This window comes from Coffea arabica, chromosome 10e (assembly GCF_036785885.1).
Source record: "Coffea arabica cultivar ET-39 chromosome 10e, Coffea Arabica ET-39 HiFi, whole genome shotgun sequence".
NCBI classification, from domain to species: Eukaryota; Viridiplantae; Streptophyta; class Magnoliopsida; order Gentianales; family Rubiaceae; genus Coffea; species Coffea arabica.
The window spans coordinates 4158698-4273750 of NC_092328.1; the positions used below are offsets into that span (position 1 = coordinate 4158698).

Below are 115053 nucleotides of genomic sequence, written 5' to 3' on the forward strand. Positions count from 1 at the left end.
TTTCCTAAATATAATTTTTTTAGTCTTTCAATTCTTTTAATTTTGGATTTTCCTCTTTCCTTTTTAATTTCTCATTTTATTCCCAAAAAAATATCTTAAGATGAAATTATGACCTGATTAATAATCATCAATTGAAATTTGTGACACGTGACATCATACAAAAAATCAAAATTAGTTTTTGATATCTTTTAAATCTTCACCCAGAAATATGCAATTACAAACTCAAAACAAAAATTTTCGTTGAAATGAAATTTTCTATTGGGAAGGATGAAAGAGAGAAGAAAAAGAAAAAGAAATAAAAGAAAGGAAAACAATTTCATCTTGTGATATTTTTTTGAAAATAAAATGAGAAACTAGAAAGGAAAGAGGAAAATCCAAAATTAAAAGAATTGAAAGGCTAAAAAAATTGTGAATGGGAGTGTTTTTCAAAAACTAGTTTTTCAAATACAATAAAAAATTTTTAAAAATACTCTAAAAGGTAATATAAAAATTAGTTTAAATTTTTTAAAAATTTTAAAAAATATCTCAAAATATATTCTATAAACTCTTCTATTCTTAAATATTCCAAAATATTTTCTGAAAATATCCTAAAATATAATCTAAAAACTCTGCTACAGTAAAATTTTTCAAAAACAGTTAATCCAAACAGAGCCTTTTTTTTAGAAAAGTTATTTGAATATTTTTTTAATCATTTAAGAAAAGATAGATCTCTGCAATTTCTCTTTTTTTATTTCAATCATTAAGGTGAAAATTTTTGTGAAAAAGAGAAAGAATTAAATAAAGAAGAAAGAGAAAAATAAATAAAAGAAAGAAAAACAAGACAAATAAAAAGTCAAAATAATGCAAAGGCAATTTTGTCTTATAGGGGATTAAGTAAGCAAAATTAAATATTAGGGGGTAAATTGAGAAATGAGGTATACCTTAAGGGGATTAAATGTGATTAGCCCTATCCTTTATATATATAAGAAGCACTTGGCGCTTCTACTGTTGCTGGAATTTCGAGTACATCCGGCTACTTCAGGCTGTTGTATGTTCGAGTGCATTGATCTGGCTTTGTGCATTGTACGTTGTACATGGGAAGATTTTGCTTGTGGTCCACTTTTCTTTTGTAGAGAGGACTCCTGTTCAATGGATTGTGGACTATGGACTCCACTTTGATTATTTGTATATATATAAAACTACAGACATTATGGAAGAGTACTGAATCTATTGGCTCTATTGAGTTAGCAAATTGACATATGAAATTAAATTCTCACACTGGCCTCGTGAAAAATTTCCTTGGCTAGGAAATTGAAGTTTTGGAATTAACGCTTTTATTTCATAAATGATATCATTCTACAAGTAATTGAAATTACTCGATTATGGTATCTGTGCATTGCGAATTTTCTCTTTTCTAAATTTCTAAATTTTTTAAAATTGACATATGAAATTAAATTGACAATCGTTTGGGTTTCATGTTTCTCAATTCCACGAAAAATCAAGAATTGTATTTTGGGTTTCATGTTTCATGTTTTGATGATTTTTGCGTAACTAGACTGTATTATGTAGACCTAGGAATCATGAAAGAATCAAGAATTGTGAAAAAAAAAACAAGAAAAAAAAACATATTTTGAAAATTCGAATTTGGGAATCATTTTTGAAATTAACGCTTTTATTTATCCTTATACAAAAGAAGCATTTTCTGTTTCTTTACTGGAGCGATTTTCAAGTGCAAAGCCGTCCTTCAGACCATTGTACTTTCAAGTGCATCGGTCTGCTTCTATGGATTGTACTTCATTCTTGGTCACTATATCAGGTGTTAAGTCCAATTTTGGGCATCCATCAAGTGCCATATAAATCTGAAACAAAATTAGTGTCATGTGTAATTTACGGTTTAATCTATGTAGATGCCTTTTTGGTGGTCAAATTGGTGGTCGCACCAAGGATAGTTTTAACCTTTCAATTAGATTTGACAACAAGGTTAAATCATTGTATGCCATTACCAAAACTTTATTACCGTGTTGCCCTTCTAGATGCTGATTATGTGGATCGTTAATACCTGACATTAACCATTTTTGTAATTTCATACTTGTTGGTCTTTGGACGTCACTACTTCTTGCATCTTACTGATAATGATGCATTGATGCGATAGTGTGTATTTGATAGACAAATGAAGTTTCATGCAAATTCCTCTGTATATTCAAGGATCAAGTTACTTGCAAATTTCTGTATATATTTTAAGAAGAAGAACTCCCAGGGGTTTTCCTTCGCTTGTTTAGAAGAAGAATTAGGTATTCTTTTGTTTTCTGGAAAATTTTTTCACTTCTCCGCCTGGTTTTTCTTTGTTGGTTTTTTGCTCACTTGTTTCAAGTTTATCTATTTATGTTCATCTGCAATTTTTGGTATTCAGCTCTTTAATGCCCACGTGTATAATGTGCTCAATTTTCTTATCTTAGGTGCCAGTGGATTTGCTTTTGTTATCTTGGTTTGGTATATCAATAGATGTATTCTGCTCCTTTTTACGTATAGTTCACTTTCTTCACATGCATGCTTAGTATGTTGAGTTTTGGGGATCTGGTTTGCAAAATCTGTTTTACCCTTTGATTCACATAGCTTGCAACTCTTGCTTTTGGAGTATGCGTGATCATCTCACTCCCCGAGAAACCGCTTGTCATGACTATATTCACAGGCGACGATTTCTTGTGCCAGAACTTGAGAAAATATTTCTGCTTTGTCTCCTGCTTCTTTGTTTCCTCATGGTTCTTGGTGTAACATCCCGAATATTAGGAGGTTGTCTATGAAGAAAATATTAAAGTATATTTCTTCGGGTTTGATTTAAAACCTTATTTTGTTTTAAAAGACTAGAAACCCTAATGTTTTAATCAAAAAAAAAAAAAAAACCCTAGTTTACTTGTGACTAAACGGATTCTTAAATCTCTCATACTTTACTAGAGATCCTAATGTTAATTATTGAAATTGTAAATTCCTCACGTTTTCTTAAAAATTTCCTTTTATTTGAAAATTATTATTTATTAAGGCCCTACTACCCAATTGTTCAACAATAAGTGTAGATGAACCTGGAAATAGGGTTTTACACTTCGGTTTCAAGATTTGAGCAAAATTAGGGTTTTCGTGATTTTTCGCCGGATGAATTTTCGATACTGACCAAGGATCAATTTGGTGATTAAAAGTGACTTTTAAGTGAGAAATAATATGTTATTAGTAGCAATGATATAAGGTTAGTGAATGGGAAGTAAAAACCCTAATACGTGTGTTTTTAAGAAAAACGGCGCGAACCGGCGGGTCCCGCGCACTACCGGTTGAACGCACCACTTGACCACCACTTTCTTACCATACAAGCTTATTGACTTTTGAGCAAAATATCTTCTTGTTTGGCAGCTGCTTTGACCGAAAATTTGAGGCTAGAAAATAGCAAGGAAGAAAGAGAAAAATGAAAGGTGATGGTGGCGACAAGTGTCGCCACCCTAGAGTTTCTTGGCCAAGTGATTAACTAGCCTTCTTAAACCAATTTTCTGCACTTTCCTCTTCATTTTTCCAGCAGCTGGTCGACCAAGAGGGAGAGAGAAAGTGAGAGCAAGAAACAATTCCTTCTTCTTGATTCTAACCAACCAAGTGACAAATTAAATTTCTAAACCGATTAAACTTACCTTTGAGTGATTAGTTAGTGATTGTTGGTGAAATTTTGGAAAGAGAAAGCTTGGGCTACACTTGGAGAACTCTAATCAAGGTAAGGAAGATGATATCTCTAAATTTTACTTTCAATCTTGTTTAAATTAAGGTTAGTAACTTGATTTGTGGTGGAATCATGGATGCTATCATGTTTTGGAAGTTTTTCCCTTTTTATATGATGAACTAGGGTTTGAGGAATTTCTGCCCAATTTGGTGTATGATGCATATATGTTGTAATTAATTTTATAGAAGGGGTTTTGGTAGTGATTGAAGTGAGAAATTAAGGAAGATTGCATTAAAAACTAAAAATTCCAGATTTCTGGAAATTCTTGCTTCCATTCTGTCCGGTTTTGTAACTGTATGTTGGAGGCCGAATTGGCCTTAGGTCAAAGAATGAAAGTTGTAGAGAATGGTATTTTATAGGTACCTATAAAATTTCAGCTCAATCGGAGCAACGTAAGTAATGAAAAGTCCAAAATACCCTTACTGTTTTAAGTTTTTCCTCAGCAGTCCGTTTCTTCAGTTTGTCCAGTTTATTACGTTTTTTCACTAGAATACGTACTGATTTAGCTTTTTACCAAAACATGAAAGTTGTGGTACTCTGACTTAGCTTTAAAATGCCTCTAAGAACACCTGAATCGGACTTGTGTACTCTGAGATATGACCATTACAGTGTAAGGCGGTTATCAGCCGACAAATTGGATTTTGGTTCTGTAATTTGAGGATTTGACTAAGCTACATTAGGAACTGGACTAAGTGACCTTCATGAACATTGCAACCCTATATCTTAGCTTCGAAACGGCTTAGGTTGCGTCTCAATCCGATAAGTGTAGCCTCGGATATGTTATTTCCGCATTCATACGTCAAATCTGCCTTGTGCTAGATTGTATTTCTGCACTTGCTATTATTGTAATTCCTATTCTTATGATATTGTAAGCCTATGGAACGGCTTTTGACTTGAATTGCTGATATTTATGATGTTGGATTTTGGTTGAAGAAAAATAATGAAGCCTAAATGGCTGGAAATTAGGTAAACACAAAGGGCATGCTGCCCGAATTTTTACTCGAGGTCTAGAAAACTATCTTTGCAACTTGAGTATGAGTTAAGAGTGATTACTGCTTGAACCATCTAGGGTACTTAAGTCTTCTTGTCCCAAGATATATAAATAAGGACTTGGCCGAACTTGTACCCTTGAGAAATGAAATAATGATTGTTCAAAGTACGATTTCCTTGTACTTTCGACTCGCATGACCATTTCAAGTATAAATGTTACAAAGTTTTATCATTTAAAAAGTGAGCGAGTATTTCACGAGTATTCTCCAAGTGAATTTTCATTTCTTGATTCTTATTGAACGAAACGTCTAAGTTTCGAACTCTAATCATGTTTCAAAGTTCTCAAATTGAGTTTTATCGCAGATTTGGACTCCGAACTCGGAGTATAACCTGAAAGTGACCAGTAGCACTATATCTTTTGGGTGAGTGCTTTCAAATACCAAATTGAACTTGATACTTGAACTTGATACGTGACCAATCTGATTACATGTTATATACGTGAATTGTAAGGGTAAGAGTGTACTTTATCGCACTTGCCCTTACGTGATATACTTGTTTATTGTTGCAATTGACTTGATATACTTGATTATGATGCGCGCACTTCCTGGAATTCCAGAAACCCTGTGGCGAGTTACTCTAGTCGAGCCGGCAAGGGCTTGGTCGATTGGGTAACGAACCCTGGGTCTCTTGTATTGTCGAGTGGAGTGATATCTCCTCGACTAATCGGTATACTCGAGTATTACCACCCGTGTTCTTGAGGATTTTGGGCCCAGCTGGGGGTTGAACGGTGGACGGAGAGTCGTTTAAGTGGTGTTCTACTGGATTGGTTACTTACTTGAAAGTTGACGGAGTGTCAACTACTATGTGATCAAGCCCTGATGATGAATGGAAGTTGGCTCCTGAGAGCCATCCGTATCCTTATGCTTTGGAATGATTATTGTTTCTTTTGAAAAACTTCTACACTCGCTCATTTTAAGATTGTTACTTGACGTGTTGTTGCTCACATTTATGAACTCTTCATGCTCGTTAATTTGCTATATCAAAAACTTTTACTTATAAATAATGGTCAATTTGCTATTTGGAACCTCACTGGGTTTTTAGCTCATTCCACTCCATTTGTTTTCCTTTCAGAGGTACGAGCGAGGTGTGAGTTATGTAAAGTCTAGCATAGACTAGTTGTTTGATTTTTGACTTGTACCCGCGCTATTCCTCGGATGGAACATGTTGTACTTGGATTGTATACGTTTTGAACTAGTTTGGTGTATTGAGACTTTGTACCTCGATTTCTATCAATGTAAATTATAAGCTTGAATTGGGAATGTTATTTATGGTTCATGGATGTGTGTACATGACTCGTTTGAGATAGGGAGTGAGTCCTGGCGAGAGTTGGGCAGGCGGTCTGCCGAACCCTTTGGTACGCCTTAGGGGGAGGTGGGGTCGTCACACTTGGTCTTGCTCTTTTCCCCCCTTTCTTGCTGTTTGTTTTTGTTCAAGTAATTCTTGTTTTCATTCATCTCATTGCTACATCCTTATGTATCTATTTTCCTTAGGATTTTTGTGCTTCTACTTTTCTTACACCTTTTTTTTTTGTGAAGGCTTGTTTGCCTAGCAATTATATTGTTATTTATTCTCATATTTTGTTCATCTTTTTTCTTGAATTTAAAGTTTTAATCAAGTGGGATTCCTTGATGGAGGTTGTGGATTTTTAGTAAATATATCTATCTGTGATGGTAATGCTTTTGTGTATTTTTTTTTAAATATAGTGCTAATAATAGTTAGTTTTGGTACAACTTTTTAGTGTGTTCTTGGGGATTTTAGAGATATCAGCTATGATAGTTTTCCAATTTTTAGGTCTTATTATTTTTGCAAGTGTCACGAAGCATCTTATGCCTCAGCCAGGAGCTGGTGGTTTTGAGACTCCTATTTTTGGATGAAAGAAGTCCAGTGATAGAGGTAGAGGTTTCACTATCTTAATCTTATGTTCTAAATTAACCTTGAAATTTTTACTCCAATTTCATATGTATTTTGTTAATTTTTGGGTATTCCGTGTAATTGTTGAGAAGGATAAGCATTTTCGAAAGCTAACGAAGGGAACACCCACAGGAACAAAGCAAGGAACCACAGTTCAGGAACCACAGTTCAGGTGGTTCTTCTACTGGCCTTTTGGATGTACAACATGTGTTTATTTTTAAGCTATTAATTTGTGTTAAACAACCCGGTGAATCCCTTGCAAAAAATTTACAGAGGACTAGAGAGTGAACCAGACTTGCAATGCTGGATCCTAAGGTGATGTCATGTAAGAATAATCTGATCTAGAAGTTCTGCCATGTTGTGAAAATTGTGAGGATGTAATCATAAACTACTATTTGATTAGTACTTGGAAATTGCAGAGATTATAATCTTGTTCACGATTCCTGTTTGGTCATTAGGTTGATTTTGGTCTGCAATTTTTTTTTGCATTTACATCTATATTTATATTCTTTCATTGTTATCTATCAATGTCTTTTGTAGTTCTTCCATGTCTGTGAAGTATTACTAATTAGAAAGTTTGTCATCGTAGAATTTGAAGTTACCAAACCCTTCTTATCTGATGTCATTTCTCATCTTTATCATGTTGTTTGAACTTTTAAATAGAGATTGACATTGTAGGATTTTCACATGGATAGTTGTAAATTAATTCACATTCTTTCCGGTTCTATTATCTACTCTTATACATTATCATTGAAGTCCATTGCCATAGCAATATCACACTTGTGCAGCTTCTACATCTTTTTGTTTGAGTAATTCAATGTGACTCTCCCTAAATCAACTTCTACGCATTACTTTGATCCAGAATAACTAATTGGCTGGTTTCAGAGAGAATTTTTGGCAGCCCTTGATCCCAATCACATGCAAGGAATGGGTTTCTACTGCTATAGTGGAAGAAGTAAAATCCTAACTCATTGTCTTTCTTCGATCCCCAAATTTTCTTCCTCACTAAAATTAGTTTATTTAAAAAATTCAGCTATACTTTAGCATGAGAATGTAGTACACTTTGTTAACAAAGTTGAAAGCTTTGATCTCATTTGCTACAACAATCAAGTGGAAGTTTTTCTATAGTTTGCTTGTACTTCTACTGTGAAATTGTACTTTAATGGTAGTTGACAAGATAGTTTGCATACCATATTGAACCATATTTTTCAATCTTAAATGATTGTGTAATGAAGAAAGAAAGGTAAAAATTGGAGTTGGTGTGCAAATGGAGTGGAAAAAACGATGCAAGAAGTTAAACGTTGCAGGAGACCTGTCTCTATGAGTGGCAAAATCCAAATTGCAGAAGCTTGAAGAAAGGGTGTTTTTGGTGAGGAGGAGTTTCAGTGGAACTCATAAGATTTTGGATGAAAAGCTTGAGCAAAGAATAGGTACAAAGCATTGAAGAAAGGAAAAAAACACCAAGACCAAAGAGTAGCAAGAGAGCACTAAAGTATATTGAAAAAATGAGGAAGATCTCAGAGTCCATTTCAGCCAAATGAGCTGATCTTGTTAAAGCTTGTCCAGAAGAACTTTTATTTGATTTTTTTCTTAATTTGTGATTGAAAACTTTCTTTGACTTAATGATAGTAAATCACATTTGTTTGAGGGCTATTGCATATAATATCATCAGTTTAATCTTATTTTGCACAGTTGGTTATGTGTTCCTCACTACTATTTACGAAGTTTTTTCTCTTAATTTATTTTGCGTAGGTATATCATAATCGAGTTTGCTCCTAGCTCCGCTGGCAAAAAAAAAAAAAAAAAGGCATAAAAAGAGGTGCCCGATGGAGTTCACGCACTCGACTCCATTAGCCATACAATCTTATCATCCATGTGCGCAAAAATTGTTCACCAAAATATAAATGGTCAAATTTTTTTAATAAAACACCCGCTGCCTACACTTCGCATAGGGAAGCCCCCTGGTATATATATATATATATAAGAAGCACTTGACGCTTCTATTGCTACTGGGGTTTCGGGTGCATCGGGCTGCTTCGGACTGTTGTACTTTCGAGCGCATTGATGTGGCTTTATGCGTTGTACTTTGTACTTGTGAAGGTTTTGCTTGTGGTCCACTTTGATTATATGGTGGACTCCTGCTCCTGCTCAATTGGTTGTGGACTGTGGACTCCATTTTGATTATTTGTAAAGGATATAGAATGTCTATATATCCTATATCCTACCGTACATTGTTTAGTCTTGGTAATTATTTTTTGAAGGATAGTCTTGATTATTTGTAAAGGATATAGAATGTATATATATCCTATATCCTACCGTACATTGTAGTCTTGGTAATTATAAAGTCGTTGGTCAGTTGATTTATTTATTGCTTATATATATAAAACACTACAACATTATGGAAGAGTAATGAAGCTCTTGGCTCTATTGAGTTAGCAAATTGACGTATGAAATTAAATTCTCATACTAGCATTTTGAAAAATTTCCTTGGATAGGAATTGAAGTTTTGGAATTAATGCTTTTATTTCATAAACGATATCATTCTCCAAGTAATTGAAAATACTCAATTATGGTATATGTGAGTTGCAAATTTTTTCTTGTCTAAATTTTTTAAAATTGACATATAAAATTAAATTCTTATGTTGGCCTCGTGATTTTGTTAATTTTAGTGCCTTTTGGGTTTGATGCTTCTCAATTCCATGAAAAATTTTACTTTCCTAATTTTTTTGCTTAATTAGACTGTATTAAAAATCAAGATTTATGAAAAAAATGAAAAGAAAAAACATTCTAAAAATTTGAATTTGGGAATCATTTTTGAAATTAACATTTTTATTTCATAAACAACACCATTGCTCAAGTAATTGAAGTTACTCAATTATGATATGTGCATTGCAAATTTTTCCTTTCCTAAATTTTTGAAATTGACATATGGAATTAAATTCTTATGTTGGCATTGTGATTTTCTACTTTTAGTGTCTTTTAGTTTTGTGTAATTAGACTTTTTCTTATATTAAAAACCAAAAATTATCTGAGACCCTAAGAATCATAAAAAACCAAGAATTATGAAAAACATAACAAGAAAAAAAGTTCGGCTGCATTTGAAGTCGTGGATTTTCAGCTTAACCTTCAAGTTTGGATTCAACAGAACATGTAAGCTTCACAAGCTGTCCTTGCATATTAAATTTGAAAATAGTACTCTTGATGTTGTTGATCTTGTCTAAATGAAGTCGTGAGTGATTGTTTTTTATCATAGATGTTAACAAGTAGAAGTTCAACAATTATAAGACTAAAAAGGAGTAGCTTTTGTTGTGAGCATGTGATATTCGTTGATTTTGACTAATATTATGAACAAGCTAGCAAATATATGTTATGGATATTGACAAAATTGAGATATGATGCTATTTTCCATAGCATTCATGATGGTTGTTTCAATAGAGTATTTATGAAACTCAGAAAATAGTTTTGGCCAATGGTATGGTCATGGTGATCAATACCTATGCTGAGTGATTGTTTAATATTGCATTAGAAATGTTGAAAACTTTCTTGTATACTGCTCTATAATTGTGCATTTAAGGGTAGAAGTGCTTTGATGTATACATGAACATGCATTTTTTTGTGTGTTGTATTAATCTTGTAGTGAGTAGGAACTAAAAAGTTTCTAAATTGGGATATGTAGGATGACATCTATGGTTGCTCATGACATTGTTATTCATTATTTGGGAAATGCTAGTTTTGGGAATAAAATAGAACTGGAGACGAGAGTTTAAGCTCTCGATTTGCTCCCTGTGGATTTTTCGTTCAGGTATGGGTGTGTGACTGTGCGTGAAGACGATTCCCCTAGATCATGGAGTGGTTATGGATCTAGATGGTAGGGGTGGGCGCGGGTCGGGTATCCGCCTCATTCACCATTTGGCTAACCCGACCCGCACCTTGCGGGTAATTTTCTGACCCTTACCCGCCCCGAATATCAGCAGGTACCCTTTATAGGGTACCCGCTGAAATAGGGTCGGATCAGCGGGTAGCCGTCCCGCCCCGTTTATCATTTAATTTTTTAAAAAAAATAATTTATACCAATTTAATTTTATATTTTACACATTCATCTAAAATTTAATAATTTTTTTTCTAAAAAAAGGTTTTTCACCAAGAAACAAGCATATTAAGAAAATATAAGATAAAGGAAAAATTAAAAGAATTCAAAATCAATAAAAGTTTGAAATAAGTAGTACAATTTTTAATATATATGTTCCACATTAATTAAACTTTTTTCTATAAAATATAAGATCATGGCCTTTACAAATGAATCTTGTAAATAAACTATAGTCTCTCATATTAGTAATGCAATTTGTTCAATAAAATTACTTATTTAGTTCTAAATTATTATTTTATAGTGTATGTATAAAATAAAAAAAATAAAAATATATATATGTGGGGCGGATCGGGTACCCGCGGATTTTTAATTATGTGACCCTAACCCGCCCCGCATCTTAGCGGATACCCGACCCTCTTTTGACCCGATCAAATAATAAAAATCGGATATCCTATTTTTCGGATCGAATCGAACCGGATATGACGGATTTTTGGGTTAGCGGATAATTTTGCCCACTCCTACTAGATGGCCAATATCTGGACTGCTTCCTTTTTGTTTAATCTAAATTGGGAGCCCAAACCAAAGCCCTACATTTGCTCGATCTCACTCATTTCTCCATTTCCTTTTTTTTGGTAAGGATTAGAATTTTGTTGAATTTAAATAAAAAAATAGCAAGTTTAGTCCTATAAATAAAAAAAAAATCCTATAAAGTGCTATGGTGGATGATTGATAACAAGTCCTCTTTGTTTGTTATTTAATTCAGTTTAAAAGTGAATCCATGCAACTAAAATCAATATGCTTGTAATATACTAATCATGACAATTCAACAAAAAAAACATTACAACGTATTTATAATATACTAATCATCACAATTCAACATAAAAAAGTTATGTACCGAACAAATACACTATAATTGTACATTTCTGCTATCTTCAAATGCTGTTTATTTCGTATAATCTATCATGTAATAACTTTATTATTTTTGCAAAAAGGAACTTTTTTACATCTATTTTGAGATTCTATACACAAATCTGAATGCAATAACTTTTTTCCCCTTTTTGTTTTGACTTAAGAATAATGAACGATACAATTGCAGTTGTAATTTATATGAGATATCATTGAGTCAAATTCTTGTAACTGAGATCATATTGGTGCACGACTTGAGCAACTAAAAGCCGTAGACTAATATTTATGCTATAAAATTTTTTTATTTTATATTCTTTTGTGTGGGGACTCCAACAATGATCTCTCCCTAAAAAGAGTACAAAAACATGAATTTAAGGTTTAACATTTCTTATTTTCTTATGAATATATTCTCATATTTAACTTTTGGTTACTATTCTGGTCAATGTTTCAACGAATGTGAAAAATTTATAATTTTATGGAGTGACGTCATAAAAGCCTTAAGAAGTAGTGTCATGATGCTTTCAATTCATAAATGTCACAAATTCCACTGGAGTTCAAATAGTGCAAGCTTCAATTGTATTTAGACTAACATTTAAGGGATGAAACTACAATACTCGGTGTTTTATTTTTATGTGAAATGTGAAATCTAATGTATCATGGATGTTATCAAACATATGGGCCTTGTTTGACAAATAAGTTTTTAGCCAAGTTTGGCCTTGTTTGGCAGACAAATTTTTTTATCAAATGTGTTTGTTACAGATTTTTTAAAAACTTTAACTACAATAACCTCAAAAAACTTCTCAAAATTTTTTAACTATACACTTCAATATTAAAAAATTTACACACTTCAAAAATTTTTTAAAAAACTTCTACAATAAGTTATAGTAAAGTTTTAGTTAAACACCAAAAACCTCGTTGCCAAACAGGGCCTTTGTCTGCCACAAGTTTTTTAATAACTTTAACTACAGTAATCTCGAAAAATTTTCAAAATTTTTAAACTATACATTTTAAAATATCAAAAAATTTACACACTCAAAACATTTTTTTTCACAACTTTTACACTAAATTATAGTAAAATTTTAGATAAACACCCAAAAAACTCACTTATCAAACGGGGGTTAAATGTACATCTTGTAAATTTGAATAATCACCTTAGCTATCAATATGTAATTTGACCAATTATTTTCATGCCATTAAAACCTACGTGTATTTGTAGCCAGGGCAACTATGTATAATTTGACCAACCAATAATCAATTCACAGATTTCATTTGTGGGGTAGATAGAAAAGAGAAAATTTGTCAAATTGGTCCCTAATATTTACACAAAAAAATTTTTAGTTCCCAACATTTAAAATCAGTCAGAATAGTCCCTAACATATAAATTATGATCAATTTTGGTCATAATGCTCGTATTTGCTCATTTCTTCAACTGAAAATAGCACTTTTTTCTCACATGGACATATTTTTAAGGGCAAAATAAAAAAAAAAAACTTGATTTTCCTCCTAAAGTAGAAGTACACCAGACCACCACCTCTTTTCACCTTTCCCTCCTCAAATTATAGCCACAAGAAACCCCTTAATTCCTTGTCGTTGAGCAGGCGGTGAATGAGCACCAAACACTTGAGGGTCACAATCCAATCCTGAGTTTTTCCCAACCTTTTTGAAATCGCTGACACGCAAGCATTGGCGTATCCTCAGGGAAAAGAGATTAAATGGAGGATTTCTCGAATGTACTTCTCCCAACAGGGTCATCATCATGGCTAGTAGCTTTAACAATAGCAACTTCTAAGTTCAAGGACCATGTTGCTTGCTACTTTGGCGATTCCTATGCTGGTTTGGTCTTCAATGCCCCGATCGCCTTTCGAATCGTACTAGGCGCCTTTATCCAAAGAATTTGACGGTTCGAAAACTGAGAATCTCAAATCGAGACGCAAAAACTAAAAGAAAAACTTATTACTATCAAATAAGTGGAAGAAAGGAAGGAAATGGAACAATGATTTCCGGGAAAATCCAGAGCAGATCTAGTTGAAATAGAAGTGGGGATTTTGAGTTTGGAGTATTGCTACAATCTCTCCCTCTTTTGTTCTAGATTTGCTACAAGATTTGAGTTTCGGTAGGTAAGTGTATGTGTGGTGGTGGAGAGGGGGATTTTAGGGGGGGTTTTAGAAAGGAGATTCTGAAACGGGAGATTCCTCAGGTTATGCTTGTTAATTAGGGGAAGCCGGGGATTAGGGGGTTTTTTGTGCTTGTAATTTGAGGGAAAAATGTGAAAAGGGGTGGTGGTCCGGTGTACTTTTGTTTTAGGATGGAAATCAAGTGTGTTTTTCGATTTTGCCTTTGAAAATATGCCCACGTGAGAGAGGCGTATTTTCAGTCGGAGAAATGAGCAAATACGAATATTAGGACCAAAATGGATCATAATTTATATGTTAGGAACTATTCTTGCTGATCATATTAGGACCAATTTTGCAAATTTTTCATAGAAAAATATATACATGGTGTTGACCCTATTTTGATTGCTATTTTTTGGAATTTTCGTGTAAAAATATACTGCATTGATTTTATATATGTGAAATAAAAATGTGATTAAAAAATATGTTTATGAAAACTATAAAAATTTTCTTTAAAAACTACAAACCAAACAAGACCATAAGTCTTCATCACAGTCATAATTCATTTGATTGTGGACTAATATATGAACCTTTTAAGCTTTCACATAGAACATTTTATTTGAGCAATTCATGCAATGAAAATTGTCAAATTGGTAAATGCTTTTAAGTGCCTTCGAATATTCAAATTAAATACAGAGAGAATTACTTTTTTCATCTACTATCCCAAATGAGAATACCAACAAGATAATGATAGGCTAGTATAGTCATCACACACACTAATGTAGTAAGCAGCTAATTCAGGTGTTAATTTGAGTTGTTAACCCCTAAAATAAAAACATAGAACAATTTAATAGTAAAAAAAAACGAAAGAAAAAAAAAAACCGTAACACCCTCTCCTCAACCTGTTACTACGAGGAAAAACGTGACAGTTACACAAGCAGCACGCACAAGACTTCAACATCAGATCTGAATTCTGCCAGTTGCCAGTAAAGTACGACTAAATGGCTTGTGTATATATTCGTCAGTTTCTCTTCTCTAGAAGCTCGTAATCACAAAACGCTTCTTCAAGAGCACTACTAGCACCAAATTTGAGAGATAGACAGACGAAGACGAATACGAAGGAAGGCTCCAAATTCATCACCTAATTGTATTGAGTTGTCGTTTAATTGGCTCAATCAAGTGCATACTCTCTCCCTCTATAACCTGCACTCTCCTCCTCAATGGAGGACGCCTTCGCTAGATCCGTCTCCGAGGTTCTTAACCATTCCTTGCATTCGTATTGTGTTGCGTCGGTTACTTTGATGTTTTTGATTTAATAAGGAAGCTTGTGATTGATTGCTTCTGCAGGTTCTGGAGTTCTTTGCAGTGGACCCAAGCAAAGGTCTTACGGATTCTCAGGTATTTCAGCTAATTACTAGCAGCACTCTTTTGGCAAATGTGAAGTTTAATTGTCAATTTTTTTGTAATTCAAAGTTCAATTCTTGCTTTAAATATAGGTGATTAAGTATATTTTACTTCACTTTGCTTACTTTTTTTTGTTAAATTATTTGGTTCTATAGGTTGCAGAGCATGCCAGACTATATGGTCGAAATGGTAGGCTGTGTTATATTAATTGAGACTTTTTTTTTTCATTTTTGTTTTATTTTTGCTGGATATAAAGTTTGAATTTTTTCCCGGGATCGTAGTTGAATACAAGTGCATGATTGGCAATTCCTGGTTAATTAAGTTAAAAAAAATAGAAATTTAACTGTTTGATGTGCACTATGAGCTAAAGAAGGGACTCGAATTTACTTGGACATGTAGGGTGGTATGGGTTGGATTGATACATGCTTGATATTAGCTGTAGGACTAAAACCTGATATCCCTAATGAAGAAATGAAAAGCATCGATTGATGCATACTTGATATTAGCTGTTAGAGTAAAACCCAATTTCCCTAACGAAGAAATGAAAAGCATAGCTGCATACTCTTCCTCTTTCTTCAAATACTGTTTTAGATACCAGGTACATTGAGAACCAACCACATTTGCATTTTTTTTTTTTTGCAAATTATTCTTATTGGAGTCATGAAGTGGTGGAGGTGCTTGTTGTTTTCCTCAAATAGAGTTTGCAAAATGCACATTTGTTTGCTTCATACTGTTTTCATTAGAGTATTTCTTGCCAAATTTTTATTATTTGTAATAAACATATTCTGACGCATGTTTCACTTTTTGACGTGTCATGGATGGTCCAGTGCTGCCTCAAGAACAAAGTAAGTTCGAGCAATGCTCTTGCAATATTCTGAATGTAGTGCAGGAGTTCTCCCTTGTTATTCTTTTTTTTCCCTTAATCTAAAAAGTTATTTTGTATAATGGCTCATCTTGGCACCTCTGTTATTATCTTAGAAGCTATATCTTGCCGTGGTTTGAAAAGCTATTCCTTAAAAAGAAACATATACATCTCGCAAAAACATAACTTATACAATAAAGCCTGTTACTATGTTAAAATCTTGTATATTTGAAGTAAATACTAGTTTTTTCACACGTAGTGTCAGAAATATATCCTTCATGTCACTTTGTCAAAAAGAAAAATGACCAATACCTGTTATTGCATCATATCTATGAAATCTGGAAGGAGATCCTGCAGGTCATTCTGACTTTTTGGCTTTAGCATATGTTTTCTTCTCCTCAGGATGTGTGCATCCCAATTGTGCTTCCACTAGCATTCAAGGTTTTTAAATTATCAATTATAATCCTATCAATGTAGGAAAGAGGGGTTGGTAAGAGAGGGAGAGTGAGAGAGACAGTTAAAGAGCAGACTCCCGATAATGCTTAATAGCTGTCTCATTTGTTGAAAGAGATGTTGGACGTCTCTTTTTGTGCATGATTATGTCATTCCCAGAATATTTCAGTGTCTTAACCCCCATATTTTTAGCATGAATATTTGGCAGGCTCAGCCTGTAAGGCCCCATCTTTTCTTGTAAGCACTTCCATTGAGCAATAATATGAACTCTCTAGTATAGCAAGGCTGGGTATTCCTCATCATCCATAATATTTACTGGGGAGAAAAAGATAAGCACCATAATTGAAAATAAAATTGTATCCTTGAAAGCTGCACATATTCATTTGCAATTCTGCAGCATCTTTAGTTTTTGCCACTACTGATAAACTCTTTTAGGTACTTGCTCCACTGATAGGTTTTTAGGTTTTTGATGGGTTGATGCTTATTTCTTAGGCTTCTACCATATGGAAGGTATAAGTGCATGACTGTCATTGAGAATTAAACCATCTGTTTCAATGTTTCCATTTCCAGTTAGTTATTGCCGTCCTTATTTTATTGAAAAAAAGGTAAATCACTCTGTAATACCTTCTCATGTGTATCCATTTTTTTTCCAGGCACTCCTTTTTGGAGATTAGTGCTGAAGCAGTTTGACGATTTGCTGGTTAAAATATTAATTGCATCTGCTGTTGTGTCCTTCCTTTTGGCATTGATGAATGGAGAGACAGGGTTATCAGCCTTTGTGGAGCCCTCTGTAAGATGAAGCTTCTTTATGGCTTTTGATTTATTTTGCTTGAACTTTGCGTCCACTTTACATAAGATATAGCTTCTCTATCTATTTTGCATTCATTTTCTTGAACTTTCTAGCTACTCAGTTTCCTACCATTTTCCCCTTTGATATGAAGCATGATATTCATTCTGTTGTTTGATTGCAAAATGTTTTACAGTTCTCATATTTTATTTTACTTCTATAACAAAGACAATGCTTGCTGAGGATCCTGTTACATGTCTTCTAGGGGTGCAATATTCCTGTTGAAATTCGATGTTTAGGTTATATCGTATTTTACATATGCTTCTATGGATCGGATTATCATGCTCTGCTACACCCTGTTGCATTTTGTGATCTAACAATTTCGTCTTTTAGGTGATACTGATGATATTGGCTGCAAATGCTGCTGTAGGAGTAATTACAGAAACGAATGCTGAAAAGGCTCTTGAGGTCATTTTTCATCTTTGAGCATTTGATCACTGTCATAAACATAGAGAAGTTTGGATAGATACATTGAGTTGGACTATTACAAATTTGTCTTTTGCATGTACTACTTAAATGTTATCATGGTTTCTTTGTTTTTTCTTTGCTTGGCATGTATTTCAGCTCAACCTTTGGTTTTTGCTTATATTAACTTCATGGATCTGTTGTGTCTAGTGACTTTCAAGCTGCTATTGTTAATGAGTCATTTTCTCCATAGAGCAGATTTCAATGCAAATGTTGCATCCCCACGTAGAATATGAATTTCCTTGCGTAAGTTCTTTGTCAAAAGGTTAGTAGGTTCTGCATGTTCTAAGCTTTCTTGGTGCTTACTAAAGCTCCAAGGAGCAGATATTGATGAATGTTAGGTTGTGAAAGGTCATATCTGCTAAACATGGTAGCTGAGTGAGGTTTCTTACTTGCGGGAAGGAATGATCATTGAAACATCAGAGTGGGTTTGGTTTTCTTTCTGCCATTTCAAATATATTGCTTGCTTAGGGTCTGCTTGATAACATAAAAAAGTGTTGAATCTGAATTTTTTCAGACATTCAAATGTTTTGAGTGTTTGATAAATGAAAATCCATTTGCTAAACTTGTTAAGTAGTGCTGAACTTGTGTGTATTTTTTTCAGCACAAGAATCCTAACTGAATGCTTAATTCTGATAGGAATCAATAGAATTACTTCAATTACCTTATCTTATCTACCAAATTTATCCTTATTTGTTAATTATGTTCAAAATTCTTATCTAATTAAACAATCTAATATTCTCTATCTAATGATTTTCTATTTCTTTTTTCTCCCTTTTGAATAATTTTCACATCTTCTCCATACTCCTCATATAATATATTTCATCTTTTATATTAATTTGATTTAAAAATAAATATTGTCATTTTCATACCTAACATTTTTAGCTAATTAAATCATAGGTTCTATTTCTTTTTTGGATGAAAAGATATAAGGGCAAATTTGTCAAATTTAACTTATTAAGCATTCAGTTATAAATGTTTATTAAACAGTATAAATAGGTTTAACATTAAAATTCAGACATTCATATATTTCTTTTCAGTACTTAAAATTCAGCAAATTAATTGTTTCAGTATTCAGATTTCAGAATTCAGATTCAGTTTTATCAAACGGAACCTTAGTTTGTAGTTTTCAGTGCCTTGGGAGAGGGGGGGTTGGTTAAGCAGGGAGGAATAATTCTAAGACATCTCTGTAGCAAATAGAAAAGGTACCTGAAGGTTGATATTGCTTCATTTGTTGATTCCTGTGGTAGTACTTTTCCATGTTGGATTGCATTGTTATCTTTTAAAAGTCTCACCAGTTGATATCTGGAAAAGAAATGGAGCAGTTTCTTGGGATAGGAAAGACTGGTGGTTGGAGTGTTGAGCTTTAGTTCCTTCTCATTCTTTGCTGTTTTCATTTATGGGTTTCATTTTTATTTTATCATTTTTGCTTGATGTACTTTGAATCATTGACCTTTTACTGAAGTTTTACTGTTTTAATATTTCTGGATTGTGTTGTCCTGCCCTCGTGGTTTGAAACCTTAGATGGTGGAAAACCAGCTGACTGGTGCAAATATTACTGCATGTATAGACAATTGGTTGCGACGCAAGTTGTTAGTTTTGTTTATTTTTATGAAAGAAGTGGTTTTTGCATAAGTTCGTTGTGGATGATGTTAATTTTTGCCTTTTGTTGCCCTTGTACAAGTCTTCTGAACTACAAAGCATGCTAAATTAACGAATGCTTGCGAAAGACTCCCCTTCTCAAGAGATTCGTTTTTTTAAGCATCTAATGGTAATAAATTATGACAAAAAAGTCATATTCTCACCTTTTGTCATCTACTTCATTTTTCAAGATATGCAAGTTTATTGTAGGGAATTACCTGTTTCTGTTCTGGAAATCATTTGAAGTTGGATATTCTGTTCGTAATGTATTCACTCTCTCTGTTCCTTTGGCAGTCTTGTACTCTCCATTTAGGGCATTGCATATTCGTTGTAAGGGTGTTGTTTTAGCTTTTTATTTTCACCACTAACCTTCTTGGAACTTTTTAAACATTGTCCTATTGATGGATAGAATAGAAAGTTTTGGAGTATCTGGAATATTTCATAATTCAAGAAATTTTATGTAATATTAAAGTAAAGGTGTTGAAGTCCATGTGCAAAGGTGCATATAAAGTTTAACAAATACTGTTGTTTTATCTTTGGTAGATGAGCTCTCTATCTCTCCATTGTAAACATTATATGCTTATTTTACTGGATATTCAAATCTGTTCATCTTTCCTGCTTTTTGCTCATTGCTTAAAAAATTGGATGCAGGAACTGCGTGCTTACCAAGCTGATGTTGCCACTGTCCTGCGAAATGGTAAGAGAAAGCATTTGTAAAACTCCTACAAAAATGTTGAATGCTGGTTTTGCTACAACGTTTAATTTTCTTGAGAAGTAGTTGTAGCTAGTCTGATGTATTTCTTTTTAATCTGCCATGTTGATGAATTCTTGTTGGTTGGATATCTTTAATTATTCTATTTCCAGTTATAGCTGTAAAAGAATTCATGAATGAGAATAAACAAGGATTAATTTATTTAACCATCTTGTGCTTTTTTATTTTCCTTTTGATTACTTTCATTTCTTTTTACCCCAAATCAGCTGCTGTTTGCTTTAGTTCCTTAGATAGAGATAAGAACACAAGGGGGTAAAAGCTTAAGGACCAACATAGGTTGGCTTGGGTGTGCTCATTAGCTGTAGGCTGTTATGATGTAGCTAATAGGTCTTGGTTCAGATTGATAGGCAATAATGGATATATTGAGTTGTTATTTTGTCTTTCATATTGAGTTGTTAATTTGAATGACATGAATTGTGTCTTTGCAGACATTAACTTTGCAACATCCCTAATATCCAAGCATGGTATTACATAATGAATTGTTGACAATGAGAAGACTGCCCTTGGATTTACCATTTTGACATTTTAATCTGGTGGCTGATTTGAAGATGGAAAACTTTCATGTAGTATTAGTAGCTGCTGCTGCTGTTGGTGTTTTGCTACTAATTTTTATTTACAAAAAAAAAAATGACGCTCAAGAAGGGTAGGGGTTTTATTTAAGTGCAGATGAAACTAGATTCCTGACCTCTAATGTGAGGAGAGAAGAAAATGAGAAAAATTTTGCCTCCTTTGTGTTGCCAAAACTATCTGTTGGTAGGGTTTAAGAGGTCCTGTTTTGACTCCACTATGAATATCTAATATTAGTATATTCAGTGGCTTTATTTTGTTGGCATGTTTGATTAAAACTAGTTCCACACCAAAGCAAGATAAAATTCTAGATTATCCATTATAAGCAAGAAGCTGGTGGAAGGTCCGTCCTAATGGGTATAGATTGACAAATCTTCCATCCACTCAATCACGACTTTATCTTTACTTGTTTCCACTTTTCCTTTTGATGTTGAATTATGATCTCAAGCTTGTGTGGCCAGTTTTAAAACCACCATGCTTCGTTCCTAGTAAAATTGTGAAGTAATGCATCTCACACCCTTGGTTATCAAGCTTCTTTCTCAAATCATTTGCAATTCATGGAATGCTTTGTCTTGCTAATCACATTTTGTGTTTTATTGTAAGAGAATTTGAATCTACTAATTCTTTGAACTTTTTATGGCAATGATGTTATCAGGTTGCTTTTCAATATTACCTGCAACAGACCTTGTTCCTGGAGATATTGTGGAAGTTTGTGGTATATTCGCAGCTTAAGTAGTATTCAGCTAACTAAAGAGGAGATTTTCTGTTTCAATGTTCTCTATGAAGTAAATATCCTTTTTTCCCTTTTTTCTGGGTTGGAAGAGCAGTTGGATGCAAAATTCCAGCAGATATGAGAATGATAAAGATGCTTAGTGATCATCTACGTGTTGATCAAGCTATTCTGACAGGTATGTATCCATTAAAGTCATGCCAAATCGAGCTTTTATGTGTTGCTATTTGTTGTATTATGAAGGAGTACATTAGAAACATATTGCTTAGTAAACTGTTGTGGCTCCTGTGGTTCTCTGCCGAATTGTTCCTTGTTTTGATACATCATTTTTCCATGTGGTGGACATGGGCTGTGTATTATCTACCTACTGCTGTCTCTTCAAGCTTTCAATTTTTTCCTTGTCAAACTTGTGCTTCAAATGAATCATGATTCTTCCATGTTCTATTGATGATGTTTGCAAGACCATCAGGGTACATTCTTCTAGCTAGTCTACTGGAGTCTTCTCCTGTAGCTCTTGGCTGCCTTCTTGTTGTATCCAATGATTGGATTTGTTACAAGTGCTGCTATATGTAGATTCCTTTGTGTTTTTGTACCAATGGTTTTGCATAGTTACTAAGATCTCAGTCTGTATCTGCCTTGCTGCTTCCTTTTCCTCCTGCATTTTCTTTCTGATGACAAGCAATGAATACTTCTAGTGGTTCATTACAGGTGAGAGCTGTTCTGTGGAGAAAGAGCTTGATTCTACAATTGCTACAAATGCTGTATACCAGGATAAGACAAACATCCTTTTCTCGGTACATTTTCTGAAGCTACTTTAAGTTGCAGTTTATACTGTAGTCTGAGGAGATTTAGTGCAGTACTTGCTAGTAACATGGGCAGACCTGTGGTGTGTTGCTTTTGTTAAAGTATATCTTTGTCCAACTACCATACATTCTTGACTTTCAAATTTTGAATTCTTTACAAGGTAAAATGTCATTAGTAAGTAACAAGATCTATGGGTAGTTTTTTGTTGTTTTTCCAAAACCATGGTGATTCTAATACTTCAGAAATTTCTGTTTCCTCAAAAAGATGTAGTTAAAACATGCATGGCGATAATGCCAGAGCAAGCTGTGCTTTTACATCATATACATTAGCATGATGATTCACACATTGTGCATGGTAGACAGGATGTGCTGCATGTTGAAGTTTCATATGAGTAAAAACTACTGCACCAATAGAAAAACTGAATCAACGTATCTTAGATGTTACAGCACATGCAAAACAATTCAACCTTTTCTCAACTGCAAATTCCTTTGTAGCAACCAGACTGGGTTCTCAATGGATTCATTTTTTAACTTCACTGCCTACTTCAGCTGTACAAAATGGTGGATAGATCAACTTAGCTTGGATATTATGAAGATTTGTTCCATTTGATTCCTGGTGTTCTGTCAAGTTTTTTGCACTCTGATGTGACTTGTATAGGTATGAACATGACTGGATCAAATACATATTAGAACAGAAAATATATGCACTGCAGAAGTTTTCTGGCTGGAGCTTATTTTGGAATTTCTGATATAACGCTTGAACTCTTTATCATTTTAGTGTTATGGGGACTAAAATGCTCCTGGATTTATTCAATGTGCCTGTGATGCTCATGACTTTACACTAATTTTGACAATTCATGAATTAAGACTGTTCAAAGATCTTTGGCTTCCAAACATATACATTTCGAAACCCTTTTATACTTCCAGAAGAACTGAATCCAAGGTTTTTGCTGGCCAGGGAACAGTTGTTGTTGCTGGCAGGGCAAAGGCTGTTGTAGTTGGCGTTGGCTCTAATACTGCGATGGGAAGCATACGTGATTCCATGTTGAGAACTGAGGATGTCAGTTGTTTCTCATGTAGTTATTCTTGTAGGATGTGTTATGATGAATGTTTTGAAAATATCTTTTATTTGGTGCAGGAAGTGACACCATTGAAGAAGAAGTTGGATGAATTTGGAACTTTTTTGGCCAAGGTGATTGTGCATCTCTTTCCTGTCTTTGTTTCTCTTTCTTTCTGCAGATTGTACCTCCTGCCTGTAACTAGGAATACAAAACTTGCATAAACATTGATTTTTTGTTTCCTTGTCTTACTTCCTTTGCCTTTACAGTACGATGTTATAGTTTTCTGGAATGACTAGAGAGTTTTCTGGAATTTTGGTATAATGTGGGAGCTACAGGCTATATTTTCCTTTTCTTTTTAATTTTCTTTTGAAGTTTCAGAACAATATCATCATGAAGCTCGAATCGCCTATCTTTAAAATTTTGGTAGCATCTAAAGATTTATTGCGAATGACTGTCTGAAAATGTCTGCAGCAACCAGAGTCACGAGTAGAGATGGTCCAAATGTTGTTTGTATTTGTTGTGTTTGCACGTTGAACATTTAAATACCAATTTGGACTGAACATATGTGCTCTTTTTTCATCACCTTGTTGCAATGGAATTTCCAGTTGCTTCTTACCTCTTCCAGTTGTTTTTATTAGTTGGCTTTCAGTGTTTTCTTTGTTATATCTGTTTGTATCAGTTCAATTTGCTGTAGATTTTCTTTAAGAAAAGCTGCTGTGTTCCCACTTGACTTTCCTTTCAGATTTAAAAATCTCCATAGAGCTATTTAGAAGACTGCACCTGTTAGATATCTTTCCTGAACTACATTTTCCTTTGAAATTCGCAGGACATAATTTTTTTTTTAACTTCAAACCATATAATCAGCGAAACTTTTCTCTTTCTGATTTCAGCTTTGGAACAAGAAAATGCACTTTTTCTTATTTGAAATTATTTACTTTGCCTTGATTTATGTCAGTTAATATTTTAAAGTAGGGAATACAATGAAACTCAATAGACAAATTTTAGTAAACATGACCAATGGTATGTGCTTATCATTTCAATGGCGTGTCATTCCATAATCGGAATACAAATGGTATGTGCTTATCATTTCAAGGAATACGAATGGTGTGGTTTGAGCATATATGCAATGTATCAGGGGATCATATAATCTACATGTACTGTGGTTTGAGCATATTTGCTATGTATCAGGGATCTCTTTTTTCACATTATAGCTCGTAGACATACAGAATCCGTTATCTTGACTAGTCTTTCTCCCATGCCTTAGAATATGAAAATTAGATTAGACTGTCTTCTAAAATCGTATGACTTGTCTCTTGTATGTTGTCAGAGAAATGAAAGCTTATCTTTGAACTTTCTTTATGTCATTTTTTCTCTGAGTTTGTCCAAGATTTGCTCTTTTCTCTTCTTTTAGGTTATTGCTGGTATATGTGTATTGGTTTGGATTGTGAACATTGGTCATTTTCGGGATCCTGCCCATGGCGGTCTTTTGAGAGGTGCTATACATTACTTTAAGGTAATATTTGTGGATGAGTTTCTTTTTTTAAAATGATCACTTTCTGTCTAAAGTTATGATTCATGTCACTTACATTTTGTTTTTCACATGTCTTGACTGCACAGATTGCTGTTGCACTTGCAGTGGCTGCAATTCCTGAAGGGCTTCCTGCTGTTGTTACAACGTGAGTGCTTAATTTAAAAACTTTTGGCATATTTTCCCATCATGAAGCTTGATAAATTACTCTACTTGATACCACTGTTCATACAATGCCGTCTTCATCTGTACAGGTATACTCATTTTATAGGTAGACCTTTTTGTTATGTTTATTCCATGTAAAATGTTAGTACTGCAAATTGCAATTATTATGGAATATTAATCTTTGAGAAAATTACAATGTGGCACTCTGTGGTTTAGCGCTTTTTAACATAGCCCTCTTATGTCTTTACATAACCTCCCCATATGTTAGATTTAAGTTTCAAAATTACAGAAATCATTCTCTGTAACTGAGCCAGCTGATGTTAAGAGTACCCTTAGGTCAAGATAGAAAATTTTTGTTAAGCTTGGGGGTTTATGTATAGTTTTTAAAACCATAGGAAGGTCAGGTGAAAAAGAGTTAAACCAGAGTGGGCTAAAATGTAATTCACACAATTTATATATCTTGACTACTGTAGTCATTTCAGTTTTTAAATAGGGGGACATTGACATTATAGCTGTGCCTTTTTGGAGGACGATATCCATCACTTTGACACTTTAGTTCAAAGCACAAGGGGGTTATGTATAGCTTTTAGAAACCATAGGAGGCTCATGTGAAAAAGCGCTAAACCACAGGAGGCTAAATTTTAATTACCCTAAATCTTTTTACTTTCTGCTTCATCCACGTTTTGCATTGAAATTCATCGATAAAAAATTGATGTCTAGGACCTTTTTTGTTGTGAGATTTTGTATGAGTTTGTTGAACTGTTGATGCACTTCTATCATCATAGGCATTGTTTAATGTAAGACTCTATTAGGTCTGAGTTATCATGGCTTCCTATTTGAGTTTTTGAAGATATTTATGATGCTTTACATGTCCTGTTTGTGTTAATACTCATAAATGTATAGAATTGGTGTAAGCACTGTTAATATGGATAAAAGAAATGAACCTTTGCATTTTCTGTTAAAGTCTGAAACTGGTTTTAATGTCTGTGGGAGTAAATGAGTTTGTTTGGACAAAGAAAGTTTGCAAGATTTATTTCAGATTTTGTTTTGCTTACATCACACACACAATTCCCAATCACCTTTTTATCTCACATACATCACATCACAAAAAATGCTACCGTAACTGGATCAAATAAATCATCCAAATAAATTCTTATCCAAACAAACTCAGTGACTTCTATAAACTTTACTTTTTTTTTTTGAAAAGCAGGACAGTTTCACGTAGTTTATGATATTGTGGATGCATAGATTTAATTTTAGTTTTCATTTTCATGCAATGATAGGATCACATGTCTGCATTGGTTTATCGCAGGTAGTGTAGGCCTGAAATGATATTCAGTTCCTATTTAAGTTATTTGTAATGCTTCTGATATTTCATTCTGAGGACACATATATTTACTGTGTAAAAGTTTCTTGCCATAAGCTAATCTCCTTTAGAATTAACTTTCTGCAGCTTGTCTACTATTCTCATGGTTTCCCTACTAACTTCCATAGGTGTTTAGCACTTGGAACGAAGCGAATGGCTCGCTTAAATGCTATAGTAAGATCCTTGCCATCTGTAGAGACCTTGGGCTGCACAACAGTTATATGCAGTGACAAGACTGGTACTCTGACTACCAATATGATGTCTGTCTCAAAGGTGAACATCATGTCTTTTTTCGTCAGTTTTGTATTTCTGCCTGTTATTTTTCCCTTAGGCTGACATTATCAGCAAAATAGATGCTTTAGAAGTACTTATATAGTCATACTGGTAAATTTGTTTTTACTGGTGTATTCTTGGCAGTTGCTTGTTCTGCATTTCCAGTGAGAGTAACATGTTACATTTCATAAACAGGATACCAGATGGCATTTTGGCTTTCCTATTAGACGAATGCATTTCTTTAGTGCTCCATTATGGCATTATATATTCCGTTTTTGCATAAGTTATCAAATTTATGTATCTGCTTTAGTTTAAGACCAGTTCATTCCCCTGCTAGCACTCACCACCCCCTCGAAGAATAAAGACTAAGTTCTTGGTTTGTTAGTACACTTACCCAACCTGTGAAGCAATTGGAGGTGTATGTCTTGAACGGCCTGTAGAGTAACTTGAATCTTAGTTTTAACCAAATGCCCAGTGTACTTGATATGGGGGAGAGAAATCTGTGTGATCTCTATCTGAATTTAGAGGGATTCAACAGTCCACCAAACAACCTAGCTGTTCTAGCTATTGCTGATTATTTGCTAAAATATGTTTCACATTTTTAAGATTGAAGCCAGCTTTCTTTTTTCTTTTTATTGTATATGTGCTAATGAGAATGAAATGTAGCAAACATGGTATTGAGTCAATTTCTTTTTCAGATATGTGTACTTCAGTCTGTAAATCATGGTCCCATTGCTGCCCAGTATAGTGTGAGTGGCACAACCTATGCCCCAGAAGGTTTTATCTTTGACAGCAATGGTATTCAGGTAAATGTTATTATAAACAATGCTTCACTTTGGCTTTAATGTTCACATATCTTTAGGGCCATATCGCTCTTTTATTGTAATATTGTCTTTCATCTGTTAAATGTTTGTCAGAGAGCTTGTTGGCTTTCTGATTTTAGCAATGCATATATCTGATAGTTTAAAAAAATACTACTGGGGCAATCTTTTACTTGCTATCTACTGTACAAGTAAGGTGCATCTGAGAACAGGAACAAGCTTGGAAGGTAGTGTGGCACCAAAAGGAGACAAAGGTTAGCTGGTGTATTGAGCTATTGAGAAAGAGTTGTCCTTCTTTAGTGTTTGTACTTGAGGGAAATATAAATGACCAAATTGAGTGGTGAAGAAGTATATCAATGCCTATTAATTTACAGAGAACACAAGACAGTTGAATGTTGGAGTAGAGTTTCATTTAGCTGAGGACTATCATGTAAACTAAAACTCTGCTGAGTCTGCAGCAGAAATTTGGAGTAGTGGGAGGCATATGCTTGTTGGATGAATGTTGATTAGCAAACTGGAGAGGCACCAATTTCTTTATTAAATTACAAATTCAAGATTTATCTAGTAAAAATGTAAAAATGAAGTATCTATTGCCCTCACTGATCTTCTCGCATGCAACTTTGTAAAAGCGCAAGTCGGTTTCATCTCAGCACCCAACTTTATTGTCTGTATCATGTCTGCCAAGATTACTTTTTTTTGAGTCAATATTCTGTTGACAATACCGAAAGAACACGACAATGTTTACTTTTATTAGCAAGCAGTGGACTTTGGATTTTTCTTTGGAACTGTCATTGGGGGAAATTGTGGCTCTTCTAGGATCTGTTGTTTGCTGTTGGATTTACTCATTTATATTGTCTTGCAGCTTGAGATTCCCGCCCAGTATCATTCTCTCCTCCACATAGCAATGTGTTCAGCTCTTTGTAATGAGTCTGTGATACAATACAATCCTGAAAAGAGGATCTATGAAAAAATTGGTGAATCCACCGAAGTCGCCCTCCGGGTATTAGCAGAAAAGGTTGTTCTCTTTGTTTTCCAGAACCTGCAGCTGTATCTTCTGTTGAACTCCATATTGAGTTTGAACTTTGTTTATCCTGGCATCAGATTGGTCTTCCTGGGTTTGATTCCATGCCTTCTGCTTTGAATATGCTAAGCAAGCATGAAAGGGCATCCTATTGTAACCGTTATTGGGAGAACCAATTCAAAAAGGTTTGGACTCATTTTGTTGATGTTGTGCCATCTTATATCATGTTTGTGGCATTGAAAGCTTATTCCGGTAACAATACACTGCTTTACTGCATGATAACAATTATTTGGTTGACTTTTATGTGTCTTTTAGTTTCTCCACTGGCATCTTTGGTGAATATGTAGCATTGCTAGTAGTTACCAAACTCGGAGTCTTTGTGGCATCAGGGGGAAACTGTGTAGCTCTTTTTTTCATGGAAATTGTAAAGTTACTCCAAACAATACAATGTTTTACTTGATAGTCATTATTTCCTTGAGTTTTGTGAATTTTTTTATTTCTCCAACTGATGTCTTTGGTGAACATGTTGCATTGATATGGATTACTTTATTTTGAGTCTTTGAGGATTGGGGCCGAGATGGTTAGTGCTGACTTCTCTGGAATTTGGCTAGTTATTCTGAGGCCATCCAGTGTATGCTTGCAAATTCATCCTATAGTGTTTCAGTAAATAGTAATTTTTATAAACTATACTAGCCACTTATCTGCCTTGTAAAAATTTAGATCAATAGTTTGACCACTGAAGATAGAGATTTTATTTTTTTGCAATTTTGCTCAATCATGAACTGCAGTTATATGCTTGGCCAACTCTTGTTGTACCTACCTTGAAGGCTTCACCCGTACTTCTAGTTTTCATATTGTTTAATATGAGATTTAAATATAAAGTAGTCAGGAGCATTGTTTCATTGTATTAGGATTTAGAACTGATTGTCAAAGTCTTCATTCTCCCTTCCTGGTTTCATGCTTCCCCTCATTCTAGATCATGTATAAATAACCCTTAACTACTGCCTCATATACCATAAGAAGAAAATATCATGTTGTTGCCAACTACATGAAAAGTTTTGTTCACCAATTCTAACTGTTGGTTTAGGATACGGTGAGTCAAAATTCAGCAAATATGGCATAAAATGCATCTTCAAACAAAAATATATGATAAATTTTCTCTGAAAAAATTGAGCAGGTAAAGTGATACTAGGGTGGGTTCAAGAGGATTAAGTATAATTAAATGTAAGGGTAAAATTCTTCAAAATGCCATTGATGAATTTTCCAGGTCAAAAGTCTCCCCCCGGAGGGGAGTAAAAAGGCAAGTGGAATATCCTTACTATAATTGTGCCTATCCATCTTCCCAATGACTAATGTTCAGTTGAAAGCTTTGAAAAATCGCTATTACTTTATACCTCTTGCCTGTTGGTATGCTATCTCAGAGACATAATTTTTTACTCTAGTTGATTTTTGCTTTCTTTTAAAGCCATTTGGTCAGTTAATACCTTTTATTTGATCATAAATTAGTGGACAAGGGATTGGCCAACTGAGAACGATTACATGTTTCATAGAATACCAATTCTCCTTTCTCAGTTGATGTTTGGTCAGTTGTATATGGTATATACAGTGTTAACTATTAGTTCCTTAAGCATGCCTTTGTGATTTGTCATTCGATGCACTTCTAGGGAGTGATTCTTTGGGATATTTTCTCAGATATCTGCGTTGGAATTTTCTCGTGATCGCAAGATGATGAGTGTCCTTTGTAGCCGGAAGCAGATGGATATCATGCTCACTAAAGGTGCTCCAGAGAGTATACTTTCTCGATGTACAACTATCCTATGCAATGATGATGGTTCCACTGTTCCTCTAACTGCAGCAATAAGAGCCGAGCTGGAATCAAGATTCCATAGGTTAGGGCCATAGGGTTTCTCACCTATCCGAGTCTTCTTGTTTATACATTGAGAAAACAACTTAGAACTACCCCGGCATATATGACACATGGTTGAATAAATTTGTTGTTGCTATTTTGCCACATTTGTTTCTTTTTATATAAACTGGATCTAGGTTAATGATAGGAAAGCAAATTTGGCAGAAAAGAAAGGCACACACCCAGTTATGCTAGTGCATCAGAGGGAGGGAATTTTAAAGCAGTAACAGTCTCTACATACACTCAATAAAAAAAATACAAGGATCAAGACCAGTCGCTAAGATCTGGTTTTCCTTGTTCCTTCTTCACTCCTTCATTGTATCTGATGATGAGTGTGCTGCATGTCATACTAAAGAATAACATTCTGTGAATTGTAAATCTCTTGGTTCTGTTGCCAAAGATGATAGACTATACTCCAACAGCCAACTTTTCAAACTTCTGAAAAGATTTTTTGTACACAATGACATACAGCCCTTGTCAACTGTGAATCCATCCAGATGTGCTGCACTAAATCAGGCTGCTGCGTGAATATACTAGTCTAATATGTTGGTCTTTGTATCTAGTCCATATTGCACTAACATTTGATTTACTAATGATCTTAACAAGTAAACTTGAGAATTTGACTGAATCAGTAAGAGTGGAAATTTGCATTAAACCTGAGTTTAAACTCATTGTTAAGTGGTTCTATTGAATTGCCTCAATAGTAAAATGTGTCTGGCAATGAATATGAGTTTTGTCTTGTGGTCTGGAAATGAATAATGAACTTTGGGATATACTGTAAATGTTGGAGTCATGTTTGATTTTCTTGATCTTCTACCTGTTTATAGTTTTACTCTGTTGTAGTAGGACCCATTTATAAGTGGGGTACTACTTATATTAAGTAGTCTACCTTAACCGTGGCCTGGTGCTGAGAGATTTTCCTTCAACCAGTTTTGCAGGGAAAGAAACCTTAAGATGCTTGGCTCTGGCCTGGAAAAAGATGCCTACGGGTCAACAGGCGCTCTCCTTTCATGATGAAAAAGAACTTACATTTATTGGGTTGGTATGCTTTCTGTTCAGTAATGTCTTTAACATTTCTTCCAGTCTTCATCATATATTACTAATCTAAACTAGAATATCTCAACCCTCATGTCAATAAACTGACCTGATAACCAGACTTTTTGTTCACTATCCTGATATTTTTGCAGGAAAAATAAATTAGAAATGTTTGCTTTGAAAATGTGAATTGTTGGTACCACTCGCAATGCTATAGGACCAGATGTTGGTGTCTCTTGATTATCAACTGGTTGTGATGTAGTCAACTTTGTGATCAACTACACTTGTTACATCCTTGGGAAATCAGTAATTTTGTAATTTTTTGTGATAAAAGCTATAGCATCTGTATATGCCATCTGCTATGTAAATAATTTGAAAATTCAGGATGGTTGCAAACTCAATGAGTCTGTTCTTCTAGATTCTATGTCAATGTTATATTAGGTGTGGAGAAATAGGGGGCATAGGTTTCCAACAGTCATTATGTCTAGTCATATCACCATTTCTCCATTCTTGTTAACTTACAAGATGCATCTCTCTCTCTCTCTCTTCCCACCCGCCTGTTTATTGTGTGTTTCTTGCTTTATTAGCACACAAATTGAGTAACAGCATTAGCTGGATGGTTAAGATTTTTCTATTGCTCACTGTTTTTCCCTTTCGAACAGTATATTCCCTCTACAGTTAATTTGCTGAAACAGAAGATTCATCTTTGATTTTCTTGTTAAAATGAAGGTTGGAATGCTTGATCCACCAAGAGAGGAAGTAAGAAATGCTATAGCTTCGTGCATGACTGCTGGTATACGTGTTATTGTTGTCACTGGAGATAATAAGGTAATTCTATTTCCACTGTGTTGGTTATATTTTGGATGTCTTTGAGCTAGGTCATATGTTTTTGAACTGATTTTAATTTGGGATGCAATGTTAGACGACTGCAGAATCCGTGTGCCAAAAAATTGGTGCCTTCAATCACTTAGAAGATTTTGCAGGGCACTCTTACACTGCTTCTGAGTTTGAACAACTTCCAGCATTGCAAAAAACCATGGCATTGCAACGAATGTCACTTTTTACGAGGTCCTCTCAGATTTAATCTTTATCTGCCTTTTCTGTAAAATCTTTTTGAAGAGAGTACTAGTTGGGGTTTAATATGTTTAACTGACATTTTCTGGTTTGTTTCCTTGTCAGGGTTGAACCATCTCACAAAAGGATACTTGTTGAAGCTTTACAACACCAAAATGAGGTGGTTAGTATCCTGTAATGCACATGACAACTATGACTACTTCAGTGAAGTTTTGTTTTCATGAATTGAATAAAGGAAGTTACTGCTTGTCATGGTCATAATGCTTGAGAGTCATTGGCTTCTTTATAGCTTGGGAGGTTAAAGTTTCACTGCTACCATGTTAGTTTTGACTTCATCAAGAAATTGTTGCTTGTGGAATTCAGTTTTGTTTTATTTTATATATTTGATTTTGTTTTTTCGGCTGTTAGTATAAAGCATGGTAGTCTTCTGAGTCCTGTATTTTTTGATTAACCATATAGGATCTTTCTTGCTTTCATTGTCTTTTTTCCAGTGAGGGGAGGGGGCTGGTTTGGGTTGTACATATAAAAAAATGTTCATGTCATTGAGGTGACTTTTTAGTGAAGATTTGGGAATTGGGTCTTGAATTTAATGCCTTGACCAGACTCTTTGATATGGCATTTATTGCAGCCACCCATTTTGGATGGTCGATTAGTGCAACTGTTAATACATGATATTTTCCAATAACATGATAGAAGAGTTCTATTGTGGTAATTTTTTTTCCGTGATTTCTGATTAGTAGGGAAAAGATGATGTTTACAAGGCATTCTACCATCACTACTACCGTGATTGTAGTGGTTGTGAGTTGAGTTTATCATGACTTTTGACTAACTGGCCCAATCCAGGTTGTTTAGAGTAAAGCATGTAGTTGTTCAAACCTGTTTAAGAGCACTTGGTTTTCCTCACAGTCTTAATTTTCTTCCATTCGACCTTTCTGCCTTCTCTAGTGGATTAAGTTTCCTGTCTCCTTTGCATAGTCACTTTAATTTAGGAATATGACAAATAAAGTATCACAGATTTGGCCTTAGTAGAGTTAGTGAACACATGAATGTGAGCATGTGAAACTAATTGTGGTACGATGTCTTCTGAATCTTTATCTTTTGCAAAAGAAATTAAGCCCTGAAGTTTAAGTTGGCAATGACTGGTTGACAGAGTAAATGATGCACCTGCAGTGTAGAAAGCAGACACTAGTCGCAGTTCAACATATCTTTCTGAATATTTATCCTGTGCAAAATGAACTAAACCATAATTTTTAAGGTTGCTATGACTGGTGATGGAGTTAATGATGCACCTGCACTGAAGAAAGCAGACATTGGAATTGCAATGGGATCGGGAACAGCTGTTGCCAAGGTACTTGACTTTTAGCTGTCTATATGAGAAATGAAGAAAATTGAAGTAACCGTTATGCTCATTTACTTCTTGCTACCATCTCTGTGGACCTAATGATTTGACTATGTCGTAATGGAGAAATAGCAATTAGAATTCCAGCTGTAAAAGTTGCTGGCAGCGATGGAAATTTTAGTGTATAATATCCCTCTACAGAGAGTGAATAAGACTAATGGCATATCCCTCTACGGAGAGCAAGAGTAATGGCAGTATCTGTTTTGGCCTATACTTGCTGTTGCTACTTCCTTTTGATTTGACTGCCTATCCTGTTCTACTATTTTTATTCAGTACAAAACAAGCAATCCTTCAAGTGTTTAGGTTTCTGAAACAGAATGTGCTACATACCCTGCTTCAGATATCTTCAATGTCCTTAAACAGACTAACCTTGCCAGTTTGTCAGTGCAATCCTACAGAATGAAAATTGGACTGTTCTAGTGATGTTTCTTTTGGTTTTGATTTGGAAGCTAATATAGTAGTGGGCCTCTTTCTGTAGCCAAATTCAAGCTTTTCTCTCCATTTCCAATTCTGAAAAATACAAAATGACTTTCTGTTTTTCTACCTCTGCTTTATTACTTTCCATGACCTAAATGCTTCTCTTTCTTGCTGGATTTCTGTTTCATAATTGCACCACTAGTCCGGTCTCAAATATCAAAATTGGCTTTGCTAATTATCTGAAGTTCAAATCTGAGTAGGTGATGGTCTGAGTAGGCGCCCTTGTACGGGAACTTTTTTTTTTTGTTTTTTGTTTTTTGGGGGGGGGGGGGGGCTTGCAGGGGAACGTCCCAGTTTCAGTAAGACAATTGTGATAAGCACTCAACATGACAACATGTAGGTGAGTGCTTATTACAATTGCCTTGCTGAAACTTGGATGTTGTGTGGTTAGTTTGATACTTCTACTTAACCGGATTTACTTGCAATTGGCTAAGCTTTATTTTGTACAACTGCATTGCACATTCTGAGTGCATCTTCAGAGACCATTGTCATTAAGTCGGATTTGCTTCTATGGCTGCCTTTCAGAGTGCATCAGATATGGTTTTGGCTGATGATAATTTTACAACAATCATTGCAGTGAGTTCCTCTTTCCTTGCTTTTCACGGCTTTTTTTAATAGACTCACGGTTTTATGCTTTTCAAACTGATTGATTTTAGACATTAAATTAATATTCTAAAACTTACACCATAAATTTGATTATCCATTTAACCTTTTTTATTCATTGATAGGCTGTTGCAGAGGGAAGGGCTATTTATAACAACACAAAGCAGTTTATCAGATACATGATATCTTCAAATATTGGCGAAGTAGTTTGTATTTTCTTTGCAGCAGTACTTGGGATACCTGATACCCTTATGCCTGTGAGTTCAATTGGTTGCTACATTTTTAAAGTGTTCATAGCACTTGTTCTTAAGTTCCTTTTTTCCAGCTTTTTAAATAGATTATCACTTTGCTAAGCCCTTGCTTTTCATTCGATAGTTGGTCAAGTGCATGTTCATGTTTCTATCGAGTTTAATATATAAGTCAAGGAAAATGCTCCCCCAACCCCGTGGTTTATCTCCTCAAAACTTGCTTTCTGTTGTACCAACCTCTCTCTCTCCCTCTCTCTCCCTCCCTTTCTCCCTCTGACATGGTTACAGTAGTTTGTGCTTGACCAGTTGATGTTCGTGGTGCTGCACTTTGGGCTTTTGACAAATAACAAAGATGACTTGCCTTACACGCTTAAATGTCTGTTTCACATTACAATGCTTTCTTGACATTTGTTGGACACCCTGTTCATAATTCATGATTCTTCTATGCACTGTGGCAGATGAAAAGAGTGTTCACTAACAGGACTCAAGCAGGTAGAGAAGAGTGAGAGGATTTTGTTCAAGACATACCTGTAAACAGAAATCAAGATTCTAGATTACAAAAAGCACTGAGAAACTTAGAAACAATGCATTGATGGAGCTGGTGCAGCTGAATTTAAGGTTTTAAAATTGGATTGTGAAGCTAGAAAAGATGGGGACAACCATATGTCACAAATAGCACCTATAACATAAAAGTAGAGATCTTTTAAGATGGTTTGGGTATTGAAATGGACCTAATAAAGCCGGCATTGACTGATGTATTTCTCAAATTGATCCTAGATGGAATGTCTTAGCTGAGAGATTCTACAGATTCATTAATTTGTGATATTTCAGTTATCAGTATTCTTAAATGTATCCTAAAGGCAAACAAGTATTTTGGGGAGTGGGCTGTTTAACAGTATCTGAAAGTTGAGACTGTTCTTTTACTGGAAAAATTCATGGAATACTGAATGATCATTTGGTGTTCATTTCTCATTTTTCAGTTTGCATTTGTAAAAAGTAACAAAAGTTTGAAACTTGTGATGGCTCATTATCTTGCAGGTCCAGCTGCTTTGGGTAAATTTGGTCACTGATGGGCTGCCTGCAACAGCAATTGGATTCAATAAGCAAGACTCGGATGTTATGAAGGCTAAACCCCGTAAGGTATTTACAATGAGTTTTCTTAAAGATAAGTTCTTTGGTCTAGATTCCTGTTTGGTCATGGGCCTATACATGGGGCAAGGGGGCTTCATATTTTCTTGTTTGGGTTCCTTTAGGTTTTTTTTTGGGGTAGGAATTTTAGGTTATTTCTTTTCTAATGAGTATGTTACAAAATTTAGGCTCACTGGGGTAGCTTTATCTCTCCCCTCTTTTCATCTTTGAAGTATTCCTCTAGTTGATGGTTATTTGCACTGGATAAAAATTGATTGGACATTGTCTGTATAATAATTTAGCTTGGTATTACCCTTTTGTGGTGCAAGGATCATATCAAGTGTGATTTAGTTACTTGAGCTGTTTAATTGAGGATGTCTATCTGGAAATGCTTTTTCCTGTTTTTGGCCAATAGAAAAGGCACAATTTTCTTTTGCAAACAGGTTAATTTTGTCGAATATTTATTGTAAACAATGAGATGCTAATCCTCACTTTTCTTTCAAAATCAGATGTAAATATGCTGTCAGTGCAGTATGTGTGTTTTGTTTTTTCTTTTTGGAATTTTTGCAATGTTCAAGATATTTAATTAACATCTCACCTATTGATGTGTGGCAAAAACTTTAGTATCCAAAAAAGAGGGTAAATCACTCCTTATGTAGGAGAAGCGACGGAAATTAATTTTTACTCTTCTGATTTGTGAAGGATGAGAGATCACGTTTCCGATGTTATTAACTTATGTTTTGTTATCCTTTTCTTTTTATTCTTTATGAGCATCAGAGGTTCATCTCAACTTTGTTTGAATGGTAGGTCAATGAAGCAGTGGTGTCTGGATGGCTGTTCTTTCGTTATTTGGTTATTGGAGGTAGAAATAAATAGCTTAACAAGTCTTTGTTTATGCATTTTGTTTGTCAGTGTTCATAGCTTGTGCTTGCTTGTGTTTCAAGTTGTTAGCATTTTGCAGATGATATTCTTACATATAAAGCTAGGAGATTAGTTATGTTTCAAATTGCTAGCACGAGTTTTACTATCAGCTGTCTATTGGACTTTCTGGTGAAATAATCTAAAATCCTCTTCCTTATGTCCCCTTATGGTGTGATATTGGTTAACATCTTTTCCAGATATTTTTGCTGCTAAAAAATATTTTACAAATTGCTGCTTGGGCACAGTTTTCCTAGTATACTGCAAGTTACCAAGTGCTGCTTGGGGACAGTTTTCCTAATTTCCTTCATTACTTGACCTGTATGTCATGTTAGTTCTTGTCTTCGATAGTTTTATAGTAACTAAGAATGAGCAATTAGAACAGAGGAAACAGGTTTAGGTAGGAGAAACATCATTCTCCTCACCTCTGTCCCATCTCCTCCTTTTCTGAGTGGTCGGGATCTGCCCTCAGAGAGGTCCTAAGTCCTAAATCTGGGAGTTATTCCAATAACTTGTACACTAATGTTTGCATCTGACCAGTTTACTCATTAAATTATGCAACTTGGATTAGAATTCAGCCAGAGTTTCCATGCACCTAGCCCATTCTCTAGGTCCAACTCAGTACCACATTGATAGATTTTGGAATGTCATATATAATGTTTTCTTGCAGAAAGAGTCCAAATAACTTGCATTAAAGTCAAGCTGTATGTGTAAGTCATAGTATGTGACAGATGATGCATTTTTTAAATTCTTAACTTTAACCTTATTCCTCCTATTCGTTGTTTTTAAGATCTTTGTTTCTGCAGCATATGTTGGACTTGCAACTATTGCTGGATTCATATGGTGGTTTGTGTACTCTGATAGTGGACCTAAAATTCCATACACTGAATTGGTAAGCTTTCTATTTGAGATTTTTTGTTTTCAAAATGTGAAGTGTGAAGTATCATAGACACTAAAGCAGACCTGTATACTTTATTTTTCTCTTTTGTGTACAACAATTTTTAGCTCCTAATGCCTTCATAATTGTTGCATGTATCACTTTCATTAGTGTTCTTCTTTAAGCTTTACTTATCCATTCTGATTGTGCACATCGTATGTTTTACAATTATTTGCTAAAACTAGGACTCTCTGGTATGTACTAAGTCCAAAAATTGCGCAGCTGACACTTCTTTGTTGTATCTGATCATTTCAGATGAATTTTGATAGCTGTTCAACAAGGGAAACTGCTTATCCATGCAGCATATTTAGTGATCGGCATCCATCAACTGTTTCAATGACAGTGCTTGTTGTAGTCGAGATGTTCAATGCCTTGAACAATCTTAGTGAAAATCAGTCCCTCATGTGAGTTCGCTGAAATATGTGAAAGTTTGTTTTGTTATATGAACTTATATTTAACTTCAGTTCTGAGCTGCCTTTGTTTCGAATGGTACTCTTTTTCTGTTTCTTGAACTTGTAATGCATTTTCGTTTCGCTGGTTGCAATGGAGGCTTAAATGCTGTTTGTGATTTTCAGTGTCATTCCTCCCTGGAGTAACTTGTGGCTAGTTGCTTCAATTGTCCTGACAATACTCCTCCACATGCTTATTCTATATGTGCAGCCATTGGCAGTCCTTTTCTCTGTAAGTCAATATTTTTCTTATTCCAACAATTTCAAGTGATTTATAACTGATGACGCTTCTCCATTTTCATGTAGGCTTTTGATATTCTAATTTTTACCCACTCTATGTTGCAGGTAACACCATTAAGTTGGTCAGAGTGGACAGTTGTGTTGTACCTTTCATTTCCTGTGAGCAATCATACCTTGAAAATATATATGCATGAATGGTTAATTTCTTTATATAGACGGGAACGCAAAAATTATATATATTACGAACTTCCCCCTTCGCTTATGATCTTATAAACTGGATGAACGTTGATCTCCAAATTTTTTTTTTTTTTTTGGGAAAGAATATCACAGAAGTAGTAAAACTAATCAGGTAATTCCTTGTCCTCAATGCCCACAAGGTTAGAACAGATTCACTAAATTAGTTACTGATTGTTAAGTCTGGTTGTGGATCAACAAAAAATCTTCTTAACCGTGTTAGCTCTTGGGTACAACATGTTAATGCCCTTAGTTTTCCTTCACACCATACAGACAGTGTAGACAAGATGAAGCACCAATTTGCATAGTTTCTGGAATTGCACGAAAATTGACTGGACATGTATGCTTTAACAGTTCCTTTCAAGCTCAGTTTCTTAATTATCATTAAAAAAAGCAACTAGAGATGCATGATTCCGGGGACAAAAGAATAGCGTGAATTGAGTTAGTTTGATTCTTTGATGCTTTGTACATATGAAGCAGAGTTGTTTTTTTACTAGCATTCTATGGGAGGAGGGGGATGGCATCAATTTGGAAAGATAGGAGAGGAAAGGGGGTCTTAAGTCATCCTTACTAGCCTGGTGTCTTGGTATTCAATTTGCATCTGAACAGAACCTCTTCATTGGCTTACAACAAATTCCTTGTGACTTTTGTTGCCTGGCTAACATCATTTACTCTGATGTCATATTAGTGGTAACAGTTGATATAAGATTCACTTACTAAGAAAGTGCTAGAAACTGTATATTAGACTAGTGTAAACCTTTCATAAACGTAAAAACGCAAGTTTGCTATCAGCTTACATGCATTCCACATTTTTAATGAGAGTTTCCCTCTGGTTCAGGTTATAATAATTGATGAGATACTGAAGTTCTTCTCAAGAAATTCTGGTAGTATTGTTCACGTTTTTCTTTTTTTGTCTTTTTCTGTCTTCCCTATTGACTGAGATATAATTTTCTATGGTAGGGTATCATTCTTGGTACGTCATTAATATTTTTCATATTCCTCCTGTTGTTTCGATTGGTTCAGGCTTAAGGTTCACCTTTGGATTTCGGAGAGGAGATTTGCTTCCAAAAAAGGAGTTGCATGACAAGTAACAGAGTGTTGGCCAACTCCCAAGTTTTCTGATGGGAGGTATTTTGCATCTTTTCTGTTGCATACGGCTCTGAGTGCGTATGATCTAATCTCAGATACATGACTTGCTTGTGTTCTGGTATTGCAAGGGATTTCATCTGAGCTCTGGATATCCATTATACTGTAGTTTTAATGGTTCGAAAGCCCTGTAGTTTTGTAACCACAAAGAGGAGAGCTGGAAAAGCTACACTTCTCCGCATCAATTTTGACCAGTTACGGAAGAAGTTGACTGTTCTGGCAAAGAAAGCATCAGCCGAGGAGTTACCCTCCACAGATACCCTGATCCGGCTTCTTGTGTATGACTGGTTTTTGTTTTTCTTTCTTTTCTTTTTCCGTCTCTCTCTCTCTCTCTCTCTCTCTGTGTGTTTTGGTGGGGGACGACCGCTCCATGATTGTAATTATATCTCGCAACTAGCAAAATTACTGATGGCACAATAATTTTCGAAGTTATAAAAAGCGTTATTCATTCTTCCTTCCCTTTTGGGGAGTTTCAAGTATTCCTTATCCGTGATTATTTTCTGAGAATACAAATTGGACGTATAGAGAAAAATGTTTTATTAATTCCACATTTTTAAAATTTTTTCGTACAATTCCACATTTAGCTTCATATAATTCCCTTTTTTGTTTTGTTTTACTATGTAAAAAAACTAAACTGCCCATGACTTCTAAACTTTTCAACTTTTCATGTGCAATTCAGCTGCCACCAGTGAGGATTTGAAAGTCCTTCTGGGCAACGTAAAATGCCGTAGTGACTCTTTTTGCGTCTTCTTCATCCACATGGTATCGAAGCAGGTTAGAAGTTGTCATATCAAATAATAATAATAATAATAATCAATAGGCGAGTGTAAACAATAAATATTTTTCCAAACTTTTTGCCCAACTAAAGAGAAGGCTTATGTGAATCCGTAAGTGGCGTACAAAAATCATTACTACGTATGTCTATTTGGATTATACGGATACACTTAATATATTTACTTTTAGGAAAAGAAAAGAGAAATGAAATCCAAGAACGCCCCGACCCGTTATCAAATTATCAACCCAAATAAAAGTGAGAAGCGCCTCGGACTGCTCGTCAGCTTCTCTTATTATTTTTAACAAAACAAAATATAAAATTCATTCAATTCAGAAGAGGACGACCACCATAGCCGTGGGTCTGACCATCATCGCAGAGTTGGAGTCGGACGACAGGAGATTTTATTAGTTTCGTTTCCTTTCCTCCACTGGGCGGGTCAATTATAAAGGTTCGTAGGATATCCACCTTTGGAACATGGCTCTGCACTCAACTGGCTTGTACTCTGGTGCCGTGTGCCCAGCTCCCTGTAGGCAGACGCAAGATTGAGCAAGAACTCGAGCATATGAAAGACCTCAAATCAAATGTAATATCCCCAGAGAATTTTTATTCTAGTTAAAAGGGATAAAGAGAGAGTCCATTTCTTGCCTTGACTGTCGCGAATGTCATCCGGTTGGCATAAGTTCTCGTATACCTACACAATCACAGGATATGTATTATAAAAGCCTCAAATTTAGGGTTTTGTTAAGAGCTTCACGTCGAGTTAAAAATGCAAAAGAAGCTAATTCTTGGAACCTACCCAGCAACTTGGCCTTCAACAAACCAAGGTCGCCATTCATCCACAATGCTGTAGTTTAGAGATCTTATCCAGTCTTGAGTTCCAAAATGCGGCAAAACCATGTCATGGTCACCACTGATTTACCACAAAAAAAAAAAGAAAAAGAAAAAGAATTTTCATGGCATATATAGTAGCAGTACTGCTCTGCTGGCTAACTTAACTTTTAAGGATTCACTTCTAAATATAGTCATGATTGAGTCTTCTGTGGAAATAAAATAGCTGTACCTGTAAACGAGTGACCTGTAGCCTAAGGTGCTGAGATTTGCATGATAAGGTACGCTGCTGTGGATTGTCGTTGTATAAAGCAAGTTGTCGTTGCATCGATGCCAATATCCAACATGCTTCTGCGTGCAGCGTACAAAAGTTTGTGATGCGATATCAGAGGAAATCTGGTTCATGGACTAGAAGGAACGGAATTGTATAAGAGCAATAATTTTAGGAGCCGAAGTTGTTTAATTTTTCCATTATAGCACCTGTTGCCCATTTCTTTTATTGCATCCTGCATTTACAGATTTTATTTCCTTGCCAAATTTCATCACATATTTTTGCAGCCTAGTTTACTTACTAATGGTTGGGAGTTTCACATCACCAGAAATTAGGAGCAATGAGACAGCAATCGGATTTATTCCACATGCTGTATCAATCTCCAACAGTGGATAGCTAATAATGTCATGCTCTTTTTTGGAAGATTCTTTTTTTGTTTTTGTTTCTTCTACTGAGATGCACTTTCACTCGTTCTTTCCTCTCTGCGTAAGAAAAATATGTCTTAACATGGATAAGCCAACATGGATATCTTTCATTATTAGGAAACTAGAGTGCTCCATTTGCCGTGAATTTATTTTCCTGTGATGTTGTAAATAACCACTAAACATTATTATGTCAAATTCTCACTCAAAACGGTAGCCCAGTAAGTAAAAGCTGCATCCGCATGCATAATGTCGTCAAGACTGAAGTGAAAAGGGAGAAGCATTAGCTTGAGTGAGCAAGCATACTGCATCTAAAGCTAAGGAAATTGAAAGTACCTTCGGGATGTCGAGGGCTTCCCGGACACTTTGGTCATTAGCCCAAATTTCAGCCAGCACAAATGCTTGTTCCTTCCAAAAAATGGGTAAATATGTTAAAATAATCGTAAGGATCCAGAAAACTAACTGGTGAATATGAAGCTATTGCTATCGGAGTTGTGGCAGATGACAAGATCTTACACGACATTTGAATGCAAGGAGTGGGTCATGTCCACTAAGTTCTTGGGATGTTTCATCCAGATCCCTTCTCTGAGCATAGGTTTTTTGAGGCTTTGGCGCTCGTAAACCACAATAATTTTCCAAAATGTTCGAAAATTTGATGCTCTCAACTAACTGCAGAGGTCCATAGTTGACATCTTATCTTGATATCGAATATTACAAGTATGTAGTAGTTGAAGACTCGTAAAAGGTAACAGTTGCTAGTACCTGATTAAAGTTCTGCATATCCTTCATACACAGAAAGTTTTCAGGATCTATAGTTATGTACATTCCTTTACAATTCCTGATCAAGGACTGTTTAAGAATGATGAATATTATGATCAACAGGAGGAGTACAAGAGAAAAGATGATCAAGGAAATCAAGAAATATGCCACCTCATGGAGGTCATCAGGGATAAGCCCCATTCCATGAGCAAATTGCACTCGATAGTTGTGATCCAATGGAGTTGCTCCTGGATTGCCAAGTAAGTATCCCTGAAAACCATTCCGATAAATTACTATGACACTGATTACGTTATCTTGTTGAATGCCATCATCACTCTATCAATGATTGGCATATGAATATTTGATACCTTAAGATCAATCAGTGGCTGATTTCCATTTTCATTCCCTGCAGTGCCAAGAAAACGAAGTGTTTGAACCGTCTAAAGCAACCACCTCCACTCATGAAAATGAGGTCTAAATTAACTCATGATACATATAGAGACTGGCTGCACCATGACATATCATATCAACAGAGATGATTTCCACAAAAGACTCCCTTCATATCTCATATTTAAAAGGCTGCAAAGATGCAATGTCTTGAGAGAACTTTTAGGGATTGACTTCCAAGTAGGAACATGACATTCGATCCTCTAGTAAATGCAGCTGATGTAATGTACACCATCAATAATCTAAATCTCCCTTACAATCTTTGAGCAGCATGACAAAAATTTCATCTCATGCTCGCAACATTTTTCATTTGTTATCCAGTTGAAAGTTTCTTTTACTGTAGAAAATTAGCAGAAGTTATTAAAAGGAGGAGGTAGACAAACCACTATGGCTTAGGCAAAAAGTATCATATTGCACAGTGGGAGAGAACTGACATAATAGTTGCAGTCAAGCAAGTATAAAACTGAAGCAAGTTATAAACCACTCGCAAAACCAGGGCCAAATTTTAGGTGATGTCGGTCTTTCAACTGATTAATATTGATCCGTCAAAAGTTCTTACCATCTGATATTAATTGTGCTATGATTGGAACAGGGAGACCTGAATACGAGTCTCCACCAATGTAGAAAGAATTTGACAAGTGCTCCGGGTGATCAATCAGAAACTGGAAATTAAATAGAACCAGTAGCATCAGAAATAAAATATATTATGCAGGCAATTTCAATATCATAAGCATTCTTTCCACCTTGATGGTATGCAATCCCACATGTTTTATAATTATTGAGTTGTGAATCCAAGTTGGAACCCGAATTACAAAGTGATGGAAGATTTCTTTAAAAATATTTGCATCATTTGTTTTGGGAGACCATAACCTTACGAATTCCTTATAATGGTGGATGTTGTACCAGAAGAATTGACAGTAAAAGAGGCTCACCTTCCTAAGAAACTGGTAAGCTTGATCGCTTGCTTGCAAAGTAGTAGATTCAAGAGCCTCTGGATTTCTTGCGTAGGAAAATCCAGTACCTACTGGCCAGTCCAAAAAAATTATGCTTGCCACCTAAACATGAAATCCGCCAATGTCAATGTCATGATTTATACAAAGTTATGCTACTATTATACATATATGTATCTGATTTCCTTTCAAGGAAACACATCAAACCTCTGTCCAGGAATAAGGTTTCAAGACCAATCTGGGTAAACTGCCACTGTACTCCACTGCCTCGAAAGTAAATGGTCCTGTCAATTTTTTGGTAGGTAATTAGCATGTAGTAGTAATTTAAATGACTGAGAAAAATACCCCCATACTGATTCTGAAGTTGAAGACATAATGCAACATACAGAAAATGAAATTTACAATGATGTTATCTCATCGAGTTTTAATTCCTATTATGATGAACAGCGTACAGTGTAACCATCTGAATAAGGAAAAGCTGAGATGTGGACAGCCATGACAGGTTGCTGGAGTTATTCTGAAGAATGGCAAAAGAGTTTTTATATTCACGTCATTTTTGAATGTGGAAAAGGCAGTTTGGAAGCCAATCATGAATGGTTGAAGGGAGCATTATGAATTAAACATTCTGATTATACAAAAGCAAATTATCAGTTGCAAGACATACATAAACTCCAATACTGAACTTCCCTACATACACAAATTCACTCTCAGTTAAAGATTGTATACCTATTTCATAGACGAGACCGGAAATTGAACTGCAACCAGGGCCTCCGGTCATCCAAAGGACCAGAGGGTCCATTTCTGGATTTGATTGGGACTTAATGAAGTAGTAGAAGAGCTGCACATCCTCTGATTCGTCCACACCTATGTACCTGAGCTTTAAAAATTCACCCTGTTAGTTTGATCAAGTAAATTATGCGCTGATCCTACAAACTTCGAAAAAAAAACGGCAAGGGATAAGGTGAGGGAAGGAGTAAGATTCAAACTCTCATCTTTAAACTGCAAAGAAAGGCTAACATAACTACTGCTAATTAGGCTCCATCATGTGATAGAACAATCGTAAAGTTCCAGGATTTATAATGATCAACCATTCCAGATAGGAACTAACAAAAATATTCTAAAACTATAAAAAGATATGTAAAGTTCAATCTAACAACTTGATGTAAGCATTCTCACACATTAGTAACATATCTTGAGTTCAGACATATCTCTACCCCTCAATATTTAGAGACTAAAAAGTCGCATGATTGGAGTTTCGGAAGTTAGAAGTCGTACTCAGTTTAGCTTAATTAATTGTTAGTGTATATTTCACTGTATTTTAGTTCATTATAATGATATTGAATTCTAATCTGTTTGTATTGATGCTCACAAGTAGCCAAAGTATATATATATATATATATCATCCAATTATCACAGAGCCATCATAGATTAGCAATGAGCAGGGTATACAGAAGGAGCTACAAAAAAGAAGAAAAAAAGATCTATCATTACAAGTAACACGTACGCACTGACCCTGTTTCCAGATGAAAAGGCAGTTTTCCATCAAAACCCGGAAGAAACTCGAGTTCAGAACCGGCCCATACTTGAAGCTTCGAGTTTGAGTTGAAACAAACTTGCAATACAAGCGAAAGCAGCAGCAATATGAAATCAACAAACTCTCCCTTCCACTTCCGTTTCGGTTCCGCCATTTTTGCTTGTCAATTACATTTGCAGTGCGGCTTACGGGCACAAATATCTATCCGGGCTTCCGGGCTTCAGCCGACAATCATTGATTCAGACATACTGCAGAGTTAGGATGCAGACAGGTGTCAGTTCACACGACGAAGTACATTTTTTGTCATCGTCTCGGGCCCTCGTAACTTTTTTTTCTTCTTTCGGCGGCCGCGTTGAAAAGGTGATTGCAGAAACCACACCCGAGGTTTCTTTGAGTAGCACTCACCTCCCCTATGGTTTACAAAATAGCACTGACCTCCTTAGAAACTAATTGTGGCCTGTTGCTGTCAAAAGAGTATGTGAATTTACCTAGCAACCCCCAATTATTTGTAGTTATGTGATGAAGGAATTTTACAAGGGATAATTGCAGAAACTTCCCCTCAGATTTCTTTGAGTAGCACTCACCTCCCCTATGATTTACAAAATAACACTGACCTCTCCTAGGAACTAACTGGGCCCTATTGTTGTCAAAAGAGTGTGTGAATTAACCTAGCTATCCCCAATTATTTGTGGTTATCTGATGAACGAATTTTACAAAAGAATGATTGTTGCTTGTGAACGAATTAAGGGAGTAAATAAGCTAATTAATTACTAATTAAACAAATTGAGTAACTAGTTGTTTAGTATTACCCTTTAAAAAGTGTTTAGTAACTTAAACAAATTGTTTAGTATTACCCTTTAAAAAATGTGGACGAATCCAAGTTTGGAAGAAGTGTAACCAATGGACCTAACTGGGGGACAAAGTGTTCAATCCGTCGGCCGGTTACTGATCATAGGAAAATCCACTGAGTAACCAATATTCTGGTCCTAAACCATTGGACAAATCTAATGGATCAATCCGAGCTAACCATAGAATGGATTGTAAGTGGTTGATGAAATCAGTGGAGAAAATGCAGAATCTGTTATGTGTCGGACTTCATTGTTTTAATTTTAAACAATTTTTGTATTTTAAGTTATTTTCTACTTTCTAGTGTCTGTTTGGATCTTGTAAGTCTACTAAGGCATATCTAATCTATGCAGCATGTTAATTGAGTCTTGTTAAAGTTTAGAAAATTGTATCCAGTAAAGTTGTCAAATCCAATTAGGAAACTTGCATTGTTTCTATCTTGGATTAGATTTTTGTGTCTTGTAAGGCTCTAAATAAGTCTAACCTGTAACGCTTTTAGAAATTAGACGAATATGAGAATTAAAGTTTGAGAGTTTCATCTCTTTCTTGTTTCTTTATCAACCCCCTTGATACAAAGTGAGTCGTGTCTCCTTTGTTCAAATTTTGACTTATCAATTCAAGACCCCATTGAATTGTGGCGCTTTTCTACCCTTCTAAATAATCTCGAGCTGTCCTTGATTGTATTAGAATCTATCTTTTATATCCATAACCTGATCAAGATATATCATTCCGCTGTTTGATCGACTTGGTTTTTCAAGACAGGTTTTTATTGGGTCGAATTTGCATCAAACACTTCACCTCCAACTACCAAATTAAAGTCAAGGAAACCAGCTGTGTTTTGAGTAGTGGATTGCTAAACCAGATCTCATTTATAAGCTGGTGCAAATTCAGACCTCATTTAGCCATTTAACTAGCCATTACTTTCACATGATACTTAAACTGCTGCAGGTGCATTAGAAATGGTTTGCACTTATACCTTCTGAAGTTTATTGATCCTTAATAACTTTTGTCTTTCCTCTGCTAATACTATTAGGCAAGCCAGATGAAGGGCAAATCTGGCATAAATTTCTCATCTCAATCTTTAATGGGACTCTTTCTAGCTTGAACCGAATTTGCAACAGATTCTTTAAGTTCAGGGGTGGTCAATGCAATTTCTTGAACCAGAGGGGAGGTGAGTGCAATTTTCCCTTGAATATAACATGAGAATAAATGTGTCTTTTTGCATTTAAGTGCTAAACTAGATATAGATTATATGCACTAACTAGTTAAAGCATCCATTTGACGCTGGCTTAAAAATTTTTGTCTTAACAGTCCATCTCCAAATTTTGTTTTTTGTGATAAAGGACTGTCATGAAGTATGAACTTGAGCTTTAAATTACAACAAATATTTCTACTCCAATTAATCTGATATATATAGCGACTAAATATGTGTGATGTGTCAGATAGACGAAATTTCATAGCCGTGAGGACTGAGGAGAAGCCTGTTTACAAATGGTTGCTTATCTACACAACGTTAGGTTTAGAATAGATTATTGCAAAAATTTTCGATTTTCTCCACAATTAGAACTCGTATTTCCTGTTTAATGACATTTTGATGGGCTATAGGGAAGTATGTGAGAGCTTGGCTGGCAATCCTTGTGCCAATGACAAATATTCAAATTCAAAATGAAGTTAAAGTTGCTTTTTTCCCCCCTTCTTATTTGATAAATGAGGTACGTAGAAGTTATTGTTCCTAACTATTGCTAAACATGACTTTTAATGGCTTTTTCACAACAAACTATTCTTTAACCTTTGTGTTTATATTTTAAATCTTACCACGGAAACGGAAAAAGATGAGAGCTTTTTCACAGACAAATGCTTTAATTTTTTTGGTATTATTATTATTTAAAGGAGATTCTAAGTCCTGCAAAGGGGAAGAATCTGTTGTCATCGGATTAAGGTCCTTAATAAATTATGTATTGGGGATCAATTATTATTTGTTGATAATATATAATATATAATCATTTTTTATGATAAAATAATATACTTTTGTGATACCATCTCTTATGATAGGTAATATATTTATGGCCATTGGCCAATGACATAATGCTGTCGCTCCCAACTTACGGACCTTGTTTCAAGTTCATTATATACCCAGTCCATCTTTAAAAACTTTTTCTTTTTAGTAAGTGGGAGGTTTTAAATTTAAGATTTCCTATTTACAATTTCTCTCACTTTACTATCCAATCCAACCCTCTCGCCGTCCCCTCCTCCCCCACTCCATCCTAGGATTTATTATAGGATAACTCTTTTTTTTTTTTTTAATGTCAATTGATAACATCTACCTGACACCTTGCTAATCTATATTAGGAAGAGAGTCACCGGAACCAAGGGTGGTGCTACTACACACACTGTAAATTTAACTGCAACAGTATTGGTTCTGAATCTTCTGAATTGCATCGTATGCATTGTTTTGTCTGATGGCCGAATCACCTAAGTCGAGTTGGGTTTTACTAAAGTATATATACACGCATTACATTTTTCTTGTCTACCTATAAAAATAGACATGTATTGTACGCAAGATGGTGGACTAAAAAGAGAGCAGCTCAAAGAAAGCCCGGTGGCTCATTCTATGCGGGGTTGACTAGATAAAAATGTGACAACCATCAGTGGACAGTCTATCCAAGCTAGAACTAAGACGTTGTGGTCAAAGGCCCTTGAAATAAGTTAAGATTTCTAAAAGATAAAAAGTATGCACTCTCCAAAAAACAAGTAATAAGAAAAAAAAAATTTTATTTTGATGTATTCCACAGCATGGCTAAGACATTTTTCACCAATATTAGGTAAATTAAGTACTTCTTGTTGGACAAGTATCTGTAAGCAATCTTACACACAAAAAAAAGTACATATTGGTCGCCTATACACGATTAAAAGTACAGGACATTTGAGGGATGGATAAGATGTGTGAAAATTCACCAATTGATTACACCCTACAGAGGTTCATGAGATATCCACCTTTTGAACATGGCCTTGCATTCTGCTGGTCTGTACTCTGGAGCCGTGTGGCCTCCTCCCTGCAATCAGCGGTGCAAGTTAGACCTCAATCATGATTCAGGTCATACCACTAATCAGCAAATTAACAGGAGCAAGTCTCTTGCCTTCACTGTGGCAAATGTCATCCGGTTGGCATAACTCCTCGTATAACTATCACATTTACAAGGATAGATATTTCATGTTAATCACTTTAACTTTAAAAGGGCTAATGTCTAAACTTCATTTAGAAAAAAAAAAAAAAGTTTTGCAACCAACCCTGCAACTTGCCCTTCAACCACCCATTGTCGCCAGTCATCAATGATAGGGTAGTTTAGAGACCTAATCCAAGCTTGAGTTGCAAAGAATGGAACAACGAAGTCATGGTCACCACTGAATCACAAAATTGATACTCTCAGGAAAAGGTTGAATTGCTAATTCAGTTCTGTCAATAGACTAATGAGCTTGTTTGTTTAGTAGGCGTGGACCAAAGTTACTCAACCTGTACATCAGTGATCTATAACCTTTACTGCTGAGGTTTGCATGATACGGTACACAGTCCTGAACAGTTGTGGTGTAAGGCAAACCATAGTTGCATCGTCGCCAATACCCAATGCTTTCCTGCAAATAGTCACAGCCTTTAAACAACTACACTGACATGTATGCTTGAACAAAAGGACAATGATGCATTTGCATAATCATTACTATGATTTAAAATGGAACACGCTCCGTGTTTGATACTCTGCATTCGACCAGCATTACCAAATCCAGCTGCAAAGTTAAATTTCTAAATTTAACCAAATTTAGGAAGTTCTCACTGGGAGAGCTCAGAAGCCGTGATTTTAGGTTGTACATATCGTATGAATCTGTTGTCCCTGCTCCCTTAACATTGAATGGGATTTGGGCAGAAATCCCACTAACCAACATTTTTCCTGATGCCAGCTAACTACATTTGGAATAATAAATGCTAGTTCTCTTACTTCTCCCAGTATTTCATGGAACAAATCCAAAGTGTTAGTTATATCTAAAGATAGCCACTTTCAACAAGGCAGAAAAAGGAGATGCACCACTAGCATTTGGTAGGTATCTTTTGAAACCAATATATAAACCTATTGCCCCTACTCCCTCAACTTCGAGTGCAATTTGGGCAGGAATCCTACTGAACAACATCTTCCCTGATAGCAGCCAAATACACCTGGAAGGCTGGAACAATAGATGCTCGTTCTCTTACTTTTCCCAACAGGTCATGGAAGTTAAAACAAATCCTAAGTGTTAACTACATCTATCAATGGCCACTTTCAACAAGAGAGCAAAAGGAGAAGCACCACTAGCATTCAACCTTTCCCATAGAGTAACTGAGAGCAGAATGTCTACGTTTTCTGTTAGTTAGGATGTAATTCTCAAGAAGCATTATGTACCTTGTGAATCTGCAAAGCCTCATGGACATTATCATCATTTGCCCATGCGTAGGATAGCTTGTAACCGTCAGCCTAATAATGTAGGCAGAACAATGAATATGTTATAGTTGATTGAATTATATGAACTATCAGGCTCCACAGAAGTAAAATAAACCACTGATTTAGCTTCTTATAATCTTGAGTAAGGTCTTACGCGACACCTAAATGCAAGAAATCTCTCAAATCTGTTCAGCCCCAGGAACGTTTTATCAAGAGATCCTTCTAAGAAGAGATTTCGTGGATTTGGTGCCCAAAAATCACACGTTGGTTCCAAAATATTTGCAACTTGTATATTGTCAAGTAACTGCAAAATAAGTGCAGGATTGGTTTCAATAAAATAAATATACAGAAACGACAAAGGGGAAGTAGAGAAAAGGTATCCAAAAGGAAAAAATACCGGCCTTATTAAAAACCTGCAAATCCTGTGAGCATGGAAAGTTGCTGGGATCTATGTCTTGGTACTTACCTTTACAATTCCTCTTCAGGGACTGTTCAAGACAATCATAGACTCATAAGCTACTTAACATCCAAAATGAAAACACCATAGGAGAAACAATGAGGGAAATTAATCAAAATGCTACCTCGTATAGTTCATCAGAAATTAGTCCCATCCCATGAGCAAACGGCACTCTATAGTTGTCATCAGTTGGAGTTGTTACTGGGTTGCCAATTAGGTATCCCTGGAGATATTTGAGGCCCACATTAGAAACTTTCAGAAGAATACTTTGATCAGACATGGAAATTGTGTTCCCATGCCACATTAGAGAAATTAGGTAAAAAGCACAAACAGCAAAATTGAAGCTTTTTTGTGGTCTCCTTATCTTTTAAGGCAAGGAAATACGGCAGTGTTTTTGAAACTAGCAAATCCAAACATGGACTCATTTAGTCAATTGGTTTGACAGGATGAAACTTGCTTAACGGATGACCTTCCAATCTAAAAGTGCTATTTAAAGGACCAAGGCATGATAAAATTCTAGATATTTAAAGCTAAAGTGATAAAGATAATAAAATTAGGACCTTAAGATCAATTGATGGCTCAATTCCATTTTCATTCCCTGCATTATCAAAAAAACAAAAGCATGAGAACATTCCAATGCTAGTGCCTCTACTAATAAAATTTTATGACTCACGCTAAAAGGAGAAAAGGAAACTGACAGCACCATCAGAATGCAATGTCAAATTGTAAACAGAAAGAATTAGAATCTGATATTATTGGTTTTCCAAGTGTCATGAATGAGCAACAGGTTGAGTTAGTCCACATCCCATAAAGACTCCCTTGGAATACCTAAAATGGGGTATAGCTGGATACATATGGGAAACATATGGAAACTGGTTCCAAGTACAACAGTTGTGCTCAATATTTTTTCGACATTTATGCGCTGATAGCAAGTTCCTCACTCAGAGGAAGCAAACTGGATTTAATCTTGCACCAACAACTAATTCTTTGTCACTCCCTTCAAAGATCTGCTTTTCCAATTGATGCAGTCTGTTGTCTACTTATTTGACCATTGTATCATAAATAATCAAACAGGAGAAGCCAGATAACGTGTTAAAAGCTCAGAACGTGTGCAAACAATACGAAAGCAAATTCTCCACAGTAGCAGTTGAAAGAGATTGCCAATTGGTATGAGCAGATTTTTTTCCCAGGAATGCAAGAAGATTACTGATACAGGAAAAAGCACAATATCTCACAATCCATGATGGTAATACACATTATAATGCATATCAGACCAAAGAGGCAAGAATTCTTTTACATGCCTGGGATCAACTGATTTTGGCCGCACAATTTGTGAAAATAACCTCTTAAAATTCTTACCCTCGGATATTAATTCGGTAATGATTGGAACAATAAGACCCGAAAAGGAGTCTCCACCAACATAGAAAGGATTCGAGATGAACTCTGGATGATCAATCAGGAACTGCCAAAATGCATTGAAGGATGATAAACTGATTACTGAATCATGGAAACATTAGGGTCAAAATGTTTCAATTCAATTGTTGTCACATATATGATTGTATGGTGAAATCCAGCATTAGCTATATTAAAAAAGCTACATTCAAATTCCAGACAGCAAACAACACACAACACTAATGCCTGTTGGCCACAAGAGAAACAAAGAAAAAAAACACAAAAGATTGTTTTTTTTTTCTCTTTTTTGGGAACAGGGGATGTTGGGGTTTGCTTAGATAATACAAAGTAGAAAATTTAGTCTGAAATGATCCTCACATAATTATGGACGTGGAGTCAAGAGGTTTACCTTCCTGAGAAACTCGAGTGCTTGATTACATGCTTGCAGAGTATTAGATTGTAGAGCATCTGGAGTTCTTGCATAGGAGAATCCAGTACCGACTGGGAAATCAAGAAAAATAAAGCTTGCCACCTAAAAGTTTATTGTCACTTCCAAGTATAATTCAGTTTCCATGACAATGCATAAGGTGAAAAGTTCTATGATTCAGAAGACACTTACCTCAGTCCATGAGTTGGTATTCAGAATTAATCTGGGTAAGCTACCATTGTACTCAACTTCCTCGAACTTTATGGGTCCTGAAGAGGTTGACTGTTAACAGTTGTCTCAGTGTCCTCTGAGCAACTTTTTGGCGGATACTTAAGGAGGAAAATTGAAAAAGAAATTATAAAAAAAAATTATACTTAAGTATGAATTTTTCTTCTTTTTTTTTTTTTCTCCCCCTTTTGGAGGTTTGGGACAAAACTGTCTAAACAATTTGGTAAAATTATTACTTTTCTTGCAGCGCTAATTTTCGTTTTCCCTATTATGCCAAAAAATTGATGTGCCCAAAAAAAAAAAAACCACAAGTTACTTATTTGATTTGGGGAGCGGTATATAATCATATTATTCATATTATCTGTTCATGTATATTGACATAATTTACTTATATAAAATGTAAAGTTAGTTTTGTAAAAGTAGCTTAATTTAGTATTAAAAATTAACATCAAAGTCATCTATTTTATATTGCTGAGTTCTTAACCTTTCTTTCTTTCTTTCTTTTTTTTTTTTTTTTTTTGTAAAAACTCCAACATGCCAGTCTTGCCTTCACTATATATTTTTTTAATATTTATCATGCCAAAAATTCAGACAAGTTGTAGTTAATATTTGGAAGGAAAGTCAAAAGAAAACCAAGAGCGTCACTGCATTCTCTACTATTGAAATTATTGCTTTGACTAACTAGATTGCCACACCAACCAATGTTTTGCAGAGCTGAAACAATGCCTTCAACAAGATGTGAGCTTTTACCAAATTCATACAGCAGTGCAGTCAATGTAGAGCAGCCAGGGCCTCCAGTTAGCCAAAGCACCAGAGGGTCTACCTCAGGGTTTGATTCTGACTTAACAAAGTAGTAGAACAGCTGCACATCCTCTGATTCACCCACTCCTATATACCTGATCACGCATTAATTCAATCGTCACCAGCTTGTCTGATCAAGAAAATTCAGAAACTATGAACCACATACATGTTTCTATGATCAGTATCAGTACTTACCCAGTCTCAAGTTCGAAAGGAAGCGGTCCCTCAAATCCTGGAAGAAACTTCACTGCTGAACCCGCAACAGCAAACTTGGAACAACCTTGTAATAACATCAGAATAAAGAACAAGCGGAAGTAAAGAGGCTGATGGAAGAACATGAAAAACGGCCTTCCTTTCCATTTCTGTTCTGACATCTTTTGCTGTCAGAACACAAGAAAACTGATATCTACTCGTGCAGCAGTGAGTGAGGATGAAGGTGCATAAATGTCTTGGCCATGGTGATCCACTCGTAGGAAACTAACAAGCAAAAATGAAATTGAGGGATGGATGTTGGGGACAGTGCAGGGACCAAGATAGGTTCATTTGGAAAATATTAGTATACTGACGAGCATTTTTTATATGTAAAAATTAGCTCTTTTCTATGATTTTGGTCAATAAGACTGGTCGTTTATTTTACTCGTTTGGACAATAAATTGGCTGGGAGGTATTTTTTTCATGGACAATTAATTACGATAACATGTCCTGATATGCATGATCTCCTAGTGTAGGTCGGACTATTATTGGTTTGTTAACCTCTTATGTATGACTAATTTCAAAAATCACCCGTAAAGTTAGGCGGATTTGATAAAGCGGTTATTTGGCACATTTTATACTGTTATTTTATCCTAATTTTGGCTACTTACTGTGCTAAGTATTGAGCTTTAACTCATATTTCCTATTTATATGAATTATAGATGATTGGCGTTAAAAGTAATTTCTTGAGACAAATTTCCAGAAGACCCTTCATCTCAAGGCGTGCCCATCCTAGAAAAAGTAGATGTTACCGAAAAGCTGGATCCGCGAGACCAACAGTAGGTGACCTAATTAAGAAATCCGATCTACGTGGACCAGAGGCGTGAGATCAGAGCCCTGGGACAAAAAGCCTTACTCGTAATGCTTTTCTCCTGCGGTGGCTATAAAGGAATAGAAAAGCAGATCCAGGATTCATCACTACTTTTAGCTTTTAGTTCATTTTTTGCAAGATCTGTCAGACGCTTTTTCCCCTTTTCTTTCTTCGCTTCGGTAGCAATTAGCATAAGTCAGACGGCTAGTTTCCTTTTTGACTTTTACGCTTGTTCTGGACAATTTCGATTAGCTTTTTTCTTTGTAATTGCGGCTCCAAAACGAAGATGGAGTCAGGGCCTTCTAGGTTGTTTCTTCAATTAATTCACTTTCCCCAATTTTTCTGCAATTAATTGAATGGTTTCAATTAAATCACGCGAGATGGATACGATGAGGAGCGGCTAATTTTCTCCTCCTCCCAAAGGTTGACGCGAGGGCGCGGTCCATAATATCTGTGAGATCTAATCGAATCTTCATTATTTCTTCCAATTTATTGCTATTCGTGCGTTTCCTGAATTAATTGTTTATGAGTATTTTATTAATTGAATATCAACGGTCGGGTATTTGATTTAATTTAATAGCCTACTGTCACATTAACTAAATTGAATACGTAATTGTTCGTTTGGTTGATACCTAATGGCGACCACCATAATTGCTTTATGTTGGGGAAACGCAGGATCTAATTTAAATAAACCCTCTTAGCGTGTTTATTGATTGGGATTGGGTTCTTCTAGTTTTAATGCAATTGGGTAATTAAATTCCTACGGTCGTACCTAGAGTTGTTATCTGGTTAGAGAAATAATCAACGGTCGTACCTTGACTGTCGAAAAGGCAAGGAAGAACTGGTTGTCAGAGCTTGTTGATAACTATAACCAACCTAGTGATGAATGGATGAAATATCTTTGCATCGATGATCATTTAATTGGACCGTACCTAAGCAGTTGATCTTTTGGGTAGAACTTGTATTAATTGTTATTTTTGGTAAATTGTGTTTTGTGAGTTAGTTTTGAATTTTGTTTGTTTTATTTCATTTTTGTTTGCCTCCCATTGAAAACCCCCCCTCAATTTCGTTCTACTAATTTGGAAAGAAATAATTTCCTACCCGCTCCCTGTGGAATAGGCCCTACTTGCCATTGTACGCAAAATTAATATTTTTATAAACAAATCTGGTATATCGGATCCAGCAAACTCTTCGAAAACAGGGTGAATCAAGTAACCCATTGCACACCTAGGGTCCCTGTTCCAGTACTTGAATTTGTTCTATAATTAATTGTGGTGGTAATTAGGACTTTTTAGTAATTATTATTGTACAGGTTCGGCACCTGTCAATTTTTGGCACCGTTGCCGGGGAACTGGCGTGTGGATTATTTGTTTCTTTTCAAATTCAGCTTTTATTTTATTCTATTCTATTTTTCTTGGTATTTTTGCTAGTTTATGCTCCGTTCTTTTCGTACATGTGAATTGGTATACGATCTTGAGGTTGAGAAGGTAGGGTGTAGGCGGAGGCAAGAGACCAAGAGACGAAAATAAAGACACTTATTTATTACAAACGAGTCAGTAGAAGACGAAGTAAGCATGACCAACACCCAAACATTAAAGGAGCTGGCTGCCCCGGAGCTGACTCACCAGCCCTTATGCATCACATTCCCCACTTTGGCTGAGAATACTGCTTTCGAAAGTCGGGGCTGATTCACCTCTTACCTTCTTTCCATAGTCTCTCTGGCGAAGAATCCCACAAGCACGTTAAGGAGTTCGAGGTGGTTTGCTCTAGTATGAAACCTCCTGGGGCCACTGAAGAGCAAATTAGACTGAGAACCTTTCCGTTCTCTCTCAAGGATGCAGCTAAAGATTGGTTGTACTACCTACCAGCAGGTAGTATTATCACATGGGTACAGTTGAAAAGAAATTTTTGAAAAAATTCTTCCCTGCATTCCGGGCTGCGAGTTTGAGAAAGGAATCTGCAGCATTAAACAGTATCCCGGGGAGTTCTTGTATAAATATTGGGAACGGTTTAACAAGTTGTGCACTAGATGCCCGCAGCATCAAATTAGTGAACAACTGTTAATCCAATATTTCTATGAAGGACTCCAATCAACTGATAGGAGTATCATTGACGCTGCGAGTGGGGGACCACTGGCAAACAAAACACCGAAAGAAGCGTGGGAGCTTATCGAAACCATGGCAGAGAACTCTCAATAATTTGGCTTCCGTGAGAGAAACCCTACCCGTAAAGTCAACGAGATAGAGACTTCATCCATACAGGAACAACTGTTAGAGTTGACGTTTGTTGTTAGGCAATTAGCCATAAGAGACACGCCGCGAGCGAAAGTATGTGAAATTTGCACGAGTATGGACCATTGCACAGACACGTGCTCCATTCTGCACGAGGACAGGGCGGAACAGGTAAACATGGCCGAAGGCGTGCCCGCGTCTCGCAGACAGTATGACCCGTACTCCAATACGTACAACCCGGACTGGAGGGACCATCCCAATCTCAGTTATGGAAACAGGCAACAAAATCTATTCCCGAATCGTCCACCAGGATTCCACCAACCATGGCAAATAAAATCTCAACCCTCATCCTCTAATTCAGGAAGCTCCCTGGAGGATATTGTTAAAAACCTGGCCACGACTACTACCCAGTTTCAACAGGAAATCAAATTCTTGACCGCGAATACCGCTCAGCTCCAGCAGGATACCAAAGCGGGCATGAAGGACCAAGATGCTCGGATAAACCAACTGGCAACTGCCATCAACCGCTTGGAGTCCCACGTTTATGGAAAATTGCCATCGCAACTCGAGGTAAATCCTAGGAATGTAAGTGCCATGACACTGAGGAGTGGCAAGGAACTAGAAGGGCCTAAAGTAGAAAATCCAAAAAGCAAAAGTGAGGAGGAGATAGAAAAGGAGATTGAAGAGGAAGGGCGCATTCGCGAAGAGCCTAAGGAAACATCTATTCCTTCGATCCCTATTAAATCTAATCTAGTTCCTTTTCCTTGCAGTTGGAAAAGACAAATAGGGCAGAAAAGGAAAAAGAAATCCTGAATGTGTTTCGCAAAGTTCACGTAAACATCCCCCTATTGGACGCGATCAAACAGGTACCCAAGTACACAAAATTCTTGAAAGACTTGTGCGTTAACAAAAGAAAGTTAAGAGGTAATGAAAGAGTAATGGTAGGAGAAAATGTATCAATTGTACTTCAAAGGAAACTCCCACCCAAATGCGGAGATCTATGTATGTTTACTATCCCCTGTAAGATTGGTCATTCTAGTATCAAAAATGCCATGATAGATTTAGGAGTTTCTATTAATGTGATGCCTAAGTCAATCTATAATTCCCTAAATTTAGGACCTTTAAAAGAAACGGGGATAATAATTCAATTGGCTGATCGTACATGTGCTTATCCGGATGAGATAGTTGAGGATGTTTTAGTGCAAGTAGATGGATTAATTTTTCCTGTTGATTTTTATGTGCTTTACATGGATGATAGAAGTGCCCCAAATCCATCACCCATTATATTAGGAAAACCATTTTTGAGTACTGCTCAGACTAAAATTGATGTTAGTAAGGGTACTCTCACGATGGAATTTGATAGAGAAATAGTCCACTTTAATATTTTTGATATAATGAAACATCCTGTTAACTCTCATTCTGTGTTTGCTATGTATACCACTAATTTCTCTGTGCAAGAATTTTCTAAGTTTGTTTATAGGGATAAATTCAAGGTTGCTGCGAACAAGTCCTATAGGATGAAAGCAATTCATGAGATAAAAATAGAGAGAAAATTTAGGAAAAAAGTTGCACTCAATGGTCATGTGGATCCCGGAGGAGGGCCACCAATTATAAGGAAAATTCAATTACATCCAGACTAAAAAGTGGTGCTATGTCTAGCCAAAAACATTAAAGAAAGGCGCTGCTTGGGAGGCAAGCCAAGGTTTCTTTTGTTTTAGTTTTCTTATATTTTTGAAGTTTTTGTTAAGTGTTAGTGTCATTTAGTGGGTTGTTATTTTGTGACAGGAAGTTGGCAATTAGACATGCCTACGCTAGGTCGTCACACCTAAGGAATGGAGTTTTGGAATTGACAGTCAAACGACTATAACTTCTAAGGCGTGCCCACGCCTTCCAATCCTTCCGAAAACGAAAGTCAAAAAGAAAAAAAAAAATTTTCCTAGCCCCACTTTTCTACTTTTTTTTTTATCCTGTCTTGTCTAATCCCTTTTCACTTTGTTTTAGCTTCAGTCTTCTTCTTCTTGTTGGTGTTGCGTCCATCACCGCCACCACACCACCTTGTGCACGCAGCCGTCTCACCTCCTCCGCCTTAGTGTCTCACTTTCCCTCTCCGGTGATTAGGAAAGTTTCTTTTCTTTTCTCCTTATACTTCATTTATTTTTTCAACATTGAGAACAATGTAGATTTTAGGTGTGGGGAAGTAGTTTCTATTATTTCTTTTTGCTTTGTTACTCTATCAAAAAAACAAAAAAAAAACAAAAAAAATGAAAAAAATGAAAACATTGTAGTTAGTCGGCTTTTTGTTTATTTCTATGCTTGTTAATACTGGAGCATGTTGCTGTGATGAATGACACAATCAAGGTGCGTGGATATGTGGGTAAATATATTAGTTATGCATTTTGTTTTCCCTTTGCAGTGTTGTTGAGTGTTTAATACGCTGGACTTAACCCATTCTTGAAACTTTTGGGAGCTTTTGAGCCATGCATGAGCACATTATTCTTGTTTGCTCTATTTTTGTTTGATTGAGTGGGTATCACACATGGTATCAGCATTCTAGAATTTGCTATTTTACACTTGTCGAAACCACATTTTGTTGAACGGGATGCATTTGAAATGATAAGGGCATTTAGGATTTGACCTTCTTTAACTTTCTACAAACCATACCTTCATCTCGTTTCCTAATAGTAAATCAACTTGAGCTTTTATCCTTTACTTTTGCTTGTTAGCCGTGTTTGATAATCCATGACCTTTTTAGACTTTTTTGTTCAACCTTGTGTCATTAAGGGATGTCTGAAATTCATTACTTGTGTAAGACAAATAAATCTATGGGCGCAAGTGTTGTCAAAAAGATGTTGTATGGTGCTGTTTCTGTACATCTGAGATCGAAAAAAAAGTCAAGAAAAAAAAAGAGGGAGAAATCGGCAAAAAGCTGGTGAGCAGAAGACTCTGTCTTCCAGGGCCTGCCCACGCCTTGCTAGACGTCCTCTCCAAAAAAAAGATAAAAAAAAGAGGAGCGAGTTTCGACACTTGCACAATGAAAACAGCAAATGGAAACGCCCTACTTGAGAAATTGCCCCGATAAAGCATTGTGGTTATGTAGTGGATATTGGACATTCTCTTGACACATTATACCCTATTTTTACCTTCTTATCCCGCCTTTCACCTGAACCCCATTACAACCCTACTAAAGTCCCTTTGATTTATGCATTTAGTTCACTTTTGAGTGGTGGAGATGTGATAAATGTGCAAACCTATAGTAATGGCATTCCATGATGTTGATATGAGCGTTCCCAGTATTCATGTATTTTCTTTGAGTTACAACCTGTCCGGTGTGTTCTAATTTTGGTGATATTGTCAGGGATCTGAAATGCTTGTGTTAGTATAGACTATTTCATGACCTCTACTCTCTTGGTTGTACTTCTGAGTTCCGAAATGTTTGAGGGCAAGCATTGTCTAGGTGTGGGGGGATTTGATAAAGCGGTTATTTGACACATTTTGCACTGTTATTTTGTCCTAATTTTGGCTACTTACTGTGCTAAGTATTGAGGTTTAACTCATATTTCATATTTGTATGAATTATAGATGATTGGTGTTAAAAGTAATCCCTTGAGACAAATTTCCAGAAGACCCTTCATCTCAAGGCGTGCCCACGCTAGAAAAGATAGATGTTACCAAAAAATCGGATCCGCGAGACCAACAGCAGGTGACCCAATTAAGAAATCCGGTCTACGTGGACCAGAGACGTGAGATCAGAGCCCTAGGACAAAAAGCCTTGCTCCTAATGCTTTTCTCCTGCAGCGGCTATAAAGGAATAGAAAAGCAGATCCAGGATTCATCACTACTTTTAGCTTTTAGTTCATTTTTTTGCAAGATCTGTCGGACGCTTTTTCCCCTTTTCTTTCTTCGCTTCGGTAGCAATTAGCATAAGTCAGACGGCTAGTTTCCTTTTTGACTTTTACGCTTGCTCTGGACAATTTCGATTAGCCTTTTTCTTTGTAATTGCGGCTCCAAAACGAAGGTGGAGTCAGGGCCTTCTAGGTTGTTTCTTCAATTAATTCACCTTCCCCAATTCTTCGGCAATTAATTGAATGGTTTCAATTAAATCACGCGGGATGGATACAATGAAGAGCGGCTAATTTTCTCCTCCACCCAAAGGTTGATGCGAGGGCGCGGTCCATAATATCTGTGAGATCTAATCGAATCTTCATTATTTCTTCCAATTTATTGCTATTCGTACGTTTCTTGAATTAATTGTTTATGGGTATTTTATTAATTGAATATCAACGGTCGGGTATTTGATTTAATTTAATAGCCTACTGTCACATTAACTAAATTGAATACGTAATTGTTTGTTTGGTTGATACCTAGTGGCGACCACTATAATTGGCTTTATGTTGGGGAAACGCAGGATCTAATTTAAATAAACCCTCTTAGCGTGTTTATTGATTGGGGTTGGGTTCTTCTAGTTTTAATGCAATTGAATAATTAAATTCCTACGATCGTACTTAGGGTTGTTATCTGGTTAGAGAAACAGTCAACGGTCGTACCTTGACTGTCGAAAAGGTAAGGAAGAACTGATTGTCAGAACTTGTTGATAGCTATAACCAACCTAGTGATGAATGGATGAAATATCTTTGCATCGATGATCATTTAATTGGACCGTGCCTGAGCAGTTGATCTTTTGGGTAGAACTTGTATTAATTGTTATTTTTGGTAAATTGTGCTTTGTGAGTTAGTTTTGAATTTTGTTTGTTTTATTTCATTTTTGTTTGCCTCCCATTGAAACCTCCCCCCCCCAATTTCGTTCTACTAATTTGGAAAGAAATAATTTCCTACCCGCTCCCTGTGGAATAGGCCCTACTTGCCATTGTACGCAAAATTAATATTTTTATAGACAAATCTGTTATATCGGATCCAACAAACTCTTCGGGAATATGGTGAATCAAGTAACCCATTGCACACCTAGGGTCCCTGCTCCAGTACTTGAATTTGTTCTATAATTAATTGTGATGGTAATTAAGACTTTTTAGTAATTATTATTATACAGGTTCGGCACCTGTCAGGAATTCGGTGTCTATAACACGTAATAATTATATGGTGTTTCTTCAACTTCAGGTAAGTGTTGTTCAAGTCAAGAAATAGATAACTAGAGAAAGGAAAAAAAAAAAGAATTTTTAGAAATAGATTAAAAACCAATTATCTTTGTCTGTAGTCAATATTTTGATCAGATTCTATCCAATCTAAAGGACATGTTAAGGTCTCAGGTATTGATCACACGGCATACATTAAAACCTGTTTATATCTGAATTTTAATCATAATTTATGACCGGGTCCAACAAGCAGCTGCTCTATCCAACCTTCTCTTGAACTCACAAGTGCTTAAACGACCTGCTTGGCAGTTGATTATGTAAATTGCATGAGACGAAGTTCCTATTTTCAAGCCGTAGACTTCAATACAAGCAATATTTGGCTGAATGGAGCAGAGTATTAATCAACGCATATATCATCTGCTCATTTATCCTGAAAGTTCTTTAGGCAGATGCAAGTAAGGCTGCCTAAATCTATTGTTTATTCATTTTTCTATGCAGCGACTGCCGGGGCTTGCACAGGTTGGAACGCCAACCCAGCGCTACCTTATGTCCTGGTGACTCGATCGTGCAGTCGTGCTTCAACTATGTTTTATTCTTATGCAAAGTCCCATAGTACAAAGCTTTGCTCGAAGTTTATTGGCCCACCAAAAATTCAGAGGTCAGTGATTTAGTGGGATGTTGCCACTCCAGTCTACCATCTGTTCCTTTACTCAAAAAGACCGGGGACAAATACAGATTAAGTAAAATTTTGCCTACAGAAAACGTTTCCTTTCTATTTTTTAAGTTTCCAGGAGATATGGTCGAAGAATAGTACTGTAGCAAGTCGTAAATCATGCAATCAAGGATCAAAACTTCTTACTTTTCTTTTGCACTTTTACGGTGACAAATTTCTGGTGAAGCTCCAAAATCATAAAGGGAAGTACTAGGGCCTGTTTCTGGAATTTCCAGGAGATGGGCCAAACTTTGTTCAACGGTACCTAAGCGCCAATCTCACTCAATTTAAACCAGTTACCACGTTGGTTTTTAACTTGCAGGAGTCTGGAAAACTGAGAAGGACTGTTTTCAAAGTCACAGAAAATCACCTTCACAGGCTTACTATGTGGTGGACTGATCAAATAGTAAGGGCCAATGCCATTTTCAAAAACGGGGTGGGGAAGGGCTGTCGACAGTGCAATGCAGTGGCTAAGGAGTTCACCGATCTCATAAGCGAGCCCAGAAGATGAAGAGCAGCCAGGACCTCCACTTAACCGAAGCACAAGCAGGTCCATAGGATCAGACCCTGACTTGACGCGGTAGCAGATTAGGTGCACATCTTCTGATTCATCCACTCTTGTACACCTGGTAACATCACACAAGGAATCCAGTTTTTTTTTTTTTTTTTTTTTTTTTTTTTTTTAGAACTTTGATCAACCTTAGTACCCTGAAACCAGCCATAGCAAGTTTGAACATACCTGTGAAAGAAGTGCTAGAACTAGAAGCAAAAACAGGTTCCAGAAGAAAGAATCCCTAAAGTGCACATGTTTTCCCGTCTCTTATCTTAACATGGAATTCCTACTCCCAACTCTATGGATGCCTCGTGCTCTTGCATTTGAGCATTGATTGTTATGGTTGTTTTTCTTTGTATTTCTTTTACCCACTTGTAACTGTTTGTGGGGTTAACTTTCCGCTCCCTTTAGAATTTATTATAGTTTTACATGAGTTCATTTTATAAGAGTTCTATATTCAAGTATCTTTTACCCAGATTCTCCTCCGTTTTTTGGTCAGCCTCTTGTGGCTAATCTTTGAAACGCATGGGTTTGCTAAAGTTGGCTGAATTTGTCATCTATGACACATCGTAATTAGATGGTTTGTGATAATTGCTATCAATTTTTGAAGTTCAGGAATCTATATCACATAATATGGCATTTGGTAAAACTGTAAAGTCTTGGGTCCTAAAATCTGACCATTTATTTATACTAGTACTAGGTCATGTGCTTTGCCCTTGATTGTAATATTTTAAAATATATTGTTCGTTGGATACTAAAAATTTTTTATGAAATTTTGATCATCAACATCATAATATAGTATTTTTTATGTTATTTAGTTTTTTAAGCTAGTTACTTTTAAAAATTTTATTAAATGAAAAGAGATAGAAAACATTTCAACGTAGTTGACATGTTCCTTAGGATTGAAGTTGGAATCATGAACCAAATGCTTTTTGATTTAGGACTTGAACTCTAACATATCAAATATTGATAATATTATGTTTTACCAAAATTATTGTATATTCATGATTCTATTGCATATAAACCACAATCATCACAATTTTTTATAAACAATGAATATAATTAAGTTAGAAAAATAAACATACATGTAATTTGAATTCTTTGTATTATGTTAATTCTATTTTTGTCAATAATGGAGTATAAATGATCCATCACTTAAAGTTTTTTTGGCTTGTACTTCCTGACAATTAAAATTTTATAGATAGAGATAGTTGGAGTTTTTCTATTTTTCTTTTTTTATTCATGTTTTTAGCACAATCAAATGCAAAACAAAAGCAAACAGTCTACTTTTTTCATATGAGCACAATATTTTTGGTTTTAGTATTAGTTTTTTTTTATGATCATGGAATTGGAATGAGAATTGTGGCTAATTAACAACTTTAATACTAATTTTTTGTATATTACAGTGTTTTATTTTTTAATTGGCAACTTTTAATCCATAACCACTATCATTATTATTAATTATTAAAATGCACTAAATCTGTCTAATTATGATTGTCACTCTAAATGAAATTTACTTAATTTTAAATATTTTCATTTCATAACAACTTCCATTATTCACTAATATTGCAATACAATAAATATATGTAATCATTAGAAAAATAAGGGTATTTTGCACATCACCGAAAATAATTTGGATATCATTCTTCATTTTAAAATTACTCTTATTATAATTCTTATTTTATCATTGGAGATGGCTTCTGACTTGATGGATGGATTTGGTTTGCTTAAACCAATACAAATGAAGCATAACTATATTATTGTCAACAAAATGTTTATCTTCTTCTAGATATCAATGATTTAGATGTTGTTTTTAGTATTATTTGAATTGTATTCTAACTTTTTAATTCATCGGCTATTTACTATATGTCGTTTTATAAAGAGTGTTCAATTTTTTTTTTCAGTTTTTCTTGTTTTGATCGGTTACTATTAATGATAATAGTGGTTCGTATGACGCTATTTTGGATTTCTTTTTTCCAGTTTAATATTGCTATTTTAGTTATAAAGGTATCATCATTTTTTGTATATTGAAATTCCATTGGGTGCAACACGAAAAATTCTTTATATTGGTAAAAACTGCATAATTTTAAAATTTACTAGTGATATTTGTATGAATATATATATATATATATAAATATATATATGGATAAGGTTTCTCTTCTCCTTGTATGTTGCTCCATTTTCTAGAGAGCATCTATTTTTTGAAATTGATTTTTTTTATAATTAAGAAATTTTGATACGTATAATAATTGGGGATGGAGTCCAATGGTAGGTAAATAGTTTTTAGTGAGCAATTTTTAATTATAATTATCAATACTATTAAGATGTAATCAATTGGAATGTTTTATTTCTTTTAATTAGTACCACATTCAAATGCAATAATTCTAATTAAAAAACACAAGAGTAATTTTGGGATAACAAATATTAAGATAAAAAAGTACTTACATTTGCACTTTCTAATACCAAAATTCATATTTTTATATCCTATATATATATATATATATATATATCTATATATAATAGAGTTGTAATTTGTCTGTTGGGTGGTTTACATCTGACATTTTAAGGGCAATTTGGGGATTGTATAAGTATCATACAAGTAATCTATCTTAGAATACAAGCAAGCCATACTTATTGGAGTATGAGTTTACTAAAATGCCCTTTGTGAGATGATGATTACATTCGCAAATGTTACTTATGTGTTATTAGTGATAGTTTCATTCTTTTAACAACCTACTGAGTACAATGGTAAGACAGAAAGGAAGTAGGGTGAATTAGGATAAAGCCATCCCATTGAATTGAATGTGTTTAAGACATTATTAATGGGCTAAAGTAAAAGGACCATTTGAAGACTACCTGTGAATTGTAACCGCAGGCAGTTTTGTGCTCTTCATCGTTAAAGTTCAAGAAACATTAATTGAGTTCTTTCAACATAACACACTCATTTGAACCAGTAATTGCAGCATGTTGAAGAGTTCATCAAAGTGTGGGAGATTAACAATCATTTGAACTCAACATTACAACTGTAACCGAAGACCCCCTATCTTCTCCACCATTTGGAGATTAGTTTCTGAACTAAGTGGCAGTAACGGTAGTCGTTAATATATAAAATTGTGGGTTTAGATGTTTCTCTTTCACACCATCAGAGTCAAATTTGCAAAGGTATGCTCATTTTCACTCGTGTTTCTCACTTTGTGAACTGTATAGCTTTGTTTGCACAATAAAATTCCTGAATTAGCTTTTGTCATAACTATTGCAATTGGGTGAAGTATAGGCAAATTTTCTTGTTAGATTGCATTTTGTTCCTCAAGGTACAAGGTAATTGTGTATTTCTACTTACTGCGTGTCATCTATTGTTTATATGTGATTACAATTTTATTGCATTGATTACAATTATGTTGCGTCATTAATAAGTGTGTGAATGATTGATCCAATTTTAAAATTACATTACAGGTGATGCAATTTTTTAATCAATAGTTAAGTGCATGAGTCGGTGTGTCTGGATTGAAATTGCTATTTGAATAGACAAGTCTATATTCATATATTATGTTATTTTCTTACTAAATTTAGTTGAACTCATGAAACATAAATCTTCAGAAGTAACCACAAAACCAAGCTCCGACCACAATTACAAAAATTCAAAACTCTGCAGAAAGCGCTTAGTCACCAACCAAGGAATACTGTAGCTAGAGAAGCAAAAATCTAATCGTGTCCTTTCTCATTCCTGTATCACCTACTCTTCAATAGAAAGGATTGCGAGACTGCTATCTCAGCTATTTACCTACTTATATCTCAGGACTACTACTTTGTCTATCTATCTATGTGAATAATATGAGATTGAATAGTAGAACCATTCAGCATCAACACTCAATCTAAACTACAACCATGTCTATTATCCATTAACTATGGTTGCGTAAACTTCTATAATTTTCTCAACTGATTTTCTACTATAATAGTATGCAATGCTTTATCCACACATGGCATGACATTTTTGGCTACCATAATAGTATGTCTTGCTTAAGGTGAAAACAAATTGTCCAACATTACCAAATTATTTAACAACACCACAGGTATAAACTCCCATGCTTTGCATGGGCCTTCTCCCTAGTAGTAATGATAATGATAGTGATAAAGGACAAAGCAGCAGCTCTATACCAACCTTCTTTCGCAACTTATAAATGCTCAACAACCCTCTTGGCAGTTGATCATATAAATGATCCCCAGTTCCAACTTTCAAGCCGTAACCGAGTACAAGCAATATTTGGCTGAATAAAGCAGAGCATTAATCAACGAATATCATCAGCACAATCTGGAAATTCTTTGCATAGATAAGACGTGCTTCATATCCACGTCTTGTTATTTAATCCATAAAGGAATTGCAGGGCTTGCTTAGCTTAGAACTCCAACCTCGCGCTACCCCACCTCTTGGTGACTCGAGCTTCGACTAAATTTTATTTGTGTTCGTTTTTCAATCTATTTTGATAAGAAAGCAGCCCCTTGAAAATAAAAATAACTTAGACAGCGAAGTTTGGGATGCAAGTTGCAGCCATACTTAGGACTGGACATTTTGCTTATAGAGGCTGATGAGATATCCACCTTTCAAACATTGCTTGACATTCAGCAGGCTTGTACTCAGGAGCAATATGGCCTCCTCCCTGGTGAAAATTCAGTATGATTGGTTCAGGTTTTTCTCAGTTTTTACAGTTAAATTGTGCATTGAAGCAAAAGAAAATGAGAATTTCTTGCCTTTACTGTTGCAAACGTCATCTTATTTGCGTAGGTCCTCGTATAACTGCACTTCAAGAAAAATAAATCCATATGAGTTGTTTCTATTGTAGTTTTATCTCAAATTAGTAAAAGATTCATTTTGTGAACGAACCCGGCAACTTGGCCTTGTAGAATCCATTGGCGCCAATCATCTATTATGGAATAATTAAGAGATTTTATCCATGCTTGAGTTCCAAAATGTGGCACAATCATATCATGGTCACCACTGAACCACAAATTTTTACTTTCATCAGAGAATAACAATTAACAGAATTGAAAGTTTACTCAATGGTTGCACTAAGTGCTAATATTTGAACTTGTGAAGCATAGGCATCAAACCTGTATATGAGAGATCTGTAGCCTCTAATGCTGAGGTTTGCATGGTATGGCAAACTATATCCTATATTCCTTATATACGGGTAGCGACAGTTGCATCTTATCCATTCTCCAATACTCTCCTGCCATGTGATTTCACAAAATTACATGCACAGAGACAAGTAAACATAACATGCATATTTAGCTGCTTGTTTTCTGTTGACATACCTTCCGGACATGGAGGGCCTTTTGAACACTCTCGTCATTAGCCCAATGATAAACAAGTCTATATCCATCCATCTAAAACAAGCATAGAAACAAATCCATGATTGTTACGAGAAGTCGAGAACTCGTATTAACCACAAGAGTTGCGGCAAATAATCACAATGTGTTTATGCAGGAGTTCATGTAGATATTAGTATCTTACACGACACGTAAATGGTGCAGCAAGTTCCTGAATTTTCAGCTCTCGAGTCTTCTCACAGAACACTTGAATAGTCGATCTCCTGCCAATGAATAAATTGTTTGGCTTTGGGGAAGCATAAGGACAGTCAGGCTCCAGAATATGTGCCTTGTTAATGTTACTAAGTAACTGCACAAACACATTGATTACATTAATTTTGAAATTGAAGACAAGTTTTTTAGTTATCCCCCTTTTCTTGGAGAGGGGGAGGGGTTTGGGAAGTTGAGTATATGGACTTGGATAGTGACTAATTTCTCAAAATAGAGAAGCACAAAACTTGCAGAAAAGTGGTTGCTTGCCTGATTGTATGCCTGCATATTTTGCAAGCAGAGGGCATTGCTGGGATCTATATTTTGATATTCTCCTTTACAGGAAAGCTTCAAGGACTGTACAACAGTTATCTTGGCCCATTAGAAAACTATGGAAATTATTTAGTACTAAGTACGTAAGAAAGTTCTAAAAGACCTCAGGTACTCAAAGAATAAACTACCTCATAGAGCTCATCAGAAATCAGCCCCATCCCATGAGTAAATTGGATTGCATAGTTTCCATCACCTGGAGTGGTGACAGGATTTCCCAGTATGTATCCCTGAAGCCATTTGAGGGTTGTGACAAGTTAGCAATGAAGCATAAATAAGAAAATACGAGTATGGTGTTGATATGCCAGATTAGTAAACGAAGCGCATCTCTTATGGTCAACCTCATTATGGATAAAATTTGTCCAGGTATCTAGTTATCTTGCTATCCCTAGATGAAAGAGAGAAGATTATGCTAAATACAAACCTTAAGATAGATATGTGGCTCAATACCGACCTCATTTCCTGCAGAGACACAACAACAATAGTTTAAGAGCCATTGAATCCTTTGAGAGAATTCTTCAACACGAGCAAGTGCAAGGACATTGAACAGTGCAACTTCGAGTCGTTAAGGTCCAACTCAAAAGAGTAAAGCTGTAATGATAAATAAACTGTATGCAGATTCTGGAGGCACTTTCTATTTCTATCTCTATCAAAGCTTGGTCATTAGATTGCTAAACATCGACTAAGTGAAGCCGGCAGTATGTCTACTTAAGACGCTTAGGGTATCTAAAATTTCAAAAGCATTTGCAATACCTTCAAGCCTTTACAAAAGGCTAGTACATAACTGTTATCATCAGAATGTATTAGAGGCATAATCAATAAGAGGTGCCTACATAAAGAACCAAATTGAGGTCTACCATCTGATATAAGCTGAGTGACAATTGGCACCCTAATCCCTGCTTTCGAGTCTCCACCAATATAGACTGGACTGGAAATGAACTCTGGATGATCAACCAGCCACTGTAAAGCAATCAACAATTGAGAGGCACTTTGCAAAAGATGAATATCATTTATCATCAGTCTTTTCATGTTAATGTCATTGAGAAGTCTACATGCTTCAATACATGGATTATTAAAGCTTAGGTCACCAGCAAGCTTTATTTTATGATCTAAATCGGTAAAGAAGTAACGTATTCTCAATCACCAAAATAATGGACCGGTTATGAACTTCTTTTGTGGATACTTATGCGGTACATAACAACATATAAACAGAGAAAATTGATGTACACAGTCACTTAAAAGTAAAAGATTTGCCTACCAATATGGCATTTTCCTGAGTAGTAATTGGAGGTGACATCTATAACTGGCGGTTTGGTCCAAAAGTACTGGAGTCTTGTCCAGGTCTACGTAGGCAGGGATCAAAGATCTGGTTCAGTGGCATCAAGCTAAAAGTGGCAACTTTCTAGCTTTTGATCAATTGCGCTCTCCAGTGTAGTCTCCATGCTCCATCAAAATGATATCTAATGATCATATAGGGTTAATTACAATTAATCGCTTAAGGTATATCTCATTTCTCACTTTACCCCCTAACCTTTAATTTTGCTCACTTAACCCCTATAGGATAAAATTACCCTTCCATTATTTTGAATTTTCATTTACCTTTTTTCCTCTCTTTTATTTCTTTTTCTCTTTCTTCTCTCTTTCATCCTTCCTGATAGAAAACTCCATCTCAACGGAAATTTTTATTTTAAGTTTGTAATTGCATTTCTGGGTGAATGTTTAAAAGATATTAAAAACTAATTTTGATTTTTTGTATGGTGCCACGTGTCACAAATTTCAATTGATGATTATTAATCAGGTCACAATTTCATCTTATGATACTAGGTCGCGCGGGAATTTGGTGCTTGTAATTCAAGATAATTAATAATTGTTGTTTAATATTTTGTAGTATAGGAACTGAAGTATGATGATTTTATCATGTAATTTTAATAGAAAAATCATAAGTTACATAGTGAGTCAATAAAAATAATGTGCAATGAGACATCCTTATCGTTATACTATATAAGAATCCGTTGTGATCAAAAGTTATGTTTGAATTTCAACTGCAAAGATAAGGGTAGTTTGAAAATGTAAGAATATTTGAAGTGCAATTGAAAAGTATCCAAAGGTCTCTTCTAAAACTTATCCAAGATGATAAAACATTTTAAAGTATCAATTGGATCCTTCATCTCTCGAATCTATATATGTTCGTGAAAGATCCCTCAAGCAATGCTTCTAATTTCTCCCTCGACTTAAACTTAACCTGAATTATCAAGTCAAGTTTATCCATCAATCACTTTGCATCCAATCTAATCTAAAATAATTTTATTTTTGACTAACTATTTATATAATTTGGTGGGTATAATACGACTTAATCACATGTTTCTTATAGAGATAATAATGCCCAAAAATGATAAATAGATAAGAAACTTAAGTGATCTTTTTCAAAGTTTTGTAGAAACTATTCAGATTTGGTATTTTTTGCTAGGAGCATTTCTTTATAATCTCATAAATAAGTTCAAATCTGCATAATTGTTAAAGATCTGAATTGAAACAATATTGATTATAAAAAATTGGTACAAATAATATTTTCTAAATTTGAAATTGTAGAAAATGGTAACTAAAATCAGAAGAAATTCCTCATTATGTATATTATACAAATTGAAAATTATATATTATATATTTATAAATTATAAATTATATAAATATTTATATAATGAAATATACAATAAATATTACAAATTGAAATATTATATAAACACCATATTTATAATATTATAATATTTATAATTAATATTAATGTATATTATATATATTAAATATTTATATATTTATTTATACATATTACAAATATTTTATTTTATTTAAAAATATTTTTATATATTTATATAAATATTATATATTATATAAATTATATATAATATAATATATACTATATATTATATAAATTATACATTTATATAAATGTACATTTATACATAATATATATATTAATGTATATTTATAATATAAATTTATATTATGTATTATATATAATATAATATATTTATAATACATTTATACATTTATATTAATATACATAATATTAATTTTACATTTATACATAATATTAATACATTTATACATTTATATTAATTATATTAATACATTTATACATTTATATTAATTATATTAATACATTTATACATAATATTAATATATACTTTTAATATATTAATTTATACATTTATATAATATTCATTTATAATTTATACATTTATAATAATACACACTTGTACAGTTATAAATATATTTATATTATGTATTATATATAATATAATACATTTATAATGCATGTATATTTTTTTATTTAAATATATTTATTTATAAATATTTATAAATGTATAAAAATATATATTTATATATAAATTATAAATTATAATTTATAATTTATAATTTATAATTTATAATTTATACATTTAAATAATATTCATTTATAATTTATACATTTAAATAATATTCATTTATAATTTATACATTTAAATAATATTCATTTATAATTTATACATTTATATAATATTCATTTATAATTTATACATTTACAATAATATACATTTATAAATATATTTATATTATGTATTATATATAATATAATACATTTATATATTTTTATATAAATATATTTATTTATAAATATTTATAAATGTATTATAAATACATAAATATATATAAGTATAAAAATTATAAATTATAAATTATAAATTATAAAAATATTAAAAAATATGTTTTAAAAATATCTCTAAAAATAATCCAAAATACATCTACTGTAAAAGTTTTTCATATAGTTTTTGAAAAATAACCCTAAAAATAACTAATCCAAATGGACTTGTATTTCAAAAACGAAATGCTACAATGTTGTTTTTGAAAAACAATTCCAAAAACAGCTAATCCAAACGGAGCCCGTTATTTGACTTAAATAAAGAGATAATACCTTGGCTGAGGAGGAGAAGATGATAAAATTACTTTTTTGATTATTTTAGAAAGTGACAACGTTATCTCAAATTGTACATTGACCAGAGACAGAATCTCTGGGATCTATTAAGAAAAAAAATACAATTAGTCAGTTTTTTGAATTAGAAGTATCAAAAGGCAAACTATATGAAGTTCTTGAATAAACCAATCATCGGAAAAAAAAAAACTACAATTGAAGAAGACAAACCCAAAGAACTACCTCAATTTAAAGGAAAAGCTATGCATTCCACCAAATATTTAATAGCCATAATAAAATCAAAGAGGTGAAACCGAAAAAGAAGAAAGGGTATCGGCTAAACATGGGGACATAAATATGATAATGATTGTTCAGATAATAATTAAGTTAATTAATTACAATTAAAATCCAATTATGTAAACATCCAATTAATTCCTTAACAGATGAGAAAGGTTTCAGGAAATTGGAAGGCTTGGATGTTAGTATAATAAATGATTAAAAGGACTTTTATGTAATTCTATCAAAATACAAGTTTTATTCAGTTGTACTTGACACTCAACTTGGTTTCAAACATTGTAACATACCAAACATGCCCCTAACCTTAAATGTCTGAAATGTTATATAAGTAATTATAGTGAAATTAAAGCTATAATGACTTGTACTCGGTGTTCCAATTACTCTTCAAACACTCTCACATTCCCAAAATAGTCCCATCCCTGAGGTTGAAATCTAGTCTTAAACTCATTCTTATATAGTATAAGGATTTTCTTGAGAATAAAACGAGAAACTAGGAAGGAAAGAGAGAAAACCAAAATTAAAAGAATTGAAAAGCTAAAAAAATTGTATTTTAGGAAAGTGATTTGAATATTTTTTAATCATTTGAGGAAAAGATAGATCTCTACAATTCCTCTGTTTTAATTTCAATCAATAAGATGAAGATTTTAATGAGAAAGATGAAGAATTAAAGAAAGAAGAAAGAGGCAAATAAAATAAAAGAGCACAAAAAGGGAAAGGAAAAAAAATAAAAGAGAAGAAAATAAGAGTTTAAAATAATAGAGAGATAATTTTGTCCAATGTGGATAAAGTGAGAAAAAAAAATGGTTAGGCGGTATTATGAAAAATGAAATATACTTTAAGGGGGTTTAAGGGGATTAATTGTGATTAACCCGATCATATAACGGTAGGAGTGTACCTTTCTAAGAAATTCGTAGGCTTGGTTACAGGCTTGTGAAACTGTAGACTGAGAAGCTTTTGCAGTCCTTGCATAAGAAAAACCACTTGCCACCGGCAAATCGACAAATATTATGCTTACCAGCTGAAAAGTAACGATACATTATGGTCAGTCTAGCATTCAACTAAACAGCAGAAAATCGAAACATTATTATCAAACACTATCAGTAGTGAACTAGTGATGCATCAGTAATCTACTGTACGATGAACTTTAGAGGAGTCTATCCTACCAGTATCTATTATTGATATCCTTTGACCAAAAAGGGGGTGAAAGACACTTGATGCTAAGTTTACCTTAGTCCAAGAATAGGGATTTAACAGCAACTTGGGCAAAGTCCCATTGTACAGCACTTCCTCAAATTTTATTGGGCCTGAAAAATCACAGGTCAACGAGGAATTGGTTGGGGTATGGCATGTTTCCGCTCCGCTACATACATCATTCATACAGAGAGGATTGGGTTTGAAACACTGATGGAAAAAGGGTGGGATATTGATGAAACCAAATTCTACTGTCAGAAAAATGGTTTCTTTTGCCCTTTTCCTGGACGTATAATCAATTGAAAACAAATCCTCAATCCTGTGAATAGGATGTTTTACTGAGTCTTGCTTGTATTCATTAATTAAAACATGTATATACGGGCCTCCCCAACTAGATCTATGTCTGGTGAAACAACCAAAAAGAAGATGAAACAAATACAGGGGCCTAATATAGAATCGCAGGGTACATAATTTATGAAGCTAAGTTTCTGAAACTGGCAAAAAGGAACCTTTCAAGATTTCAAGCTTGTGCAAGAATCAATGATGAAAGGGTACGGTGGAATTATGAAGAAATCAGGAAAAGGGATTACGTATAATCCATGCTCATAATTCACACTCCATACTGATTATCGGCGTGCACTAAATCTACCTATCTGATAAGCAAGCCCAGAGAATGAGGTGCAGCAGTTGCCTCCGCTCAACCAGAGCACAAGAGGGTCTGTTTCAGGAATGGACTCTGACTTGACAAAGTAGTAGAAAAGCTGCACATCCTCTGATTCTTCAACTCCTATATACCTGGTTGTACAATCTCAAAACTACTTCAATCTTTCCCAAGTTTAATCCGCATTAATGCTCCAGAAATTAACTTACTGTGATAAAAATATCGAGTTACCCACCCGGTTTCGAGTTCAAATGGCAGAGGTCCTTCGAATCCTGGGAGAAACCTAACAGTGGAACCAGCCGTAGCAAGGTTTGAACATATTTGCAGAAGAACTAGCGGCAAAATCAGATAGTAGAAGAGAGAGGATCGCATGAGAATGTGTAGCTTCCCAGTTGAGCAGCTTGGCCTAACATGTTTTGTCATCTCTTTACGTGGCGGAGTTACTGTAGTTTTCGAACTCCAATAATGTATATGCTCACAAATCTGTTGATGCTCCAACAATGGATCGCCATTCTATAATAAATACTAGGGATAATTACAGAGATATTTCTAACAATTTTACTCACCTCCCTTCAAGTTTAAATAATTACACTAACCTCCCATCATATAAAATTCCTATAAAAAAAACCCTGTAATTACAACTAGCGTTTCATTTTAAAGCAACTGTTGCCACATGAAATAAACTATTATTCTCTCTCTCCGATTTTTTCTCCTGCCTTCTTTCTTATGCATCTTATAATTCACTATTTTTTTGCAGCTGCTATTTACACAACTATTTAATACATCTCGAATTCTCATTATTATGAAAATAGATCCTCTCTTTTATTGTTTTTCTTTTGTTTGTAAGTATTATTAAATTGAAATTGCCAAATGTCAAGCTATCGGTTGCCACATGAAATAAACTATTATTCTCTCTCTCCGATTTTTTCTCCTGCCTTCTTTCTTATGCATCTTATAATTCACTATTTTTTTGCAACTGCTATTTACACAACAATTTAATACATCTCAAATTCTCATTATTATGAAAATAGATCCTCTCTTTTATTGTTTTTCTTTTGTTTGTAAGTATTATTAAATTGAAATTGCCAAATGTCAAGCTATCGGTTCAGATTTGTTGTCAAACTAAATGAAGGTGAAAAGGATAGTGGTGATACATAGTACAAACAAAAAAATAAAAGTGATAGCAAAAATTAAAACCTAGATTGCAAAAGGTTATATTATTATGCCAATTGTGTAAAAAAAAATTTGTATAAAAATTGCAATCTGATTTGCCTAAAGATGTGGGATGTGGTCTCTAGTTTTGCTTTTGATTGTTCCTGTTGGTATTCTTGGTAGGTTAAATTATTTTAGTATCAACAAGGTTGTAGCCATTTAGATTAAGTTTGGATAGTGACATTGGTCAATTCAAACACTAAATTTAGACCCCAAAAAAATGAGGCTAAAGATTAGGTTGAATGCAAACTTTAATTGTCACAGGTAATTTGCATCGGAAGCTTTGGGGCAGCAATGGTAGGTTGTCAAAATTGTGAGAACGTGGGGATAAAATTGAAGTGGTTTATTGAGTTTGTCAGGGTAATAACTATGTCATTTACAATAGTTGCAATGTGAAAAAAAATTTATTAGTGTGTTTTCCCCCTTCTAAGCAACAGAGGGGTACTTTAGAATTTTTGAGAACAAATTTAGTATATTGGGTCTATATTGTTACTGAAATGCTAATCATAGAGGAGGTAGGTGTAATTTTTTAAATTAGAGGAGAGTTTTTTGTAATAGTCAAAAATTTTATGGGAGGTTTCTAAAATTATCCCTAAATAGTATTAAAAACTGTGGCTCCTCTAATGTCCAAATGTGCCTATCTCAGAGGTGTAAACGAGTCGAATCGAGTCGAGTTTCGATCTAATCGAATTGAGTCTCAATATAATTTTACAAAATTCGAACTCGAGGTCGAATTCGACGAGTTCAAAATGTCAAGTTCGAGTTCGAACTCGACTCAAGCTTAAAAAAATTTTAAAAAATAATTATTTTATTTTTAAAAATTAAATAAAATATTAATTTTTCTAAACAAATAATAAAATATTAGTAATGTATATGTCATTTTACTATTAAAATTAAAAAATATATATATAGTTGAGTTCGAATCGACTCACGAGCTAACGAATTGAGTAATTTTTATCTCAAGTTCGAGTTCAAGTTCGAGTTCGAGTTTGTTCAAACTCGACTCGAATTCGATGTTGACCGAGCTCGCACTCGAGATTGCAAGCGATTCAATTCGTTTACAATCCTAGTGTATACAATTAACTACTTAGCAGTGATTCGTCTAGAATCCAAATGTGCCTCCCTCTAATGTGCTCTTGTCTTCCCTTTTTTTCATGTGAAAATAAGACAGGTAAATTAGCTTGACTGCTTCTCGTTGGCGGACCTTTAGAAAGACGGATCCCAATTCCCAACATGACCTCACTGCTTGGATTGCTTGACGATTGACATCGTAGTTTGGCCTTCATTTGCCACGCTAAACAAATATATCTACTTACATCATTATTACAATTTTCAATACATCTTTCAATTATCTTTTCATCTCACATATATTACATCACAAAAAGTGCTACAGTAAAAATATCTCAAATAATTTACAATCCAAACAAACCAAAATGTGTTGAGAAAATGGCCAATTTAGTCCCTATACTTTTTTTTACTGTCAATTTAGTCCTTATATAATTTTTTTGGCCAATTTAAACCCTACACTTATTTGTCGGTTCCAATTAAGGATCTCCGCGGCGGCGCCACCTTGTAATTGCGGTTCAACGTCTAATTGACCACTTATGCGGGGGCATTTATGGTACTTCACTGTTGGGGCTCCTCTTCAGAATTAAAAATCAAAACCAAAAAGTTACCGGTGTAAATTTTCTCAAATTATATCACCACTGAAGATAAAGCTCAGTGACTCTGGAGATGTGATCTGGTCGGTGGCGCTGGACGAAATCACTGCAGCGAAATGCATCCAAGTAGGTGATAGAAATGTGTTTTCGCTTTGATATATGACCAGAAAAAAATTTTGTAAGCAATTGCCCTTTTCCTTTTCTCTGCTCTGCTGGAGCTGTAATACTTGAGGTTGGGAGTACATGATTTCAAGAAACTTTCCATTTTGTTAATGGGATGACTCAATTCCCCATCTCCATCTCATACTTTGGTTGCTGCATCATTTATTATTTTAGGCACTTCCCCTCGCGGCTTGATCGCATAATTGGGTGGAAATGTATGTTGTTATTAAGTCTGCTAGTGATGATGAGGAGGACACGAGGATCTCCCAATCCAGGCAGTCTAAAACTTCCCACGACTGCATATGACCTGATTTATTTGTGTCTAAAAATGTGTGTATATTACAGGAGCTGCTATTCCTTTTCTTCTTTGTTTCTGGAATGCTGTCAACTTTCGGCGAATCCACTGGAACAAATATTTTTCCCTACCTACCAAAAAAAAAATTAAGAAGGCAACCAAAAGAAAAGGAAGAAAAGAAATGAAAACCTTGTTGCTGTGCAAAAGGAATTATGAAAAGAAAAGAAAGAAGCGGGATGAAAAGCTTCATCTGAAGAGAGATTGGGTAATGCTTGACAAATACCCAATTATATTTTTTTCTTTTTGAAAAGGACAAACGCCCAATTATTGAAGGCAGACCTCCTTTCCAAGGTTGAAGGTGATATAATTTTACACCGGTAACTTTTTGGTTTTGATTTTTAATTCTGAAGAGGAGCCCCAACAGTGAAGTACCAGAAATGCCCCCGCATAAGTGGTCAATTAGATGTTGAACCGCAATTACAAGGTGGCGCCACCGCGGAGATCCTTAATTGGAACCGACAAATAAGTGTATGGTTTAAATTGATCAAAAAAATTATATAAGGACTAAATTGACAGTAAAAAAAAAGTATAAGGACTAAATTGGCCATTTTCCCAAATGTGTTAAAAGTCAACTTTTTTATAATACACCAATTGTCATTTGTCATTTCTTGCCTTTATTGTTGCAAATGTCATCTTATTCACGCAAGTCCTTGCATAACTTTACGTGGGAAAACAGGAATAAATCCAACAGAGTTTCTGTGAAGCTATATCTCAAGCCAATGGTAATTAACAGAATGTATTATATTTCAACGAACCCATCAACTCGGCCTTGAAGCATCCATGGTGTCCAATCATCAACAATTGAGTAATTTATAGATCTTATCCACGTTTGAGTTGCAAGGTACGGTGCAAGCACACCATGGTCACCGCTGAATTGCAAGATATTGTACTTTCAACACGTATACTTGCATGATATTGTACTTTCAATACATATGATTGCCTTTAATACGTATGAAGATCAAGATTACTAATGTTGTGTATGGCAAGCCATAGTTGCATCTGATCCAATCTTAAATACTCCCGTCATGAAATTTAGACAAAATACAAAGGAACACATAAAAATAAGTTGCATATACAAAAGCATGTGCCAAATAACATCCATTTGCATTAGTTATTTTTTAAAATGTTTTTAAAATATTTTACTGTATTAATGTATATAAAAAACTTTTATTGTAGATATTTTGTGACATTTTGGAGAGGTTTTTGAAATATATTTTGGATAACTTTTAAAATAAAAAAAAATTAGAGTAATTTTTAAAAATCAATACTACCACTCCTACCCATCATAATCACCACCCCCACCCTCCTTTCTTCTCCCCTTCCCTCTTCTTCCTCCTCTTCTCTCGTCCAAAGAGGAGGAAAGAGGAAGAGGAGGAGAAAGGAGGAAGAGAGAGAAGAAAGAAGGGAAGGAGGAAAAAGGAAGAGGGAAGGAGTGGTGGGTGGTAAATGCTATCAAGTTTTGAAGTTCAGGATATCACATAATATGGAATTAGGTAAAACTGTAAAGTCTAGCCCTAACATCTGACCATTTATTTATAAGACAAAGCAGCTGCTCTATACCAACCATCTTTCGAAACTCATAAATGCTCAACAACCCTCTTGGCAGCTGATCATATAAATTGCATTATCCTCAGTTCCAACTTTCAAGCTGTAACCGAGTACAAGCAAATATTTGGCTGAATAAAGCAGAGCGTTAATCAACGTATATCACCAGCACAATCTGGAAATTCTTTGCATAGATAATACGTGCTTCATATCCACTTCTTGCTTATTAATCTATAAAGGAATTGCAGGGGCTGGCTTAGCTTAGAACTCCAACCTCGCGCTACCTCACCTCTTGGTGACTCGAGCTTCGACTACATTTTACTTGTGTTCTTTTTTCAGTCTATTTTGATTAGAAAGCAGCCCCTTGAAAATAAACATAACTTAGACAGCGAATTTTGGGATGCAAGTTGCAGCCATACTTAGGACTGGAGTTTTGGCTTATAGAGGCTGATAAGATATCCACCTTTCAAACATTGCTTGACATTCAGCAGGCCTGTACTCAGGAGCAGTATGGCCTCCTCCCTGGTGAAAATTCAGTATGATTGGTTCAGGTATTTTCTCAATTTTTACTGTTAAATTGTGCATTGAAGCAAAGGAAGATGAGAATTTCTTGCCTTTACTGTTGCAAACGTCATCTTATTTGCATAGGCCCTCGTATAACTGCACTTCAAGAAAAATAAATCCATGTGAGTTGTTTCTATTGCAGATTTATCTCAAATTAGTAAAAGATTCATTTTGTGAACGAACCCGGCAACTTGGCCTCGTAGAATCCATTGGCGCCAATCATCTATTATGGAATAATTAAGAGATTTTATCCATGCTTGAGTTCCAAAATGTGGCACAATCATATCATGGTCACCACTGAACCACAAATTTTTACTTTCATCAGAGAATAACAATTAACAGAATTGAAAGTTTACTCAATGGTTGCACTAAGTGCTAATATTTGAACTTGTGAAGCATAGGCATCAAACCTGTATATGAGAGATCTGTAGCCTCTAATGCTGAGGTTTGCATGGTATGGCAAACTATTTCCTATATTCCTTATATACGGGTAGCGACAGTTGCATCTTATCCATTCTCCAATACTCCCCTGCCATGTGATTTCACAAAATTACATACACAGAGACAAGTAAACACAACATGCATATTTAGCTGCTTGTTTTCTGTTGACATACCTTCCGGACATGGAGGGCCTCTTGAACACTCTCGTCATTAGCCCAATGATAAACAAGTCTATATCCATCCATCTAAAACAAGCATAGAAACAAATCCATGATTGTTACGAGAACTCATATTAACCACAAGAGTTCCCGCAAATAATCACAATGTGTTTATGCAGGAGTTCACGTAGATATTACTATCTTACACGACACGTAAATGGTGCAGCAAGTTCCAGAATTTTCAGCTCTCGAGTCTTCTTACAGAACACTTGAATAGTCGATCTCCTGCCAATGAATAAATTGTTTGGCTTTGGGGAAGCATAAGGACAGTCAGGCTCCAGAATATGTGCTGTGTCAATGTTACTAAGTAACTGCACAAACACATTGATTACATTAATTTTGAAATTGAAGACAAATTTTTTAGTTATCCCCCTTTTCTTGGAGAGGGGGAGGGGTTTGGGAAGTTTGAGGATATGAACTTGGATAGTGACTAATTTCTCAAAATAGAGAAGCACAAAACTTGCAGAAAAGTGGTTGCTTGCCTGATTGTATGCCTCCATATTTTGTAAGCAGAGGGCATTGCTGGGATCTATATTTTGATATTCTCCTTTACAGGAAAGCTTCAAGGACTGTACAACAATTATCTTGGCCCATTAGAAAACTATGGAAATTATTTAGTACTGAGTACATAAGAAAGTTCTAAAAGACCTCAGGTATTCAAAGAATAAACAACCTCATAGAGCTCATCAGAAATTAACCCCATCCCATGAGCAAATTGGATTGCATAGTTTCCATCCCCTGGAGTGGTGGTAGGATTTCCTAGTAAGTATCCCTGAAGCCATTTGAGGGTTGTGACAAGTTAGCAGTGAAGCATAAATAACAAAATACGAGTAAGTGTTGATAATGGTTGAAAGTTGCGGTTGTGGTCCGGACCGTTCCACATCGGTCTTAGCGAGACGCAAATTTTTGAAATATTTAATATTCTAAAAAATGTAAAAAAATATGATAAACAAAAATAATTAAAAAAATTTAGCAAAAATAATAAAAAATCAAGTTGACTCGAGATGACTCGAGACGACTCGGCCGTTTCTATCCGTCTCAAAGATGTCTCAGCCGAGTTCTTGGTGATCCATTATCTCGGATTCATCTCGTCCCAGTATTGGAACGGAAAGCCCCGTTCCGGTGACGACTCGGCCGAGCCTTTGAAACATGGTGTTGATACGCCAGATTGGTAAATGAAGCGCATCTCTTAAACAATGGTCAACCTCATTATGAGGAAAATTTGTCCAGGAAAATAGTTATCTTGCTATCCCTAGATGAAAGAGAGAAGACTATGAAAAATACAAACCTTAAGATCGATATGTGGCTCAATACCGACCTCATTTCCTGCAGAGACACCAGAACGTTAGTTTTAGAGCCATTGAATCCTTTGAGAGAATTCTTCAACATGAGCAAGTGCAAGGACATTGAACAGTGCAACTCGAAAGAGTAATGCTTCAAAGATAAATAAACTGTATGCAGATTCTGGAGGCACTTTCTATTTCTATTTCTCTCAAAGCTCGGTCATTAAATTGCTAAACATTGACTTCAAGTGTAAGCAGGCAGTATGTCTACTAAAGATGCCTCGGATATCTAAAATTTCAAAAGCATTTGCAATACCTTCAAGTCTTTTACAAAGGCTAGTAAATAACTGTTATCATTGGAATGTACTAGAGCCTAATCAATAAGAGGTGCCTGCATAAAGAACCAAATTAAGGTCCTACCATCTGATATAATTTGAGTGACAATTGGAACAGTAATCCCCGAGTAGGAGTCTCCACCAATATAGACTGGACTGGAAATGAACTCTGGATGATCAACCAGCCACTGTAAAGCAATCAACAGTTGAGAGGCACTTAGCAAAGATGAATATCATTTATCATCACTCTTTTCATGTTAATGTCATTGAGAAGTCTACATGCTTCAATACATGGATCATTAAAGCTTAGGTCACCCGCAAGCTTTATTTTATGATCTAAATCAGTAAAGATGTAACGAATTCTCAATCACCAAAATAATGGACGCGGTTGTTAACTTCTTTTATGGATACTTATGCAGTACATAACGACATATAAACAGAGAAAATTGATATACACAGTCACTTAAAGTAAAAGATTTGCCTACGAATATGGCATTTTCCTGAGTACTAATTAGAGGTGACATCTATAACTGGCAGTTTGGTCCAAAGGTACTGGAGTCTTGTCCGGGTCTACGTAGGCAGGGATCAAATCTCTGGTTCAGTGGCATCAAGATATAAGTGGAAACTTTCTAGCTTTTGATCAATTGCACTCTCCAGTGTAAAATGCTGACTAATGATCATTTAATGGTAGGAGAGTACCTTTCTAAGAAATTCATAGGCTTGGTTACAGGCTTGTAAAACTGTAGACTGAGAAGCTTTTGCAGTCCTTGCATAAGAAAAACCACTTGCCACTGGCAAATCGACAAATATTATGCTTGCCACCTGAAAAGTAACGATACATTATGGTCAGTCTAGCATTCAACTAAACACCAGAAAATCGAAACATTATCAATCACTATCAGTAGTGAACTAGTGATAGATCAGTAATCTACTGTACGATGAACTTTCTATTTTTACTTCAGAGGAGTCTACCCTACCAGTATATCATTGATATCTTTTGACCAACAAGGAAGAAAGACACTCGATGATGAGTTTACCTTAGTCCAAGAATAGGGATTTGACAGCAACTTGGGCAAAGTCCCATGGTACAGCACTTGCTCGAATTTTATTGGCCCTGGAAAATCACAGGTCAACGACTCCACTACATACATCATTCATACAGAGAGGATTGGGTTTGAAACACTGATGGGAAAAAGGGTGGGATATTGATGAAGCCAAAATCTATTGTCAGAAAAATGGTTTCTTTTGCTCTTTTCCTGGACGTACGGTTGAAAACAAATCCTGAATCCTGTGAATAGGATGTTTTACTGAGTCTTGCTTGTATTCATTAATTAAAACATGTATACAAATATACGGGCCTCCCCAACTAGATATATGTCTGGTGAAACAACCAAAAGGAAGAAGAAAAAAATACAGGGGCCTAATATAGAATCGCAGAGTACATAATTTATGAAGCTAAGTTTCTGAACTGGCAAAAAGGGATCTTTCAAGATTTCAAGCTTGTGCAAAAGTCAAAGATGAAAGGGTATGGTGGAATTATGAAGAAATCAGGAAAAGGGATTACGTATAATCCATGCTCTTAATTCACACTCCATACTTATTATCGGCGTGCACTAAATCTACCTATCTCAAAAGCAAGCCCAGAGAATGAGGTGCAGCAATTGCCTCCAGTCAACCAGAGCACAAGAGGGTCTGTTTCAGGACTGGACTCTGACTTGACAAAGTAGTAGAAAAGCTGCACATCCTCTGATTCATCAACACCTATATACCTGGTTGTACAATCTCAAAACAACTTCAATCTTTCCCAAGTTTAAATCCACATTAATGCACCAGAAATTAACTTACTGTTACAAAAATATTGAGTTACCCACCCGGTTTCGAGTTCAAATGGCAGAGGTCCTTCGAATCCTGGGAGAAACTTAACAGGGGAACCAGCGGAAGCAAGGTTTGAACATAATTGCAGAAGAACTAGCGGCAAAATCAGGTAGCTGAAGAGAGAGGATCGAATGAGAATGCGTAGCTTCCCAGTTGTGCAGCTTGGCCTAACATGTTCTGTCATCTCTTTACTTGGCGGAGAAACTGTAGTATTCCAACTCCAACAATGGATATGCTTACAATTCTGCTGACCGGCACTGACACTCACTCTGGCTGTTTCTTCTCACATCTTCTTTCCATAATAAATAGTATTAAAAATTGTGGCTCCTGCAGAGTCCAAACGTGCCTATTCAATTACCTAGGTAGGAGGAAAAACGAGGTGCTCAATTGCTCATCTCTCCTTTTTTTTTTTTTTTTTTCCAGTGAAAAAGACAGGTAAATTAGCTTGGACGCTTTTCGTTGGCGAACCTTCAGAAAAACGTATCCCAGTCCCTAACGTGACCTCACTGCTTAGGTTGCTTGACAATTGACATTGTACTTTGGCAGCATGCAATTGAGTTTAAACGTCGTTTTTAGCCATCATTCGCTACGCCAAAACAAAAGAGTTATTACGGGTGCTAGCCGATTTTGCCGTCCCACCCTAGGCCTGTCAACGGGTTGGGTCTAGACCCGGATCCGAGAAATTATTACGGGTATGGGTAGGGATTTAATTTTGTTTCCCGGATCCGGATTCGGATTCGTTTTGTCAAACAAAAAAACGTGTCGGATACGGAATATAGTATTCCGACCCGTATTAGACCCGGATCCGGATATAAATGAATTAATAATTTAAAAAATATATATTTATCAATATAATTTGATTAGGGTGATGTATTTTAATAAAATTAATTTGATTTCTTTTCTTATTTGGTTTTTTCTTTGCATTAGTTAGAAATTAGTTTACAAATATATTTTTTTCTCATTTTTATTAGAAATTATAAAATTTGGTAAATTTGTTCGGGTAGACCCGGATCCGGATCCGGGACCCGCCGGATCCGGATCCGGAACATAGAATAAAAGACCCGTCGGGTAAACGGGTCGGATCCGGATCCGGCATAGTAATTCGGGTCCGGGTCCGGAATAATGAATTTCGGCCCGGACCTGGCCCGTTGACAGTCCTATCCCACCCTGATAGCTCACTTTGCCAAAGTTTTGACAAAGTTGGCGTGACAGGTCAACACGTTGCGAGATTGATTGCAGGTGGGCTATCAATCGATGGATAGGGTCTGAGTAAATTATATATAATCTCCTATAATTCTGTATAATGCTAGATGACTTTCTATGATTTTAGAATAGTCATATAATTCTATTATAATTTGATGTAAAGTGAAAAATAGAGGAAATGCATAATTAGTTACGGTGATTAGACCACATGTGCGGTAAAAGTGCGTGCGATGAAACCATATAGTTTGTGTGGATATCTACTTTATCCTTTTATAATTTTTGTATTTATCCATATAATCTCCTATAATTTTGTATGAAGTGATTAAATCGTTATTTAGTTTAACATTTAAGTAAGGGCATTACTGATATTTCAAGTAATGACGTTACATAAGTTATTTTTCCTTAAATTTCCAGTTCACGTGAAACTGTAAGGGGGTAAAGTGAAAATTTTGAAATATTAAGAGAAATATGTGACAATAGATAAAACTATAGGGGGCTTATTGGTAATTTAACATTAAATTTGACTAGACCCAAATCCAAACTTTACCTTGTTTGGATTGCAATTCTTTTAAAAGAAAATTATATTTTTTCTGAACACATTTCTTAATTACTTTTTTTTATATCACATACATCAAATTGTTATAAAATTTTTTTTTTTTTTTTACAAAAACACTAAAAGATAGCAATTCAGATGGGATATAAAATTTCTATTTTGAGTAAAACTACCAAACAATAGAATGTCAATTAGGCTTCCTACTCAATAATTCTGGAGGAAAACTTTGATTGCCAGTTGTCACTCTGTCTCAAACATAAAAGAAATGTGACGGGTTGATCATCGTTAGATCGTTTGATAGGCTGTAATTTTCTCATTTATTTTATAATTAATTTCCCCTATTACCTGACTTAATGTAGATTAATTGTTGGATTCTACTCATTTTTCGTAATTTGCATTTATTTCAGGGAGTAGATCAAAAATACCACAATTAATGCCACTTTGGTAGTCATCGGGAAGGAAATTGAATAGAAGGCTTGAAAGGGCATTTTTGGGAAAAAAGGGACACAAGCCCTTTCCAATCAGTTTGGGCCAAAATGCATTTTCCCTGGAGCTGTCGCACATCCAAGGGAGGCGGAGAGGATAAAAACCAAAAGAAAAATAGCAGAAAGGGAGGCTGTACCTTTTTCCAATGTTTTAAAACCCGGACCGTCAATTGAACCGGTGAAGTGAAAGGGTCGAGGTTCAACTGATCGGACCGGTTCAACCTCGATTCAACGAATTTTTAAAAAAATAATTTATATAAATATATATATGCACAAAATAAGACATGCAATATACTAATTTAAAACTTTATATGATAGAAAAGTTTACTATTTTTGAATAACTTGGATTTTTAAAAATAAATTTTTTAAATTATAAGTTAAAACAAATAAATTTCATTTCAATTTCAATTATATCTACCAAAATAATCTTAAATCTAACCCAAAAATATCACAATATTTTGAAATTATACAAAATTCACGTCTATGAGGATTTGACATTGTAAATTTAAATTTTAATTTATGCCTTTGGGATTTAGATATTGCAATTTAAAAAAGAAAGTTTGGAGTTCGAAGGAAGTCAAGAGAATCGAAAATAGAAATGCAAACTTGATAAGAAACAAAAAATGAGGTAAAAGTGAGTGGTTGTAGCATTAAATAATTTGGGTTAAAAAAATAATTCTTTTTTAACTTTTTTCAAATTTGTGTTTTCAATTCGGCCATTTGACTTTCTCACTCAGTACATATTCATTGGAAAGAAAAAAAATTCTCCATATTCACATTTTTTGTCCACTAGAAAATTGTTATTAGCGCCCAATTTTTATCAATGTTCCCTTATTTAATATTTATTTACCAGTCAGTTAGGTAACAATATCCTTATTCAATCTTACTACCTATGATATTGTTTTGAGATTGTAATTGAAATTAAAATTTTTAAGTATTTTGTTTATTCACACAAATAAAAAAAAAATCAAGGAGTCATGATGTCAAGTACGAATGTGTACAATTTAATTATAAATATTTTTTAAAATAATAATTACTTATCAATTTTTTTTCTAAATACTTGTCTACAATGTCAATTGAGCAAGAATATCCCTGTTCAATCTTTCTATCTATTATTGCATTTCAACCATAATTTTATTGTGAGATTGTAACTGAAATTAAAAGTCTAAGTATTTTTATTTATTTTCACAAATTAAAAAATCAAGGGGATTACATTAATAATCAAGGGGAGTACATTAACAAACATAGATATACCAACAATATATTTATGATGTAAAGCACAAGTGTTTCTGATGTAATTAAAATTTTTTAAAACAATAACTTATCTAAACAATTCAATTTAGTTACCAAATTAAACCTTGTTTGGATTGTCATTTTTTTTAATTTTTTAATTTTTTCACAAATTTATTTCTTGATTATTTTTATTCTACACATATTAAATCGTTGTCGTACATTTTTCTACAAAAATTTAAAAAATAATTTGAAAAAACTATTTTATTAAAGGATTTTTTTAACGGTTGTCTTAACACATTTAATACACCTAATTTATTATATATATACATATACTAACAATTATTACTATCTTTGCATTTATATATTTTTTATATACAAAGAAATAAGTTTGATGTATCTTAGGTTTAGGGTGTTTTAGTTTTTCATTTAATAAGTTAAGTAGATATCTGCACAAAATAATCATGTCCGCCGCCTATGGTTTAGTGGTAAGGGCTTCTTATGACAAACACAAGGTTTGGTGTTCGACTCTTGGCGGCTGCAATTTGAAAATTCATTTTGAAAAGTTTCAAAAATCGCCGGTTCACGGTCCAAGCGGGTTTTTCCGGTTCGTTCGAGTCATCCGGTTTCCAGCGGTTCTTGATTACTCTCCGGGTTTAGCTCTAGACCGGACCGTTGGCCTATCCGGTTTGCGGTCCAACCGGTTGAACCGCCGGTCCAGTCCAATTCTGAAAACATTGCCTTTTTCCTTTAGCTTCACCTTTGACTTTTCTCCTTACTTTTTGGTAGATGCTCTCCACGGATGGCAGGAGAAATTAGAGCTTCTTCTTTGACTTTTTCGCATGGTCCTTGAATAGTTTCTCTTTTCTTGGTATGGTAGAGACATTAAAACAATCGATTGCTTCTTGTAATTTGTTTTTTGCCTTGAATAGAATGAATTGAGTTTTCCCAATTTTTGTGACAATGGCCGTGACTCTTGTTTCAACTTCCTACGGACTTAGTTCATCAAACATGAACTAATTTCACCACTCTAGTCAAGGAGCAACGAAGGCTTTGGTTTGTCTAAAACTTGTGAGATCGATTTAATTTTATCTTTTCCTTTTATTCATTGGTATTCGCATATTTCATAAGTGCTCAAACGACCTAGTTGGCACTTGGCAGTTGATCATGTAAATTGCATGAGACGAAGTTCCTATTTTCAAGCCTCTGACTTTAATACAAGCAATATTTGTGACAGGTTGTCGATGCCTGTACAATAATAAAAATAAATCTAATTGCCAATTAAAATAGTCAAAACCCGATTTCAAGTACTGCAGCAAGGACTCTAGGTGTGTAATGGGTTACTTGATTCATCCTGTTCTCGAAGAGTTTGCTTGATCCGATATACCCGAATGGGATGACTTTTACACAAATGATTATTAATTTATAAACAGGGTAAGTAGGGTCGTATTCTCAGGGACTGGGGGTATTTGTCTCTTTAGAAATTCAAAGTAACACAGGAGGTGTTTTTGTATAAAGGATAACAATTAAAACAATTGAACTAAAAATAAAATAGCCAACTAAAAATTAAATGATAATTCACTAAAATTTAGAATAACAATAATTAAAGGTCTAGCCAAGAAATAACTTCAGTAATAGTTCACCTAATTGATCATCGATGCAAAGGTAATTCCAATTATTTACTAATAAATACGTTATAACTACCAAACGAGCGATGACAGTTAACCCCTCTTTACTGTGTCGATGATTAAGGTACGCCCGTTAATCATGACTCTAATTGAGAAATAATTCTAGATACGCCCGTAAGATTTAATTTTTCAATTACCTTACGTATTAGAGGAGCTCTATTCTAACCAAATAACGCACTGCTAGGATTATTTCAGATTAGCCCGCGTATTCTCCTGACACAAATCTAATCATGCCGGTTGTCACTAATTCAAGGCAATTAAGCAATTGCGGATTTAATACCTTAATTAACGATAGATTATCAAGTTAACTAATTATTCGGATCCAAGACAATTAACTAATTAAATAATCATAAGTACTGCAATCAAGGTATATGTGAATACCAATAAATAAAAGAAAAAGATAAAATTAAATCGATTTCACAATTTTTAGGCGAACCAAAACCTCCGTTGTTCCTTGAATAAAGTAAGGGAATTAGTTCATCCTTGATGAACAAAGCCCACAGGAAATTGAAGCAATAGTAGCGGCCACTAGCCTTGTTCGTGAGAATTCAATTTGATCGATTGAAATAAGGATAAACCAGCAACTACAGAGAATAATGCAATTCTTCATAAAGTTCCTGACATGCGTAGGAGAACTCCACTACCAAAAGCTAAAAAAGAAAAGTCAAAAGAAAAAGCTAAGCTAGAGGTCTCTCATGCGAAGAAGGAAAAGCTCCCAAAGAAAAGTCAAAGGCTAAGCCTTCCAAGTCGTCCAAGTTCGCTGCGTTTTTTTTTCTATCTAATACCTAGCTAATCTCATGCTTGGCTCCTGTGCGGCAGCCCCCAACGGTGAGGAAGACTTCGGTTTCTTGTTCCCTTTTTTCTAGTGCTGTTTTTCGCAAATTACCAAAAAGGGTCGCGTCTTGATATTTCAAAAATGCCCCTGGACGCCTGCTACTTAAACTCCTTCCTAATGACCGTCAAATTGTCACTTGTTATGATATTTTCGTTCTACTCTCTGAAATAAATGTAAAATATCAACAGTGAGTAGAATCTAGTAATTAATTCATATCGGGTCAGATAATAGGGAAATTAATAATAAAATAAATGACAAAATTGTAATTTATCAATTCTCCCCACACCTAAATCACGATTGTTCTCAAGCATGAGAATATCAAACAAACACCAATATTTGACAATGTCTATTGCTCTATCCACCATATTGCCAAGATACCAAAAAAAAAATCATATATCAATCATCAGCGATCAAAATTCGAGAAACATCACCCCAGTTAGCTTCTTAAACGACAAACTCTTTCAATTCCAGGTTAACTAATCTAAGAAAAAGGAATGGCGCACAACATTTATTAGCAAATGGTCCAAATATTAACCAAAATCTCAACATTAAATCCACAAATCGAAAAGCTGACTTCTATCACACACTAACACAATCTGCACTTTTTTTCCTATTATTTATTTTCTTCTCTTTTTCGTCTCTAGCCATCGGAGTCTTTTGACGCGAACTCCAATATTTGCCAAATGAAGGAGCCCGATTACTCAGTTTCTAACGCTATACGATCACGTACTCATAGAAATTACTACTTTTTGACACAAGAATCGATACTTTAAGTGAAGATCCCCGGTTACTCAGTAGTAACAAATAGCGGAGTACAGTTAACTTTATTTCACATCTAAATAACACAATATCTCACAATATCACAAAAAAAAGCAGCTAACCTCATTTTTTTCAAACATGGAGAACTAAAGTTAATCACTGGACCAATTCACAGGAAAATGCCAAAAATCATTCCCAGTGCCTACAAAAGTTAATCAAAAATTAGAAGAGTCAAATAATCACCGATACTCACCAAAGAGATATTCTTGAATTCAACCACATTAACTAGATACACTTTTATTATTAAAATTTGGCAATAGTAGAATTAGAGTCAATAACCCAACATTAAACTTTGGTATTCACATGAGAATTAAACACTAAAAAAAAAGAAAGAGAATGAATGAAAGATAGACAAATAACTAACTAAAAATAAAGGAAAAAAATAGAAACTAAAAACTAGTAAAACTAGCACCACAACTGATCCCCCCCACACCTAAATTCGACATTGTCCCCAATGGAGATTAGAAAGCAAGTAAAACGAAGAGGACAACGAAACTTCCCTCGCGAGTGACTAAGAGGTAGGCGGGAACGGTATAGAAAATCGATATGGTGGAAGTACGCAGCCAAGTTCTGAATCTGGCCTCGCAAGTGGCGCCACTCAGCATCGAATGCCATCGGCGGAGAAGGCGCAAAGGAAGAGGGTCCAGCAGTATCCTCAATCAATCCAGGAACTGAAAGAGAGTTTGCTCGGGGAGAAGGGCGTCGACCGAGAGTCCGAATGGGTCTCAGGAGAGTAAATCGGTAGAAACCATCGACGTACTCCGACAAATATAGAAACCAGCACTTCAGGTAGGGTAACAACGGTCAAAGCAATAGGCACTCAAACAGCACAAAGTATCGTTCAATTTGTCTAAGGAATGGCTCAATGAATATCCCAAACAAATCAACATGCAGTCGATAGGCAGATGACCCCAACGAAGCAATTAAATTAACCAACGTTAACAGGCAAATCAACTGCCAGAGGTGTCTCCCAATTAAATACAATTGCAAAATTATCCCGCCCAAAATCTCAACACATGTCGCCAAGTGGATAGTTAATTTCCTAATTCAAAATCGGTAATTCCATCAATAGCAGTGTAGAAATTGGACAGTAACAACGCAATAAAAACACTTAGCTTTCAACCAGACAGTCACCCAAATAGCAACTTAAGTCAGCAGCCAATTTTTCACCAACCAATCAATTAAATTCAACCAGTGTCAACGAGTAAATTCAAGTGCCACCGTGTCACCCAATTTAGTAGTCAAATGTAGAAGTTATGCACCCAAAATGTCAACAAAGTGAAACCAACAGGTAGAGTACTCTCCAAACTTAAATTAAATCCAATCAACTACTAAGGCAGCAAAACAACCTCCACAGCAATGCAAATAGCAACCCCAGTGATTCAATATAAAGAGGCGGCAAAATAAATCACGACGAGGCCTAAAACGCGATTGCAAAAATACTACTGCAAAAGTTTGCTAGGGAATTTAGACAGATAAATACCGTCACACTGTCTATAAGCAACAGTTCCAGGCAATGTTTGGACAGCGAAAACAGATGGCAGCGATGGAAAACAAGGGATTGGCAGGATGGCGGCCGTGCGTTTGTTCACAAGGCAGTGGGGATGCGCGTCGTTCTGCCGGCGTCTACGATTGCGGTTGGTGTGCGAGGACGGAGGTGTTGGCGGCTCTCTGGGGCAATGGAGGGGGCTCGGACTGAGTGTCGAAGAAAAAGGAGTGCAGCTACGAAGAGAGAGAACGAGGGGCAGAGCGCGAAGTGGCCTCGAGATGGTTGCCGCGGCGTGCGCGTAAAGAGGGTGACGGATAGGGAGACGCGGTGAGTTTGGTGGCGCGCGAGCTGTGGGAATGGAGAGGCTAAGGCACGTTGTGGTAGTCTAGCAGCGGCGTGCGGCGGCTTGTGGGTTTCGGCCAAGAAAAGAGAAACAGGGGAGAAGAAGGACAGAAAAGAGGAAGAAAGAAAAGGAAAGGAAGAAAATAAAAATAAAATAGTTTTTTGGTTTTTTTTTTTGTTTTTGCTTTATATCTTTTCGAATTTAAATTTTAAAAATCCAAATACTGGAAATCAAAGGTTATGGCTAACCGAAAGATTTTTTTTAAAATTTTTTCGACATTTTTTTCTTTTTTTTTCAATATTACGAATAGAATTTATTTTCGAAATTCAAAATTAAAGATTAATACGAAATCGAAAATTTTTCTCGAGGTTTGAATATTTACCTTTCCTTCGACCGTGACGCGGGCGCGTCAAAAAGGCAAGAACCCTTCTGATGAAAAGCTCTTCAGGAGACTTGACGCGGGCACGTGATGCGGACAAGAATCTTTCTGACGATGAACTCTTTAGGTGACTTGACACGGGCACATCATGAGGGCGGAAACCCTTTTAACCAAGTGCCAGAAAGTTGAAATGTGCCACGCGCCCAATTGATGCGGGCGCGTCAAGTCAGGGAGATACCTGTGAAAAATCAAAAATGAAAATTGAAACCCAAAATCAATATAAGGAAAACATATTTAAACTACCCAATATAAGGAAAACATATTTAAACTACCAATCAAAACTGAACAAACAACTAAAAAGAAATTGGGTTGCCTCCCAATAAACGCTTTTCTTTAATATTTTTAGCTAGACATTGAACACCACTCTTCAATCTAGATGTAACTCAATTTTTCTTATAATCGGTGGCCCTCCTCCGGGATCAAAATAGCCACTGAGTGTAATTTTTTTCCTTAATTTTCTACTCATTTTCATCTTATAAATTGCTTTCATCCCCTGATACTCGTTCGTAGCAATTTTGAATTTATCCTTACAAGCAAACTCAGGAAATTCTTGCACAAAGGAATTAATAGTATGAATAGCAAACGCAAAGTGAGAGTTAACAGGATATTCCATTGCATCAAAAATATTAAAGTGGACTATTTCTCCATCAAATTTCATAGACAAAATACTCTTATGAATATCAATTTTTGTCTGGGCTGTACTAAAAAAAGATCTACCTAATAACAAAGGCGAGGGGTCGGGAGAATGATCATCATCCATGTCAAATACATAAAAGTCAGTTGGAAATATCAATTCATTAACTTTAACCAGCACATCCTCAACCAACCTATCAGGGTATGCATTTGTTTGGTCAGTTAATTGAATTATTATCTCAGTTTCTTTTAATGGACCTAGATTCAGAGAAGCATACATAGATTTAGACATTACGTTGATTGATACTCCTAAATTCAGCATGGTATTCCTAATCAAAATATTACCTATCTTACATGGGACAGTAAACCTACCTGGATCCCCGCACTTCTGTGAGAGCTTCATCGGTAGGACCGCGAACACGTTTTCTCCCACAATGACTCTCTCATCTCCACTCAGCCTCCTATAATGACTCTCTAAAAAATTTTGCATATTTCGGCACTTGTTTGATTGTGTCTAGTAGGGGCATATTGATTTTTACCTTGCGAAACACCTCCAGGATTTCTTTCTCCTTATCCTACTTTTTCAATTTCTCCAACCTGTTAGGAAATGGAAGGGGATTAGTTTTAACATCTATGATCAGGTCTGGGAGTATCACTGAGTTTTTGCTACTTGTGTTCTCTGCCTCAAGCTTTCTCTCAATCTTCTCTTTGTCCTTGTTCTTTGGAGTCACGAGTTCGGGCCCCTGAATTTCCTTTCCACTCCTTAAAGTCATTGCATTTACATTCTTCAGGTTCAATTCAGGTTGAGACAGCAATTTTCTATAAACTTGTGATTCTAGGTAGTTGATTGTCACTGCCATCTGACTCATGTGACTTTGCATTTCTTGTATCTGGCCCAGTTGATTTCTCATACTTTGTAGGTCAGAATTCGTCTTTTGTTGATTAGTAATTAATTACTTCATCATCTTTTCCATAGACAGACTTGAGTTTGAAGAGGGTGGTGGCGGACGAGGTTAGCACTGTTGTTGGTACCTTTGCTGCTTATTTGGTGCAAAATTCGATTGCCTATTTCCTCCATAACTGAAGTTAGAATGATCTCTCCAACCCGGATTATACGTACTCAAGTATAGGTCGTATGGCTGTTTTGGCGCGGGCGCGTGACCAACTATGTTCACTTGCTCCGCACTTTCCTCTTGAATCAATGGACACATTTCCGTAGAATGACCCATACCAGTGCAAATCCCACACACCTTGGCTTGTGATGTATTTTCTACAGCCAGTTACCTAATAAACGACGTTAACTCAGTCAACTACTGCTGGATAGAAGATGTCTCTACCTCATTCACTTTGCGTATCGGGACATCCTCTCTCGTACCAAACTGTTGCGAATTCTCAGTCATTCCCTCAATTAGCTCCCACGCTATTCAAGGGGTCTTGTTCACCAGTATCCCTCCACTCGCAGCATCAATTATATTTATATCTCTGAAGAGTAGCCCCTCGTAAAAATATTGTATGAGCAACTGCTCACTTATTTGGTGTTGGGGCACTTGATGCACAACTTTTTGAATCGCTCCCAGTAATCATAAAGCAACTCCCCTGGGTGCTGCTTGATACCACAGATTTTCTTTCTTAGACTTGCAACTCGAGACGCGAGAAAATACTTGTCAAAGAACTTTTCTTTAATTGGTCCTATGTGATAATGCTACCTAGTGGTAGGTAGTACAATCAATCTTTTGCAGAGTCTTTCAAGGAGAAGGGAAATGCCTTCATTTTTATCTATTCTTCTGTAATGCCCGAGAATTTTATGCTGTTGCAAACAACGTCAAACTCTTGCAAGTACTTGTAGGACTTCTCACCTGGTAGACCATGGAAAAATAGCAAGAGGTGAATTAGACCAAATTTTAGTTTAAAGGGAGTGTTATCGTTCAAACTTGGAAAAGTAATGTATAAATATTGCTTATTTAAATTAGGAGCAGCTAACTCCTTTAATGTTCATGCATGCGCCATAGTGACTTCTTCTTGATCCGAGTCACTCGAAGTGTCACCAAACGAATTTGTTAGTTCAACTTCAAGTCTCTGAGATACAACACTTGATTGCTCCTCTCTGAGTTGTCTGGTCTCTTTTCGTGTTCTCTGCACGGTTTTATTTACCTCAGAATAAAAAATCAATTAACCTGTACGAGAAGAACGAAGCATACACTAGAGAAGTACCAGAAAATTAGAACAAAAAATTAACTTAAAAAGAAACAAATAACTGACACCAATCCCCGACAACGGCGTCAAAATTGACAAGTTGTCAATGCCTGTACAATAATAAAAATAAATTTAATTGCCAATTAAAATATCAAAAACCCGATTTCAAATACTAGAGCAGGGACTCTACATGTGCAATGGATTACTTGATTCACCCTGTGCGCGAAGAGTTTGTTTGATCCGATATACCCGAATGGGATGACTTTTACACAAATGATTATTAATTTGTAAACAGAGCAAGTAGGATCATATCCTCAAGGACTGTGGGTATTTGTCTCTTTAGAAATTCAAAGTAACACATGGGGTGTTTTTGTATAAAGGATAACAATTAAAATAATTCAACTAAGAATAAAATAGCCAATTAAAAATTAAATGATAATTCACTAATATTTAGAATAACAATAATTAAAGATCTAGCCAAGAAATAACTTCAACAATGGTTCACCTAATTGATCATCGATGCAAAGACAATTTCAATTATTTACTAATAAATACGTTATAACTGCCAAACAAGCGATGACAGTCAACCCCTCCTTATTGTGTCGGTGATTAAGATACGCTCGTTAATCACTGCTCTAATTGGAAAATAATCTTAAGTACGCCCGTAAGATTTCAATTACCTTACGTATTAAAGGAGTCCTATTTTAACCAAATAACGCATTATCAGAGTTATTTCAGATTAGCTCGCGTATCCACATGACACAAATCTAATCATGCCAGTTGTCACTAATTTAAAATAATTAAACAATTACGGATTTAATACCCTAATTAATAATAGATTATCAATTTAACTAATTATCCGGATCCAAAATAATCAATTAATTAAATAATCATAAATACTGTAATCAAGGAATATGCGAATATCAATAAATAAAAGAAAAAGATAAAATCAAATCGATCTCACAATTTTTAGGCGAATCAAAGCCTCCATTGTTCTTTGACAAGAATAAGAGAATTAGTTCATCCTTGATGAACAAAGCCCAAAGAAAATTGAAGCAACAGTAGCGGCCATTAGCCTTGTTCGTGAGAATTCAATTTGATCGATTGAAATAAGAACAAACCAGCAACTACAGAGAATGATTCAATTCTTCAGGAGGTTCCTGACATGCATGCGTAGGAGAACTCCACTACCAAAAGCTAAGAAGGAAAAGTCAAAAGAAAAAGCTAAGCTAGAGATCCCTCGTGTGAAGAAGGAAAAGCTCCCAAAGAAAAGTCAAAGGCTAAGCCTTTTAAGTCGTCCAAGTTCCCTGCGTTATTTTTTTATATCTAATACCTAGCTAATCTCATGCTTGGCTCCTGTGCGACAGCCCCCAACGGTGAGGAAAACTTCGGTCTCTTGTTCCCTTTTTTCTAGTGCTGTCTTCCACAAATTATCAAAAAGGGTCACATCTTAATATTTCAAAAATACTCCTGGACGCCTGCTACTTGAACTCCTTCCTAATGCCTGTCAAATTGGCACTTATTATGATATTTTCGTTTTACTCCCTGAAATAAATGTAAAATATCAAAAGTGAATAGAATCTAGCAATTAATCCATATCGATCAGATAATAGGAGAAATTAATAATAAAATAAATGATAAAATTGCAACCTATCAATTTGGCCGGATGGAGCTGAGTATTAATCAACGCGTATATCATCTGCTCATTTATCCTGAAAGTTCTTTAGGCAGATACAAGTAAGACTGCCTAAATCTAGTGTTTGTTCATTTTTCTATGCAGCAACTGCCGGGGCTTGCACAGGTTGGAACGCCAACCCAGCGCTACCTTATGTCTTGGTGACTCGATCGTGCAGTCGTGCTTCAACTATGTTTTATTCTTATTGCAAAGTCCCATGGTACAAAGCTTTGCTCGACTCCAAAAAATTCAGAGGTCAGTGATTTAGTGGGATGCTGCCACTTCAGTCTACCATCTGTTCCTTTACTTCAAAAGACCGGGGACAAATACAGATTAAGTAAAATTTTGCCAACAGAAAGCGTTTCCTTTCTATTTTTTAAGTTTCCAGGAGATATGGTAGAAGAATAGTACTGTAGCAAGTCGTGAATCATGCAATCAAGGATCAAAACTTCATACTTTTCTTTTGCACTTATACGATGACAAATTTCTGGTGAAGCTCCAAAATCATAAAGGGAAGTACTAGGGCCTGTTTCTGGAATTTCCAGGAGATGGGCCAAACTTTGCTCAACGGTACCTAAGCGCCAATCTCACTCAATTTAAACCAGTTACCACATTGGTTTTTAACGTGCAGGAGTCTGGAAAACTAGGAAGGACTGTTTTCAAAGTCAGAGAAAATCACCTTCACAGGCTTACTATGTGGTGGACTGATCAAATAGTAAGGGCCAATGCCGTTTTCAAAAACGGGGTGGGGAAGGGTTGTCGACAGTGCAATGCAGTGGCTAAGGAGTTCACCGATCTCATAAGCGAGCCAGAAGATGAAAAGCAGCCATCGGATCAGACCCTGACTTAAACAAACCACAAGCAGGTCCATAGGATCAGACCCTGACTTGACGAGGTAGCAGATTAGCTGCACGTCTTCTGATTCATCTACTCCTATACACCTGGTAATATCATACAAGCAATCCAGTTTTTTTTTTTTTAGAACTTTGATCAACACTAGTACCCTGAAACCAGTCATAGCAAGGTTTGAACATACCTGTGAAAGAAGTGCTAGAAGCAAAAACAGGTTCCAGACATGTTTTCCCGTCTCTTATCTTAACATAGAATTCCTAAATCCTACTCCAACACTATGGATGCCTCGTGCTCTTGCATTTGAGCCTTGATTGTTATGGTTGTTTTTCTTTATATTTCTTTTACCCACTTGTAAACTGTTTGTGGGGTTAACTTTCGACTCCCTTTAGAATTTATTATAGTTTTACATGAGTTCATTTTACAAGAGTTCTATATTCAAGTATCTTTTACCCAGATTCTCCTCCGTTTTTCGGTCAGCCTCTTGTGGCTAATCTTTGAAATTCATGGGTTTGCTAAAGTTGGCTGAATTTGTCATCTATGACACATCGTAATTAGATGGTTTGTGATAATTGCTATCAGTTTTTGAAGTTCAGGAATCTATATCACATAATATGGCATTTGGTAAAACTATCAAGTCTTGGGTCCTAAAATCTGACCATTTATTATTGCTAGTAATAGTTCATGTGCTTTGCCCTTGATTGTAATATTTTAAAATATATTATTCTTTACAAACTAAAATTTTTTTATGAAATTTTGATCATCAACATCATAATATAGTATTTTTATGTTATTTAGTTTTTTAAGCTAGTTACTTTTAAAAATTTTATTAAATGAAAAGAGATAGAAAACATTTCAACGTAGTTGACATGCCCCTTAGGATTGAAATTGGAATCATGAACCAAACACTTTTTGATTTATGACTTGAACTCTAACATATCAAATATTGATAATATTATGTTTTACCAAAATTATTGTATATTCATGATTCTATTGCAAATAAACCACAATCATCACAATTTTTTATAAACGAAGAATATAATTAAGTTAGAAAAATAAACATACATGTAATTTGAATTTTTTGTATTATGTTAATTCTATTTTTGTCAATAATGGAATATAAATGATCCACCACTTAAAGTTTTTTTGACTTGTACATCCTGACAATTAAAATTTTATAGATAGAGATAGTTGGAGTTTTTCTATTTTTCTTTTCTTTTATTCATATTTTTAGCACAATCCAATGCGAAACAAAAGCAAAAAGTCTACTTTTTTCATATGAGCACAATATTTTTGGTTTTAGTATTACTTTTTTTTATGATCATGGAATTGGAATGAGAATTGTGGCTAATTAACAACTTTAATATTAATTTTTTGTATATTGCAGTGTTTTATTTTTTAATTGCCAACTTTTAATCCATAATCGCTATCATTATTATTAATTATTGAAATGCACTAAATCTGTCTGATTACAATTGTCATTATAAATGAAATTTACTTAATTTTAAAGATTTTCATTTCATAACAGCTTCCATTATTCACTAATATTGCAATACAATAAATATATGTAATCATTAGAAAAATAAGGGTATTTTGCACATCACCAAAAATAATTTGGATATAATTTTCATTTTTATCATTCTTCATTTTATATTTACTCTTATTATAATTCTTATTTTATCGTTGGAGATGGCTTCTGACTTGATGGATGAATTTGGTTTGCTCAAATCAATACAAATGAAGCATTATTATATTATTGTCAATAAAAATGTTTGCCTTTTCCTAGATATCAATGATTTAGATGTTGTCTTTGGTATTATTTGAATTGTATTCTAACTTTTTAATTCATCAGCTATTTACTTTATGTCATTTTATAAATAGTGTTCAATTTTTTTTCAGTTTTTCTTGTTTTGATCGATTACTATTAATGATAATAGTGGTTTGTATGATGCTATTTCGGATTTCTTTTTTCCAGTTTAATATTCATATTTTAGTTATAAAGGTGTCGTCATTTTTTGTATACTGAAATTCCATTGGATGCAACATGAAAAATTCTTTATATTGATAAAAAGTGCATAATTGTAAAATTTACTCATGATATTTGTATGAAAATATACATATGAATAAGATTTCTCTTCTCCTTGTATGTTTCTCCATTTTCTAGAGAGTATCTATTTTTTGAAATTGATTTTTTTTACAATCTCAACTAATGACTAATGAAAATTTTTTTCATGCTTCAATTAAAAAATTTTGATATGTATAATAATTGGAGATGGAGTCCAATGGTAGGTAAATAGTTTTAATGAGCAATTTTTAACTATAATTACCAATACTATTAAGATGGAATCAATTGGAGTGTTTTATTTCTTTTAATTAGTTCCACATTAAAATGCAATAATTCTAATTAAAAAACACAAGAGTAATTTAGGGATAACAAAAACTAAGATAAAAAAGTACTTACACTTACACTTCCTAATACCAAGATTCATGCTTTTTATATCCTATATATATATATCCTTATACTATAAAAATGAGTTTAGGGCAAAGATTTCAACCGCAAAGATGGGGCTATTTTGGGAATATGAGAGTATTTGAAGTGCAATTGGAGTATTGAATATGAATCATTATAGCTGATTTGGTTTTTTTTTATAATTACTTAAATGTCCTCTCAGACATTTAAAGCCCTGGGTAAGTTTAACATGTGACAGTATTCGATATCCAATTAAATATTAGGTACAATTGAATTCAGCTTGTGTTTTAGTAGAATTACATAAAAATCCTTTTAATCATTTAATTATATTAACATCAAAGTCTCTTAATTTCTTAAAGTCTTTTTCAACAGTTATTTGCAAACTTATGATATATAGATGTTAAGACACAATTAATGCTGATTAGTAGAGAAGTTTGGCTTCTTAGCCGTTTACATAGTAACCCACATCTATTCAAATTCATTTCATTTACCTATAACTTTGTTCCACTACAATCATGTAATTTATTGAATTCAGATGTTGCTATATTAGCTACTACTCTTTCCTATTTTGCAACATCTTTCTCAATAGGTATGTTTTCTTTAGCTAATCTACTTTTTTGGTTGTAAGAAATTTGTAATCTTGCAAGTTGTATGTACAATACTTTTTTTAGTGTTTTAATTCAATTGCCCATGTTAGATAGGCTTGATAGGGAGGAGATCATATTTGTTAATTGTTATTTGTGGTTTAGAATAAGTTTGTAATCATAAATTTTTTCATTAATAGATTGCATCTACTTCTTTTGTTATTTTAATTATTAGTTACAATAATTTTCAAATCATTTGCTACTTTATTGATGATTCCATTTAGGCAATTTTTCACTTCATTTGATTTGCCCATATGTTTAACTATCTACTTAAAACTATTTGGCTGCAAATCTAAAGTATGTACTTCATTACTTTTAATTGTTTTTTGAATTGAGTGGATTAAGATGTTTTAGTAATTATTCATCTAGATTAGCGTATTAGTTATTGTATATCTTTGCAACTAGATCAAAAACTGATGTTTTGTAATTGTAACCCCTATTGAGAAGGAGATGTTTTGCTATATGTCCTAAATCATACAATAAATCATAATTGATTGATTTGTCAATGTGGAGCTTTCATGATGATATGTTTTTAGAATCAATATAAATCCAAGAATTTGGCTTGCAATCATAGTTATTAAACTCGGCCCGGAGAGGAGACCGGCGAAGGAGGTGGGTCAACGGGTCACTGGTTTAACTGGTGGGTGAGTGGTTGAACCAATGGGTCACTACATATATTTAAATATTATATTTTATAAATTTTGATACAGGATATATGAGATAAATTGTAATAAATAATGTCATAACAAATATTCATTTAATTTAATTTGCTATAGAATATTTAATTCATATAAGAATCAGCAAAACATAAATTTAATTAGTAATCCACCAAACTTCAAGTGTAGATGTTTATTGTAATTATCTAGGTTATTTACAAATTTTAAATGCAAAAAAATATTTAAAAAACAATATTTGTCTTTAAAATAAATTATGTAATATGTTATTTTTGAAATCTATTTTATAATTTATAGAATATAAGGGTCATAAGTTTTATTAAAAGATTCCAAATACATTTGTTTTGGAGAGTTTAAAAAAATAAAGATGAAATTAACAAAACATTCATATAGCATAAGAATGACCATTAATGAACAAGTGACAAAGTGGCTTGGTGGTGAGCTACGCATAAACAATACCGAAGGTCTGAAGTTCGAATCCAAACAAAGGCTTGGACAAATATTTTTTCCTCAAACCCGGTCTGCCCACAAAACCGGCCGGGTTTCCGGTTTAATCCGGTTGAACCGCCGGTTCGTTGAAAAGTCAATGGTTCATATGCAGAAACGATCCAATTGAAGAATCGGCCTGGTTTAGTGGCCGGTTCGTCGGGTTGACCGGTCGAACCGCCGGGCCGGGCCGGATTTAATAACTATGCTTGCAATAACCGAAATTCCACTAGCAATAATTTCTTCAAGTATGCTAATTTTTCAAATCTCACTTAGATGACAAGATAATGAGGTAGATTGTCCTCATATCAAGATCAAATTCAAACTAAACGACAAAATTTAACATCCCTAAAATGCATGAGCAAATATAAGTAGATCTTTTATTCTATTAGATTAGACGCAAAGTGATTAATCGTATTTTATAATTATATTTCATTGAATATTATATTTTTTGACTCAATATGTAATTTATGATTTTTCTGTTTAATATCACATAATAAAATTGTCATACTTCAATTCTTATATTACAAAATACTAAATAATAATTATTAACTATCTTTAATTATAGGTACTAAACTCCCGCGCATGGCGCGGGCTTTTTCCCCTAATATATATATATATATATATATAATGGAGTTGTAATTTGTCACTTAGGTGATTTTCATCTGACATTTTAAGGGGCAATTTGGGGATTATATAAGTATCATACAAGTAATCCATCTTAGAGTACAAGCAAGCCATACTTATTTGAGTATGAGTTTACTAAAATGCCCTTTGTGAGATGATGATTACATTCACAAATGGTACTTATGTGTTATTAGTGACAGTTTCACCCTTTTAATTACCTATTTAGTACAATGGTAAGACAGAAAGGAAGTAGGGTGAATTGGGGTAAAGCCATCCCATTGAATTGAATGTGTTTAAGACAATATTGGGTCCGTTTGGATTAGCTGTTTTTGGAGTTGTTTTTCAAAAACAGCACTGGCTAGTTTTCCAACTCCAATAATGGATATGCTTACAATTCTGCTGATGCCGGGCACCGACGCTCACTCTGGCTGTTTCTTCTCGCATCTTCTTTCCATAATAAATAGACGGGAAAATCGTCCAAAACGTCCCTCACATCTTATAAAATAATTTTTTTCGTCCCTCACTTTTAAAAGTGTAATTTTATATCCCTTATATATTCACATCGGACAAATTTAATCCCTAACTAGGTTTCCGATCATTTTTTTTGCCGGAATCCATTGTGTGCAAGGCACGTGATTATTTTTGAAGGGTAAATTTGTTAAATTATATTTTACATAATCTGATCTATAGTCCTTCACATTTTATAAAACAAATTTTTTCGTCCCTCACATTTTATAAAATGATTTTTTTCATCTCTCACATTTCACAAAATAAATTTCTTCATCCCACACATTTCAAAAAATGAATTTTTCATTTCTCACTAATTATGAGTAGTGCGTACGCTGCCGCACTCTGGCAATGCAAGCAAAGCATGAAACCAGTTTGTGTTTTGTTTTTATTTTGGGTTGTTGGCTGTAATTTCCGGGTTTTGGTTGTTTGCGTCGGTGACAATTTGGGTTAAGGGGTAGGGTCAGGGATTTTAAACCTTCAGATCTTTGAAGGGATCCATGTGGTGCTTGGGTCCCAAATTGTAGAGCGGGGGTCCTTTTTTTTTAACCCATGGAATCCTGTGGAAAATGAGAGAGAGATATTTTATTGGGAAAGAGGAATCCATGGCTATGATGGAATGGCAGTTCGGAGCTGCCGACCATCCCTTTCATCCTAGGCATTTCTCAATTAAACTGACTGAGCGACCCCCCCATCCAAACCATGCACAGGATTGATTGATTGTTTACATTTTACTGGTAGGTAGGTAGGATGGATTTACTTGGCTTTGAAGGTTGGATTCAAATTTACAACTTGTTTAATAAGCAGTAGCAGTGATATCTCAATCTTAGCTACTACAACATCAAGACCTATTTTATTTCGCGAGCTTAGAATGCTAAGTACCATTAGTACATTACCTAGTCCAATGCTTTGATGATGGATAGACGGACGCCTTTGCTTTCTAACAAAATTCAGGAGTCGGTCAATTAAGCTGAGCACATACATATATCTTTGGAAAGAAAAATGTACTCCCTCCTCTACTCCTCCGTTTCAATTATTCAGTCATATTCAATTTTTTAAAAATAGTGATTTGATTGTGATGATCGTGCTTATCTTTTCAATTTTATCTCCTACAAAAGAAGAAAAAAAAAAAAAGGAATTATATTAGGAAGAAAGAGGAATGTTTTGAAACATCCCAAAAGATATAAAAATTATGATACTTTCCATGGAAAATATTTGCACCACGTTTCGAGGAATTTGAAGGGGTTGGTTGGTGTCTCCATCAATAATACTCCGTTCTGAAGTAGTAGTGACTAGGGTCAATTTTTTTTTTTTTTTGTCGACGGAGTGGGTGTCCGGGTCAAGTCCGTAAAGGCAGCTCGACTAATCCCACTTCGGCCCGGTCCAGCGCCCCAACCAGACCTAGCACGTTAGATGTGCGGAGAAACCGATGTTGCTGCGGAGGTTCGACCTCAGGACCTGACGATCCGAGGAAGAGGCGCCAACCACCAGCCCATTCACGTGGAGGCGACTAGGGTCAATTATATATAGTTAGGGATGGCAACGGGGCGGGGTTGGGGCGGGGGACCCCTCCCCCGTCCCCCGCCCCGTTGCCTATTAGTTCCCCCCGTCCCCCGCCCCGTCCCCCGCCTCCTGCTACCCCCGCCCCGCCCCGCCCCGCCCCGCTTCCCCCGCGGGTGCCCCCGCGGGGTTAATAAAATTTTATTATATAATTTTATTATAATTAAATTTTAATAAATAATCAAGTACTAAAATATCAACACATCACCAAATTATTATTTATTGTAATTTTACAATTGAAACTCATAAAAACAATCAAACAAAAGTTATTTTAATACAATCCAATATGATGAAATAAATATAACTAAAATAGTCAAGTTTTCACTTTTAGTACAAATGCAATCACTAATTCATTATTGTGTTTGTGCTTTTTTTTTTAGAAAAAAGTGTTATTCTATTAAGTGTAATTAGAAATTTAGTATAAATATATTAGTAAATTTAATATAACTAATTAATAAATTCTATTAGTAGACATGTAGAATTATTCATATAATTGATTATATCAATTATATTACATAAACTAATATACATTATATAGTATATCTAACTAATAATATCATTATCATAAGTTTATAACTAATTAACTTATATGTTATATATAATTATATATATTTTTATATTTTTTTTTTGTTTTGCGGGGGGCGGGGCGGGGGATGGGGCGGGGGTATACTCCCCCGCCCCCCGCCCCGTTTCTAAGCGGGGGGAAAAAGTTCCCCCCCGGCCCCGCCCCACCCCCCGCCCCAACCCCCGCCCCGAGAGCCCCCCGCGGGGCGGGCACCCGCGGGCACCCGCCCCCATTGCCATCCCTATATATAGTTATTCAAATGCGACTGATCCAATGCGGTGGTAAAACGTCAACCAGGTATGGTGCTGGTGTCTTTTGAGGGAGCCTGGCAGATGTTTAACAAATCCAGCACCGATTCCATTTCCATTAAGAGCAAAATTCTTTGGAAACTAATAAAACTCTCTTGTTTTCAAGTAGTATAATTGATGTCACCATCAGATCTAGCAATAAACAAGGCAGCGGTGGGTGATCCTTTGCTTTCTTAAGCTTAGGCTCGCAAAGCCTCTCATTTGGCGCATGCCGTCGTATATTTATAACGCACAATTAATACACCGGCTTCTTTGTGCTGTGGTTTACTATGTCACATATCCCGGCGTCAAACCATATCCATATTTTCTTTTCCAATTGTCAGACAACCATAGAATCTTCTTTCCGGATTTGTAGATTTCCAAGAAGTCACAATGATCGACTGTTTTCCACAAAGACATCGCTCGTTATTTGGATCCATTTTATTCTTCAATATGTCAGCTTATTCTTCACATTTTCTTACTATTCTTCCCTTCATTACACAGTCATCTACTTGCAGCTGCATTTTTCCTCTTCAATTTCTTTCTTTCAGCGAGGTAATTAGGACACAAATGGAAAAATATGAAGGAAAGATGGCTTTACTCAATTGAAAATAAAGTGTGTTTTTCGATTTTACCCTTGAAAATATACTCACGTGAAAGAGGCGTGCTATTTTTAGTTGAAAAAATGAGCAAATATTAGCACTAAAATGGATCATAATTTAAATGTTAGGGATAATCATGGCTGATTTTAAATGTTTGGAACTAAAAAAGTTTTTTAGGCAAATGTTAGGGACCAATTTGGTAAATTTTCCTTTTTCTGAACTAAAATTTTTTATAAATATTAGAGTTCAAAAATAACATATATATCATCCAATTTTTGTTTTTAAATAATAAAATTAGCAAAAAAATAACCATAACATTTTTTTGTAACTGGGGAGGCCCGCTTAAAATAACATAGTGTCCAATTAGGTTTTTGGTGTCCAATTGAGATTCAGGTGGATTCAAATTTTGAGAAAAAAATAAATAATAATAGATTCAAATATGATACATAATATTGATGAATGATTAATTTATGATAAAAATAGGATCAAAGGGTTATGTAAGGTTTTAAAAAATCTGTTGTCTTATTATTTTTTTATCGACATTATTAATTAGCTCGTTAGTCCAAATAAAAATTAAGAAAATTTATTATTTAATAAATGAAATTAATTTATAGAAAATTTTACTATATTTACGTAATGAAATGAGCTGTGTGAGTACGAAACGATCCACACGGGACGAATGAAGAATAGCTACGGCACAGTATAGTTTAATATTAGAAGAGTAGTCATATTATGTGGACACAAACATTTAATAAATTAATTACCTCATGCTAGCAAAACCATTTCCAACTATGAATTAGAGTAAATGTCAAAATTTTCAAAGTTTTGGTCATCTCTTCCGAGAATTGGTGGAACTGCCACAAAGACAACTTTGTGCTGTATCCAAAATTAGGGTTAATTACATTTACTTCCCTTAAGGTTTGTCCATATTACCAAACAAACCTTATAGTTAAATCAAATAACATTCAACTCCTTTGACTGCCCAAACGTTTATCAATAAGTTCCTTACCGTTATAAATCGTTAATAATTATAGTGACATCAGCAAAGAAGAAGTTGTGGAGTCCTATAATGCCCTTATCTTTCCAGTAATATATGGCCTTTTTTTTCTACCCAACTTTTTATTTTACCCATAAAAATCTTCTTCCATTCTTTCTCACGACCAATCCTTATCAATCCTACCCCCACAATATCGTATTCTCCATTACCCACCTTTATCAACATCCACCAGAAAATTCTAAACTTCAACTCCATATTTTACCAACCAAGCCAATAAGAAATCCCTTTGCAAGACAATCTGCCCAAATTGTTCTCCCCTCTTAATTCTTGCAAGATAGATTAAGATCGTAGAAAGGGTAAAGTGCATTTGTTTGCTCGCTTTTTGATAAGAATTCCGCAAGTAGTGAATGGGTGAAAATAGCAATCAGATTAGAGGCCAGAAGAACATGATGGTGGTACTAAAAATACCTACCAATACTAGCTGTCAATGCTGCTACAACCGCGGTCATCTATTCTTTACTCGACGAAAAGCTGCATAGAAGTGATCTTTGGGTTTAGGGATATGGCTTTTGTGAAAATAGTTTTCTTAAGTTTTTGTGAGTTTGGAGAATTGGAGTGATGTGTGGTTTCTTCAAATGGGATTTCTAGTAATTCCACATATACTACAAGTATTTGGGTAGCATGTTCTATTGTTCCCTGAGTCATTGATGATGAAGATTGCATTCTTTTTTCTTTTTCTTTTTCTTTTTTTCCCTTTCTCCCCAAACCTGAAATCTAGAGTCGGAATCATAGGGTCTGGACTATGGATCCTTGCATTGAAGTTGAATTTTGGATGCAGTTCCCATGATGTCCCTTAGTAAGAGCAGATTTGGTGAAAAAAGAAAAGATATAAAAGCAGATTTGGTGAGAAAAGAAAAGATATAAAAGGAAAGTTGAATCTTTCTCGTATTTGGGACTTTGGATAGGAAAGATTTGAAAAGAAACGGAAGGATGTAAAAACTTTTTGCCCAAAATCGGCGGAAAACGTCCTGAGAAAGTGGAGCGAGTTAAATGAATTATATCATATGTCATTTTTACCCTTAAAAGATTAAAATATAATCATATAACCTAGGACCTGTTTGGAAGCCAGGTTTTTGGACAAGTTTTTTACCTACTAATTTTTTAACAACTTTTACTACAGGAATCTCAAAAAATTTCTCAAAATTTTTTACCTACACACTTAAAATATCCAAAAAAAAAAAAAAAATTCCCTTTCCTTTCTCTTCTTTTTCTTCCTTCCCTACCCCAACCTACCACCACCTTTGTCGCCGCCTACCACTTTCACCGCCGGTTTCGACGCCGATCACCTCTTCCGGTGCCGGTCTTCTGTTTTTTTTGCCCTTTTTGCCTCTCCCCCTCTTTCTCCCCTGCCATCCTCCCCTCTGTCTTTTTTTTTTTCTCTCTCTATGTCTCCCCTACCACCCTTCCCCTTCCCCTTTGACTGATCTAGTCGCTAGACTAGATTGCACGGGGGAGGGTGAGGGTGGCGGGGGAATGGGAGGAGGGGGAGAAGGAAAATTTCAAAAAAAAAAAAATTTCATTTCGCTGCTTCATCTGCTAGCAAGAGCAAGGAGAGAAGACGGGAGGAGAGGGAGAGGGAAAATGTGAAAAAAAGAAAGCGGTAGAGAGAAGGTGAGAAGCAGAAAGGGGAATAGGGGAGGAGGAAGGGACAGAGAGGGTGGCGGGAAAGAGGGGTGGTGGGGGAGAGGAGTGGCAAGGCAGAGGGGGAAGGGGTAGAGGGGGTGGCGGGGAAGAGGGGAGGAAAGGGATGGTAGGCATAGGAGGGTAGCGGGGGAGGGAGTGGGGGGTGGCAACCCAAAGGGGGTGGTGGGCAAGAGGGGAAGGAACGGGGAAGGGAGTGGGAGGGGGTGGTGAGAGAGAGGGGAGGGAGAGGGAGGGGGGAGAGGAGAAAAGAAAAAAAAAAAAAAAAAAGAGGTGGTGCTGGCGGAGGTGCTGGAGGTGAGAGGTAGAGGTAACAAGGAAGGAAGAAGAAGAAGAAGAAGAGAGGAAAGAAAGAAAAAGAAAAAGAAAGAGAAAAAGAAAGAAAAAGAGAAAAAGAAAGAAAAAAAAGAAAAGGAAAAAAAAATTCATCTTACAAAATTTTTCACATTACAAAAACTTCTATAAAAAAGTTTTTCACCTTACAAAAATTTCTACAAAAATTTTTCAAAAACTTCTACAGTACACTACAGTAAAGTTTTAGATAAACTCCAAAAAAACTCAGGTTCCAAACAGGCCCCTAATAAAATTCTCATGGTATCTTAAGATTTAAGGGTTTTTACCTAAAATTGAATCTTGTCTTTTCAATTCTCTCCCTTCCAAACAAAGGAAAGTTATTTCATCTCCTTTCTTCTCCAAAACTCCCAAATAACATGAAAAGATATTATAATCTTTTCTTTTCTTTTCTAACTTAAGGTTTATGTTCTTTTCTTTTCTTTTCTAAACTCCCAAACTAGCTATAAATCTTTAACTTTCCGTCATGTGAATTTTTGACATCGTTGATGTACAACCAAGTGATAATATCTTATCATTTTTGGTAGGGATTTAGGTGAAATTGCCACCAGAGCTAGGCAAACAGATTTTTGTTCCTTTTTTTTATCCCCAAATTAAGAACATCTTAAGTGGCAATTTCAACTTTTCACTAAATCCGTCAAGCTCAATTAATAGAAGTTACTATGAAGGGGGGTATCGGTTATTTGGCCAAACCATAAGGTTTATTTAGTAATATGGATAAACCTCAAGAGAGGTAAATAAAATTAACCCCCCAAAATTAAGGATGAAATGACAAGAAATGAATTGTTCCTTAATTCTCTCTTATCTTCAATTAATGCTACCTCATATCAATTTACGAATTCAAATTTACCAACAAAGTAAAATTTAAATTACAAGGGTCAAACACATGCCATGTAGCTCTAACATAACTATCTTATATGAATTAACATAAACGGTAGTTAAATACAATGTCTTATCTATTAATAAAGATGTAGTACAAGCTGTTTGTCCATATAAACAGTAATTATATATGAGTAGCTTGTTAAAGTGCTTTGACAAGCCTTTTTTGGAAAGATATGAAATGCTTCACGAACAATTACATTAGTAACTTTTTCTGCCCCTCTCCCATGCTAGAGATCTTTGTCAGCAAAAGGCCACCAAGCTTTCCCGTTGTTGAAATTCTTTTTGTTTCTTTTGGCCCGGGGGGAGGGGGTATGCTTGTGGGCGAGCAGGGGGAATGGTGGGAATTACAGGGGCCGGGGGAGCTCGGCTAAGGATTTACCATCCGGATGACAAAGTCGATAAAGTATCGATAAGTCCAAGACCACACATTCGCCAGAAACTAGAAAAAGCGGTAGAAAGTAACTAGCCGACACAATTGATTCATGTACGATGCGAACGTGGCATTTACACACCCGGGTGCTGTGTCAGGGACCCACATGACCCAAAATAGTGGAGTAATAAAAGACAGCTATTATTAGTTCGTGGGGGTGTAGTATCCCCCGTTTGTGGAGGCTTCGTCCCACATCGGGGTTCGGGGGGTTTGGGGTGTAGTATATTAGTTTCCTGTGAGAGCTCAAGAGTTACCGGCTTTTGGGGTTCTCACGGGATTCGGGTTAGTATCTATACCAAAAAGTCGTTGTGCTTTGGTAAAAAAGACAAAAGCCTCTGGGGGGGGGTCGGGTTACCAGTTGGGCCGCTAAGGGACTTCCCCCGTTTGTGGAGGCTTCGTCCCACATCGGGGTTCGGGAGGTTCGGGATTCGGGTTAGTATCTATACCAAAAAGTCGTTGTGCTTTGGTAAAATAAAAGACAGCTATTCGGGGTTGGTAAACTAATTTGGTCCTTTGAACTCCAAAACTTTAATTCAGTCAGTCAAATTGGAAAAGTTCAATTTGGTCCTTTGAAATACTCAAGTACTATTTAATAGGAATTTGGATTTGTAATACATTAATTATTAAAATATATTTTAAACATTAGAATAATTAGTAGTTTACAAATGTAAATACTTCCTAAATAATTTTAACTACCAGATAGATTTGAGAAGATTTCAAATCATTTGTCAAATCCCTTAATTCAAACGAGTATGAATTTGGTCCCTAACATAATATCTCAATTTGAAGCATGGAACTAAATAATTCAGGTTAGTCTCATAAAAGTGAGAAATTTTTTTAATTCGGTCTTTTAAATCTATTATGTTAAAAAATATGGGTAAATATGTCTTATAATGACTTTATATACAAACTATTGGGTCTAGATACATATCGTGTATATAAAATGTGAAACTCAAATTCAAGTTATGATGCCCTAATATATTTTGTCAGTGTAGCAATTCATCTGAAAATATTATGTCATTAAATTATAGACAAATGCTATGTTTGTCATCTTATGAAACATGTGCTCGCCTTAGTGATTTACATAATAAAAATGTATTAGTTTACTCATAGAGAATCAAATTATGACACTACATTATTTAACTCATTCGAAATTCCAAAATATTTTGAGGTAAAATCAGAAGAAAGAGTCAAAAGAGCACAATTTTCTCGTCGAAAAATAAAGGTCGGTTTGCTTATTTTTCTTACTGAAAACTAAGGACTAAAAGTAAAATTTATTGTTTAAAATTAATAGGCATACAACCTCCCATTGATTAACATCTATCTAAAATTTTGTCATATAAACAAAAGAGTAAATTATGTCATTTATAATGCTATTTGAAACAAAAAATGGAAATAAAGTGTTACTTAAAAACATTAATGAACTAACTAAGAATATATGGTTAATTTACCAGTCGGGATGTCCGTACTAGTTGAGTACTAATTTTATTAAATTCAGTATTATTTTTTTTTTACAATCAAATAAATTTAAAAAAGTTAAAAGTCTGTCGTGTTTGCTTAAATCGA

The 115053-nt window shown here is 35.0% G+C and overlaps 3 protein-coding genes, 1 long non-coding RNA gene and 1 pseudogene across 8 annotated transcripts; 2 read left to right on the plus strand and 3 right to left on the minus strand.

The window, feature by feature from the left end:
- The first annotated feature begins 14845 nt into the window (after positions 1 to 14845).
- Positions 14846 to 40822, plus strand: LOC113712256 (calcium-transporting ATPase 3, endoplasmic reticulum-type). Of its 5 annotated transcripts, XM_072066890.1 has the most exons (34): positions 14846 to 15051; positions 15146 to 15196; positions 15358 to 15391; positions 16030 to 16047; positions 17171 to 17307; positions 17698 to 17772; positions 20122 to 20167; positions 21465 to 21524; positions 21637 to 21717; positions 22248 to 22333; positions 23301 to 23402; positions 23481 to 23534; positions 24815 to 24916; positions 25021 to 25079; positions 26591 to 26735; positions 27434 to 27541; positions 28419 to 28571; positions 28658 to 28762; positions 30270 to 30466; positions 31414 to 31525; positions 32248 to 32346; positions 32441 to 32586; positions 32698 to 32755; positions 33848 to 33940; positions 34994 to 35044; positions 35197 to 35328; positions 36358 to 36459; positions 37255 to 37309; positions 38172 to 38257; positions 38558 to 38706; positions 38878 to 38983; positions 39097 to 39150; positions 40064 to 40109; positions 40249 to 40822. In XM_072066890.1, the coding sequence occupies exons 1-34, from the start codon at positions 15019 to 15021 to the stop codon at positions 40314 to 40316; spliced, it is 3003 nt and encodes a 1000-aa protein (XP_071922991.1). In that variant the 5' UTR covers positions 14846 to 15018; the 3' UTR covers positions 40317 to 40822. The 5 variants fall into 5 exon arrangements, with proteins under 5 accessions (XP_071922991.1, XP_071922995.1, XP_071922992.1 ...); XM_072066891.1 differs by lacking the exon at positions 23301 to 23402 and having other exon boundaries at positions 14876 to 15051; XM_072066895.1 differs by lacking the exon at positions 16030 to 16047 and having other exon boundaries at positions 14876 to 15051.
- Positions 40823 to 41198: 376 nt separating this feature from the next.
- LOC113712372 (uncharacterized) lies at positions 41199 to 55590 on the minus strand. Its single transcript, XM_027235768.2, has 29 exons — positions 55170 to 55590; positions 54924 to 55069; positions 54138 to 54214; positions 53928 to 54050; positions 53486 to 53588; positions 52687 to 52724; positions 52251 to 52349; positions 52071 to 52157; positions 51824 to 51973; positions 51631 to 51702; positions 50715 to 50833; positions 50492 to 50605; positions 50341 to 50386; positions 50177 to 50256; positions 48550 to 48565; positions 46336 to 46412; positions 45550 to 45695; positions 45031 to 45107; positions 44806 to 44928; positions 44433 to 44535; positions 43795 to 43832; positions 43598 to 43696; positions 43430 to 43516; positions 43184 to 43336; positions 43004 to 43075; positions 42207 to 42382; positions 41943 to 42056; positions 41792 to 41837; positions 41199 to 41670 (listed from the first exon to the last, which is right to left on the minus strand). The coding sequence occupies exons 1-29, from the start codon at positions 55346 to 55348 to the stop codon at positions 41587 to 41589; spliced, it is 2844 nt and encodes a 947-aa protein (XP_027091569.2). The 5' UTR covers positions 55349 to 55590; the 3' UTR covers positions 41199 to 41586.
- Positions 55591 to 61944: 6354 nt separating this feature from the next.
- On the plus strand, positions 61945 to 64960 carry LOC140015419 (uncharacterized). The gene is made up of 2 exons (XR_011822076.1): positions 61945 to 64013; positions 64390 to 64960. It is a non-coding gene; the product is annotated as an uncharacterized lncRNA (long non-coding RNA).
- Positions 64961 to 69096: 4136 nt separating this feature from the next.
- Positions 69097 to 76144, minus strand: LOC113712603 (serine carboxypeptidase-like 18; annotated as a pseudogene).
- A 5449-nt stretch (positions 76145 to 81593) lies between these two features.
- Positions 81594 to 86692, minus strand: LOC113712357 (serine carboxypeptidase-like 7). Its single transcript, XM_027235749.2, has 14 exons — positions 86267 to 86692; positions 86019 to 86164; positions 85433 to 85509; positions 85095 to 85217; positions 84481 to 84583; positions 84066 to 84103; positions 83451 to 83549; positions 83260 to 83346; positions 82924 to 83088; positions 82733 to 82804; positions 82529 to 82647; positions 82302 to 82415; positions 82169 to 82214; positions 81594 to 82076 (listed from the first exon to the last, which is right to left on the minus strand). Exons 1-14 carry the CDS (start codon positions 86452 to 86454, stop codon positions 81993 to 81995), a joined length of 1461 nt encoding a protein of 486 aa, XP_027091550.1. The 5' UTR covers positions 86455 to 86692; the 3' UTR covers positions 81594 to 81992.
- Positions 86693 to 115053: the final 28361 nt, after the last annotated feature.

Bases quoted from the DNA above. Each gene is read 5' to 3' on its own strand.
- LOC113712372 (XM_027235768.2), bottom strand. From the start codon at position 55,348: ATGTCAGAACAGAAATGGAAAGGAAGGCCGTTTTTCATGTTCTTCCAT. The intron at 50,606-50,714 runs GTTGAGTAACTT...TTTGTGATTCAG, and splicing joins TATAGATCACTGATGTACAG to TGGTGACCATGACTTCGTTG. The intron at 42,057-42,206 runs GTACAGCTATTT...GTGGTAAATCAG, and splicing joins TACAGGTCACTCGTTTACAG to TGGTGACCATGACATGGTTT.
- LOC113712357 (XM_027235749.2), bottom strand. From the start codon at position 86,454: ATGACAGAACATGTTAGGCCAAGCTGCACAACTGGGAAGCTACGCATT. The intron at 82,805-82,923 runs GTAAGATAGTAA...TGCTTGTTTTAG, and splicing joins CTGCACCATTTACGTGTCGT to ATGGATGGATATAGACTTGT. The intron at 82,215-82,301 runs GTTCGTTCACAA...CTTGAAGTGCAG, and splicing joins CTACGAGGCCAAGTTGCCGG to TTATACGAGGGCCTATGCAA.
- LOC113712256 (XM_072066890.1), top strand. From the start codon at position 15,019: ATGGAGGACGCCTTCGCTAGATCCGTCTCCGAG. The intron at 36,460-37,254 runs GTATTTACAATG...TTTGAATGGTAG, and splicing joins TGAAGGCTAAACCCCGTAAG to GTCAATGAAGCAGTGGTGTC. The intron at 38,707-38,877 runs GTGAGTTCGCTG...TGTGATTTTCAG, and splicing joins AGTGAAAATCAGTCCCTCAT to TGTCATTCCTCCCTGGAGTA.